Below are 144,179 nucleotides of genomic sequence, written 5' to 3' on the forward strand. Positions count from 1 at the left end.
TTAGGAGATATTCACTAAAAAACAGTGACAGCTGTCTACGGAGCATGCGCCGTAGACAGCGGCACGCAGGCGCACTATGCTGCTAACGGCGATATACCGTTAGTGGCGGCTCCAGTGCGCTTGCGTGGGAGTGACGTCATCGCTGCTCCGGCGCTGTGAGTGGCCGGAACAGCAATACCCGGAAGAAGATGGATGCTCCGGACTACAGGGGACAGTGGTGACATCGCTGGCTCCTGTGTCAGGTAAGGGACACATAATGGGCTAATATGCAATGCATAGTAGCCCATTATGCTTTACCTTTGCAGGGAGACAAAGAGGAAGTAAACCCATCAGGGTTTACTTCCTCTTTAATGGATGTGTGTTGTGTTATTTTGAGGAGACAGCACATTTACACTGTTCTGTTATACAAGCTGTGCACTCACTACTTTACATTTTAGCAAAGTGTAATTTCTTCAGTGTTGTCACATGAAATGATATAATAAAATATTTACAAAAATGTGAGGGTGTGCTCACTTTTGTGAGATACTGTACATGTCTACGTGGCTTTTTGCGCAATCACACCTTTAATCCTCGCCCATCAGTATCCAACTTGGTAAAAAATATTTTTTTGTGTTATCATTTGTTTTTTTATATTAAAATGGTTTTGTTTTATATACTTCTTTTCCTTTTATCCTTCTTTGCTCTGTATATTTACAATCTAAAAAAACAAACAAACAAAAAAAAACACAGTATTTAAAAGACAGTTTCATTTTGATTATTTGCAAAGTAAGTGTTAATTGGGTTCATGCACAGATATCTGGAATGCCCAAGGGTCTGCCCTCAACACCACTAGCAGAACTAATTAGTCAGTCAGCACTGACAGCAGTTATTATGATGACTGGACATGTTACAATGTTGCCCTACTTCTCGAAACATGATGCAATCAGGTAACCAATCACACTGTACTGGAGACATGGAGAATAATCATATTAAAATAAATCAGTCTACTTGCATAACTGCAAAGCATTCTTAGCAGTGAAACAAATGTATCTCTAAGTACTCACTTTAGAAAAGGCCAGTGATAAGGTACAATTCAGCATAATGAAAGAGAGAGGGGAAGGACCAAGGAGTCCAAAAGAGGATTCTTCAAAAAAAGGAACAGGAAATAACAAAAAATAATTTTCTTTATTAGAAAAATTCCAACATATTTAAAAAAGATAGCAATAGCCTAAAGAAAACCTGCTCTAGGCCTATTCAGGGTGCAGCAACTATTTTCCTTTAAACCTCCATCACCAATCCTTAGCAGTTTATACTTACCTTTCCTTTGCTTTATTCAGTAACAGGAGCTGAACAAAATACCCAGAGTTTCCAGCTAAACAGAAGCATGTGGCTGTACTAAACCCTATGTAAGAAATGATTTCAGTGACTTGAAACTTACACAACTTTCTTTTTGCTCCCTTCTGCTCCATTCACCATCGCCATGGGAGGTATGTATCTACTGCTGGAGAGGTTTGCACCAGTGATGGCAGTGAGGGGGTTTTACACAATGGGTGTGTCTCACAAAAACCATCAGAAACCATGAATCAGACTGAGACAGAAGTACAGTTAAATCACACTTGTTTAATAATAATAAAGAAAAGGTAAACAGAGTAAGCGTAGTCAAAACATAGCTAGTGTTCAGGAACCAGAATGGATAGCCAGACAAGCCAAAACTTCAGTGAGCCAGAAATGAGCATAGTAGAACAGTAAGCAGGATCTGGAGCCAGAAGGAATGTCAGCCAAGCAAGTCTTTAACAGGAACACAGGAGAGAGTCTCTAGAGATGTGACCAATGCGAAGGCAGAGATCATCTGGACTGGATGGCTTAAGTAGGCAGGACTGACGAGCAGGATATCATCAACAGGTGAGTCACTGTGGAGAGATAGGAGCTGGCAATTAGCCGACAGCTGAGCGGCCAGCTTTGAGAAGGAAGCCAAGCCCAGCCCTGACAATCTCTGATATGTCATCTTGTTTACATAGGCAGATCCCGTTCTGCCTCTGTATACCGCGATCGTGGGTCGCTGGCGGAATGTCATATACCTGAGGGGAGGCTGAAATGACAAGGTTGGCCTCTCTTGTATCTCCAGTCCAGGTCCCGCTGAGAGTCTAACAGAAGGAGCCAAAGGACAGGAGGCACACGAGTACCTGCAGATGGAAGCCCAAAATCCTGTAGCAGGGAGTCACAGCTGGTCACAGGACTGTGGTTGCAGAGCATAAGGTCACAGCTGGCCGCGGGACTGTGGTTGCAGAGCAGGAAGTCCCAGCTGGTTGCAGGACTGTGGTTGCAGAGCAGGAAGTCACAGCTGGTCGCAGGACTGTGGTTGCAGAGTAGGAAGTCACAGCTGGTCGCAGAACTGTGGTTGCAAACACTCGGGCAGTAATGCTGGGCCAAGCAGGGCACCTGAGCAAGGTCACAGGAATAGCCGGGTTCATCAACAGGTGGGCAGCAGGGTAACGGAACGTCAGGCAGAGACAGGTCAGATGGGAAGCCGGGCTCATCAACAGGCGGGCAGCAGGGTACCGGAACATCAGGCAGAGATGGGTCAGATGGGAAGCCGGGTTCGTCAACAGGCGGGCAGAAGGGTACCGGGACATCAGGCAGAGATGGGTCAGATGGGAAGCTGGGTTCATCAACAGGCAGGCAGCAGGGTACCGGAACATCAGGCGGAGACAGGTCAGATGGGAAGCCGGGAAAAGGAACCAAAGATCCGGTATAGCAGAGTTCAGAGCAGGGTCAACAGGAGCCAAGGTCAGCAACGGGTAATCAGACAGATAGCGCGTGTATCAGAGTAATGGGAACACAGCTGAAAGGCCAGTCAGCACTGATCTGTTGCTGGAGCCCCCTTTAAGTAGGCTAACTGGCGCCAACTAGTGCTAAGGCACGTATGTGCGCACAGGCATCTGTGGCCCCCTGCGCACGCTTGGCGATTTCTGCTGGCACTTTTAGTCCAGTGCGCATACCTACGTCGGTTTGCGCAGGAGAGCCGACCTGCCGCATTATAATGACGGTGGCTGGTTAAAGTGTGGACTTTTGAAGACAGATTCCCCACATCTAGAAAGATCTTCTGAAAAACTATTTTTTTTAGGTTTTCATGGTAGCTCAGGCTCAAAGCATAATCATTCTTTCTGATACAAAATGAGAGTGCTATATGAAAAAAATACACTATACCAATATTCTTGTTTTTCCTGCCAATGTAGCATAAATATGGTATATTTGTTTTTGAAATGTAATAGAATAGTGCAAAGTGGGTGGGGTTTAGGTTACATAATCCAATGTTGAATGTCCAATATGTCAAAAATTGAACAAACAGGTTCTGTTTTCGTGGTACAAATCGGCACAAACAAATTGTATAATGTTTTTTAAATGTAATAACGTGGTGGAAAGTGGGAGAGAGAGAGGTTTCTTCAACTATAATGTGCAATATCTCTGAAACCAAACCAGCACATAGGTTCGTTTCTGCAGCATAAATTGTGACAGATGCAGTGCAAACGGGGCTTGCTGTTACATAATCTGAATTTGAATTCCAATATCTCAAAAACAAACCTGCTGAAACATGAATTTTTGTGGCAAAAAATTGTTTTTAAGCTTAACAGTTTGTGGTCCCTCACCCTGCATCTTGGTTGCGTTCTCCCACAAGCGCAAACGTTGCGTGCACACAAGTGAGTTGTCTCGATAGGTGTATAAAGGACGTATGTCAAATTATTATAAATGTATTCATCTGCAAATAAAGCAAACATTTTGGATGGTATGTTAAGCAACATTTAACCATTTAAGGACCAGGCCTCTTTTTTTACATGTGTTGTTTACAGTTAAAAACATTTTTCTTTTGCTAGAACATTACTTAGAACCCCCAAACATTATAAAAAAAAAATTTCTAACACCCTAGAGAATAAAATGGCGGTCGTTGCAATACTTTCTGTCACACCGTATTTGAGCAGCGGTCTTACAAGAGCACTTTTTTTGAAAAGATACAATTTTTTTAAATTAAAAAAAAAGACAACAGTAAAGATAGTCCAATTTTTTTTTTATATTGTGAAAGATAATGTTACGCTGAGTAAATTGATACCCAACATATCACGCTTCAAAATTGCGCTCGCTCATGGAATTTGCTACAAACTTTTACCCTTAAAAATCTCCATAGGCGACATTTAAAAAATTCTACTGCTTGCCTGTTTTGAGTTACAGATGAGGTATAGGGCTAGAATTATTGCTCTCGCTCTACCGATCGCGGCGATAGCTCATATGTGGGCACTATTCACGTATGCATTCGCTTCTGTACGCGAGCTCGGCGGGACAGGGTCCTTTTAAAAAATTATTTTTTTCCTTATTTATTTTACCTTTTATTTTTACACTGTTTTAAAAAAAAAATTGTGTCACTTTTATTCCTATTACAAGGAATGTAAACATCCCTTGTAATAGAAAAAAAGAATGACAGGAGCTCTTAAATATGAGATCTGGGGTCAAAAAGACCTCCGATCTCATATTTACACTAAAATGCAGTTAAAAAAAAAAAAGGTAAAAAAAAAGGGTCATTTAAATAAATTATTAAAAAAAAATGGACTAAGAGCTATGGGCAGAAGTGACATTTTGACGTTACTTCCGCCATGCAGTGTCACGGAGATGGTGTCCCCTCACTTGTCTCAATGCACAGCCAGTGAGAGGACCGATCCTTACCGGAGCCTCCGCTGCTGCAGACGGCTCTGGTAAGCGGCGGAGGGCATCGGAGCATTGGTGGAAGGGGAGGGCAGGATAAAAGTGATCTCGCAGTGAATCCGCCGCAGAGACCACTTTTATCTTGTAGCTGACTGCCGGCCGAACACGAGGATACTGGGGTTATGGCAGCTAGCTGCTGCCATAACAACGATATCCGTCCTCAAAATGAGGACGTATATATCGGTGTTCGGCAGTCGGCAAGTGGTTAAACCATGTGAACGATAATTTGTTCAATATTCACTGTTACCTTTCAATGGCATTGCATGTCTTTATAGTGGCTTGGAAAAATTCTTGTAACTGGTGGTGCTCTTTTGTCCTGATGGGCCTCAAATGTATGGGAACTGCCTTGTGCAGGCTTTCAAAGTTCCAAAAGACCTCAAACTCTTTAAAATATACAGCAGGGATATGCAATTAGCGGACCTCCAGCTGTTGCAGAACTACAAGTCCCATGAGGCATAGCAAGACTCTGACAGCCACAAACATGGCACCCAGAGGCAGAGGCATGATGGGACTTGTAGTTTTGCAACAGCTGGAGGTTCGCTAATTGCAGATCCCTGATATACAGCATCAAAACTCATGCGGTTGTACGTTTGGCAAACATATGCGTCTTGCAATTTCATTCAAATGAAAAGATAATTTTTTTAAGTAAATGTAACTCAATTCGAATATGGAAATGCACATACCTTAAAAGTTTTGTCTAGATTACTCAATACTATACATTATTTTTGTAAATGTAAAAAGGTGTGTTTTAAGAACTAATGAAAATTAAGTACGGTAGTTAAAATATCAAAGTAAATTAATTAACATTTATTTTTATGTTAAAAAATATAACATTTTTATGTTTTTATTAGTGCCCCCAAACTCGTATATCAAGGCAAAGGACACCATGGTCTATACTTTATAAAATAAATTACACAGTATTAATATTTTATGGAGTAAAAAAATATAATAAATGGATGATCTCATTAATGTTTACACCACAAATAGAATACATACTGTATTAAAATTCTTCCAGACTAACTGGGTCACTGAACAACCTTTTTTTTTACATTAGCATAATGCTCAAGGCACTCGGTAATTAGGAAAAAAATAAATAAATAAAATATGTGTAAAGCCTAATATACGTGTTTCAGAGCACATGTTGTGTAATCATTTTCTTGTTCTTCCTTTGGTGACTGACTCATTTCTGTCCCTTCTTGTGTCTTGCACTACAGGTCTGAATATGTTAAACTCACTTCCATCCCTCAAGGCCTGAGAGTGTCAAAAGCAGAGCTTTATTTAGGGGGTGGGGAACTGGCAAGCATGCTATTTATAGAAATCTGCGCACAGGTTGAAGGCACCCAGGTTTGTGTGTTCCCGCGAGTATCTACACAGCCTGCAAAGATTTGCACACACCTGAATGCTTACACACGTGTGCCTATGTGATGACAAAGGCACAAACATACATTTCTTTGTCCGCATGGTTGCATGCTAGATTGTCTTTGGCGAATGGAACTGGCATTCTGCCAAGCAGTCTATGCTTTTCTGCAGATAATAACACACTAAGGAAGACGTGATTACATGTAGACAAATCACATAACTATACCCTGTGCATGTGTCTTCTCTCTAATTTAAGGGATTTTTTACATTTTCCAGAATTAAAGTCTGAATCAAGAGAAGAATGGATTAAAGTTGGATAATTTATCAGAAGAAAATGATTTTTCAATCTAGATAATACCTTCTTACGCACTCAAATTCTCCTTTTATGATAGGTTGATTTGCTTGTTTTCTATAAGCCACAGTATATTTCCCAGGACGGAGACACAACAGTATTCCATCATATTCTCCATCCTAACACGTCCCATGCAGTCGAGTCCTGCCCCAGTTACATGCTTTCTAAAGCCTACCCCTAATCCATGCGTCCGGCCCCCTAATCTATATACAAGGCACCGGACATATGGATTCCAATGAGGGTTTTTTTTTTCTCTCGAAACATGTGAATAGAGCCAGAGGCTCTAATAGGTTTAAAAAAAGGGTGGGTCGGAGCGCAGGTTACTGCACCCCAAGCCCACCCAGATAATAGCAAATTAATATTTGCTATTGTCTTTCGGTTTAACCTCCCAGTCGATCAGAAAGTAGGTCCTGAGACCAGTCACCCGATTGGCCGAGAGGAGAAGCGATCCTATTGGCCACCGAGTAGGAGGAGGGAGGTGATGAAGAGGAAGCCGCCATGAAGCACTAGGAGGAGGAGACGCCGCCCGGAGGAAGCAGTGCCTGCAACTTAGATGGGGTAAATGCGGGGCTGGTGACCGACCAACCGGGTGGATCGTTTGCCGCTCCCTCCAAAAAAATATACCACCAGCTGCCTCTGCAAAACAGGGTTGCTTCATTTCAGTCTTTAGAAGTACAGTATAAACAGAGCACAAAAACATGGTCTAGTTCAGTACACAACAAAGGGATATACACGGAGCGACACACTGACGCCACCTCGTGTTGTTGTTCAATCATCCAGAAGGACGGGTATGTCCGTATGTATCCGGCCGGCACTTCGGATTTTAGGCATTTGATGTTACATTGTAAGTGTGATTCTGTTTTGATAAGATTTTCAAATAAATCCTAAGGTATTTTATACTATTGGAGCATTTATTTCTTTCATGGTATGGCCACCCACCCACGGGCTTGATTACCAACGGGGCGATCCAGTGGTTAGCGAGGATAACTAACAAGCGCTGTGTGTTTTGGAAATTGCCAGTGCCTGATTCTATGCTTTCCCTGATCCTCTGTAACGGGGGATCACGGACATCTGGTAAGCAGTGATCTTATCTTTAGTACTGGTGGATTCAACACAGCCTGTTTGCTCACCAGCGATTGAAAATGCACTCCATTTGCAGATGGACTTTATTTCTAATAAAAATTTCTATTTCTACATGGGTGTATGCTATAACTGTTAAGTTTGTTACACAGAGACTTTTTTTGATGCAGTTGGACTTTTTTATTATTATTATTTTCTATGCAATTATAATTGTGTTTTTCATTTTTTTATTTATTTATGTAATTTCAAGATAGCCATTATCATATATGGTTGTTTAATCACATTCAATTTAATTTTTATTAATTTAAATTGTTACACACACAGATATGTGATTGGTTTCGCTGGGTGTTATATGTATACACACCAATTTTTGGTTCACATTTGTCAACATTATAGATTTAGCGTGATTCTATATTTTTCTTATATTTCTTTACTGTTTTGGTGTTACACAGGAGAATTTCTGCTTTTATTTTATTTTATACCAGACTTTATTATCCTTAGGTATACATTTACATCTTAGCGCAGTTTCTTTTTCCTTTTTACAAATAAGGTTTAATGTAGAAAAATGTAAAATAATGCATTTGAGTGGCAAAAATATGAATGCAATTTATACACTAGGGGGTGAACCTCTGGGGAAATCTAGGATGGAAAAGGACCTGGGGGTCCTAGTAGATGATAGCAGCAGCTTGGCATTGCATACCATTGCTGAACCTAACAAAGCAAACAGAATGTTGGCATGAATTGAAAAAGGGATTAACTCCAGGGATAAAGCAATAATTCTCCCACTCTACAAGACTCTGGTCCGGCCGCACCTAGAGTATGATGTCCAGTTCTGGGCACCATTCCTCAGGAAGGATGCACTGGAAATGGAGCGAGTACAAAGAAGAGCAACAAAGCGAATAAAGCATCTGGAGGATATTAGTTATGAAGAATGGTTGTGAGCACTGAATGTATACTCTCTGGAGAAAAGACGCTTGAGAGGGGATATGATTTCAATTTACAAATGCCATACTGGTGACCCCAGGGATAAAACTTTTTCGCGGAAGGGAGTTTAACAAGACACGTGGCCACTCATTAAAATGAGAAGAAAGGAGGTTTAACCATAAACTACGTAGAGAATTCTTTATGGTAAGAGCAGCAAGGATGTCGAATTCCCTTCCACAGGTGGTGGTCTCAGCGGGGAGCATCGATAGTTTCAAAAAACTATTAGATAAGCACCTGAATGATCATAACATAAAGGGATATACAATGTAATACTGACATATAATCACACACATAGGTTGGACTTGTGTATGTAACTATGTAACAGGAAAGAGGACCTCCTTCATAGGAAGGAGAGCTGTCATGTATCCAGGGGCATGGTGTGGTGGACGAGACAGAGGGAAGAGTGAGAAGAGGAAGGGGAGAAGGGACAGGAAACGAAAGAGGCAACAGACAGACAAAAGGAGCAATCAGGAAAGGGAGGGGAGAAGCCAGTAGGAAGAACACTCCAAGCTCAGCATTTTTACCCAAATGAGGATATTACAAGTGGGCCACCTCAGGTCAAGGTCCAAGGGGACCATACTTTTTCAAATTTCATGGGGAATCCTCTATTAATATACAATATGTTAACTTATACATAGGGAGGACTGCATTCTACATTGTCTCCCACAAGGACACTCCAGGATGCGTCAAGGACAACCATTTCATCAGAATCTCTTTCTTGGCATAGTAAAGGAGATATGATATTAATAGCCTAGTATGGTGAGACCATTGCTCGTCATCCTGAATCCCCAGTAATGCTGGGGACGGAGAGGACGAGAGGGTCAATTGTAATCTAAGGTTTATTTCCTCAAAGATAGCAGCCCAATGTGTCACAATAAAGGGACACTCCCAAAACATATGTAAATAGGACCCTATGTGGAGTCTACAATGGGGACAGAAGGGGTCCCAATCCAGGAACATGCTATGCATGCATGTTAACCTTAGAGAAGACAACCTAAAGCCTAAGTTTCGTTTTTTTTAATCATAAGCATAAGGGACGGTACTTACATTCAGTGTGAAGTGTTCCTTGCTGGCTGCTGTCTTAGTTGAAATCCGAAGTCCTCTGCCTCTACCACTGCAACTGTAATCTTCCAGTGCTGCGAGGGTTAATATGATGAGCTGGACCAGTCAGAGACACTTGTCAACAGTGTTATGTCTACCCCCTCCTCCATTCATAAAAGCTGTACTGTAGTTTCCAGAAATGAAAAGCTCTCTATCAATGGAGGCCAGACAGATGAATGAAAGGTCTGCCTCCTACATTCAAGGAGAACATTTTAATTCATGGAAGCTATAGTACAGCTTCTATGAAGAGATGAAGGGGGCAGAAGAGGAGGTCACTCTTGAAGAAGTGCCTGGGACAGCACCACAGCACCGAAGGTTTACAACTGCAAGGGGCTTGATGAGGTGAGGGAGCAGCAGAGGACAGGGCTGGTGCAAGGATTTTTAACACCCCCTTTTCCCTGCCCATGTATACCCCACTTTTTTTATGAAGCACCCATCAAATGCAGCCTCACCAGCGCCCATCAATGAAGATTTGCTTGCTTCCATTCCTCCGCTGCGCCCCTAAAACTATGTGCAAATGGAGCGGCGGCTGCCTGCTGATGCTGAGACTTAGTTGCTTGCTGCAGAGAGAAGAAACTAGGAACACCGGTGGCCGGGTGCCCTAGGCAGCAGTGCACCCTAGGCGCAGGGGCGGATCCAGAGCCTAGTCTCGGGAGGGACACTGCTAGAAAATATATGTTTTTTTGGGGGCAATTTATCGGGGAAATGGCTGGTATTGTCGCTTCAATCATCACGGCACCATGGTTGTTATGGTGTCAGGATGATTGAAGCATATTATTTCTATTATTACATTGTAATATAAAAATAAATGGCTCAACTCACCATAATGCACAATCAGTAGGAGCCCTGAGGGTGTCACTTTCCACGTCACTTGCCACACACTGCACATTGTCACTTGTCACCAAATGCGTATTGTCACTTGCCACGTCACCTGCCACACATTGCGGATCGTCACTTGCCACGTCACCTGCCACACATTACGGATTGTCACTTGCCACATGTTGTAGATTGTCAATTGCCACGTCGCCTGCCAAACATTGTGGATTGTCATTTGCCACGTTGCCTGCCACACATTGCGGATTGTCACTTGCCATGTAGCCTGCCACACATTGTGGATTGTCAGTTGCCACGTTGCCTGCCACACATTGCGGATTGTCACTTGCCACGTAGCCTGCCACACATTTCGGATTGTCACTTGCCACGTAGCCTGCCACACGTTGCGGATTGTCACTTGCCACGTAGCCTGCCACACATTGCGGATTGTCACTTGCCACATAGCCTGCCACACATTGAGGATTGTCACTTGCCATGTAGCCTGCCACACATTGCAGATTGTCACTTGCCACATAGCCTGCCACACGTTGTGGATTGTCACTTGCCACGTAGCCTGCCACACATTGCGGATTGTCACTTGCCACATAGCCTGCCACACATTGCGGATTGTCACTTGCCACGTCACCTGCCACACATTGCGGATTGTCACTTGCCATGTAGCCTGCCACATATTGCGGATTGTCACTTGCCACGTAGCCTGCCAAATATTGCAGATTGTCACTTGCCACATAGCCTGCCACACATTGCGGATTGCCACTTGCCACTAAGCCTGCCACACATTGCAGATTGTCACTTGCCATGTCGCCTGCCACATGTTGCGGATTGCTCCCAGAGTGAAATTAGGCAACAGAAAGGTAATGTAATCTCTCTGCTACCCACTGCTTCCCGCACAGTGAGGGAGGAACTTCAGAGATGCAGGGAAGTGAGAGATGATGTCATCTCCCTGCTCCCCTGCTCGAACACTGACCTGCCCGGCTGTCCCAACCTCACCCACCCGTGCTGTCACCCGCTGAGCTGCCCGCCCGGAATAACACCTGCGGAACTGCTCGCGGGCTGTCAGACACGGACCGGCCCGCCCAGAACAACACCCGCGGAACTGCTGGCGGGCTGTCAGACACGGAGCTGCCTGCCCAGAATGACCGCCCGATCACCCGCGGAGCCATCCGCATTCTCGGAGGGGGCAATTGCCCTGTTGCTCCCCCTGGATCTGCCCCTGCCTAGGCGGCTGCCTAGTTTACCTAGTGGTAGCACCGGCCCTGGCAGAGGACTTCATATTTTAAAGTGGGACTAAAGTTCTGTTATTACAAACAGTGAGTAGGCAGGCTCTATATAAATCTACCTGCCTGCTTCTCTGGCATGTAAACTGAGTTGTACATGTGCAGGAGAGACATCAACCCACATCGTCATCCCACGTCGTCCAATGAAGATGGCTGAAGACCAGCACAAAACAGAAGATACCAACACTAGCAAGGGACAGGACCTCTGAGGCAAAGGTAAGTTTAGTTCAGTCCAGCTTTAAAGTGGTAGTAAAGTCCTATTGTTAATGTTTTACCTACAGGTGCACTCTGAAAGAACTGTATACCTGTGCCATTCCTTTAGAACTCTGTGCCGTAAACAGTGACATCATTGCGGCTCAGCCATTCAAAGAACCAGAGCCCACGAACCAGAAAGGAGGACCGGATGAAGATGGAAGCCCTGTCAGCAGTGTGATGTATACTAGCATATTATAACATTGCCTTGCAGGGGAATTTTTTTATCTTCCATGTACTACCACTTTAACTAAGAGAGCAGCCAGCAGCACAAGGGATATTCTAATTAACTGTAAGTACAAACCTTTGTGCTGATTTAAAAAAAAAAAACTAAATATTTACATTTTTTTTTTTACCATTTTACAACTTTGGCATTTTACCTTTTTTTTTTTTACCATTTTACAACTTAGGCTGGATTCATACCTATACATTTTTAGTGCTTTTTGCATTTTGCAGATTTGCACTACAGAATGTGTTCCATAGGAAACCATGTTAAATGGACTGTAGTGCAAATCTGCAGAATGCAAAAAGCACTAAAAATGCATAGGTGTGAATCCAGCCTTAGACATCTGATTCTGGACACTTTCTCTGACTATGTGTCATCAGGTTATCTTGTTTATTCTGCTTATTACAGATACAGTTTTTTTACAGTAAAACCTTGGTTTGAGAGCGTTTTGCAAGAAAAGCTACATTTTTAAATACATTTTGACTCGATATACAAGCAATGTCTTGATATACAAGTAGTGTCATGTCACAACTGAGTATAAAACAGAACAGAGGCACCTCTAAGTGTAGCAAAATGGTTACATTTAATGAAGGTACAACATTTAGCAAGTCACATGATTTAAACAGGCACATCTAAGTAGGCAGGCATCCGGGGAAAGCTGTCCACATAGACCATCCTCCACACCACCATTGACATCATTCCTTCCACGAGCACTTCAAGCCTCGCTTTCAGATCGCTGTACTGCAGGGTAGTCTTCCTAGTCACGATTGCAGACTCACAATGGTGAGAGCTAGCGGTGTGGAGGATGTGAACAGCTTTACCCCGGATGCTTGCATTCTTAGATGTACCTCTTTTAATCATCAAACGTTTGAGTTGCTAAATGTTGTACTTTCATTCAGGGCCGTCTTTAAGGCAGGGAAAAAGGGGAAGCTGCCCTGGGCCCTGCATTGTTGGGGGGCCCAAAGCAGCTGCCTCATACTTGCTAACTATACTGGTTGAAATTCCCTTGTCCCTTGAAGTTTTAGTCCTGTGCTGTGTCCTGATATCTCAGGGCCAAGTGCTGCTCCTAATGCTGCCCAGCTCTGCCCTATTGTTGTGTACAGATGACTCACCTGCAGACCCTGTGTTATAACCAGCATTTATATGTAAATAGCAGCATCCTGCAGCATTGATATGTAAATAAAGGTGACATTCTTATGCATATCATGCTCCCCTGAGGTCATATTCATCATCTATACTGAATGCTGCCCACTGGGGAGGGGCATGCTTGAAAGTTCTGCCGTCAACTGTGGTCATTAAGCCTACCATCAGCCTGTTCTGCAAAGGTAATCAAATTGGTGGTGGTGGTGGTGGGGGGGGGAGGGGGTAGTGTGTGGTGTGCAGAGGTAGGCAGAGAAGGAATTACAGCTTGGGGTGCACAGGTGAGCAAGGAGGGGATTTATGGAGGTAAGGAAGGTGGGTGCAAAGATGAGCAGAGGAGGCAGGTAGAGTTAAAGGAGGGAGGGTTGGAGTTGAGAGGATGGGGAGGTTTGGAGGGTGCAGAGGCACTGCTATGTATCTGCTAAAGGGCAGCACATTTCTGTGGTGTCAGGAAAGCGATTTTGCATGTGTTCCCAACACACACATGTGAACGCAGGCTACATGTCTCAGTTACATTGGTGGTCAGTGTAAATCTTCTCGTTACATTGGGGCTTGGTGTAGAATCCTTTCATTCACACTCTTGGCCAGTGTGAATGCTCCCCTTACATTAGTGGTCAGTGTAAATCCCTCCTTACATTGGTGGTTACTGTGAATGCTTCTATGACATTAGTGGTCAGTGTACACCCCTATTACATTGGTGGCCAGTGTTGAATCTCCTCTTTATATTGGTAGTCAGTAAAAAAAAAATCAGCATTGTCATTGGTCATACACTCCCCTCCCCTTCCCCCAGTACTGCCACTGATCCACTGAATTCTAGGATCCCTTGGAGTTTTCTGTCTATTCATGGGTCCATTCACCACCCCAGTCCATGGTGTGCAGGCAGTGAGGAGATGGTGTGCTTTAACCTCTAGCAACCAATCAGTGAGCAGTATTACTGTACAGTAATCTCTAGCAACCAATCAACAAGCAGAAATCATGTGTTGGAACCTCTAGCAATTAATCAGTAAGCCATATGTGTGCTGTAACCTCTAGCAACCAGTCAGTAAGCGGTAATGATATACTGTAACCTCTGGCAACCAATCGCAATTGCTCCCTGATCTGATACAGTAAACTAATTTTGAGTCCAGTAGCTATTTATTGCATGTGTCAGAGCAGGTGGAGAGCGAAATTGCATGGCGGGGGGGGGCCCAAGAAAAATTTTGCCCAGGGTCCAATCAATATTAAAGACGGCCCTGCCTTCATTAAATGTAACTATATTGCTACACTTAGAGGCACCTCTCTTCTCTTGTATACACTGTAGCTCCTGCTGGATCTTGCTTCTAATCCCCTTGTGGAGGTTGCCATTTGTGGATGGACATTTTATGGTTACACAACCTATCACATTGCTAGAATCTTTTTATCTGGAACGAATCATCTGAGTTTCCATTATTTCTTATGGGGAAATTCGCTTTGATATACAAGTGCTTTGGGTTACAAGCATGTTTCTGGAATGAATTCAACTCGCAATCCAAAGTTTTACTGTACATGTAATTTTTAATCAGTGTTGTTTCAGCTTTCATCACTCAGTTGTCATGCAATATGCATTCCATATCACCCTTCACTATTGTCAGTCATTTATATGACCTCATTATTCTTCCAGGAAAAAAGCTGTCACAAATTAAAAATATCTCTCTGTGTATGTTCATCTCTTTTCTTCTTTAATTAACACTTTTTATACAGAAGAGTTTTACTTTTTCACACTAAAAACAATAATAAAAAATTAAAGTGGACCTGTCATCAAAGTTTACAACGATAAAAAAAAATCAGTATGGCACAAATCTCCATAATAACATAATACAAATGCCTCTTTCACTAAAAAAGATAGACATTAAAGCTGAACTCCAAGAATTCATTTTTTTTTTATATACTATTGTAGCGCAGTCTGCAGTACTGACAGGGAAATGATTCTGTGTCTGGCAGCTGAGACAGACAGGCACAGGGGGACTCCTGTTGCCTTGATGTGTACAGCCAGTGCTGAGCCCTCCCTCCCCAATAGGAAGGCAAACAGGATGCGGACTTCAAGGATTGTGGGAGGTGTAGTTCTGATAGACTGATCTGGCTTGGTGAGCTCGAAGGAGTAAGCCACAGATCCCACAAGACAATAGGGCATAGAGGAGAGGTGGTTTCCTGGGCTGTAAAAGAAGTGTCGAGGCTGCTCTGAGAGAACTGAGTGCTAACAGACCACTCACCCTTGCACTTGTGAGGGAGAGAATTACAGCAACAGGCATTCAGGGACATCATAGAGTGCCACAGATTCCGATAGAGCCCACTGCCTGATCAAGGGGGAAGGATGCTGCAGTCACTGACTGGCTTCACTTCACAGATTGAACAGAGGGAGATTACCTGCTGACACAGGAGTTGGTGAGAGGCCACTGGCCAAAACTACATTGCACTTAGACCATAGAGGAACATTTGTCAGTGCCTACATCAGTTCTTAAAGGGACCAGAGCCAGTGCCATTATCAGTACTTAAAGGGACTTGAGCCAGTACCATCATCAGAGCTTTAAGGGACCAGAGCCAGTGCCACCTTTAGTGCTTAAAAGGACATTAACCTGAGAGCTCCGACAAACAGTTGGGCCCTGATGAGCTGGCCAGAAGAAGTATATTACAGACTGCTGAACTGTTAGAGCAACACAATGCTCTTTAGTTAGAATTGCCCAAGTATAAAGATTAGACGAAGTTGCTCACTACACCCATTGCTTGTTTTAAACAGTATATTTATTTCTACTGTTAATCTATTTGCAATATATACCTTTGCTATAGTTTAACTGTTTGCTTTATCATTGCTATTGTTTCATATCTCTTTTGCTACCAGGGTGCTGCATATACATCTGCACTAAAAATTCCCCACCCAGCCAGGTGTATCAGAGTGTGTGATCTTATTTACATAGTTGTTAGTGTTATCTACTTAGTTGTAGGCACAGGAACAGTGGATCCATAACATCCAGAACACAACGCCTTGTATTTTCATTAATGAATACAAGGTATTCTCTGATTGGATGAGCTGGAGAGAAGGGTAGTGACATCACTACCAATCAACATCCGCCTGGAAGAAAATCACCTGGCTTTTAGGAAAAAACTCAAGACCTTCCTCTTTTAGCAGATGATCAAAGCTCGCCACAGCGCCTAGAGGCGATTCAGTTCGCATTGTGCGCTATACAAGTATTTCATTCATTCATTCATTCATCACAATATCCTCCTTATCCAATCTGGGCATGCCTTGTATTCATTGAAAAAAATAAAATTTCTATGAATTGTAAAGGTGTGCTCAGTGTGAAAAAGGGGGAGTGCTCACATAGAACCCAAATGATTGCAGTTTTCAAAATATGTATCTCTGCAGTGATTTTCAGCTTCCTCAGCAGTCCTCCGGATAACAGATATGGATATTTACATTAAGCCAAGCTAGAATTTAAGTATGTAAACAATATCATTCCTAGCGTTCACTTTAAAGCTTTTATTTATTCTCAACAAGCATTAAAAGAGCTATAAAACAAGCCCTACCTCGTAGCTGCATGTACTCCTTCCTCTAAGATCACAGTAAAGACTCAAGTTAGGTTTCAGTCACTTTTTAGCAGCTTACAATCACCTGCTGTGTGTTTACATTACAGGACTGGTAGGCTGCCAAGATTCTGCTGTGCATACTGTAGAAAATAAAAAACCACATCAAAATCACCAGGAATATGTTCTGATCAGGTGGGAATGCCTGCTAAAGGGGAAAGAAGCTGTAATTTAATTACCTCTGTTGTGATTTTTCAATACATACACATTTCTCCACAATGCGTACAGCTACAGAGGTGAATGAGGACTTGTTTTAAAGTCCATTTACTACTAGTACAAAGTCCATTTGTGCATTGTTGCACTTTGCACGTTGCATAGGACGGTCCACTCATTCAAACGGGCTGCCCTACACGAGACAAACGTGGCAAAGTAGCTCATGCATCTTTTTGAGCTTCGAGCTCGGCACTTTGTCTCTTAGAAACTGCAGCTTAAAAAAGATCAGTACAGTAATGTTTTTTACTGATCTAAAATACAACCCATTGTTTACAATGTGCCTGTATACACAGGCGTGTAAACAAGCACTACATATTCTTGAGTAAAAAATAAAAATCTGTGTTTCCGGTCACTATTTTGCGACAGTACACACAAATATTTGCATATGAGCATTCATGAATTTTCCCTAGGAATGTATTGTGCACATCGATGTGCGAACTAAGATATGCATGAAAACATGCATTACATCTAAAAAAGCAGATGCTCAAACATCAGTACCATGTGCTAGAGGCCTTTGATGTGTTTGTCACATTTTTTCTTTAAAATTAATAACATACTACTGCCTGCCACGTTTGGGGTGCTGCTTCCAATGAAACATGTGCGAAGTATATTTTGTATGTTTCAAAAATTGTGTGATTGTGCGCATGTTCACAAAATGCTGTAGAATAATGCAGCCTCAAAATTACAAATGTTTCCTTAAATAAAACAGACAGCAATTTGCAAATTTGCAAAGTATAATAATCTGTACAAACCACATAACAATCATCTTTAATTTATGAGGCTTGAAATCTTGGAAAGGTAAACCCCAATTAGTTGATCAGAATACTGTACATAGTTGCTCTTTGCACTTTGCTTTGTCTTATATTAAAAAGGTGTAAATATTATCCACAGGTAGCTCTGTGAGAGCTGAATCATTAGTTAGCAGAATGTATCAATTCACTTACAGTTTTTCTCTCTGTGGGATGAGTCACTCTATGTTTTATGCCACACTGATGTCACAAGTCTCTAGAGAAATGATGGGCCGCGTACACTGTAATTTTGATTTAACGGTACATTCCCACTTGAGATGCCTACAGGGAGCATAGCTTTCCTTCTCTGAAGGTACATTTTTCATCCAGACGTAGTTGTACTGCACCAATCCAGATCACTCCTTTTTGGTGATCATGGAGTGTGTCAGCTTGTAATCGTGAATCGAAAAACATGTTACCATCATAAACCATACTGGAATCAACCATCATATGGTCACTGTAATGCCCAATAAGACTCAGTTCACACCGACACCTAAATACAAAAAGAGAAGTCCCAGACTCTTTTCCAAAATTGTGCCAAACTGAATCACACAGTACATTTAAAGACGTGTGGGGGCCAAACTGATTTTATGACCAATAGGACAACTGATGTAAATTTGAGATGACAAACACGCACAACACCTGAATGAGGGCTCCAGGGTGATCGCCTCTTTGGACATAGAAAAGGACTTTGACACAGTGGAGTGGCCTTTTCTCAGGGAGGTCCTTTGAAGAATGGGGTTTCCCTTGATATTCATTACATGGCTGCAGGTACTCTACAGGCACCCCACGTCAGCCATTAGGCGGGAGGGTTACCTTCTCTCTCCAGCCCTATTTTCCATCACGATGGAACCAATTGCAGAGGCCCTTCGCACCTCCCTACACATCAAGAGACTGCGTATTGGATGGCTAGAGGGGAGAGCCGCCCTGTACACCGACCTCCTCCTTTTCCTTAACGATGCAGATTCATCTATCAAAGGCGCATTATGGGTCCTTAATTTATTCTCCTCTATCACAAGCCTCAAAGTCAACTGGACAAAGTCCCTTCTGTTCCATATAGATCCTGCAGCCCGCACTACTGCCCCTCCTGATGTTTCCCTGCAATTGGTTGAGAGTTTCAGATACCTTGGGGTGGTGGTCTCTAGACAGGCTTTGGATTTTATATCCTTGAATCTATCCCCGGTGTTCCAGGAGGCTCGGCTGAAGCTGAAGGCATGGGAGTCACTACCTCTATCATTGGGCCATATGAATTTGATAAAAATGAAAATCCTATCCAAATTCACCTACTTATTTTGCCACTCCCTGCAATGGATTCCTAAATCCTTTTTCACCCGGTTGCATCGTCTCCTCACCTCCTTTATATGGGGACCCCAGTCTCCAAGATACGGATGGTCTACACTAGTGGGCCTGACCTCCCAGGGAGGCCTAGCATGCCCCAATCTGTATAAGTATTTCTTGGCCACCCAGCTAGTCACCGCTGCTTGGTGTCTCAATCCTGACACAAACAACCCCGCTACCTTGGTTGAGGCGGCAGTGGTAAAATCACCGGAAGCACTGAAATTCTTGCTGTTCCGCAGCCCCCGGGCCCTTTACTCATCGACATCCTCCATGCGCACCACTCTGCGTGAGTGGGGGGCTGGTCTCAAAATTACAAAGATACTCTAAAAAATGCAATTTCTCCCAGTGCCAACCCTATGGTTGAATCCCACCCTGGAACATATCTACAAATTGCCCTAACCCCACGCCTGGACTAGATTTAACATAAAAAAATTGGCCCAGGTAATCTCCAATCAATCCCTGGCTCCGCTCTCTAAATTGATTTCCGATTTTAACGTCCCACAGTCCTACTTTTTTTGCTACCTCCAGCTTTCTCATGCCTTCAGCCGCCAATTCTCCCACTCTTCCTCCCTAGGTGGTTCAGTCTACACTGGAGGACCTCCTCAGATCAGAATGTGCGAAAAAGCCCACCTCACAGCTAATGACCTCCCTTCCTACTCTGGGGAAACTTAGGAATTAATGGCTACATGACATCCCAGACTTTGACAATGACAATTGGGATGACATATGGGACTTCCCTTTCAGATCCCTTGTCTCACTAGGGCTGATACAGTTCAAGATGGTCCATCGTGTATACATTACCCCACATAGACTGCACAAAATAAATCCCGATCCCCCCCGGGTGCTGGTGTCCCAGGGGACTTTGCCCATATGTTTTGGACTTGCCCGGCTATTGTCGGGTATTGGAAAGCGATATTAAATTTAATAACCCAGGTCGCCACCATACCACTACAACCCACTATGTTAATCTGCATGCTGGGCCTGATAGAGCAACTGATTACCATGGTAGCAGGACACACTCTAGTTGGGTTACTTCTATTCTATGCCCGCAAAGCCATAGCCCTCAGTTGGCGCAAACTCAACCCCCCCCTTTCCCTGTGGAAACAACTAGTTAACAACAGCTTACCCCTCTACAAAGACAGTTATGCTAATAAGCTTCAGAAGCATAGTACATTTAACCAGGTACCCAGGATACCCCTTGCCAAATGCTAGCCGTATACTGCTGTAAAACGATGTCTTATTGTGCACATTCAAGACCTATACTGTCTTACTACCGCAGGAGCCAGCCTGTGATCATTATGGTGACCTATGATACCTGTTCTGTTTCATGTAACTGATTACCAAATGAAATGTCTCTTGTAAGGGCCACATCTGATACCCTTCATAACCAATATTTGTTGTTCTGTATTTGATGTTCTGATAACCAATAAAAAGATTTTTTCAAAAAAGATGTGTGGGGGTGCTAGAAACAATAGCACTACAACGTATCTGCTAAATGGCATTACATTTTTCTGCGCTTTTCTGTACGTGATTTTATGCATATTCCTGTAATACAGAGGTCTAAACCTTCACTAACTGCCATTGTATGCAAATTCAGTAGACTATCTCGCCAGCACACCAGACTTCTTGCAAAACAGACTTAAGCTGGGTACACACTACGTTTTTTTTTATGCAACCCTAAAAACTGACAGTTCCTTTTGGAAGCCTCTGTACTAACCATGCAAGGTTAGTTCAGTGATCTCCCCTGCTGAGTTGTTGTTTTCTGACAAGGGGACGGCCCCCCACCATAATACTCTGATCATGCTCTCTGCCAATGGCTGAGAGCGCTGATCGGGAGTCGGTTGGCTGCTGGTTTTCCAGTATGCACGTCCAACCAGTGCCGTATCCAGGGTATGGCACATATGGAAAGTGGCATGGGTGCCATATGAAGGGGGCACTTGTGAGTGGCTGACTTACCAGGGTCTCTTCTTCCCAGAAAACAATTTTAAAAGATGGATCTCAGACTACTGTTAAATATTTTTGGGAGCAATGAAAAATAACTTAGGTAATTAGTTAAAAAAAATAGGAAAAGAAACGGCAAAGGGACAAGTGGTTAAATGGACCAAACCATGGTATTCATATGCAAAATAAACTTTATTAGAATAAAAATTATAAAGATAGAAAAATTACCCTCTGAGCACCATAAAATAGTGTTCAGAAATAAAGAATAAGAGATAACGTTGTCACTCTAAAATATTGGACAACCAAGACATGGCTGTAAGCATGTAGAATAACCGCATAATTCATGAATCTCATATATTTCCATATATCTGAGCCACAATAGTCTATAAGTGGATTTTATCCTGAATACCAAGCCATACTTGTCCCTTATGGGCTGGTTGTATGCTACATGTGTCAAAGATTTCCACAGATGGCGATCTATTAAGAAATAATTGTCCAGGGCTTCCTGATATCTGAGGAAATAGTGCATTGCTGATTTTAAACAGTAGCATAAACTATAACTAATTGTCAATTGGTTATACATAAATGATTGCAAGGAAGTCCTTGGGTGTAAGTGCAAATAGCTCAGCAACTGCATTCCATGAAATGGGGATCCCATTTAGAAAAAATCCAGTTGAGTAAAGTGTCATGGCTGTAAAATCGCACATACATAGATTTGATTAGTCCCAGTGACCCGGATTGGATGGATACATTTCCTTGCAATAATTCATATATAACCAATTGACAATTAGCTTTAGTTTATGCTACTGTTTAAAATCAGCGGTCCACTATTTCCTCAGATATCAGGAAGCCCTGGACAATTAGTCCTTAATTGGTCGCCATCTGTGGAAATCTTTGACACATTTAGCATACGACCAGCCCGAAAGGGACAAGTATGGCTGGGTGTTCAGGATAAAATCCACTTATAGACCATTGTGGCTCCAATATATGGAAATATATGAGATTCATGTGTAGCGATGACGCTTTGGACAAAGTATTTGTCATGTACAAATGTAATTTTTGCCTCAGAACAGTAAAGGGGTTCTGAGGGTTAATTTTGTAGGTTTAACTTTGACATCAGTTTGGCTGGGTTGTGTTAGAGTTCTGCCTGGTAATGTGTACAGTTATGTGCACATGACAGGCTCAGAACCAGGCTCTGTTGGATGTTTTAGGTATCAGGTTTCCTGGAGCCAATCAGTGGGCGCGCTGGGCCCCGCTAAGGAGTCTGGGGAAGGGTACTTAAGATGTTGAAGTCATGTGTTCCAGTTTCGTTCGTGAGGCCCTAGCGGTCTGTTCCTGATTCTGGACCGGGGTAGCCCCGCGAAGGGTCCCGGTCATGGGAACTTTCGTTTCTCTACAACATGCTTCGGTTGGCTAACCCCAATAGACCTGCCTGGTCTGGGGTAAGGATCCGTCTGCTCCCGAGTCTTGGACCTGGCTGGTCCGAGGCACAGTAACTGAGGGAGGATCTAAGGCGTCCAGGTGTGCTCTCGGCTTGGAGGGGCACCGCAGGTCGTGTAGGTGACCGGGGGAGGACTCCGGAGGACTTCGGAGGAGGGCCAACAAGCTGGCATCCTGAGAAGTGCCTGGTTGCTGAGTTGTGAAGGACACTGACAAATTCACGCTTTTTCCAGTACTGCCAAGGAGACAGAGAACGTTCCAGGTACTGAGGAAAGAGGTTCCTGTTCACTTCTGTTATCAGTTACTTAAGGTCAAAGATTTCACTAGTTCTGGATCAAAGTGCTGACTGCCATAATCTCTGGCAAGAGATTTGTTCAGCCTTGAAGCGCCCAGCTGCAAGTGGCTACTCTCTGGGTGATATTAGAGACTTTCTCATATTAGCAGTTCAAGGTGCCTGAGTTTCTTCACCCTTGCCCTCTGTTCCCATACGAGACTGTGTTGTTGGATGTTACCCCTGCAAATAAAAACCTTTTCCAAAGGACTTTTATGGTGTCAGCGTCCAAAGTTGTTGGGTACTAACACTGGGAACCCCTAGACGTGGAAGAACCAGCCAAGCGGAGGTAACCGGTAAGCCCAAAAGTTAAGGCTGCCCTGCCAAGAGTTATGGCCGCTACACGTGTATTATGAGGTTATTCTACATGCTTACAGCCATGTCTTGGTTGACCAATATTTTAGAGTGACGACGTTGCCTCTTTAATCTATTTTTAAACACTATTTTATGGTGCTCAGAGGGTAATTTTTCTATCTTTAGATTTTTTGTACTAATAAAGTTTATTTGCCATATGAACACCATGGTTTGGTCCTCCATTCAACCACTTATCCCTTTCCCATTTCTTTTCCTTATTGTTTTGAATCTCTTCTTCCCAGGGCCAGATTAATGTAGAGGTTATTTGAGCTGCAGCTCCAGACCCCTACCATAATATCGGCCCAATACAGAGATTCTACACACAATTACCAGCTGGCTGCCAGCCGCTACATTGCCTTGCAGTCTCACCAGACAGCTGAATTATAGGCCCAAGACAGTGATCCGGCCCGTGGCGGCCGCTACATATGTTGCCTTGCAGAGAATGCTGCGCTGCATGGCCTCTGTACCAGTGCAGCTCATCGGTCCCGCTTATCAGTGTTAGTGCTGCCTCATCAATGCTGCCTTATCAGTGCCCATAAATGCCGCAAATCAGTGTCCATCAGTGCCCATAAATACCGCAAATCAGTGCCCATCAGGTCTGCCTATCAGTGCCGCTCATCAGCGATGTCTCTCAGTGCCCATTTGTGCAGCTCATTACTGCCAATCCATAATTTGTTCATTGAAAGATTAAATATCTTGACTTGTAGTTTTGTTAGCTGTTTTTTTTTGTTAAGGTTATCTGAAAGATGGGTTTCAAATGTTTTAACAGGGGTGCAGTTTCAGTGCTTGCCATAGGCGCCATTTTCACTAGATAAACTTCTGCGTCCAACATAGACACGTACAGAATGTCGGCCTGTATTTTTTGTACTGGCAAAGCAAATGTCTCCTGTGCGTGCGGGCTTAAGGGTGACCATACACAGTGTGAATTTCTTTCAAATCCACACAGACAGTGTTGACAGAGGAGTCAGCTTATGTCTTCTCCCAGCAGGGGAGCAGGGAAAGACAGGAGAAGCAGTCCCCACCAGGAAAAGACAGTGATTATTGCTAGCAGCTATAGCAAGAGAATCTGGCAGGTTGGTTGTACCCAAGTTGATTGATCGACCAATTTGGTACATTCAGCCTGCCCATTAATGGTTTGAATCCTAGCCGGTTCAACAGGAAGATTCAAACCATGTATGGCCGGCCCTAGGGCTCTTGAATACAGCTGTATATGTATGAGCCCTTGTACACACGGCAACCAACGGATTTTGCCCAACGGATTTTGTCCAAAACTGTTGCATACACACAGTCGGACAAAGTTGTCATAAAATCCGATTGTACTTAATGTGATGACGTTATTTCGTTAGGATGGGACTACGTTCAAGCTAGTAGCCAATAGCTTTAGTCTAGGAATTTGATCTGAGCTTGTGTGGCACTTTGTCCGATCGGAATTCTCTACACATGATTGGACATGTTGTTTGAAAATTTTATAGCCCAGCTGGAAAACTTGGTCCGTCGGATACTCAGACGGAAACAGTCCGATGGAGCCCACACACTGTCGGATTATCCGACAACACGGTCCTATCGGACATTGTCCATTGGAATGTCCGACCGTGTGTACAAGGGCTTAGACTTTAGAAATCATGCAGGGTTACCAGGTTTTGGAGACATGTATAAACGTCTTTATCAAGGCAGGAGAGATGTCTTGTTAAAATAGTCCAGCATAGTTCTGAACAGTGGTGGCTCGCCCATATTGGGTGCAATGGCTATTTACAGCCCTGCATTACTAACAGTTTAATTTTTCAGTTTGCTTGAGCACCAGCCGCCACTTGGTTCTGAAACATTGCATTTGCAAAATAGTGCCTAATTGTAACACTTACAGATGTCTGTTGACTCTCACAAAGATCACAATACTCCTGTGACAATAGCTTTTCCTGCTTTTCCTTCCAGAAGGAGCATCATCCATAGTCAGCATCTTTTTCCTGTACCAAGACATTAGCTCAAACATAACACACCCATGTAAGTTCTTTTGCCTTGCTATACAATGATGGTGCACAGCCTAGTGATCACTGGGGAAGGGGAACTGAGGAAATGCCTACCTGCAGCAGATGACATCATCTCAGCCTAGACAAAGCCACTTGTTTGAAACACATGGGCTGCGTTTTAATAACAAGAGCTACACTTGCTGTTGCTATATAAATTTCAGGAGTTTTTGTTGCAGATTCAGGGCTCTAGAACACAGCTGTAGCATTAGTTTGCCCATTGGCATGCATTACAAAATAAAAAAATGTACACAGCTATGCACAGGAAAACGCCATAATGCACGTTTACATCTGTACAGGATTTTTTTTTTTATATGTCAAATTTAACAGTGTGCACACGTAAACATGAGTGACAGCGCTTGCTTATGCATTGTATCATGCAGACCACAACAAGCGTATTTCACTCTGTACATCTAATATACCTACAAAATAGGTCACCTTTACCCAGTACCTACTATCCATTCTATCCATGCATAATGGGGCAACACAATGGCTTAGTGATTAGCACTCCTGGCCTAGGTCCCTGGTTAACACCCCAACCAAGACACTATCTGCATGGAGTTAGCATGTTCACCCTGTGCCTGTGTTGGTTTTCTTCCTGGTACTCTGGTTTCCTCACACACTCCAAGTACATGCTGGTATGTTAATTGGCTCCTGTATAAATTGGCCCTAGCATGTATATGTATGCATGTAAGATAGAGACCTAAGAGACCCTAAGGCATAACTTCCCTTCCGATCAATTTATGGTGGCCATACACACTATGATAAATGTTTGATTTCTTTTTAGGTCCATCTCTTCTGATGGGAAGAATCAATCTATAGTCGACAAGCCATTTGATAAATACCCCACACATAGAAGTGGATTTTGATTGATAGTTAGGATGCGATCGCAACTAATGCTGCGTACACATGATCAGAGAATTCCGCTCAACTTTGGCTTGCATACACACCCTCACACAAAAGTTCTCTGAACTTTCGACCATTAAGAACACGATGACATACAACACTATGACAAGCCGAGAAAATTAAGTTCGATGCTTCCGAGCATGCGTCGAATTGTTTCCGAGCATGTGTAGGAATTTTGCACGTCGGAATTGCTACAGACGATCGAAATTTCCGATCTGAACTTTTTCCATCGGAAAAATAGAGAACCTGCTCTCAATCTTTTGCTGGCGGAAATTCTGCCAGCAAAAGTCCGATGGAGCATACACACGGTCGGAATATCCGACCAAAAGCTCTCATCGGACTTTTGCTGGTGGGATTTCCGATCGTGCGTACGGGGCTTTAGAATCATCAATTATTTACCACATCTCTGTTTCAACTATGCAATATCATAATCCGATTGACACAGGATCAGATTAATGTACAAAGTATCCCAGTGCTGCCAATTGATGCAAAACAATTGATAATATTTTTGCCTGTCTAGTTGACACAGTATTAAGGAATTCAATCAAAACCGAGTCTAAGCCTGGTTTCACACTGCTGCGGTGGAGACATTGCATGTTAATTCGCACTGGAATCACAGCACATTCCTGTGCGACTTACATGCGGTGTCTTTGGGGTTCGATTTGAGCCATGGATTTGTATGCCTGAAATCACACTGCATTCGCACCAAACTGTTGCAGGACTCTTTTTTTTTGTCTGCACCAGAATTGGATCGCAAGGATGTTCACAATGATCGCAATGTTCGCAAGGATGTTCTGCAAATCGTACTGCATTTTGCAAACTGATTGCAGGGTGTCATTAACTTAACATACACTCCGCATGGATGGGTTGATATGTAGATGCGGTGCTGAACCGACAGCTAATTCTCTAGTGGGAAACCCAAGCTCAATCGATTGGAAAGGAAGTTATGGCTGTTTTATTGAGGTTTAACAGTAATGCCACGTACACACAACCGGACTTTCCGGCAGACTAGGTCCGACGGTCTTCCCGACTGACTTTTGGCGGACTTCCAATGGACTTTCCGAACGAACAGACTTGGCCACACATAATCACACCAAAGTCCGACGGATTCGACCGTGATGACATACGACCAGACTAGAATAAGGAAGTTCATAGCCAGTAGCCAACAGCTGCCCTAGCGTCGGTTTTCGTCCATCGGACTAGCATACAGGTGAACGGATTTTTCAACTGGACTCGTGTCCATCGGATAGGTTTGAAACATGTTCTAAATCTAAAATCCGTGTGATTTTTCGACAGCAAAGGTCCGCTAAAGCCCACACATGGTCGAATTGTCTGACGGATTTGTTCCGTCAGACCTTTGCTGTCGAAAATTTCAGCCGTGTGAACGCGGCATTACAGACAATCAAGGTAAGACAGGAGTTCAAAGAATATCACATCATCAAATAACAGCAACAAGGTAAATAGCCAGGATGTTATAGTCGATGTACCAAATAAAAAAAAACATATGTTAACCAACAAAAACCCCCCCAAAAAGGTCATATCTGAAAGTGCATCTTAATGTAGAGACATATTTTACATTGAACGCAAGGTAAATAGTAAGCAAATAAAGAAGACTATGTAATAACGAAGAAAACTGTCCACATAAATCTATACCATATCTTGGGAAGAACAGGGGGAAGGGGAAGATATGGCTGTTTAATCGTTTGTGGATTTGATCATTTTCATTAAATCGCACATCAAATCGGACAAAAAAAGGCAGAAAATGATTGATCTTGTTGCGTTGATCGCCAGCACCAAGATGCTTTGTTTATACTGTTTGTAGTATTTTGATTAATCGGATTTTAAGTGTGGAAATCGAAATGCAATCAATAACCTATGATCACATCTTTCAACTATCGATCAAAATCCACTTCCCAGTGTGTGTCGTATCGATTGAATAGGTTGTCGATTGTAGATTATTCCTATCAGAAAATAAATGAATAATTTATGAAATGTGTACACTCATTATTTGATTGTAAGCTCCTTGAAGGCAGGAATTGATGTGTAAATGATAAATACCTGCATTAAATATAAAAACACATTAGAGATCTAGGTGCATGAACATGTGCATACATGCATGGATGAATGTGTATGTGACACAAGCAGGGCATTGTGAGATGTCTGGACTTTTATTGGAAATGATGGGAAGAAATGATGTGAGTCCTCTCCTCATCTCTCTCTCTCTCCTGTGTCATCCACCTTCTGATCCGCTCCTCCCTTTCCATTTCAGCTCCCTCCTCCCTCCCATTCAAGCTGTGTGCTGGAGCTGTCACTGGCGCGGTGGTGCTGAACAGACGTGGCCGGTAGAACATGCCTGTGCCTCGGCTGTCCGTGTGCTGAGCATCCTATGGCAGGACTGAGCAGGCTCCAGAGACATGAACGACAGCGGCAGCTCTGTGCTGAGCACTGGGGAGAACAGGAGAGTTCATCACAGATACCAGCTGCCCCATGAGACTGATCCAAGCTTCAGGAGGCCTCTATGCCACCCCAGGGAGAGTGGACTTTCTGGGGGACGGAGACGGCTATCGCCACGGACAACCGAAAGCCCCCCGATAATGAGAAGACTCCCTCCGCAAGAGGGGGCACGAAAGCCTAGACACCCCACCAGCCCTCAATATGTCCAGTACCCCGCTAATCCGCATCAGTCCCCTTCCATTTATTCCCAGTACCCTTCAAGGTACTATCACTCCAGCAGCCCACCTGCTGCTGAGCACCATAGTCATATTCAGCACCATCCTAATTATCAAAGTCATCATCCACAGACTCCCACTCACCACCCTCATCCTAGTCACCAGCACATGACTCCACATAGGCAGACTCCCAGTCCCAAGCAGCAGTCTCCCAGTCCAAGGCACCATTCACACAGTCCCAGGCAGCAACCTTCCAGTCCCAGGGACTACCCACCCAGTCCTAGGGAACACACACCTAGTCCCAGGCTGGTGTCTCCCAATCCCAAGGAGCAGCCAGAGACTAGAAATGAACACAGAACAAAGAAGAAAGAGGCTGAAAAGGTTTCAGAAGGAGCTTCCACCCAGCCAACCAAAGTCAGTGACCTTCCACCGGCCAAGAGCAGTGACAGTGACCCCGATCCAGACTCGGAGCCCCTGTTTGTGGAGCTGCACCCAATTCTGAGTTCTGTGTTTGGTCAGGTGAGAGTTCTAGGCTCATCAACTTTTTGTCCTTGCCTTAGCATCCCCAAAACCTCAATGCCCTCCTCTGCCCTCACCACCCTGTTTGCATGCTTTACAGTCACCCTCTGTTTCTAGTATGTAATCTATATTTTATCATCGTGCAGGTTCAGAGTCTATGTTCCAAGCAGATTTGTAGTTTTGCAGTCCTTGTGTAATCACATCATTCGAATATTAGTACATTTCCACTTAGGTTGTGTTTATACTAACATGTATGTCGCTCTTGAAGTCTTAAAATGCACAGCCTATAAGAAAACTGGCTTAACTACCTTGCATTGTCTTGTCAAGGGCATTGGTGACATAAGGTGACACACCATCCGAAAACTTTGCAATTTTTCAATCTGTTATTAGCAACTTTACAGGCTTTTATGAGTACTAATGAAATAAGGCATAGACATCTTATAATGGCATTATATTAATGTAACCACAACTGTATGTAAAACCTAGAGTCTCCTCTTCTGGATTGTGAAACCCTTCAATGACTTTGCTGTAAGAATGCAAAGAGTTATTTGTTGTAGAGTGATGGTATTTATCTCTTGAATAAGAAGTAGAAGCTGTGGCTGAAAATGACTGGGAGGATACCATACAAAGCTGATATACTGCACTGATATCAATACATCTAACCGTCCTTAACCTTGACAGACATGCAACAAAACTTGGGTGGCATAGCATAAGATATAGCAGAAGATAAAAATAATTTTCCTATGTACTCAGTGACAATCGATACAGATAAAAATTAATCTGCAACTATGCTTAGTCCCATTACATTTAATATTTGCATTAATCAATAATATTGCTCCACTTTCACCCTAGGGCCATTGGGGCTGTGACTAAAGCATGGCACACTTAACGAAAATGTAATCGTTTTTTCCACATTAACCCACCAACAGATCAATCAATAGTTTTCTTCATCTATTTTAATACACACTTGCTGATTAGGACCATTGCAAACATTTTCTCATACAGTATATATATATATATATATATATATATATATATATATATATATATATATATATATATATATATATATTTTTTTTTTTTATTTTTTTTTTTATTTATTGATTTTTTGTTATTACTATAATGAATTTATTTGTTAATATAGGTATACGTCTTTAATCATCTCCATAAGTTTTGTGTTTATTTATTTTTTTCATTTACATAGCAGGAGCATATTTCACATCCTGACATAGTTACAGTCATTTCTGTCTTTAAACCTGAAGGGTATAGTCTAATATTTTTTTCTCTATCATACAGTGATACCAGTAAAGCCATATCTTGCACTGATAGGGGCTAAGAAGCCTGCTGTATGCAATTTGGTAATATTGGCTCTGTAAAATTGTAGCTATTCCTGTACTATACATAGGTGCTTCTGGATGCACAGGTGGTTAAAAGGGACAAAAAGGAATGTGTAGCACGACTGCCCACTTACCTATAAGCAGAAACTGAATCCCTTGTTTTGGGGTTTTGTGCTGGAAGTGAGGATATGTAAATATCTTCTGTTAAAAGAAGGCAATGATGTATCACACATAATACACAAAAACATACACAAACTAAGGCCACTTTAGGTGGAAAACAGGCTCGCCATACATAGTACAATCTGATTGTACAATCTCCTTTAGATCTGTTGGCAAGTAGTGGAAAGGCCTCTTTGGGTGGATACAGATTTGTTGGATAGACTAGATAAGACCTCCTATTACTGTTTTAGTGAAACTAAATTGGATTGTATGGACATTTTATGGTCAGATTGTAAAGTGTATAGTGAACTTTAAACTACAGGTATATTTTCAGGTTCTGGGATGAAACTTGAACAACTGGAAGAGACCTTTTCAAAAATGGCGATCATGCACATCTTAAAAGATCGCGCCCCAGGTTTTATGAAAATTTCATAGTAATACAGTCTGATAGCATTCATACATAACCTGCATTTATCCATATGCAATGTGGCATCTTTTTTCACCTATCCGGTTTCACACTTAGCCCTTGTACACACGGTCGGAGATTCCGACAGAATGAGTCCGATCGGACCGTTTTGTCGGATAATCTGACTGTGTGTGGTCTCCATCGGACTGTTTCCGTCGGAGTATCCGACAGACCAAGCTTTCCAACTTGTCGGTAAAATTTTCCGACAACATGATCCGATCGGACCTTGTCCGATCATGTGTAGAGAATTCCGATTGGACAAAGTGCCACGCATGCTCAGATCAAATTCCTACACCAAAGCTATTGGCTACTAGCGTGAACGTAGGCCCGTCATAACGAAATAATGTCATTACATTCTGATCAGATCAGATTTTCCGACAACTTTGTCCGACCGTGTGTATGCAAAGGTTTTGGACAAAATCCGACGGATTTGGTTGTCGGAATGTCCGACCGTGTGTACAAGGCTTAGATATATAGTTTTACATGTGTCAACAGTTGTATTCATGAAGGACGCTTGGGTCAGTTACATTTCTAGTAGTAACTAGGACGTATATGGGTTTCCCCCAGTTTAGGTGTTTGACCTAAATTAAAATTTTTTTTTAATTTAAATTTTTACATTTTTTAATGATAATGAGAATTGGGGGAATAAGTGATCTTATTTACTACCAGAGCAGCCAGTTACCAGCCCTGAATGTTGTCACACGTGAGCAAGTTTTTATTCCTGTTTAAGCTCCAACTTACACCCAATCAGAATTTAAAACGTTTTTGTGGGCTGCTGTAGAACGGGTTAGTGGGGGCATGAGTGGAACTTGTCCCTGGATGGGCACATAACGGGCTCACTGAAAAGTTAAATTCCAGTGAAAAATTATATATAGTTAAGCATTTGTTAAAAAAAAAAAAATATATATATATATATATATATATATATATAAATCATATATATATATATATATATATATATATATATATATATATATATATATATATATATATATACAATAAGCATCTGAGCTTGACTTGATACCCACCTCCTGTAAAACTGATCTAGTTCTCTCTTGCTTTGTGCAGTGCTGTCAGTATAACACATGCTTGCAGTGTTGTCAGCCTCCTGCAGCATTTTTTACTGACAGGACATGGAAAATTTACTGGTGGAACACTTTTTTTTTTTACTGACAAATTAAAAAAAGACAGAACTTCTCTTAAAAACTAAGATATTTAAACAGTATACACACACAACATGGAAACACTGGCGATACCCATGAAAAGTAATTTTGCCTGATTTACACCTAAAAAGTCAACACAGCATGGCAAATTATCAGCCCCTGATATTTACAGACAGTTGTACACATCACTGATTTTTACAAACTCTCAGTAAATTTACTGATGGTTGGAAACCTTGCATGCTTACAGAAGCTAATTCCGCGTACATGCGACTGGACTTTTCGACGGACTAGGTCCGATGGAATGAATCCGTCGGATATTACGATCGTGTATGGGCTCCAGCTGACTTTTTTTTTCCCAAAAGTCCGACGGACCTAGAAATAAAACATGTTTCAAATCTTTCCAAAGGACTCGAGTCCGGTTGAAAAATCAGTTCGTCTGTATGCTAGTCCGACGGACGAAAACCGATGTTAAGGCAGCTATTGGCTACTGGCTATGAACTTCCTTATTCTAGTCCGGTCGTACGTCATCACGTTCGATTCCATCAGACTTTGGCGTGCTTGTCCGTTTGTTCGGAAAGTCCATCGGAACTCTGCCGAAAGTCTGTCGGGAAGACCATCGGACCTAGTCCGTCGAAAAGTCTGGTCGTGTGTATGCAGCATTAGAGTACAGAGATGGCTAATAAGCTGCTGCTTCTTCATTGTCCAATCACAGGCCGAGTTACATCCTGGTCTAAATTGCTTAAAGGATAACTAAAGGTTCCTTTTTTTTTTATTTAAAAAACAAACATGTCATACTTCCTCTGTGCAGTTGGTTTTGCATAAAGTGGCCCCGATTGCACCTGGCTCCTCCTCTTCTTGAGTGCCCCGTTGGAGAAGCTCTCTCCCTCAGGGCATCCGTGTGGGGGCACTCCCGTGTCCTGCTGAGGCGCCCATTGACAAAGACAGCAGGACTCGGCTTTGACCCACCCCCCCCCCCCCCCCCACGGCTTGCACATCATTGAATTTGATTGACAGCAGCGGGAGCCAACGGCTGTGCTGCTATCAATCTATCTAATCAGGGCCCGAGACACTGACTGGAGCGGGTGTGCCCGTCCCTGGCGCAGGAACAATCTGGCACAGGTAAGTAAAATGGGGGATCTGGAGGGCTGGTGCACTACAAGAGGTTTTTCACCTCAATGCATAGAAAAAACGTAAGGGTTTACAACCCCTTTAACTGCAAAGTAGTCTGTAGAGATTGCCAGGACCTAACTGTCTGTGAAGAGTGTCTAGATTACAAGATTGGCTGGAGAGAACTACAAGACATTTGGACGGTGAAATATTTACATATTGGGGGTTATTTACGAAAGGCAAATCCACTTTGCACTACAAGTGCAAAGTGCACTTGAAATTGCACTGAAAGTGCACTTGGAAGTAAAGTCACTGTCGATCTGAGGGGGACATGGAAGGAAAATAAAAAACAGCATTTTAACTTGCATATGATTGTATAATAAAATCAGCAGAGCTTCCCCTCATTTCAGATCTACCCCTTAGGTTTACAACGACTGCACTTCCAAGTGCACTTTTAGTGCAAAGTGGATTTGCCTTTCGGAAATAACCCCCATTGCATTTAACTTGTGTATTTAGCTGTTTGCTTGTAATTCAGCTCTTTGTCTCAGGATTTGTCATTGGGAGGGTTCATAATATGCATATTAGCTGATTTGCTAAGGAATTATTTGGAGTCTGTGGCTACGCTGTCACATGTTTGTCACACGGTTACAGTGTTAAAAGCAGGATGAGACAGCAGAAATGACTTTGTGGAGAATAACCACCCCCGGTACCCACCTTTCGTTTAAAATTTGTAGTTTTGGTGCCTTGTTTGGTTATTTTTACAGCTTTGTGGAAAGCTGTATAGCATCAGATATCTGGACATCCCATCTGTGGTAAATCCAGCATGGCTGCACCCAGAATGCACTTAAACCCCCTAAAAAATTTAATATATTGCAACCTACCAATCATTAATTGTGGTAGCTGCATTAGTTTTTTTCTTTTCCTTTAATTTCACCTGCTGATCTGGCCAGTGCCACACTTCCTGTCTTAGGCCTCTTATACAGACATCCACAGGATGTTAAAAACAGGTTTTACTAGCCCCCAGCCGCCCACCAAAAGTGTAAAAATAAAGACAGAGGAGGCTGTTCATGCCACCGTTGCAGTGCTTTGCATCGTGGAAAATTTTATGTAACATACTGAATAAATTACATTAGCAAAAAATTTGAGACACGGGGGGTTATTTACTAAAGGAAACTCCACTTTGCACTGCAAGTGCACTTGGAAGTAAAGTCGCTGTAGATCTGAGGGGGACATGCAAGGGAAATAAAAAACAGCATTTTAGCCTGCACATGAATGGATGATAAAATCAGCAGAGCTTCCCCTCATTTCAGATCTACCCCTTAGATTGAGAGTGACTGCACTTTCAAGTGCACTTGCAGTGCAAAGTGGATTTACCTTTCTTAAATAACCCCCACGGTGTTCTGAAAAAAAAGTGTTTTCATACTGCAGTCCACTTATTTGATAAAGTAGTATTACCACCATACATTTCAGCATGTGGGTCATTTTTATACATACATTCCAACTTTGTACTAAACCCAGGACCCTGCATTCACAATATCTGGTCTCCCACAGTACACAGAACATGGAAATGCAGTTATTTTAGTAAATATAAACTGCTAAATAACTTTTCTCATCAGCAGTATATAGCAGTTTTGTGACTTCTATCAGGCCGAGCACAGGTTATAGCTTGTAGGAGGACATTTCATTCTCCTCTAATTGTCCTATGAGGCTGCATGAATGTGCAGAGTGCCCTCAAGGCTCTGTACTATCAGTAGATGGATCGGGGACTGTGGAAGAAGGGGAGGATCAGAGAAGACAGGATCAAACAGACTTTTTACACAATGCGCAGGATTAACCCCTTAATTTCCACAGTGAGTATAACAAGCATGCTTTACTGTATATACCGACTGATTTTACTGTTGTGGATTTAGTAACACTTCCATTACTTCCATTAAGGCCATCCATTACTTGAGCACCAGTGGTGAAAGAATAGAAGATATCTCTATATTGAAGCAATTGTTTTTTAAAAAATAAATTACTGGCCGGATCAAAAGTTGAAAATAATGGGGGAAAAAAGAAAACTCAAATAATACACTACTTGCTGGCTGTTATACCTAGTATTAATTCATTTAAAATTGCTGTTAGACATATGTTTTTCAGGTGTCCACAATTTTGTGGATTAGCACAGAAGATTTTACAATTGATTTTAGTCTGCAGCTATATGCTGTAACTCTGATGGATGAATAAAGAATTTGCGCACCCATTCGCGAGCAGGGGAGCCAACCAGTGGGTCCTGCAGACTCAATGCCACCCACGATCGCTCCAGAGACAGGCAGAACAGGGATCTGTCAAACCGATTCCCGTTCTGTCAGGGGAGGAGAGAGAGATTGTCTGTTCCTAGTGTAGCACCCCCCTCGGTCTACTGGGAGCAGGAAAGTACCTCCAGATACAGGGAGCAAGCTTACATTCACCCCAGGGCCGAGTCCATGGCTATAATGGGAAGTTAGAAAAAATGTGGGCGCCAGTCACTTTATGTATTTTTCAATGCTTTAATTAGAACTTGAGAAAGGTTGTAGAAAAGAGGTTGAGGGGAGGTTTCAGATATCCTTTTTAGCAGATTACTTACAGACTCCTTGAATCAAAGGACAAACAACTTTCTTTCAGCAGATCTTGAATACCTGGGTAGGTCTCTCACACAGACCTAGCAACCAGTAAGATGTCTGGATAAGCCTCTCTCACAGACTTAGCAGCCAGTAGATGCCTGGATAAGTGTCTCTCGCAAACTTAGCAGCCAGGAGCGTATTACCTTGATTAGATTGTAGAGCAACTTGACAGTATCAGAACCTTTAAGCCAACCCAGCGGTACTGTAAGGGTAGTTACATACAGGTGCCTCCTCCAAGTGAGCCCTTCTGAGAGCCTTCATCCTGGCTCTCTCCAGCAAGTGTGCTCCCCTGGATCTACTCAGATTGACTCTGCTTCTTCCATTCAGGCAAGACAGCCTAAGGACCACCTCAGGAGTAGTAGGCCCCAGGCCTACTGCAGAAGATGCAGCGATACAGTCTCAGCCCAGAGGGGCCCGAGGTAAGAACTGACTAGAGCACATGGCATCTGTACAATAAATACCCCTTCCCAGTGTTAGGTGTGACCTCAACAAGTCACCTATTTGTCAGGTTATGTTACCGTTTCCCAATTGTTAGTTAGAGTTCTTATCTAAGCAAAGAGACACGGAGGTATTCAGTATTTCTGCTCAGAAGTCCGTCGTAACTCTGACTTTCTCTGACTGACTCTGGCTCTGAGCTCTTTATTACTTCTCTTTTATAGACAGAAAAGAGCAAACATCAGCAAATGTAAAAAAACAACATTTTTGCAAAGGAAAGACAATTCTCCGGGTGTTATCAGCTGATAAGACAATCTTCTGGGCGTAGACTGCTTTTTAGGGCTGATGCGGCCTCTCCTTATGCGTACGTGACTAAAGATGACGAGTCCTTATTTTACAGAGAAGGATAGAGAAAGACAAGTATTTAGAAAGACATATTGTCAACCATTTTGTTTTGACACCCCTTAATCCTTACATTTCCCCCTTTGACATCACCCCTCCCTCTTGCCCTGGGTCCACCTGAACAAGTTCTAGTCGGCCTATATCCAGAGTACTCTCCCTGACCGCGAGTTGTCAGAGGGGTATACACCCATCCCCCTGGACAGTACCAACATCTAAAATTCAGGAAGAGTGGCTTTTCTGACAGATGGGTGATGTCAAGGATCTAAATCTACCTATCTTCACAAAAGTTCCATCTTTTCCGCATCATTTACCTTGGCTTTCTTGCAAAAGCACATGAGCAACTTAAAGCATGCATAAAAGAAAAATACGAATAAGAGCACCACTATAATCGTCATTGCTGCCTTCTTAACCCAAGAGAATAACCCTGAGAAACTAAAAGTTCCACCAAACGGATCCCAGTCGCGACCAATATTTCGGGCCTTCTCTTGTAAATTCTTTACTTCCGTACGGTGTTGTGCAATGATGTCATAATAGTCAGGTACCTCAATGCTGGTGTTATGTATCCAAGTACAGCACTCATAGTCCTCAGTAGTTTCACAGAGTCCTGTCAGTGCTGCACTCATACTTTCAATTGCTAATTCATGTAATTCTAATTGTTGTCTGATGGCTCTGGTCTCCAGATTTAACTTAGTAATGTCATCAGAGTTTTTCTCCAAAACATCATTAATAATTCCTGTATAGTTATTTAGTCTTTTCATTAAGTCTATACCCCATCCTGTCCAGGACGGGAACCAAACCCATGCCATGTCCTTCTTCAGGAATATTTCTCTTTTACTACGATACCTGAGGGGATATCTAGGGTGCATGCTAGCTTCTAATAGGTGATCACCTCGTTCATCACCTACTACTCCCATTACTGGTACTAAACTTGCGAGGTAGCACCATCCCTGAGCTCTTCTAGGTATCCAAGTATAACATTTATCCTCACAACAGATGTATATATTGTTTCCTAGAGCTACTGATCTTGAACTGATATCATTTCTATAACGAGAGGTGTATCCATAGAGGGATAAGTTGGATACTAACCACCTAACATTATTATCCACAATGTTAGTGAGGAAGTCAGATAATGTCTGGTGTGTGCTGGAATTACTGGGATAGAAGCTTCCATTTAATACGACAATGGACAAATTAAACTTGCTGTCTTGGCATTCTCCATTTCCTCCCGTTGTGTTCCCTAAGTTGAAACACCAATCAGGGGAAAAGGCGAGACCATTTGACTTAAACATTACTGTCTCGCTGGTATTTGTTCTAATTATGTTAATGCTACTGTTAGCAAGATCAGTATAGTTTATAGGAACTGCCATCAGTGGTATACTTGCTGTGCTGGGGTGTAATTTGCTACAAATCCAACATTTCTCATATCCTGACTTCTGGGCATAAGCATATTTAAACTTCAGTAATAACATTTTTTTAGAAAATCCTTCATCCTTGTGTATTTTATTCTGTGAGGTAACCAAACTATTAGCCAGAATTACTGAAACAATAAAAAGATGCATGTTGTCATTTGCCAACTGGCTCCTTTTTACAATGAGAAGCGTGGATCCAGGTAGGTTTCCCTTCCAATTTCACTGAGGTTGCTGTAATCAATAGCACCTGGAAAGGACCTTCAAACCTTGGTTCCAGTGTCTTTCTGGTATGTTTCTTTACATACACATAGTCTCCTGGTTGTAGATCGTGAGTACCTGTGACAGAATTAGGGTCTGGAAGAGAAGAATACACACTCTTGTGGATTTTAGTCAGACGCTGTTGCAACTGTATTACATACGTAGTTAAACTATCACATTGTAATTGCATACTTTGAGGAAAATATAAACCTAATCTAGGTGCACTTCCAAACAGTATTTCATATGGGGATAACCCTGTTTTTCCTGTTGGGGTGTACCTAATAGAGAACAAAGCTAAGGGTAGGCACTCAGGCCATGGTTTGTTCAACTCCTGCATAGCTTTTTGTATTTTCAGCTTGATTGTACCATTTACTCTTTCTACTGATCCTGAACTCTGTGGGTGGTAAGGAGTATGAAAACTTTGTTGAACCCCTAACATTGCCATCACATTTTGCATTATTTCTCCCGTGAAATGTGTCCCCCTATCTGATTCTATTGTTTCTGGGAGACCAAACCTAGGTATCAGCTCAGTAATCAGTTTCTTGGCGGTGGCTTTTGCCGTAGCTGATTTCACAGGATAACTTTCGGGCCAGCCTGAAAATAGGCAGATGCACACGAGAACAAATTCAAAGGGGCCGCTCTTAGGCATTTGTATGTAGTCAATCTGCAGTCTCTGAAAGGGATATTGGGCCCGGACCTGATGTTTACGTGGGGTTTTCACTCTCTGTCCTGGGTTATTAATCAGACAGATTTGGCATGCAGCACAGTAGTTCCTTGCAGTACTACTGAATCCAGGGGCTAGCCATCCTTGGCTTACAATCCTATACATAGAATTGGAGCTGACATGAGTGGGTAAGTGGACAGCCGCTGCCATTGCGGGGTATAGAGAAGCGGGTAGACATATTTTGTCTCCTTCTCTCCATACATTGTCAAGGCCTGGTGCAGCTCCCTCCTTAACCCAACGGTCCTTCTCAATAGCCCCTGCTTGTTCCTGTAGTTCGATTAGCTGCTGCCATGTGGTTTCGGGCATACTCACCTGTACCGTGGCTAAGGTCTCAGGGCTTACTTCCCCTAGAGCTGCCTTCTTTGCAGTTAAATCTGCAAATGCGTTTCCTTTTGCCTCAGTTGTTTTTGCGCTCGTGTGTGCCGCTATCTTCATGATGGCTACTCTTATAACCTTTTGAAGATTGTTCAGGACTCTTTTGATTCCTTCACCATGTTTAACAGGTGTGCCTGCTGCTGTAAGGTAACCTCTAGCTTTCCATATGTGGCCATAATCATGTGCCACACCGTAGGCGTATGCGGAATCAGTGTAAATGTTCCCTTCTTGTCCCTCTAAGTGTTCTAGGGCTTTCTCTAGAGCGGTTAGTTCCGCTTCTTGTGCCGACATGTGTGCTGGTAGTGACTTTGCCTCAATTACCTGTGTGTCCGTTACCACAGCATAACCTGTGTGATATTTACCTTTGTCATCGGCAAATCTACTACCATCTATGTACAGTGTGTGTTCTGCATTTGTAATGGGTATGTCTGTGACATGTGGGAACCCCGTGGTTTCTTGTTCCATAAGTTGGAAACAATCGTGTTCATCAGATGTTATGTCCTGAAACGAAAGTGTGTCAGAATCCTGAGTATCTTGTGCTGTGTCTACACCATTATCATCATTACTCCCCCCTGTCAAATCTGTCTGTAATGGTAAAAGCTGTGCTAAGTTAAAAGAAGTGCATCGCTGAAAGGTAACATTGGGGGGTAGGAGCAAGGTGCATTGTAGACGCAGCTGCCTTGCCATTGATATGTGTTTTGGCTGGACCTGTGACAAGATGGCGTGTATGTCATGTGTGGTATGTACCACTACAGGATTGTCTAAGACAATTTCTGAGGATTTTTCAATGATAATTGACACTGCTGCAACTGCTCGTACACAGGACGGTGATCCTCTAGAGACAGGATCGAGAGCCGCCGAGAAGTATGCTACCGGCCTTTGTTTGATGTGTTGTTGTGTCAACACCCCTGTTGCGTGTCCCGTGATTTCAGCAATGTACAAATGAAATGTTTTGGTATAATCAGGGATCCCGATCGCAGGTGCCGAAATTAGTAACCTTTTTAAGGTGCTAAAAGATTCATGACCTGCTTCTGTGAGTACATAGGGTACTATTTTCAAGCAATCATATAATGGCTGCATCAGAGAACTGGCATGTGGTATCCATTGTCTACAATATGACACCATTCCCAGAAACATACGAAGTTGCTTAAAATTGCGTGGGACATTCATTTGTCTTATGGCCTGGACTCGGTCTTCAGTGAGGTGTCGAGTACCCTGGAATATACAGTGGCCCAAAAAGACAACCTTTTTCTGACATACCTGTAACTTAGTTCTATTCACCTTGCACCCTTTTTCAGCCAGGAATTGTAACAATGAGAGAGTGGCTTTTAAACAAGTATCGTTATCCGGACAACATAACAATAGGTCATCTACATATTGCAACAATACACAAGTGTCAGGCGGTAGCCATTCCCTATTTTTACTTTTAAAGGTTTAGTCAGTGGGGCATCGGACAAAAGACCGTCATAACCACTTATGGGTATGGTGTCACGGGACGTCATGTGTGGAGGGACTACTGAATCAGACAACAGACTGCGTGACGCTCCTGTGTCAACCAAACAAGGAATATGTTTACCTTCCACCTTCATCAACATGTGGAGCATTTTGTTCTCTGATTCAGCTAGGACTGGGGCAAGTCATGCGGTCGGATCGTCCCTATCATTGGTACGCCTCTGTCTGTAGTCCCTCGTGTCTCTGTCCGTGTTTCCTTCCTGTTCGTCTTTTATCCTTTTCCTACAGTCTCTTTTTATATGTCCCACCTTGTTGCAGTAATAACAGGTAAGAGGTTTACGGGAGGAATTCCCTCCTTCATTGACCCGGGCAACAGTGTTAACTCCCGGTGTCCTTCTGGGTTTAGTTTCTGCTAAATCAGCCTCTATGCCTTGTGCTTTCTGCAACAATGTTCCTCTGTCCCGTATGGCTCTCCATTCGGGACTACATGCCTTCAGTTTGTCACCTATTTGGGGTACTAGTCCTTCCATAAACTGTCGATTGAAAGCCCTAATGGTGACGGGTAAGGCTAAATCTAGACCTTCGTCAGCCATCATGCTTTCCATGTTGAGGTAAAATTCTGTAACAGTCTGACCTGGGGCCTGTTTTATGGGCGCTGTCGAACCCCTTTCCTGCTGTTTCCCTTGGCAAAATTCTCGTAACTGAGCAATAAACAGGGGTCTAGAGTCTATATGACGAGGGTGTATTCCTGGTGGATCTGTGGTAGGATCCCCTTGTGGTCTATGTGGAGCAATTTCATTCATAAATTGATTAAACATCGTTAGTGTCATTTTATGTCTACACAAATCTTCCCCATCTTGCCAAGTCGCTTCATGTGTGTCTAGTAATTGTGTCACGAATCTACAGAATGCGGCAGGTTTTGCTACGGGATCAGGAGCATTCTGTATTAATGCCATAAGAGTGTCAGCCGACCAAGGTGTCCATGTCCTCAGAACGACTTGTCGGGTCACTGTAGGTGGCTGTCCTGCTTGACCCGCATTTGGATTATTTACTTGTATTACCCTAGTCCGACTATGGACTGGAGCTACGGGCTCTGGTCTTTGAGCGCCGCAATGCACACATTCCTGTGCCCAGTCTGGGTTCTGGGTACCGCATACTCGGCATACCCATCCTCTTCCTCTTAAGGAAGGATAAAGTTTTGGTCTTTCATTACCTGGTGTGGTGGTGTTATAAGGAGGTGGAGTATCTCCCGTATTAACCCTATCGCCGGGAGCAGAAGGAAGACTTTTGTGTCGGACCTTCATATCCCATCCACCCTTTTCCTGACAATACTCCCATCCCTCCTCTTCAGCCCTGTTGGAAACCTTAATTAAACATTGTATTTGTGATACCCATCTGTTCTGCAATATCTCTCCCTGTCTGTCTTTCTTTATTTCTTCCCAACCTTCTACACTTAATCCATTTTCTCCATCCATCCCCAATTTCTTGAGAATCCTATTTGTGCCCTGTGCCTTATCCTTCCCATACAACATTGTAATTATGTCTTTAACAGCATAACATTTCTGAGATTCCTCCTGGGGTTTACCATGTGTCTGGCCCATTTTGACAGTCCTGCCTAGGTGGCGTTTGGATCACTTACTAAGTGTCTCGTTGCCTTCTCCTCCTAGGGTGCCAAAATATTAAAAACCTCTCCTAGATGAGATTTCTGAAATCGAATTACCTTATATGCTAGCCAATTGACAAATATTATGACCAGACTGACGGCTACAACATATACAAGCATTCCCTTTTGGTGGCCAAACACATATGACTAGGTCTCCGGGACTTTGTGGAGACCTTTATTCCCTTCCCATTACCATGGAATCTCTCAGCATTCGTTTCTTATTCCTGCTTTATTGAGGCAGTCAGGACTTATACTTTCAACCCGTTTTTAGGCTCATGAATCAAAAAGCGTATATCAAACTTAAGTGTCGGACCCCCAAAGTACTCTTACGAGTTAAGGGCGCATTCCGTTACCCATTGGGATGATATATGTTTCAATTCACACCATACAAACAGGGCTTATTTCATTCACAACAGACAGATGACAAGTAGACAGACAAGAAACAACGGTAACATAAGCCAAAATATTAAGTTCAAGACCCGCTTACTACAGAGGTTGGTGTTTACCTGAAGAACAATTCAGACAGATCAGGTGGGCACAAATCTAAGAAGCACAGAGTTTATAAGAAAATAAAGCTTTTCTTACCTGCGCAGGATTTGTCTGTGGTTCTTGATGTGCCCAGCCTCTTTGTTCCGTCCTTATGTTCGTTCGCCTCTTGTAGTTTCTTTCTGCAGGTCCCTTGTTCGCGGCGCCAGAAATGTTAGGTGTGACCTCAACAAGTCACCTATTTGTCAGGTTATGTTACTGTTTCCCAATTGTTAGTTAGAGTTCTTATCTAAGCAAAGAGACACGGAGGTATTCAGTATTTCTGCTCAGAAGTCCGTCGTAACTCTGACTTTCTCTGACTGACTCTGGCTCTGAGCTCTTTATTACTTCTCTTTTATAGACAGAAAAGAGCAAACATCAGCAAATGTAAAAAAACAACATTTTTGCAAAGGAAAGACAATTCTCCGGGTGTTATCAGCTGATAAGACAATCTTCTGGGCGTAGACTGCTTTTTAGGGCTGATGCGGCCTCTCCTTATGCGTACGTGACTAAAGATGACGAGTCCTTATTTTACAGAGAAGGATAGAGAAAGACAAGTATTTAGAAAGACATATTGTCAACCATTTTGTTTTGACACCCCTTAATCCTTACACCAGAATGCACAGTGGCCAGGAACCTCCTGCTGGGCTGTTTCCAGAAAAATAATATTCATTACAGCTGAACCTAGTTGTAATTCTCACACTGTCCTGTGGTACCAGTGACACCTACTGGCAACAGTGGGAAATGCACAACACAGTCAAGTTTAGAACAGAAACAATAAACTATGTACAATCAATCTGAGCTGTTTACAGCTCAGCCAAAAACTAAATTTACACTATAGCCCCTATTTTTAGGAACAGGGGGCTACGCTAGTGATTAGGAACAGTGATCTCTCTCCTCCTTCAGTCAGCCCATCCCCCATACAGTTAGCAGCACCTCACAGGGAACACTCTTAACCCCTTGATCGCCCCCAATGTTAACCCCTTCCCTGCCAGTGACATTTATACAGTAATCAGTGGCTAATTTTAGCTCAGATCAATGTTTAAATGTCAGTGGTCCCAAAAAAGTGTCCGATCTGTCCGCCGCAATGTCACAGTCCTGCTAAAAATCACTGATCACCGCCATTACTAGTAAACAAAAAAATAATAATAAAAATGCCTTAAATCTATACCAATCAATATACGCTTATTGCGATTTTTTTTACCAAAAATATGTAGCAGAATGCATATTGGCCTAAACTGAGGAAGAAATTCGTTTTTTTAAAATTTTTGGGGAATATTTATTTTACCAAAAAGTTAAAAATATAGTTTAAAAAAAACAAAACAATTGTCGCTCTTTTTTTGTTTATGGGGCAAAAAATAAAAACTGCAGAGGTGATCAAATATCACCAAAAGAAAGTTCTATTTGTGGGAAAAAAAGGACATCAATTTTGTTTGGGTACAGTCTTGCACGACTGTGCAATTGTCAGTTAAAGAGACGTAGTGCCGTATCGCAAAAAATGGCCTGGTCAGGAAGGGGACAAATCCTTCCGGACCTTAAGTGGTTAATGCAGATACTGGATACAGGTCATTTCTATAGTTAGTGACCTGCTGCGTGTTCAGTTGCTCTTTTGTTGTTGACAGATTCCCTTGAGGATCAATTAGAGTCAGTAGGAATCATGCTGTTTGTGTGCATGCACCCACTAGTGCATCATTATGACAGACGGGAGCTTAAAGCCTAAGATACAGGAGTGAGCAATAGCTGGAGCTGGGAGGAGGGGGCAGGATAGACACAGTGAGAGCAGACAGATGATCTGCTCTGCGTTTTGTTGCTCTTTTCACTGCTCTAATCAACGCTGCTTAGAGTAACCTTGTCAGCTACATCATACAGTCCGAGCAGTAGGAAAGATTTTTTTTTTTGTAGTTTTTCAAACAAAAATCATGTCCCAGATCCAATGCATAACCTAAGCCTACAGGTACTTCTTACCCTAGAAATGTCATTGCCCAAAGAGAAAGGACCAATGCGGCTGGCGTGTTTTATTTCCTTGTCCCTGTTTTGGAGTGAATACCCAGATGTCATTTTTTTTATGTTGTTTCATAGTACTTTTTCTCTGTATTATAGATATTATGCTCTCTACCGCTTCCTACCTATATTTTCCTGCATTATCTTCTTTTTTCATTCTTTGCCATTATTTCATTTTTAAAAGAAGTAATTGTTCCTGATTTAACGGAGTCAGCAAACACTGTTCAATACTGTGGCCCTACCGCCTACCTCTCTTTCCCCCACCATTCACCCAATGCAGACAAAGGCCCTGGATGAATGGTGCCCGGAATCCACAGCTATGGACAATTAAGGACTGAAGCACTTTTCTTAGCACACTATCCATTAAAAAAAATAAAAAATACACTATATTGACAAAAGTAATGGGATGTCTGCCTTTAAACGCACATAAACTTTAATGGCATCCCAGTCTTAGTCCGTTGGATGTGTAGACATGTTGGGACCATCCCCAAACTGTTCCCACAAATTTGGGAGCATGAAATTGTCCAAAATGTCTTGGTATGCTGACGTCTTAAGAGTTCCCTTCACTGGAACTAATTGCCAAGCCCAACCCCAGAAAAACAACCCCACACCATAATTTCCCTTCCACCAAATGATTTAGATTAGTGCACAAAGCAAGGTCCATAAAGACATGGATGAGCGAGTTTGGGGTGGAGGAATGTGACTGGCCTGCGCAGAGTCCTGACCTCAACCCGATAAAACACCTTTGGGATCAATTAGAGCAGAGACTGCGACCTAGGACTTATCGTCCAACATCAGTGCCTGACCTCACAAATGAGCTTCTGGAAGAATGGTCAAACATTCCCATAGACACATTCCTAAGCCTTGTGGACAGCTTTCCCAGAAGAGCTGAAGCTTTTATAGGTGCAAAGGGTGGGCCAACTCAATATTGAACCCTGTAGACTAAGGCTGGGATGCCATTAAAGTTTGTGTGTGTGTGTGTAAAGGCAGGTGTCCCAATACTTTTGGCAATATAGTGTATATCCCTTAAGAGTTGATTTACTGAAGAACTGTTCACTTTGTAAAGTAAATGCGCACATAGCTACCTAACTATAACAAATGGCGTTCATGCCCAAATGCCTTCCAAAGGCTTATTCCCTCCTTGTACCACCATTCCTGCTACTTTCATTGGCTATTTATATAAAAAAAAAAAGGGGGGGGGGACATTGATGGTACTCAACTTCCAATCTTTATGAAAAATAATCATTTATTATTTATTTTCCATGAACATTATCCCCCATAAAACACATACAGTATAAACGTAAGGCTAGCAATATTTTTCACACACAGAGATACAGTAAAATGCACACATTTTTGCCATAATTATTATTATTGGATATTTTACATATTAACCCCTTCCTGCTGCTGCCTACCAGCCCTTTTAAAGGCCAAGAGGCGGAAATGGGCATCCAGGTTAGGTCATATGATAGGAAAGCTCATGAATGCAAGTATGCATCGGAAGCTTTCCAGTCCCCACTGGTGAGTGTGCTGGGAGTACGCAGGGCGCGAACTCTCAGCACAGAAAACTGTTTGCATAAGGCCACATATATGCACCACATGTATGCCATCAATGCCAACATGTGACATCCTGAAGCAGTGCATGATGCCCTCCTTTCAGAGACTGGGCCACAGTGCAGTATTCTAACATGATAACAACCCCAAACACACCGCCAAGACGACCACTGCCTTGCTAAAGAAGCTGAGGGTAAAGGCGATGGACTGGCCAAGCATGTCTCCAGACCTAAACCCTATTGAGCATCTGTGGGGCATCCTTAAATGGAAGGTGGAGGAGCTCAAGGTCTCCAACATCCACCAGCTTCGTGATGTCATCATGGAGGAGTGGAAGAGAAATCCAGTGGCAACCTGTGAAGCTCTGGTGAACTCCATGCCCAAGAGGATTAAAGAGGGACTGTACTGCGGAAAAAAATATTAAAAGCCAGCAGCTACAAATACTACAGCTGCTGACTTTTAATAAATGGACACTCACCTGTCCCGGGGTCCAGCAATGCCGGCAGCCGAGGCCGATCGATCGCTCGGCTCTCGGCTGCTGCCGCCACCATTCTAAGTGAGGGAATCAGGAAGTGAAGCGAATCGGCTTCACTTCCCAGTTCCCTACTGCGCATGCGTGAGTCGCGCAGCGCAATAGGAATTGTCCGCTCTGTCTCTGAGACCCGTGTGTGTCCCAGCAGACAGCGCGGCAGGACAGGAAATGGCGTAGACTCCGACGGGAGTCTATGCCCGGAAGTGGGTGTAAATACCTGTCTTTGACAGGGATCTGCACCCCCCTCCCCCCTGAAAGGTGCCAATTGTGACACTGGAGGGGGGGAGGGTTCCGATCAGCGGAAGTTCCACTTTAGGGTGGAACCCCGCTTTAAGGCAGCAAAGAAAAATAATGGTGGCCACACAAAATATTGACACTTTGGGCCCAATTTGGACATTTTCACTTAGGGGTGTACTCACTTTTGTTGCCAGCAGTTTAGACATTAATAGCTGTGTTTTGAGTTATTTTGAGAGGACAGCACATATACACTGTTATACAAGCTGCACACTCACTACATTACATTGTAGCAAAGTGTCATTTCTTCAATGTTGTCACATGAAAAGATATACTATTTACAAAAATGTGAGGGGTGTACTCACTTTTGTGACATACTGTAGCTGTTTTGCATAACTGCACAAGTTACAACTCAACTCACAAGAACAACTTTTACCACTTCAGCCCCGGAAGGATTTACTACCCTCTTAAAGACCAAGCCATTTTTTGCGACACGGCACTGCGTCGCTTTAACTGACAATTGTGCGGTCGTGCGACACTGTACCCAAACAAAATTGATGTACTTTTTTTCCCACAAAGAGAACTTTATTTTGGTGGTATTTGATCACCTCTACAGTTTTTATTTTTTTTACGCTATGAACAAAAAAAGAGTGACAGTTTTGAAAAAAAACAATATTTTTTACTTTCTGCTATAAAACATTTCCAAAAAAAATGATTGGTTTGCTCAAAAGTTACTGCATCTACAAAATAGGAGATAGAGGTATGGCATTTTTATTATTTATTTATTTTTCACTGGTGATGGCGGCGATCTGAGATTTTTAGCGAGACTGTGACATTGCGGTGGACAGATCGGACACCTAATGGACATTTTTGACACATTTTTGGGAACCAGTGACATTAGTACAGTAATCAGTGCTAAAAAATATGCACTGTTATTGTACTAATGACACTGGCAGGGAAGGGGTTAACCTCAGGGGCGATCAAGGGGTTAACTGTGTTCCCTCACTGTGTGTTATAACTGTATGGGGGAAGGGCTCACTGGGACAACACACAGATCAGTCATCCTGCATAGCAGAAAGACAGGATCTGTGTGATTTTCCCTGTCAAAACGGGGATCTGCCTTGTTTACACTGGCAGATCCTCATTCTGTCACTGCGGGGAAAGATTGTGGGTGGCCAGCGGACATCGAGTCTGCCAGACCTGCTCATTAGCTCCCCCGCTGGCCAACGGGTGCCCACAGATCGCCTTGTATGAGCCCGACATACAACTAGGCCAGTTTGCACAGTCTAACTGCATCGGCTGGTCGCCAAGTGGTTAAGGGCCCTTTCACCTTGATACATTTTTGGCGTAAAAAAAGCGGAAGAAAAATGCATAAAGGCTCCATGCACACTAGCTTAAAAAAACATTGCTCCTAGAGGAGTTTAGCATTTTTCCTGTAGAACTAAATGTCCTATGTGTCCATGCCACATTAGGTAGTCTAGAGGCGTTTTTTAAGTTCAGCATTTCTTTAAGTTCAGAATTTAGAGGCAGAAAAAAACATTTTGTTTTGCGCTTTTGAGAGCATTTTTCTGGCAGAAAAAACACTAAACGCTCCAAAACTCTAGTAAAAAAAAGCTCAAAATTTGCATTTTTTTCTGCCAGGGGCACTGGTGTTTTTTTTAAGCTAGTGTGCATGGAGCTGAAAAATGTACCCCATTAAACCCTATGGAACTCTTCACACCAGTGCGCTATGTGTGCATTTTTATAAAGTCCTGCATGCTGCATCCACTACTGATTTCTTTAGAGGATGCAGCAAAAATGCATTTGTGGTACGTTTTTGGTGTGTTCTTTTAATCACATGTCCAGGTTTCAGAGGTACATGATTGAAGTCAGGAGTCCAGAAAATGCAGCAAAAAAAATAAAAATAAAAAATCATATGCATTTTTACCACGTTTTCTTTCAACTGAGCAGTGCGAAAAGGCCCTACAATGTAGAATTTCCCCTTCTTGATAGCGGTCACCAAGACACAGCAATAAAAACCTGACATAGGATCCAAAACCTTTTTTCTCCTCTTTTCAAAAAATCTAGACATTTAAAACCCAACTCAAAAATCCCCAAAGTCTACATAATGCAATATACTGTATATAGTAGCAGCATGCAACAATTGATTTTTGCAGTCCTTTAGATCAATGCATAACAAGTGCAGCACTTCGAGTGAGACTGTGGTTCTTTCTTGTAATGTTCCAACACATCCACTGACTACCACCATCATTTCAATTAACCCTTTTGCTGCCAGAGCTGTTTTTTTTTCTTTTGGCACACATAGGCCTGAAGATTACTTAAAGCGGTTGTATAGTATTTTTTTTTTACTTTTACCTACAGGTAAGTCTATAATAAGGCTTACCCGTAGGTAAAATGAAGGTTTAGGAGATAGTTACGTTTAATGCAGCCGCTGAAGGTCCGGCAGAATTGCCAGACGTTTCCAGGAAAAATAATCCCGCCCACATGCACGAGAGTGATGTATTGCGGCTTCGGCCACTCACAGCGCCAGAGCCGCGATACCTGTAAGACACGCCGAGGCAACATGTCAGCTTCCTCAGCGTGGATCGGGCGAGATACCGGCGGCTCGTTCTAAGGTGAGTATTTCATAATGAGATAGTATGCGCTGCATACTAGCTCATTATGTCTTTGCCTTGCAGGTTTTTTTGTTTAAAAAAAAAAAAAAAGGTGCAGGTTTACTCCCGCTTTAAAACCCTCAAACAGTATATTTATTTTTGAAAGCAGATTCTCTAAAGAATAACAAAGCGGTAAATTAAATTTTTTATGTCACACAATATTTGCACAATGGTTTATCAAAATATCAATGGAAAAATCCACCAAATTAGGCTAAAAAAATGATGTTGCGCCAAGTTGATACCCAACATGTCAAGCCTTAAAACTGTGTGCAACCGTGAAATGGCGACAAACCTCGGTACCCTAAATTAGCCATAGGTGATGTCATTTAAAAGCTGCTACATGTACAGTAATTAGTTTAGCGTTAACTGTGAACAATAGGCCTAGAATTATTGCTCTTACTCACGCAGCATGCTTAGTGTAACATGTTTCACACAATCGACTTTTTCATGTGCATGTGTGTTTATAGGGTTGGGGGCAACTGTTGCCTGCCCTGATCGCTTTCATCTGACAGGCAACAGTCAGAAAGGGTTAAATCACTCATGAGATGATAAGACACCACACTAACAAAGGTAAATGTTTATAAATACAATCAATAAGTGATACCCTCATGCTAATGTTACATTTAAGAGACTACCACCACCCCAAACACAGGTCGCAAATGTAGTGCGTTTGCCCACACTGGATCGCATGGTACTTTCGTACCATGCAATTCTGTTACTGTGTGTTTTAAAACGTAGTGGAAAACCCTTCTTTGGTGCGGTGCAGTGTGATTTTAGCCCATTCAAAATGAATCATAAATTGCACCAGACAGAACCACATGCGAATTGCTTAAAAATCACACGTTCCTGTGCAATTCATGTGCGGGCCTGGCGTGAACTGGCCCTAAAATAATTGGACCCTGAATCTCATTATGTAGAAAATTATAACTAGTGTGTAGTGGTAGAAATCAATCTCATGTATAACAAAAGTGAATTTAGTATTACATAGCACGATCGTGGACAACAGAAGAGAAGACATCCTACTTTATCTAATTAGTGAACGAATGCTGCATCTCCAGATTTTATTTACTATGACTAATGCACTAAAAATATTCATTCTAAAAGTCAAAAAAAACTTTGTAGAGATCTACAGACGTAAGAAAAAATCCAAAATTAAATATATGTGAACAGCTTTTCTCCTGTTTATACTTCTTTATTTTGACTGTACCTTTGGGCAGTGAAAATCGAATGGAGTACTAAACGATATCCTTATTCTCAACAAATACTCCATATGCATCCACTACTTAACCACTTCAGCCCCGGAAGGATTTGCCCCCTTCCTGACCAGGCCTTTTTTTGCAATACGGCACTGCGTAGCTTTAACTGACAATTGCGCGGTCGTGCGACGTTGTACCCAAACAAAATGTATGTCTTTTTCCCACAAATAGAGCTTTATTTTGATATTAGATCACCTCTGCGGTTTTTTTTTGTGTGCTATAAACAAAAAAAAAAAAAAAATATTTTGTTATTGCTATAATAAATATGCCAAAATTAAAAAAAAAAGAAAATTTTTTTTCCCTCAGTTTAGGCCGATATGTATTCTTCTACATAGTTTTGGTTAAAAAGAAATTGCAATAAACGTATATTGATTGGTTTGCGCAAAAGTTATAACGTCTATAAAAAGGGGATATAGTTTATGTAATTTTTATCATTATTATTTTTTTATTATTACTATTTTGGGACCATTGACAATTATACAGCGATCAGAGCTAAAAATAGCCCCTGATTACTGTATAAATGTCACTGGCAGGGAAGGGGTTAGCACTAGGGGGCGCTCAAGGGGTTAAGTGTTTTAACTGTAGGGAAGATGGGACTGACTAGGGGAGGAGAGAGATCGGTGTTCATACTTAGTATGCACACACAATCTCTCTCCTCTCCCCTGAGAGAACCGGGATTTGTGTGTTTAAAAAAAAGAAGCGACGTACAGCTACGCCGATTTGCGCAGCCGTGCCAACCTGCCGCAGTATAACTGCAGCGGATGGTTGGCTAGCAGTTAATGGCCTTGTAAACTAATTTTCATTAAATAATTTCTTGCTGTGTTTTTCTGCCTCCTTGTAATGTCCTCAATGAGCTCCTGAACCTCTCCTATTACCTTCTAACATCTTTTTGTTTGGAGTGAGCAGTGCACGTTAGTTGCGGTCATGTGCACTGCTCTATGCACATTACACACTCCATAGTCCCTAGCCCAGTGATGGCGAAACCTTGGCACCCCAGATGTTTTGGAACTCCATTTTCCATGATGCTCCTGCGCTCTGCAGTGTAGTTGAGCATTATAGGAAATGTAGTTCCAAAACATCTGGGGTGCCAAGGTTTGCCATCACTGCCCTAGTCCATCTCAGGAAGGTGACTACATTCTTACATACAGTGGGAGGATGAAGAACAAATGTTGCCACCCTTTAGTAGGAAGTCAGATTATAGATTATAGCAGAATAAAAAAAAAAGGATTTTGGAGCTTTGAAGGAGGCTGCAAGCAATAGAAAGTACTTTTTTGAGTTAAGAATATATACTTGAATATATATATTTTTAAACCAGAGTTTAGTGTCTTGTCAATGCTCCGCTTTTGCTGCTCCAGTAGCCTCTAGTGAGCTTATGGTTTTATATATAGACTGTGGACACAACTCGCCATTTTACTTATTAGGCTGTAACTGGTAATCTACATGCATATGCTCCAAAATAATTTTTATCTTTAAAGCCCAATAGCAAAATGTTTCCCTATGCAAGGGTGATGCGCCTGTAGGGGTTAAGTGCTAATTTTGTCCAGGACCAGGGAGAGTAGAAAGCCTTATGCCCCATACACACTCATATTTTCTGCTGAGTTTTTCCTTCAGATTTACCAAAACCATGTAGTGCAAGGTTCTGTCTGGTTGCATACAAATTGAAACTCCTAAGGTTTGATCTCATATTACATGGTTTTGATAAATCTGAAGGAAAAACTCCACTTCCCCAGCAAATTGCGCTACCCCACCATCTAGAGGTGGACTATTCCTGGTGTTCTCACATCCAGAGGAGGTCTATGGAGCCTGCTTTGATGATGTCAGGAACAAGCCACCGCTCAAGACTGCTAGAGTGTGGGGGTGCCGTAGCTGCATGGGCTGGTCTTGTGCAGGGAGGATTGGAGGATCGGGTAAGTGTATCACCCTTTATCTCTCCCCTAGACGATCAAATAACCCTTGCAGTGCGGGCACAGCCCCACTGCAAGGAACTTTATTTTTTATTTTTGCCCAGATCTTAGCTTTAAACAAAGTGTGTATTCTCTCATATTATTATTGTTTTCAAAGGAGAAAAAAACTATTTTTGGTAAATAAAGATGATATATTATTGCTATAGAAGCTCCTAAAAAACGAGTCACAAAATGTAACTGTTTCCTTGCAGCCATGGCAACAGTACTCACTTTATTCTAGAAATCGAATTTCCCTTCTCTATAGTCAGCTCATTGTATTTCCCCGAGGTCTGTACAGATGTGGAAGTAATATTTTTAGATGTCCCCAGAGCTTTGCAAATTAAAACCACAAGCCGTTTATCTCTAATGAGATATTGCTGAAACACCCCCTCCCCACCCCAATATAGCGGCCGGGGAAGGGGAGCTACAGCTTGCAGAGGCGAGATGCAGGCATCTAACACACTTTGTAAGAACTATAAATATATATTACAGTTATGTACATTTAATTTGTTGACCAAAGTGTCTAACACGCAATTTGAGGGAGTTACTAAAATGGCTAGTCAATAGATCCAAATTTGCTAAAAACCTGCAGTGAAGTTTGTTAAAGCGTATCTAAACCCAAAAACAAAACTTTGCATAGCACCCTCCTAGATAGGCTGCTATGTAAATGTAATCTTTTTGCTTTTCTGTAATCAGTGGAGCAGCTTGTTTGACCTGATCGGTGTCTCACAGGCTCCAGAACATATGAGTGGAGCAGGTCAAATGAGTAGCCTGCATATTTATGGGTCTCAGCTAATCCCTGGGGAGGTGTGCCTAGTAGGTGGCTGCAGAACACATAAATAGTCTGTGGTCTGGAGCAGTCTTGTTCTTGCCCAGGAGAAGAAGTTCCTTGCCATAAAGTGGTTGTAAACCCTTACAAACCACTTTGACCTACAGGTAAGCCTAGATTAAACCTACACGGTTTATGAGATATTTAACGAAAGAAAGGCACTGCAGTCTACGGCGCATGCGCTGAGCGCGCCGCAGTTAACGGCGATATGTCGCGAGTGGCGGCTCCCGTGCACATGCGCGGGAGTGATGTCACCGCGGCTCCGACGAATGACAGCGCCGGAGCAGCGAGACCCACCAAGAAGATGGAGGCTCCGGACTACAGGGGACAGCGGTGACTTCGCTGGCTCCTGTGTCAGGTAAGTGACACATAATGGACTACTATGCGATGCATAGTAGTCCATTATGCTTTACCTTTGCAGGGAATCAAAGAGGAAGTAAACCCATCAGGGTTTACTTCCTCTTTAAGGGCTAGTACCCTTCTGGACATGCCGGCTAAAGATTATACCTGTGCTCATCGAGGTCCCATCTGTGGCAGAGCCGGGGGGCCTGTTCTGCTAAAAACAAAAACTTTGAAGCTAAGCGAGGGATTTCACTGAGGATCCAGTCTGAAAGATTCACTGAGGAATTGTCTGACTGATATTGGAGGGAAACAATCCAAATATCCAGGGATATTGTGATTACAGACCTGAGTAAAGGATCCTAGTGACTGTTACTGCTGATATCCCTAGCATATCAATACTAGTGTTCGCCTGATCTGGGAAATTACTGTAGCCACCCCTATGTTGTCTATTTTTTGGGCATTTGCTGGAGGAACTGTACTGAGAAGTAGTATTAAGTGAAGAGTATCCTCAGTTTATTGCTCAACATTCATGGAGTATCCCAAAGCTCCCAATGCCCCATCCAAGTTATTCAGCAATAAATTACAAAATGGCCATGCCTAGACTGTTCATTGAGCCAGAAGAGTGACTGTTGCAGTGTGCCTGGCTACTACTACCCTAACCTGGTGCACTACAGTACTTAGATGAGCTAGCTTTTTTCCCCTCTATTTTTACATCTGGCTTCCTCCAAATCCACCTACCACTTATTGAGTCTGCCTATTTCTAAGTTGATCCAGGTCCGGAAAATGACTCCCTGAGTCCCTGTCCATTTTTCCACAGCAAAGTGTGACGTATCTGAAGTAGCCTGATGTAAGTAGACATAAGTCTGTTTGCATCCAGCTGCCCTTTTTTACCCCTTTTGAGCCATCACGGGTCAAAATGCGGACGAAAAAGTAAGCGGCAGAAATATCACAAAACTGACATCTGTTCAGTTTAGTTGTTTCAGTTGAGGATCTGCTCACAAATCCCTTGCTGAACGGAGTGGCAAAGCCCTTGTGAAAGAATTCTTAAAGCACATGTAAACCCTCACCTCGCAAAGCAACCCTTTCAATTTAAAATAGAAATGCACTTTTCTTCAGCTGGGACAGGGAAGCTGGTCAGAGTTGATGGGAAGATGGATGGAGTCAAATACAGGGCAATCTTAGAAGAAAACCTGTTAAAGTCTGCAAAAGACTTGAGACTGGGGCGAAGGTTCAACGGCCCTAAACTTTCAACCAGAGCGGCAATGAAATGGTCCAGATCAAAGCATATTCATGTGTTAGAATGGCCCAGTTAAAGTCCAGACCTAAATCCAATTGAGAATCTGTAGCAAGACTTGAAAATTGCTGTTCACAGACGCTCTCCATCCAATCTGACAGAGCTTGAGCTATTTTGAAAAGAAGAGTGGGCAAAAATGTCACTCTCTAGATGTGCAAAGCTGGTAGAGATATACCCAAAAAGACTTGCAGCTATAATTGCAATGAAAGGTGGTTCTACAAAGTATTGACTCAGGGGGGCTGAATACAAATTCATGCCACACTTTTCAGATATTTATTTGTAAAAAAATGTTAAAACCATTTATCATTTTCCTTCAATTTCACAATTATGTGCCACTTTGCATTGGTCTATCACATAAAATCCCAACAAAATACACTTATGTTTTTGGTTGTAACATGGCAAAATGAGGAAAATTTCAAGGCGTATGAATATATCTATATACAGTATCTCACAAAAGTGAGTACACCCCTCCCATTTTTGTAAATATTTTATTGTATCTTTTCATGTGACAACCCTGAATAAATTAAACTTTGCTACAATGTAAAGTGACTCATTAGTGTTACAAGGTCTCAGGAGGGATCGGGGAGCAGGTGTGGTAAATTTGATGTTGTCGCTCTCACTCTCTCATACTGGTCACTGGAAGTTCAACATGGCATCTCATGGCAAAGAACTCTCTGAGGATCTGAAAAAAATAAGTGTTGCTGTACATAAAGATGGCCTATCCTGTAAGAAGATTACCAAGACCCTGAAACTGAGCTGCAGCATGGTGGCCAAGACCATACAGAGGTTTTACCAGGACAGGTTCCACTCAGAACAGACCTCACCATGATTGACCAAAGAAGTTTAGTGCATGTGCTCAGTGTCATATCAAGAGGTTGTCTTTGGGAAATAGACGTATCAGTGCTGCCGGATTGCTGCAGAGGTTGAAGGGATAGGGGGTCAGTCTGTCAGTGCTCAGACCATACGCTGCCCAGAAAGAAGTCTCTTCTAAAGATGATGCACAAGAAAGCTCACAAACAGTTTGTTGAACACAAGCAGACTAAGGACATGGATTACTGGAACCATGTCCTGTGGTCTGATGAGAATAAGATAAACTTATTTGGTTCAAATGCTGTCAAGCGTATGCGGTGGCAACCAGGTTAGGAGTACAAAGAAAAGTGTGTCTTGCCTACAGTCATGTAAAGTGGTGGGATTGGGTGGAGCAAGGGACGAGTGACGTATAGAAGAGGACAGAGGAGTGGCGGCCATCTTATTGGTAGGAAGCTCTGGTCGCTTTCCTTTTTTGCCTGAATTACATTTACTGCATGTGAGTTTTTACTTGTGAGTTTTTAAAGATTAAAGTCGTTTTTTGCTTGGGATGGCTGCATAATGAGGTTGTTCTTTTCATTCCCCTGATTTGACTATCGTGCTATGCCTCTGGAATATACTTTGACGCCAAAGCTATTTTGTGAATAAGCTTGTACATTTCCTGGTTGGTCAGTGGAGTGAGGATCTCTAGGCAACAAGGGGATTCTCTGTTGAATGTGAGGAAACGTGGATGTAACCTGACAGCAAGGGTCAGTTTTATAGGATGTTGGTGTCGGGTCCTTTCCTTTTTTTTATCTCATCAAAAATTCACCATTGACAAGAGTCTGAATCAATTGAACCTGTAACTTTCCTCATTATTGATTATATGTTATATGAACTTTTGTTTATTACCACTTTTTGAGTAGCGCTACACCTTTGCTGCAATTGTCATGGTCTAGGGCTGCATGAGTGCTGCCTACACTGGGGAGCTACAATCCATTGAGGGAACCCTAAATGCCAACACGTACTGTGACATACTCAAGCAGAGCATGATCCCCTCCCTTCGGAGACTGGTCCACAGGGCAGTATTCCAGCATGATAATGACCCCAAACACACCTCAGAGAAGACCACTGCCTTGCTAAAGAAGCTGAGGGTAAAGGTGATGGACTGGCCAAGCATGTATCCAGACCTAAACCCTATTGATCATCTGTGGGGCATCCTCAAAAGGAAAGTGGAGGAATGCAAGGTCTATAACATCCACCAGGTCCGTGATGTTGTCATGGAGGAGTGGAAGAGGACTCCAGTGGCAACCTGTGAAGCTCTGGTGAACTCCATGCCCAAGAGGGTTAAGGCAGTGCTGGAAAATAATGGTGGCCACAGAAAGAATTGACAATTTGGGGCCAATTTTGACATTTTCACTTAGGGGTGTACTCAATTTTGTTGCCAGCAGTTTAGACATTAATGGCTGTGTGTTGAGTTATTTTTAGGGGGCAGCAAATTTACACTGTTATACAAGCTATGCGATCACTACTTTTACGCTGTAGCACAACGTCATTTCTTCAGTGCTGTCACATGCAAAAGATATAATAAAATATTTACAAAAATGTGAGGGGTGTAGTGCTCACTTTTGTGAGATACTGTATATATATATATATATATATATATATATAGTTTATTTTTCTTTTTAAAAGTGGTCATATAACCTTTGTTATGAGCCGCATAAGAGGCCTAGGAAGGTTGGAGTGGTGACTGCAGGAGTGGGGCGTGTCTGCAGGAGGCAGAGAAACAGCAGGACACTGATCCTCCTAGTTTAGACCTGTGTGAGGGGCGTGTCAGCACAAGTCTTGGCCATTGGAGGACAGGCAGGCTGTGTTCCCAGCATGACTAGAAAAATGGGCACACTGAGAAATAGGAAAGCAGGGGGACTTGAAGCATACATGTAGATATGCCATATTAATGTGAGATCATGAGGGTCAGATACAACATTTTCTATGACTTTGTTCTTTGGAAAGGATTTGCTCTCCTTGTGAGAGAATGTGTTAATGCATTCTGTGCCCTTGCCAGAGATTACAGGTGACTTCAGTAAGAGACGGTAGAAACTGCCAGGCAATGTCTAAGTGATGTATGAAATACACTTTGATGTACGATCTCCTGAGAAATCCTGAGTGTCCTCAATTTTTTTTTTTATTGTACAGTCAGTCTCTGTGAATTTTCATCTGTCAGCTTAGCAGAGCTTTGTAGTGTCACCCTTAGACAAGACTGCAGAGTGTGATATGTCATAGGCATGCCCTCTACTGTTCTAAGCAGGAACAGCTGTTTCCAGCAAAGCACAATTAGCTTTTTCAAGATCTATACTATATATACATATATACATATATATATATATATATATATATATATATATATATATATACAGTATAAATATATACTGTATATATACATTATATATATATATATATATATATATATATACAGTATAAATATATACTGTATATATACATAATATATATACATATATAATACCATATATAATATATAACATATAGAATAATATATACACACACACACACACACATATGTATATATATATATATATATATATATATATATATATATATATATATATATATTTTTTTTTTTTGTGAATCTTTTTTTCAAAGTCTCCTGCCGGTAACAGCACTTCCTGTTGCAGACTGTAAAAAAAACAAGCTTCTGCCTTGCAATTAGTAGCAGTATTGTCAACCTGCCATCCAAGCTTCTTAGACTTTTAGGTTTTAGGTCTACCTATTACTACAAGGGATATGCAGAACTAATAGACAGCACAGAAGCCAACTGAAGAAGCACACAGGGCAGGTTAACAATGCTGCTGTCAGTTGCAAAGCAGGGACTTTGCATAGTTAGCCTGCAACAGAAAATACTGTTACTGGAAGGATCTTGGAATAAAAATTTTACAAAAGATTTGCAAAAAAAGTATTTGCTGAAGAAAACAGTATGCAGTGAGATAGGATGCCAAACATACTGAAAAATTGATTTTGGTTTGGCATACATTTTTTGGGGTCTATTAACAAATAATTTGCTGTGAGAATGCTTTGGCATTCATATGGTTGGCACAAATAATCCCTGTCATTTCCGATGAATGTCCACTCCGTCTAGTGGCCATAATACAGTCGTTTTCCTGAAATGCCACAATTAGAAAAATATTGCATTATGACCACTAGGTGGAGCTGATGATCATAGGAAGTACACATACTGTATTATGAACATTGTGGGGGGTTATGTGCATTCACACAATACATTTCTTTTAGAAATAAGCTCCTAATTTACTTCTACCTTCCGTTTTTATTTTCAGTTGAGGTTAACAAAAGAAGAAAATAATTGAAATAATAATCACATTTACAGAACTTTTTTTTCAGGGAAAAACAATCCAAAGCATAGGCATAGGACACATCTGATGCCACGTCCTCTTAAGGAGAGTTAAACCCACATTTTTTTTTTTTTTTACCACTACTACTGCTTTATACTGGTTTATGAAATTTACCAGTTTAGAAATGTAAAAAATGTAAAAATTTATTGAAAGGTTTAGCACCGTGGAAAAACTTTTTTTAAAGATAAATAGTTTATATACAAATATATAGATACTGTAAGACCAAAATGAGGGACAGAAGGAGGAAGGAGGGACAGAGGAACTTTGCTCCAAATCAAGGACGGTTCCTTGAAATCAGGGACAGTCAAGAGCTACGCCAAAAGGATTAGCTGGTACTTTTCTGTAACACTGCCACCTCCACAGTTGGCTGGTGTGTCTTGCCCACTTCAGTGGTCTCCCAGTGTACTGTCAGATGGGGAACAGCAATTTTTTAGGGAGTGCAGGTAAGCATCATTCCACAATTGTTTTCTTTTTAAAGCTGAAATTTTCGTTTTTTTTAATAACAGCCCCATGGAGTGTACTTACCAGCAATGACTTGATTTCTGTGTGCTGGCAGCTGATATTTTAAGTAGAAATCCTTAGTCCTCTATCTCTGGATAGCCTTGCAGAAATGATCTAGCCCCAATGCTCTGGTGGTTGATATCAGCGGCTGCACCTGTGACATGCAGTTGTTAATAGTCACGGCTATGTCTGGATTCACACCAGTGCACTGTGCGACCTCATATGCAGTGCAGATCAAATGCGATGTCTGTGCGATGCAAATTTAGCCATAAAGATTGTATGGCTGAATTTGCATTGCATTTGGACCAAAGTAGTACAGGACCCTTTTTTTGGTCTGCACCAGAATCAGATCGTATGAGTGTTCACACCCATGCGATCCTATTCGTGACCGAACTGACAGTTCGCACTTTGTATTGACACCCGCAGCGGTTCGCATATAGCAATGTGAACTGCCTGCTAGTCGGGTGGCAATGCGGGAACCTGTGCTGGATTCACACGGATTCATCGCCACAGTGAGAATCGACCCTTAATCTGCCCACCTTCTCCATTCATAGCACCTGTACTATAGGGTTCCCACAGTGCACAACATTCCATGGCTGGAACGGTTCCGTGGTTTATCCACCAATCACAGAATGCTTTGCATTGTGGGAACCTATAGTGCAAATGCTATGAAAGTAGCACAGGGGTGGAAAGGGCCGACGTAGTCTGTGCTTTTTTGATGAGTGCCTGTCACATGCACAGCAACTGATATTACCACCTACATCATTTGAATATCACCACTGCTGAGGTATTTGCAGGCAGATAACCAAGGATATCTATTGAAGACAGCAGAACGCACTTTGTTGCTGGTAAGTAGCAGCCACCAGCACATAGGACACACTTCAATGCTAGTAAGTAGTACCCTCCAGCACAGAGAACACACTTCATTGCTGGTAAGTAGTACCCACCAGCACAGAGGACACACTTCATTTCTGGTAAGTAGTACCCACCAACACAGAGGACACACTTCATTGCTGGTAAGTAGTACCCACCAGCACAGAGGACACACTTCATTTCTGGTAAGTAGTACCCACCAACACAGAGGACACACTTCATTGCTGGTAAGTAGTACCCACCAGCACAGAGGACACACTTCATTTCTGGTAAGTAGTACCCACCAACACAGGGAACACACTTCATTGCTGGTAAGTAGTACCCACCAGCACAGAGGACACACTTCATTGCTGGTAAGTAGCACCCACCAGCACATAGGACACACTTCATTGCTGGTAAGTAGCACCCACCAGCACATAGGACACACTTCATTGCTGGTAAGTAGCACCCATCAGCACATAGGACACACTTCATTGCTGGTAAGTAGCACCCATCAGCACATAGGACACACTTCATTGCTGGTAAGTTTAAAAAAAGTTTTCAGCTTTAAAAGTAATAGGGAAAGGTTAGAACTTCTGTCAAGTTTTTATCCTGACCCCTTCAAGAAGAATTCCACTCAATTCCTGTTCTTGCAACATGCCACAATAGATTAGGGGAATGTGTGTTACCAGGACACAGAAAGCAATAAAAACTTGATAGAGGTTTTAACCCACCCTTCCTGCACATTAAAGTGGCTGTAAACCCTTCCATGTACCCAATGAAGGGGCTAGGCTCAGGTGATACACATAGATGAAACAAATCCTCCTACAAAAGTTGCACCTGTTTATCTACAGGATTCTCTTTTCTATATCTGTTTAAAGTCCAGAATTTATCAAGCTTTTCTGAGCTGTCAGAAAAATTAGGGAGAAGAGCTGAAAATGCACACTGCAGGGCTCAGTGAGGAGAGCTGATTGGTTGGGAAGGGACGCACACCCCTTCACACAGCACACAGAAACAGAGCTGAGGCTGTCAATCTTCTGGAGGTCCCTGCCCTATCACCTTTTTTCTCTTGGTGTCAGGAAAACTTGTCATAAGTGATTCATGCTGATAGCAGAGGAATGAAGCAGCCGACAGAAAGGACACTTAGTGCTCTGGATTGAGACAAGTACGCACTATAGAGGGATATGCTTTTCTTCATATTTTATGTTTGAGGTTTACAACCACTTTAAAGGACTCAAGTAGTGCAAAGGAAATGCTGTGTGTTTGCTCCTTTTAACCAATTTGTTTTGTTTTTTTAATTCTGCATCCTAATGAGCAAATCTCAGTTGCCAAAGACAATTTTGCTGACTTTAAAGGACATTTGTATATCTGAGTTGTGAATTGTTCGGACTCAAATGTTTTCTGACTCAAACAGATTCCAGCTTCTGGTTAGAGCCAGATTACATACCTGCAGTCCAAAAGGCCTGCCGCCAATGGTGCCTACAGTCCTGTTTTATATGCTTTTAGGCTGTGTGCACACAGACATCTTTTACTTCAGGCTTTTATCCATTGTTAACATTGCTGAGCTTTCTAGAAGCTGGAAGCTCAGCTCACAGCAGGTCTTATTTCCATTATGTTTTCTCTCCTGCTTTAAAAATACACAGCGTGGCAGCTCTGTTCCTGCTGGCGTCTGTCTTTGTACATAGTAGCCAGTGGGGAGCAGATGGAAAATGCAGGGTCCATCCAGCTTTCATGCTAATTATAATCCATCTTTTCTATTTTTGTGAAATGACCTGTGGAAATACAACTAAGAACTCAGTGTAACTGAATAGAAGTTTGGTTAAAGTGTACGTAAACACTAACAATGAACTTCTCGTATGTGCTCTCTTTTAGTCAGTTAAATATAATTCTCAAAGCATTTTTATATCTGTTGATCCTGCCAAATATTTCATGAAATTATATCTTGTGCCTTTTGCCTCTGCTGATTGTTAACAGTTAGCATGGTTCATAGTTTCCTATGTGAACTACAGACCACCTCCCACTGTATTATAGCAAGGAATAGAGGGGGGGGGGTTCTGTAGTCCTAACTCATTTACCTGACCTAAGGTGAGAATGCTGCTCCTCTATAGATAACGTGGCAAAAAATAATTATTTGATCTCCTGCAGATTTTATACGTTTGCCCGCTTACAAAGAAATTAAGGGTCTATAATTGTTATCATAGGTGTATTTTAAATGGTAGTGACAGAATATCAACCAAAAATCCAGAAAAAAACACATGATACAAATGATATAAATTGAGTTGCAGTTCAGTGAGTAAAATAAGTATTTGATTCGCTACCAACCAACAATAATTCTAGCTCCAGTATGTGCTCATGTGGTAAAGAGATTAGTCCTGTCAATTTAAGAAGGTGCTCCTAAGGATAACTCGTTATGTGTATAAAAAACACCTGCCCACAAAATCTTTCTTCCATTCAAACCATCATGGGCAAAACCAAAGAGCTGTCAAAGGACGTCAGGAACAAGATTGTAGACCTGCACAAGACTGAAATGGGCTACAAGACCATCAGCAAGAAGCTTGGGGAGAAGGAGATAACTGTTGGAGCGATTATTTGCAAATGTAAGAAATACAAAATAACCATCAATCACCTTCGGTTTGGAGCTCCATGCAAGATTTTGCCTCATGGAGTAAGGACGATCATGAGAAAAGTGAGGGATCAGCCCAGAACCACATGGGAGGAGCTTGTGAATGATCTCAAGGCAGTTGGGACCATAGTCTCTAAGCAAACCATTGGTAACACAATATGCCGCCATGGATTAAAATCCTGCAGCACCCGCAAGGTCCCCCTTTTTAAGAAGGCACATGTACAGGCCCCTCTGAAATTTGCAGATGAACATCTAAATGATTCAGAGAAGAATTGAGAGCAAGTGCTGAGATCAGATAAGACCAAAATTAAGCTCTTTGGCAATAACTCAACTCGTCGTGTTTGGAGGAAGAAAATTGCTGACTATGACCCTGAGAACACCATCCCTACAGTTAAGTATGGAGGGGGAAACATTATGCTTTGAGGTTGTTTCTCTGCTAAAGGTACAGGCCGACTTTGTCTCATTGAGGGGCCAATGGACAAGGCCATGTATTGTAAAACCTTGAATGAGAACCTTCCTCTCTCACCCAGAACACTAAAGACGGGTCGTGGATGGGTCTTCCAGCACAACAATGACTCAAAACATACCACCCAGGCAACAAAGGAGTGGCTCAAGAAGAAGTACATTTGGGTCATGGAGTGGCCTAGCCAGTCTCCAGACCTTAATCCTATAAAAAGGTATGGAGGGAGCTGAAACTTCGAGTTTCCAAGCGACAGCCAAGAAACCTTAAGGATTTAGAGAATATCTGTAAAGAAGAGTGGACCAAAATCCCCCCCTGAGATGTGTGCAAACCTGGTAACCAACCACAAGAAACGTCTTACCTCTGTGCTTGCCAACAAGGGTTTCTCCACCAAGTCCATGTTTTTCTTTGGGATCAAATATTTATTTTACTCACTGAACTGCAACTTAGTTTATAACATTTGTATCATGTGTTTTTTATGGATTTTTAGTTGATATTCTATCACTATAATTTAAAATACAATTATAGACCCTTCATTTCATTGTAAGTGGGCCAACTTACAAAATTTGCAGGGGATCAAATAGTTATTTTCCCCACTGTAAGAATGAACTTCAACGTTGGATTTGCAATATTGAACATGTGCTTAGCTGTGATAGGGAGTGCTGCTGATAGTCAGAGAAAAAATTGTGTAGGGCTTGTAGGCAGGCAGTGGTGTGTTAAGGTAAATATAAAACCTTCATTGAATGTCTTTAAGGGAGAAAAATGCTGTGTATCTTGGGGAGGGGGGAGGGAATATTTTCAAATCTTAAAGGTTTATTTCAATTTCTGGCCATTTTTCATGTTGCACCAATATTTAGGATAAAATGTGAAACTAAGTATCTATCTGCAGCTCCCAACCTCAAACTGTCCCCCCTCCCCCTCCTTACCTAAATCATGGGGATCTTCACCCTGCAGCATCCTGTATTTTTTTTTAACTTTATGTCGCTGCTCATGGCTCCACCTTTACAGTCGCATCATCCATACACATCATACACAGATCTGTTAATGGCAGACTATATGTCCAATGTGGTACCACAGCAGTGGCACTCATAGATCTCAATAGAGCACAAGTTCAGTGGCATCCTCACAGACCTGGGGTTGGAGGAATAGTCTGCAAGAGCCTGTGCATTGCACCTGCGATGCACTAATCACGGTTGCAATGCTTTTTAAGTTACTTTAAATTTCCCACCGTGCGCCTGTCGCGAGTGCTGTGACTGTGCCCGCGGGACCCACGGACTCGATGTCCAACGGGTGCCCACGATCGTGTCACGGAGCTGAAGAACGCAGAGATGCCAATGTAAACACAGCATCTCCCCATATGGCCTAGTGACAGGACACTGATCGTCTGCTCCCTGTCATCAGGGATTGTGCCCGTGGGATCCGCGGACTCGATGTCTGTCTGGTGCCCACGATCGTATCACGGAGCTGAAGAATGGGGAGATGCCGATGTAAACACAGCATCTCCCCATTCGGCCTAGTGACAGGACACTGATCGTCTGCTTCCTGTCATCAGGAGCAGTGATCAGTGTAGGGTCACTGCTAGCCCATCGCCCCCCACAGTTAGACTCACTCCCCAGGACACACTTAACTCCTCCCCCACCCCCTAGTGGTTAACTCCTCCACTGCCAGTGACATTTTTACAGTAATCAATGCAATTTTATAGCATTGATCGCAGTATTAATGCCAATGGTCCCAAAAATGTGTAAAAATTGTCTGATGTGTCCACCATAATGTCGCAGTTATGATAAAAATTGCTGATCTCCACCATTACTAGTAAAATAAATAAAAATGCCATAAATCTATTCCCCATTTTGTAGACGCTATAACTTTTGCGCAAACCAATCAATAAACGCTTATTGGGATTTTTTTAACCAAGAATACGTATCGGCCTAAACTGAGGAAAAAATGTTTTTTATATATTCTTGGGGGATATTTATTATAGAAAAAAGTAAAAAATAATGTGTTTTTTTCAAAATTGGCGCTTTTTTTTTGTTTATAGCGCAAAAAAAAATGCAGAGGTGATCAAATACCACCAAAAGAAAGCTCTATTTGTGGGGAAAAAAGGACTTCAATTTTGCTTGGGAGCCTCCCCGCACGACCGAGCAATTGTCAGTCAAAGCGACGCAGTGCCCAATCGCAAAAAGTGCTCTGGTCTTTGGCCAGCAAAATGGTCTGGGGCTTAAGTGGATACAAGCATTTTTTTCATAGCCTGTCTAATACCACAAACATTTTGTTGCTAATCGGTTGCATGTCTGTTTTCACAGGTCCACTTTTCCAAATTGCTGGTAGCTGAAATCATTTTTTTTTTATAAGAACAGTGTAATATTCCTGGGCAATGTACATCAACAAAGTTTATTTTTTCATTTGGGAAGGCATTGGACAGGGTGGTTTGCAGGCAGGGGATAATGGGAGGCAGGGGTTGAGCATAACACAAAGTACCCAAAAGGACCTTTATATCAGTATCACCAGATGTTACAGTTATATGAGATTTTAGTGGTGAGGTTTACATCTACTTGAAGAGACTATTGAGTTCTTTTAATTTCAGTGTTCTGGTACATTCATTTATGGGCCGTCTGTTCAGAGATCTGCACAGCCAGAAAATAATTTTTTATCTGTCTGCAATGACTTGATAGCTAGCTATTCAATTGTCAACATTTGAGCTACTTGTTTTATTTGAAAGTTATTTTACATCTGCATGTAGAACCTATGCCTCTCACTTTAGGCTTGCCTGACCTTGTTTTTTAATAAAGTGTATTTCCTGTAGTTAATGGCAACTATAACAGACAGAAAGATAATGATATGATAGCGTAGCGCCCTGCTAGTTTAGAGTAGGCTGCTAGGTAAATTTAGTTATAACCTCTGTAATCAATGGAGCAGGGGTTGATTTCTTTGGGCTATTTGGGGTCTCATAGGTTGCTGTTCTGCCACTTCCCCCTGTCTTCTGGAGAGTTCTGAAAGTATACTGGGAGGGAGAGCAGAACAGGCAGCCTGAATATTTATGGGTCTCTGATTAATCCCATAAGAGGTACATCCAGTAGGTGGTTGCAGAACTAATAAATCAACAAGGGTGCACAATTCCAGGGGCCCAGCCTTCTGAAGGAGACCCAAGGGCTGGGGGCTCTGCCCCTGGGGCAGAGAGGCAGAGGAGAAGCCTCATGAATCCTTACTTTCGGGAAGACATCATGGTCCCATCTAGGCGTAGCTGGGGGTCTCTACCAGAGAGAGAGGGAAAGAGTCTAGGTTAGAGTCTGGATAAGATTCAGGAGGACAAGAGTAAGTAAGCTCCATTTTTATAGGACAGAGTGAGTACTTGATTCTGCTACACAGTGGAGATGTGACTGTAGAGTGATCTTGCAAGCCAGTGCTTGCTGCAGCCAGGAGTTGTGCATGACATCCAAGAGCGTGCCATATTGTTAAAGTGCTTAGTGCAACCAGGATCTGTGCAAGACAGGCATCGGTTGTGCTAAAAAAAACAGGAGAGAGTACAGTGCAGCCTAAAGTTGTGCGATACAGACTGCAATTTGTACAACGTAGCCAGAACCCTAGCAGTCCTCAAATTCTACAGTTTAAAGGTTCAGGGTACCACACTCCCATCACCATCCAAGTTCCTGTTCAATAAAAACCCTAAAAAGAAAACTCTAGACTGATTCCTGAGCCAGTGGAAGAATGGAAAAAATGCTATGTACAAATGTTATGTTACAAGGAATATAACAGAATATGTAAAAAGGAAATCAAGGATGCAAAAATTCAAAATGAAAGACAGATTGCAAAAGATAGTAGGACAAACCCCCAAAAATTCTTCAAATATATTAATAGTAAAAAGGTTAAGTCTGAGCATGTAGGCCCTTTGCAAAATAATCTGGAGTGGGTGACTGGGGACAAAGAGAAGGCTAACTTATTAAATACTTTCTTCAGCTCTGTGTATACAAAGGAACATGGTGGGTGCTCATGTCCATAATGGGGGTGGTAGTGACGCAGCCCCAAATCCACAATGGCTCAAAAGTGATATGGTCCAGAAATATTTGGACAGAATAAAGGTGGATAAAGCACCTGGACCTGATGGCATCCACCCATGGATCCTAAAAGAATTGAGCTCTGTAATTTCAAAGCCATTGTATCTAATTTTTAGGGACTCATTAATGACAGGAATAGTACCACTGGATTGGCGCAGGGCCAATGTGGTGCCTATATTTAAAAAGGCAACAAAGTCTTTACCAAGTAACTATAGACCCGTTAGTTTAACTTCTATAGTTGGGAAGATACTGGAGGGATTAATAAAAGACCACATAGACGAGTTCTTGCAGGAAAAAAATATTTTAAGCAACAGACAGCATGGATTCATGAAAGACAGAAGTTGTCAGACAAACCTGATTTCTTTTTATGAGGTGGTAAGTAAAACCTTGGACAGAGGGATGGCGGTTTGTAAATGGATAGAAAACTGGCTAAAAGACAGAATTCAGATAGTAGTGGTTAATGATTCTTACTCTGAATGGTCTATGGTTATCAGTGGTGTACCCCAAGGTTCAGTGCTGGGACCCTTACTTTTTAATATCTTTATAAATTATATTGGGTCTGGGATCAAAAGTAACATTTCCGTCTTTGCAGATGACACCAAGCTACGCAGTGGAATAACGTCCTTACACGATGTCTCCAATTTACAAGCCGACCTCAATGCTCTGTCTAATTGGGCGACTATGTGGCAGATGGGGTTTAATGTTGAGAAATGTAAAGTTATGCACTTGGGGGCTAAGAATATGCATGCATCATACATGCTAGGGGGAGTACAACTGGGGGAAGCCATAGTGAAGAAGGATCTGGGGGTTTTGGTAGATCATAAGCTAAATAATAGCATGCAATGCCAAGCTGCGGTTTCCAAAGCGAGCAAAGTCCTTTCCTGTATTAAGAGAGGTATGTACTCCAGAGAGAGAGATATCATTTTGCCCCTGTTCAAATCATTAGTAAGACCTCATCTGGAATATGCAGTTCAGTTTTGGGCACCAGTTCTCAAAAAGGATATCAGGGAACTGGAGAAAGTGCAGAGAAGGGCAACCAAACTGATAAGAGGCATGGAGGAGCTCAGCTATGAGGAAAGATTAGAGGAACTGAATTTATTCACTCTTGATAAGAGGAGATTAAGGGGGGATATGATCAACATGTACAAATATATAAGGGGTCCATATAGTGAACTTGGTGTCGAGTTATTCACTTTACAGTCAACAAAGAGGACAAGGGGGCACTCTTTACATCTAGAGGAAAAGAGATTTCATCTCCAAATACGGAAAGGTTTCTTTACAGTAAGAGCTGTGAAAATGTGGAATATACTCCCTGCAGAGGTGGTTATGGCCAGCTCAGTGGATTACTTTAAGAAAGGTCTGGATTATTTCCTAAGTGTACAGAATATAACTGGGTACTGACATTTATAGGGAAAGTTGATCCAGGGAAAATTTCAGATTGCCTCTCGGGGGATCAGGAAGGAATTTTTTCCCCTGTTTTAGCAAATTGGATCATGCTCTGCTGGGGTTTTTTGCCTTCCTCTGGATCAACTGTGGGTATAGAATTGGGTATATGGGCTGGTATGATATTATATATATATATATTTTGTGGTTGAACTGGATGGACTTGTGTCTTTTTTCAACCTGACTAACTATGTAACTATGTACTTGGCTGTACATGCTGTGATTGGGGGAAATGGGCTGCCGGGGGTAGTGTTACAGTTTGGTGCACACAACGGTGCACACAACGGTACACAACTATACCGCACAAGTATGTGGTGACATTCTGTATGTGTCAAACCAAAGCCATCTTGTGGAAGAATGGTCAGTCTTTCTTCCTGCAATTATGCTTACATGGGATTCAGCCACTATCCGGAAACGTGGTAAAAAAGTTTAATTAAAAAATAAATCCTCAGATTAAGTCAATTTGGGCACAGTCTTGGGTGGTGGCAGTAGGCCTCCTTTATTTTCCTCCTATCAGGAAGGGGTAAAATGTCCCCGTTGAAGCCTCCATAAAAATGTCCTCCTCCTCACTGAATACACCCGAACTGCAAGCACAATTTCCCTGCTTCATTTGCTGCTACCAGCTCTACCCTTATGTTGTGACAGAGTAGGTAGCCTATGGCCATTGGCTTCCCTCCTGCAGCTATGCATCCAGTGTAGGGGATCCAGCCACCACCAGGAAATTTGTCAAAAAGTTTCTCTGCACAGCCTCCTCAGAATGTCCTCTTAATAAAACCAGCACTGCCATTGCTACTTCTCAACACCTATATCTCAAGCCTCATTACCACCAGCACCCCCAACACCTTAAGGAAGAGGAAAGGGGGCATTAGCAGGCCCAAAATAAATAGCTGGTATGCCACATGAGGAGGAGGAGCATAAATGTACCCAGGGATTTTATGCTATTTTTATGCAATGCACCCTTTAGTAGGAGGAGGAAGGAAAGGGTGCATTAGCAAGTGCAACAAAAATGACTGCTATGTGCTATCTTTTTGTCCCTATTCAAGTCAAATGACATACATGTACCATGTATGTCATTACTTATAGGCACCATGTTTTGAAGAAGGGCATTATCGCCCGAAACTGTTACAATGATGGCCTATATACTTTGGATGTTTTGATCATATTTTTCATGAAAATATTTTTTGTGCAGCAATTCCTTTCTTGTTTCCTCTCTCTCTCTCTCTCTCTCTATATATTCTTATAAATAAATGTAAACAAGCTTTTTACAATTAAAACATGGATGGTGTCAGTAGGGCATAGATAGGATGGTGTCAGTAGGGCAGAGGTTGGTGTCAGTAGTTTTTATTTTTATTATTGTATTTTTTTTATTATTATTATTTTTCACAATATTATTTTTATTTTTTACAAATTCTTTAGGAGTCCCATTGGAAGGCTTTGGTGAAATATCTAAATAGACCCCCGGTATCTAATTTTTAACACAGAGAAGGGGGCTGGGGACAGAGATTCCCCAGTCCCTTTTTCTACAGCCCCAGCTGCACCGGACAATGAGTGAACTAAAGCATAGTAAACACAGTTTATTATGCTTCAGTTATGAATAAACACAGTGAGTGATTGGTACTGATCACATCCCCTACTGCAGCTGGCAGGGTGGGGGGGGGGGGGAGAGGGTGGAGGGATGGGGACGGTGATGGGAAATATAGGCAGCAAGGGAAATCTGTATGCACCCCTTTAATTTTTGGGGGAATAATTGGTTATACAGGGATGGAAAGAAGTTTGGAAGAAGTTTAGGGAACAAGAGACTGCAATTCGTAAAGAATCTATTACCCATGCAAAATATGTGATGCCAGAATATGGTGTTGCTAATGTAGTCCTTGAGATTCATACTGTTCCATAACACCACATTCTTCACCACATCAACTTAAAGGCATCTCCCAAGCATGTAGTTTACAAGATTTGTGTTTTTCCTTGTCATCATCAAAGTTGCACAAAAAAAAAGGACCCTTTCCCCACTATACAGTATTTTTTCTCTTTTTTCTTCCATTGTTACATTGTTACATGCCCCTTGTGCCAGTGGAATACATGAATACATGCGAGGGGGGTACATTATTGTGGGATACCAGGTGATTGAAGGGGTGTATAGCCATGCCGGTGGTGAGGTCAGATATGAGTTTAATACCACATTTGGCCCATATTTTGGGGTCTGGTAGTGAGTAGAGATGGGGTAAGGTAGGGTTGTTCCATAGGGGGGGCGTGTGGGGAGATTGCATTCTGTGGTAACTTCTCAAGTCCCAGTCCCACCCTCCAGGCCCTCAGAGTCGTGTGCATGGAGGTGGTCAAGTCGTATGGAGCTTTGGGACCCCGAAGGGGTAAATGTGTTAGGGCCTCAACAGAACGGACCACTGCAGCCTCCAGAACTGCCGGAGGGTTGGACGCGTCCGGCACTAGCCACCAAACTGCCGTGACCAGCTGAGCTGCCAGAAAGTATTTCTGGCAGTCCGGAAACGCCAAACCCCCCGTGACACCGGACGCATCAGCGTGGACAGTTTAAATTTAGGGGGATTGGAGCACCAGAGGAAGGAGGAGAACATGCGATTCAGTTTTGTAAAAAATGAGGAAGGTATCCATTGTGGGGAATTATGGAATAGGTAGGTAAATTTAGGTATGATTTTCATTTTAATTAAGTTAATGCGGCCTATTAAGGATAGAGGAAGGTTTGCAAAAATAATCTTTAAATTGATTTTGAACCTTTCCCCCAATTTCAAAAACAAAAGAAAAAACTTTTATCTTGCGCCTTCAATACAGCTAACAATCATATTAATTTTCTTTTGAAGGATGTAGATGGAAGGTATCCTGATTTAAGACCAATGTTGTTTTTTTATGTAGTGTTGTTTGGAGACAAGGTTTATTTACTTTGATAATCATTGCAGAATGTGTAATTTACCTCCCTCACCATCATAGCAATTTCAGTTCTATATGTTTGACTTATATAATATCAGCAAATACTCACTGTGGATCTTCCATTGCATTTGGACGATATCTTAAATTGAAACCTGTTCTCAACTCTCTTGTCTCTTTGATCATCTAGGCAATTATTATTATTATGCTGGGATGCAGGAAAAAATATGAGTTCATAGCTTATCAAGCAGCAACCCCGTCATGTCACTGTATACTTGGCCTACTGGTAGACTTTGGGTTGTTCTTTTGTAGAAATCTAACATTGTGATGCAGTGAATTGTAGAAATTCACCACTATTAGAAGAAATATAAATAATAGTAAATTTGAGCTAAATAGACCAGAGCCAGCTATTAATGGCATCTTGGATCAATGCTTACCCATTCATGTATACTATATTGGTCACTGACCTAGAAAACACAATCATTGTGTACCTCTGTTTTGAGTGAGAGGTTGTTTTCTATTCAATCTCCAGCGCTGACATCCTTTTCTCATCTTTCCCAGCACAGACAGACCTATAATTGCTTTTTTATATAGAACTACATGTGATCCAGCAGGCAGCCTTATCTTGTATTGCACCCTCTTTTTTTCCAGGAGTTGTGATTGCAGACACTATGCAGCAAGTCCTCGCATATGTTCGACTTGGATATGTAGTGCTTTTATAGTCATGAGCGGGACATGTTCAGTCTGATTCTTTTATGCCAGACATACTGCTACATTGTCCTTCCTTTGACATGCCTCTTTGGTCTACATTGTGGCTGTTGGCGAGCATGCATCCTTGAACAATCAGCCAAAGGGAAGCCAAAGCTCATTAACCATTTCATGGCATAACTGCCCATTGACAACCATGTAGTGGATTTAAAAAAAAAAAAAAACACAAAGATTCCAACTAAATCCCAAAATTGGAATATTCCTGGCGCTGTTTTGAGTCGACGTCAGTGTCATGAATGCTGTGTACGCCTCCAGCTGATCTGTCCCACATCATGTCATTGAAAAGCTGTAAGGCTCATGGGGGAAGGGAACCAGCTCCAAATTAGCCGGATTCTCTGAGCTCATCAGGGAATAGTTTCTGCTGCAGTTTATCTGCTGTAATCAGAGGCTCTATCAGAGAAACAATCTGCGGCTCAAAGGGTCTAATCTGTGGGACGCCGCTGACTGCCCCCCAGGCTCAGAGGCGCTCACTGTGCGGGATGCCTCGCTGGCTGCTGCCCTCTCTATCTCTCTTCCCTCGGGAAAGCTCATCCTCTAGTCGGGGTGGTATGGGAAATTGTGTCAAGCCTCCGCTTCGAAACCTCTCACAGAAGGTACGTGTCCCCATAGCGTAGCACCTATAGTGAGCGATGAGATGGGGTTGATGGCTTGAATAGAAACAGAAGGAGAAGGTAGCTATACCATAAATCCTGTCTGGGAGGGTGATTTTGCTTAGATTTTATGTTTAAAGACCCTTACCTATGTAAATCTGAATGAGTCTTATTTAATTCCCCAAATGACCGATGACAAGTGTTGGTCTCTCTGCTGAGTCTATTTTACACTTGCAGAATTTCTCTTGACTCTTCTCTCAGCCATAGCGTACATATAGCCATAGATTTCACTCTGTGTCTGGATATTATTTGGATGGTCTGTTAAACTGCTTGCTTTTATTCCCATTTATTTTTAAACCTGCAATGATATCCTAAATTTGTTATATGACCCATGAACCTAGTTGTGCATTCCCAAAGGAGGCACACAAACAGTAAGGAGAATAACGTCTTATAAAGGCGTGGGAATAAAAGGTCCGACAGTACTAGACTAAAACAGTTCCTTATATAGAGAGGAGATACAGGGAGGAGGGAAACGAGATGGCAAGAGAAAGAGAATCTGGAAAATGTTCCTTTACCAATTACAAGGTACGCAGAGATAGATAGGATAAATAGAGAGATGTGTTTTTGTGAAGCTAGAAAAGTGATAAGGAAAGGTCTAATCTTTTGGGGGTAGATCTTTGGGAAGATTTGGGGGTAACAACTAAAAATAAAAAAGATCTGGGAAGTTGCAAGCCTCTTAGTGACTCATAGGTCACGTATGTAGGAGTAACAATACAGGTGAAAGTCCTTTTTCAATACTGATCCTACAGTATCCTTTGGTAACACTCTGTATGTTGTAAGATGCACCAGGAGGAGGGAAGCTGTCTCAGATCGGCGCAGTCTGGGGAAGAGGGTGCTCAGGGGCCTCTAATGCTTTTGGCTCAAAACTGCGCAGTGATGCACAACCTGCTGGGCCCGGCCTGTATATTTCTCCGAAAAGGATTCGCTGAGAATCGACAGCCTGTACGTGAGTTCTGTCCCCCTTTCCGTCTCCCCCATTATTGTGTGACCGGACCCCACCTGTACATTTTATTGTTATCGTAAACCATGTGACCCATCACCCATTTTTATCATGTCCCTTATGGCAGGTTGTAGAAAAAGTTTCTTATTGCTGAATGCATTCTGTGTATAGTGTTCTGGTGTAAGGGTTTTAAAAAAAAAACTAATAATCAATTATGCCTTACAGAATTTCACTAGGCAACTGTTTGACTAAATGCAGGTACCTGCATTAATAAACAGCAGCCTTTATAACACTCTGTTGGCATTGATCTGTGTTTAAAAGTCCTGGAGGGACCTGCATTTTCAAACTACAAAGTTTTGGTGATTTTTCACTTAACAGGAACAGAGGAAAATGACATGCATATTTATGTAATTCCCTTTATAATTTATTTGGAAGCTCATATTAATTAGTTATGTTGCAGAGAAATGAAGAATGTGCAAAAGACAGTTTACATCTGCTTTACACGTCTCCAGTGATTTTAATAAATATGTATTAAAAAATGGTCAATAGACTGCTTTTTAGCTTATTAAGGATTTAACTACTGCATTGTTTTATAGAATATATCAAGCTTATCAATTAGTCATAGACTCTGGATAGAAAGTTATTTTGGGGTGTACAACAATATCTTTAGATTTCTCACCACGTGAAAGAAAAAAACTTGGCTTCTCTTTCTTTAAAATCCTATAAATAAACATAGACGTCCTTTTTATGGATAATTAAAGAATAATATAGACATAAGATGTGCTACACCAGTTGTACCCTATGATTGCATCTACAGCTAAACTGCTGGCTTGAATCATTGCCATTTAATGTTCTTAGCTAAATGTGGTTGTCATCTGGATGTTACCTTTAGGGAATTATGCTGCTGAACCACTGTGCCTAACAATTGTAACACACCGTCATCACAATTCACCGAATAATTAAAACAGAAATAATATTTAAAAATTATTTATTTATTTAAAGAGGACAAAATAAACAAAAAAACTACACAACATTCAAAAAACTCAACATATAAAATCTCATATCACATAATTACATAACACCTAACACATAATATTTAAATGCAGACATTATTTAATTATGAATGGTGATTTATTAAACGGAAACTATACATTTTTGGTCAATTGTATTTACAATTATTTGTAAAATGATTTACCAAACCTATTTCTCTGTTTACAGAGTTTACTGGACTTTCTAATAAAAAAGTCCAGTTCTATCTCTGAACGTGTTGACTTTGTTGCTTATAGAATATCCATATGAGCATCATCTGGCCTCTGACATAAGGAGGAATGCATGTCTTTCAGTGATTCTGCTGTATGCATGTTTGCAATTTTGTACTCTGCCATACAGGTCAAAACACAAGTTTTTTGCAGCATAGCTGTAAACTCTTTTTGAAACTTTCCTAAAACTAGCACTGCGCTCAACATTAGCTGGCTGCAAGAATTAAATATGAAATATTATGCAATATTTTTTTTTCCTGGAATTTTTAAAAAATTTATTTTTCAGTCTTGAACATAATCCATTTACAAATAAAATATATGCAAAAACCTTATTCACGCCCTTTAAGTGGGATAATTTACTAAAGGAAAATCCACTTTGCACTAAAGTGCACTTGGAAGTAAAGTCGCTGTAGATCCGAGGGGGGCATGCAAGGATAATAAAAAACAGCATTTTAGCTTGCACATGATTGCATGATAAAATCAGCAGTACTTCCCCTCATTTCAGATCTACCCCTTAGATGTAGGGGTTCCAAATGCATTTTCAGTGCACTTTCAAGTGCACTTGCAGTGCAAAGTTGGATTTGCTTTTCGTAAATAACCCCCTAGTGTTTAAATAAATTGTCACCTACGGCTCCCTGCTTTAAAGTTCCGCTCTGTCCAGTTCCTCTTTTTGCTGTTGCCACTGTTTACGGAAGTCAGCCGAGGCCAACATACATGTACAACAGGAAAATATAAAAAAAACAGTAGTAAAAAATAGACAATGAAACTTAATGCTGTTTCTTTACATTATAGCCACATAGCCAAGTACTATTAGTCCCCCACAAATGTATTACAGAAATTAAATGGAGGAAGGTATTATTTACAAATTAACTGCCTGTGAGTTGTTAAAAAAAAAAAAAATACAACACAGACATGGTTCTGTAGTGAAGATGTTCACCAACACTAACCCTACACAGATAGTGGATACACGGTTTTTATGAATCGTTTAATAAAGTGCTTGAAATGGGTGAAGATACACGACCCCAAGGATCCTTTGGCCAGTTAACCAGAGCATGTATAGGAAGTTGTAATGAAAAAAACTGCTGCGTTTGTCTTTTAAAAGTGAATATAATGTGACTGTGCTGCACCGAGAAAAAAATGTGTATACCACTTAAAATATACTATAATGAAACCTCAGATAGCCAAAACTGCTTTGATTATGTGCACTCCTATATTGTAAAAAAATATATATTATTCACTCTAGTTAGTATATACAGTGATGTTATTAAACATATACCATCCAATAAACAAAAGTGAGTGTGATAGAATCACATAATCTATAAAATGTATCAAAGTTAAACAACCAAAAAACAAAAAAAAACATTAAAAAAATAAATTAATAGTTTTATTTTCTTATTATTAAAGTCTGTGCTTCCTCAACCCATGCATTAATTCTGCCATATACAGTACATAGCTGCCAACTTTCTGAAATGGGAAAGAGGAGGGATACCTAATAGCAAAAAGTATGTAGGCAAAGGACCCAACCCTGTCACCCCCCCCCAATTAAACGGAGAAGCAATACATAAAAAATGATTGCTTAAAGTTACAGGTGATCTTTTGCCACTAATCATATATATATATATACAGGGTCAGATGGACTTTGTTCCAAAAGAGATACAGTCCCTCCAAATCAGGGACAGTTAGGAGCTTTGCAAATATATTTGCCATGAACCCTGCTCAGATCCACCCGGTGAGCACAAAATTACTCACCAAAAAAAATAATTGACCTTTGAGAAAAACAAAATAATAAAAAATTATTTAATAGCGCCTGTGTTATGGAAACTCTGTCAGCGACAGTGACTCCTTCACAGTCTTTAATGTAATAATCTCAGGTAAAAACCAAACAGGAATGTACCGTAGTGTAGTATATAGAAGAAAACACACACAAACAGACATCGGATGAACAAACATCGATCTAAACCTATGTCCTCCACCACTCTGACCCAGAAACTCAAGGTGTATTTACCCAGCCACTCCTCCCAATGCAAACATCCCAACCTGTAAAAACTCATTTCAGGGAGATGGGTGGGGTTTAAACTGTGCTACATTGCGCGTGACTTAAATGGGATGTGGTTTTATAATCTGAGATGACTTACATAGTGCAGAATGTAGTAATGTTAAATAGGTAATGTACAGTGCAGAGTGTATGGCGGTGGGTAGTATGTGCAGGAGAGTAGTGTGGAGTGTATGTAGGTGGTTATAATGTGCATGTGAGGAGTGTGGAGTGTACAGCTGTAAGTAGTTTTTGCAGGATGGTGTCAGTAGGGCAGTGGACTGTGACAGCAGTTCTTTATTTTTATTATAATTTTTTTACAATTTTATTTTTTAAATTATTTTTTACAATTCAATTTTTTGTTTTTCACAATGATTAGGGGTGGAGTAGTAATTTTGTTTTACATTGCTTCTGGGGAAGGGGTGGGCAGTATGTGGCAGTGATGGTGTCAGTAGGGCAGTGGATAGTGTCAGTATTTTTACATATTTATTTTTGCAATTACATTGGGGGGGGGGGGGCTTTGGTAAGATATAAGGGGTCTAAACAGAACCCTAACATCTCCTCTTTGAGACAGAGAAAGAGGCTGAGGACAGAGATTCCCCAGTCCCTTTCTCAGAATTGAAGATGAATGGACAGGAGACAGAGGCTCCTGTCCTTTTATAAACTGAGCATAGTAACACACAGGTTAGATAAAACGGAAGAGGATGATTTAGAGATTGAACAAGTCCACAGAATTAGAAAACCTCCAAACTTATCAGCAGATAGACAACTACCCCGAGGTGTTATTGTGAGATACCAACTATATGAAGAGAAAGCGAAAATCTGGGGGAAACTGAGATGGCTACCTTCTCTAAACTATGAGGGAGTGGAACTTCAAGTTTTTTGCAGATCTATCCCAAGAAACCCTGGCTAGAAGAAGACTTCTAAAACCTTTACTGGAACACATATGCGAATGAAGAATATAAAATACAGTTGGGGGATCCCGGCATCCCTAATAGGTCAGAGGGAAGGTAGATCAGCGAGATTAATGTTTCCAGAGGACCTACAGGGGTTTGGTAATTGATTGGATATTCAAGTCCAGGCCATCCCAGGGTGGTCAGAAGAAGGAAGGCCTATGCAGAATGAAGAACAGTGGCAAAACAAGCAAAGAGATATAAGAAGGAGTTAAAAGAAAAGACAACGAAGAGAACATTTAGTAATAGGTCATAGGAGAGTGACTTAAAATAAAGTGGGCTAAAGCCGTGCAGATCAGAGATGGGAGGGGAGGGAGAAATGGTTGGGAAGGGGGGGGGGGTGGGTAGAGGGAGTAAATAAAAATGACCTGGTCGAGAGGGCTATAGAGGAGGCTGGGGAATCGGATACTCGGGCCACCTGTGTGCTCCTGGCAAAACCCCTCCTTTGGTTTTGGGGGGTCAGAGTGGGGGCATGGTCAGAGCCTCACCCCAAGATAAGAGAATTGTGGGTGGAAGCGGAAATTGGTTCCACTGATAGTTCTGGGGCCAGAATGGGGCCGTGGGGGGGGGGAGAGGTACCTCTAAGGAGAGAATAGAAGTAATCCGTGGCAAAACCGTGACCCCCTACAGGTACTATCAGTCCCTACTAGACAACACCTACCTTAGTCAGGGTATTTCCAGATCGCGAATTAAGGCAATGACGTGGTCAGAAAGAGGGGCAGGGAACTTGGAGAATAAAAGATGACAGTATTAAACTTTTTTACATATAATATTCGAGGGTTAAATATGCCGACAAAGAGACATAACATTTTAATGGAGGTTAAACAGTATAAAGCAGGGGAGTCTTCCTGCAGGAGACACATAGCTCCCAGGAAACAAATGTAAAGCTATACTCAAAAGATTTCCCAACATGGTACTACAGGGATTCGACAACAAGGAGGGCAAAGGGAGTAGCAATTGGAGTAGCCAGGGGAGTTCAGTTCATATTGGAGGAAAGGATGACGGACACAGAAGGACGATATCTCTTCCTAAAGGGTAGATTGTGTGAAATGGAATGCACACTGGAAAACATCTATTGCCCCAATAAGGACCCAACAAGTTACCTGAAGGAGGTCATGGGAAAGTTAATGGATTTCAAAAAGGGAAATGTGATTATGACCGGAGACTCGAATTTTTGTATGGAGCCTAGAATCGATAGTACGTCTCGTGTACAAGGGACTAGAAATGTCCAGTTGAAAATGATAAAGCAGAAAATACATTATTGTCGAATGTTGGACGTATGTAAAGTGCAACACCCTAGGACACAAGACTATACATTTTACTCCCCTGTACACGGGTCATACTCTAGGATTGATTACATAAAGGTAGAACACAGGCTATTAGATCTGGTAATTGAAACAAATATAGAAATAACAACACTCTCACACCACTCCCCAGTGACGATGAAAATGAAGGTACCAGGTGATCAAAGACGGCCCAATTCATGGAGCTTAAATGAAGAATTAATACAAGATAAGAAAGATGTCTACATAATAAATAAAAGAAATAGAACAATATTTTACAATAAAAGACACGAAGGAGATATTGGATGCCATCTTATGGGAGGCAAATAAAAACTACATTAGGGGCATCCTGATTGCTATAGGAGCAAGGAAAAAACAGAAAGAATAAAAAACACTGACATTTTAATAAAAGAAATATATGCATTAGAACAAGGAGATAAAAAATACAAAGGGTGTGATCTGGAGCTGTACCAGGCATTAGTAACAAAAATAAATGAATTAAGGGATCTAATGTAACAGGAGACGAGAAGAGTATTTAATTGAATCTCAAAAGAAAGATATCAGTGGGGAAATAAAGTGGGCAAATATTTAGCAAGACTGCTCAAGAAAAAAAACCAGTAAACTACATAGAAAAAATACAAAATAACAAAGGGGAAATGGTATATTCAACAAGAGAAATAGCGAAAGCGTTCCAGAACTATTATGGGGCGTTATACTCTGTAAAGAAAGAACAGAAAAGATAAAAGAATTTCTAAAAAAAAGCTAGGTTACCCCAAGTGATAGAGAATAAGCTACCTACCTTAGAAAAACCAATAACAGGTGAGGAGATTAATATAGCGTTAAAAGATTCACCTTCGGGAAAAAGTCCAGGACCAGAGTTTACAATTTATTATTTAAAAAGTTTAAAGAAATTTTAGTACCAAAATTATGTTCATATATGAACGGACTGGGAACAAGATACGAAATGAGTAGGGAAGCCTTAAGCCCCATACACACTATCAGTTTTTCTGCTGAGTTTTTCTTTCAGATTTACCAAAACCATATATGAGGTCAAACCTTAGGAGTTTCAATTTGTATGCAGTCAGGCAGGCCCTTGCACTACATGGTTTTGGTAAACCTGAAGGAAAAAATAAGAAGAAAATCTGATAGTTTATATGGGGCATAACTGGCCTCGATAACAATCATTCAGAAGGAGGGGAAAGATAGCACTTTATGTTCAAGTTACAGACCAATATCTCTGTTGAACACAGACACAAAATTATTTGCGAAAGTCTTAATTACAAGGAAGAAAGACCTAATGACCGACCTGGTACATTTAGACCAGGTGGGTTTCACCCCAGGAAGATAAGGGAGAGACAACAGAGTAAGAACGTTGCTCTTACTTCAGAAAACTAGAAAGGGAGCTACCCCAGGCCTACTCCTGTTGATAGATACGGAAAAGGCATTTGACAGGGTGGACTGGGGGATTCACGATGAATACATTGGAAATTATGAGAATAGGCCCACGGATGATCTAATGGATCAAAGTACTATATAAACATCATATGGCAACTTTAAATATCAGTGGAGTTACATTCTCCTCCTTTGAATTGTATAACGGGTAGAGACAGGGGTGCCCCCTCTCACCACTCCTATTTTTGCTGTCACTGGAACCCCTCCTAGCAACGATCCAAAATAACCCAGACATAGGAGTCATTAAGATAGGGGAGGAGGAGCATAAGTTAGCGACATTTGCCGACGATGTGCTGTTTTATATCTCAAACCCTAACATTACAATGCCTAAATTACTGAAGACATTAAAATATTATGGAGAGTTATGAAATTTTTTAATAAACCCCACTATATCAGAGATCCTAAATATAAATATAAGCAAACAGGAAGAACAGAGCTTACAGCAGGAATTTCTATTCCCATGGAGGAAGAAGGAATTCAGATATTTAGGGATAAGGCTAACAGCATCCTTAGGGAAAATATATCAAGCAAGTTATATCCCAAGACCCCTCTCATGGATAGGACGAATAAATACCCTAAAGATGGTAATATTACCTAAAATCATGTATAACTTTCAAATGCTACCTATTGCTTTACCTCAGACATATTTTAAAGTGTTAAAAACTATAATAACTATGTTTATTTGGCAGAATAAGAAATCAACAATTTCATTTTCAGTATTAAAGCAGAGGTCCACCCTAAAGTGGACCTCCGCTCATCGGAACCCTCCCCCCCTCCGGCGCCACAATTGCCACCTTTCAGGGGGGAGGGGGGTGCAGATACCTGTACAGTACAGGTATTCTGCACCCACTTCCGGGATAGCTCTCTGCGGAAAGGGGCGTAGATTACGCCCCTTTCCGCAAGTGCCCGCCCCTTTCCGCAAGTGCCCCGCTGCCTGCTGGGAAACACACAGATCCCAGAGGCAGCGGGGACCGTCCTTATTGCGCAGCGCGATTCGCGCATGCGCAGTAGGGAACCGGGAAATGAAGCCGAAAGGCTCCATTTCCTGATTCCTATACCCAAGATGGCGGCGGCAGCACCTTACAGACGATCTAGAGATCGGCTTCGGGTGCCGACATCGCGGGCGCGCTGGACAGGTAAGTGTCACTATTTTAAAAGTCAGCAGCTGCAGTATTTGTAGCTGCTGGCTTTAAAAAAAAAAAAAACGCGGAGTCCCGGCGGACTCCCGCTTTAAGGAAAGATAAAAAGAAAGGAGGATTAGCAGTACCAGATTTTTAAAAAATCTTATAATGCAGTGTTGCTATCATGAGTAGTGGACTGGGCAAAAGAAAAAAATGAAAAAAGGTGGGTAAAATTGGAGAATACAATGAGTAACACACGGTTAGGGAAGATAATATGGATCCCACCACAATGTAGGGTACTAGAAGAGAACACACATATAATGACACGAAATGCACTTAGAACTTGGGATTTAATACACAAACAAGGTAAATGGAAATATAATTCACCATGAATTCCACTGAAGGAAAATAATTATTTTACACCAGGGAAAGGGGATAGTAGGTGGGAAAGGGATAAAAAAAAATGCACAACTATTTGCACTAAACTAAACTAAACTAAATGCACAACTTTTATAATAAAAAAGGGGAAATATGAGATTTGATGGTGATTAGTAAATGGCAGTATCTCCAGCTGAAGCATTTTGTAGTGACTTTGCCCCAACTAATAAGATCAGGGGATGATTTAACCCCGCTGGAGCAGTTACGCACAGCAGAAAATACAAGAAACAGCATATCCTGGATCTATAAAATCCTAATGGCAGCAGAGGGGCTGGAGGTTCCGCCATGTATTAAAAAATGGGAAAAAATAATTGGGGACACGAGGGAACAAGCAAAATATAGGAAAGATTTTGAAACTGGTACATAGTTCCAAGGTAGACACAAACACAGCCAAAATGAATTACAAATACCTGACAAGGTTGTATATAACACCAGATAAAGCATGTAAATACCAACCAGGGAAATCCCCGGAGTGTTGGCAAGGTTGCAAGGTACTAGGAACTATGGCCCATATCAGGTGGGACTGTCCAAAAATAAAATAAAATATTGGAAGGAGAGTTTACAACTCATAAAAGAGATTACTAACATAGTAATACAGTCAGGTCCATAAATATTGGGACATCGACACAATTCTAATATACACCACCACAATGGATTTGAAATGAAACTAACAAGATGCGCCTTAACTGCAGACTTTCAGCTTTAATTTGAGGGTATTTACATCCAAATAAGGTGAACGGTGTAGGAATTACAACAGTTTGTATATGTGCCTCACACTTTTTAAGGGACCAAAAGTAATGGGACAGATTAACAATCATCCATCAAACTTTCACTTTTTAATACTTGGTTGAAAATCCTTTGCAGTCAATTACAGCCTGAAGTCTGGAACGCATAGACATCACCAGGCACTGGGTTTCATCCCTGATGATGCTCTGCAAGGCCTCTACTGCAACTGTCTTCAGTTCCTGCTTGATCTTGGGGCATTCTGCCTTCAGTTTTGTCTTCAACAAGTGAAATGCATGCTCAATCGGATTCAGGTCAGGTGATTGACTTGGCCATTGCATAACATTCCACTTCTTTCCCTTAAAAAACTCTTTGGTTGCTTTCGCAGTATGCTTCGGGTCATTGTCCATCTGCACTGTGAAGCGCAGTCCAATGAGTTCTCAAGCATTTTGCTGAATATGAGCAGATAATATTGCCCGAAACACTTCAGAATTCATCCTGCTGCTCTTGTCAGCAGTCACATCATCAATAAATACAAGAGAACCAGTTCCATTGGCAGCCATACATGCCCACGCCATGACATTACCACCACCATGCTTCACTGATGAGGTGGTATGCTTTGGATCATGAGCAGTTCCTTTCCTTCTCCATACTCTTCTCTTCCCATCACCCTGGTACAAGTTGATCTTGGTCTCATCTGTCCATAGGATGTTGTTCCAGAACTGTGAAGGCTTTTTTAGATGTTGTTTGGCAAACTCTAATCTGGACTTTCTGTTTTTGAGGCTCACCAATGGTTTACATCTTGTGGTGAACCCTCTGTATTCACTCTGGTGAAGTCTTCCCTTGATTGTTGACTTTGACACACATACACCTACCTCCTGGAGAGTGTTCTTGATCTGGCCAACTGTTGTGAAGGGTGTTTTCTTTACCAGGGAAAGAATTCTTAGGTCATCCACCACAGTTGTTTTCCATGGTCTTCTGGGTATTTTGTTGTTGCTGAACTCACCGGTGTGTTCTTTCTTTTTAAGGATGTTCCAAACAGTTGATTTGGCCACACCTAATGTTTTTGCTATCTCTCTGATGGGTTTGTTTTGTTTTTTTCAGCCTAATGATGGCTTGCTTCACTGATAGTGACAGCTCTTTGAATCTCATATTGAGAGTTGACAGCAACAGATTCCAAATGCAAATAGCACACTTGAAATGAACTCTGGATCTTTTATCTGCTCCTTGTAAATGGGATAATGAGGGATTAACACACACCTGGCCATGGAACAGCTGAACAGCCAATTGTCCCATTACTTTTGGTCCCTTAAAAAGTGTGAGGCACATATACAAACTGTTGTAATTCCTACACCGTTCACCTGATGTGGATGTAAATACCCTCAAATTAAATCTGAAAGTCTGCAGTTAAAGCACATCTTGTTTGTTTCATTTCAAATCCCTTGTGGTGGTGTATATAGACGAAAAGATTAGAATTGTGTTGATGTCCCAATATTTATGGACCTGACTGTACCTGAAAAACCATGGACGTGTTTGTTTCATGGGGTGGAAAGTCCAACAAAGCAATATAGAGAATCAGTGATACCTCATATGATGAACGCTGCTAAGAGCTTGATACCCAAAAAGTAGCAAGAAATGGAAAGTCCCAAAATAAGGGACTGGATTAGTAGAGTAGAAGAGACATATAACATGGAATACCTGAGATAGAAGGAAGATATGAAAGGATTGGCAAATAAATGGAAAGATTGGAATATGCTTAAGAAAACAAAGAGAGGTGAAGGGGCACCGGGTGAAACGGAATAAAAAAGATAAAGTTAAAAAGTGAGAGGAAGAGAAAGGGGAAAGGGATGGGAGGTAGAGGGAGGAAGAGTTCAGGGAGGGGGTGGGAGGGTTTGTAATTGCATTTAATATTATATTTAAGGTTGAATTCTGAAGGAAAATTTTGTATGCTGGTATTTTGATATAATGAAAATTAATAATAATAAAAAAAGTAACACACAGGTTACTCTGCTCAGTTTTCACAGGACATAGGAGCAATCTCGCTCACTGTGTCTAATTCAGAAAAGGAAGGGGCCGGTAAATGACCGGCCCCTTCCTCTGATCTCCATCCTGACAGGTCCCCACAGCCAGTGAGAGAGGAGAGGAGGGAATCCGGCTGTGGCGGGCGAGGGAGGGCGGAGGAGGAGGACAGGGAGCCGGAGAAGAACAGGGGGGTGAAGGACACGGAGGGGAGCTGTAGAAGAATGGGGGGAGAAGAACAGGAGGGTAGAAGGACATGGAGGGAGGATGTAGGAGGAGGATACAGGGAACAGTTGGGGATGATCGGTGCAGCAGGAGAGACAGCTGTGATTACCGATCTCCCTGTATAGCTTTTTAGCCAACAGCCATGGGTGGGAGAGAAGGAGAACCAGATGTCAGCTATACAGGGAGATCGATGTTCTCAGCTGTCCCTCCTGCTGCATCGATCATCCTCGACTGTGAACCAGGGGACCATCCAGGATCAGCCCCGCAGCCGGGATATCGGTCAGCATTTGCAGGTGTCCGGGAGCAGCCCCCGAAATGCGGGAGGCTTCAGCACCTCGCAGGAGACTTGGGATGTATGCCAATGCATTTCATCAGTATGACTGTCACAACCCACAACCTACCTGTACCAACCGCAGGGGGTCCTCATACTTGCAGCATGTCAGTCCTTGGCACTCTTGTTTCTGGCCGGTGTTCATCCTGTGGCACCCATGTGTGAGTATAGTGAGGCCTCTAGGACATGTCTTAGGGCATTCTCATATCAAAATGGCAGCACTGAAGTGCTGCTTCCTGTTATAGACAGCAATTGCATCACTTCCACCACACCCTCCTGAGGCAATTTCTTGTTTAATCACTATAAAGCTGAAAGGTTCCAGAGAGAGAGTGCCCAGTTGTTTCAGAGCTGTCCACAGTGTGTACCTGTTGCTTGCCATGTCAAATTGCTGCCCTTACCTTATGCTACGTTTGACTTTTATTATTGGACTTTCCCTTTTTGTACAACGTTTTTGGAAACTGTGCTGGATTCTCCTCCTGAGTATTCTTATCCAAGGTGTGTACCCCTGCTATTTGGCTCCCCATACCTAAAAGCTGGCAATGACTTTGTCAGTGGGTTTTTAGACTTTTTTCTGAGTTTTAACATATGCAGAGCTCTTTAAGATTTTTCCACAGTACAGTGTACAAGTGTAGCAGTTTTATGTTGTTTACATTTATATTTAATAGGCCTTCTATATTAGGCCTTCTATATTAAACCTGACCTCCATGCACATTAAATCTGATACAGATTGCAAGTAGATTTCCTGGCAGATTTAGGATCTCTTTTTTCTGACAGCTAATTTTTTTCCCAGTGGGAAACCGGAGCACTCAATTTACACCTTGGCATTGTAAGGCCTCATACACACTATATGCTCTTGATGCTTTTTTTCTCCTACAGGAGTTTATCAGAAGTAAAAACACGGTAAAAACCCATGTTTTGCATGGGCATTATTGCAAGCTAATGCGCATTTGCGCGTGTGCCTGCATCTGGCAATAATATATTCTATTGGCTATAATTCTGGCCATTAGAATTCATTAGCACAGGAATACGCGTAAAGGAGCTTTTGAGCATTTTTTTAAGCTCAAAAGCTCCTCTCCAAAACGCACAAGTGATTTTTTTTTCAGCCATTAGCCTTCCCTGCCACTAAACTAATGAAACCCCCTATAGTGTGCATGTGCACATAAGCTAACATGCAGGGGGTTAACAGGCAGAGAAAAAAAATGCTCAAAGCTTCTTTAACCGCTTAAGGACTGCCTCCTGCACATATATACGTCGGCAGAATGGCACGGCTGGGCACAAGCATGTACCTGTACATTGCTTTTTAAGTGCCCAGCCATGGTCCTGAGCTCCGTGACCGTGCCTGCAGGACCAGCGGACCCGATCGCCGCTGGTGTCCCAGAGCTGAAGCTATCGGGTCACAGAGCTGAAGAACGAGGAGAGGTCTGTGTAAACAAACCTCTCCTCGTGCTTCCTACTGAGCCTGTCACTGATCATCTGTTCCTTGTTATAGGAAAAGACGATCAGTGACGTCAGCCACGCCCCCTACAGTTAAAAAAACCACACACACACACACACACACACACACACACTTAACCCCCCCCCGCCCCCTAGTGGTTAACTCCTTTACTGCCAGTGTCATTTACACAGGAATCAGTGCATTTAAATAGCAATGATTGCTGTATAAATGACAATGGTCCCAAAAATGTCCGATGTGTCTGCCATAATGTCGCAGTCACAATAAAAATCGCTGATCACCGCCATTACTAGTGAAAAAAAATATTAAGAAAAATGCTATAAAACTATTCCCTATTTTGTTGACACTATAACTTTTGCGCAAACCAATCAGTAATCGCTAATTGCGATTTTTTTTTACCAAAAATATGTCGAAGAATACATATCGGCCTTAACCTCAGAAAAAATTTTTTTTATAGATTTTTTGGGGATATTTATTATAGCAAAAAGTAAAAAATATTGAATTTTTTTCAAAATTGTCGCTCTATTTTTGTTTATAGCGCAAAAAATAAAAACCGCAGAGGTGATCAAATACCCCCAAAAGAAAGCTGTATTTGTGGGGAAAAAAAGGACACCAATTTTGTTTGGGAGCCACGTCACATGACCGTGCAATTGTCAGTTAAACCGACGCAGTGCCGAATCGCAAAAAGAGGCCTGGACCTTTGGTTGCAAATTGGTCCAGGGCTTAAGTGGTTAAACTGCAGTGTGCACGAGGCCTAAAACATGACCCCAACCCTCTTCACTGTATGCGCTGGACTACAGAGCATGGTGTGATTCTGTAGAAAACATTTCTGGCACTACCCCCAGCAACAGCAATGGCAATGACAAAGACTAGTGGCTTTCATCTTTCTCTTCCTCATGGCCAGGACAATGGGGAGGGGAGATGTCACCTGTGGTCTGACATTTGCTGCATGTCAAAAGCTTGAACTCGATAGTACACACTCTCTCCCAGCTCCTAAGTATCCATAGCAGTATTAAACACAGAGCCTTATAATTGTTTGCATTCATCAACTACTGTTATGTGAAGATGTTTTGTACACTCAGCAGACAGCATATGTTAGTAGCGTAAGATCAGGCAGTTGGCATAAAGACACTTTTGTGATAATGTAGGATGGAATGTTCAGATTTTTCCATGAGCCCAATTGTGACTGGTCCTCTTTATGTGCCAAAGGCACTTTATGCAAGTATTAGTTATATAGTAAGCCTCAGTCCAACTGCCATGTGAAAGTGTGTGCAAGCGGTCAACATCTGAGTTTTGTCGTATCATAGGAAAAACAGGATTCAGCCAGAGGCTTTGTGCATTCACGTTGTGAACTTCTGTGTGAATCATAGCATCCTTATAATTTACTGTAGGGCTTACATTATTCCATGTATAATATGAATAATTTTTAAACAATACAGTTGTCGACGTCATACTTACATTGAGTGTGATTGCTTTTGCATGCTTTTATGTCAGAAGGCTATGCATACATAGATAATTACACTTTCCTTATGGCAAACTTAATGAGGTGACAAGTTAGAACAAAGTACAACCTTCATCTGATTAAAATCACAGAAAACATTCAAGGCTCAGCAATCACAGACCTTTCCCTTGTACCCCACAGACTTTTGTGCATGATTATTGTACAGATTATTGTAGTTCAGCCATTTAATCCTGTTCATTCACCAACTGCAATGCTCTCTTCTTTCTCTAATCTGTGTTTCAATATGTTCTGTTATAGGACAGAGAGCTGCGTCCAGAGGAAATAGAAGGTAAAAAACATTTGTACGCAAAAATAAAACAATATAGTAAATAATATATGTTTTATGGTCTATGATGCAGAAGAAGGAATGTAATAATGTATTTTTACACAAACCTTTGATCATATGTGTACACCACAGTAATACTGATACATTCCTGAATCTAAAGTGATATTTTCCTCATTATTACTTCCTAGGCATGTTTTCCCAGTGGGAGATTTTGACTATCGATGATCACTGTATAAAAATACAGACCCCTCACGCACAGCTTGAGGCATATTATTGTCTCTTCACATATATGTTCATACCTCTTTGCTAACCCGTCTTTGTTTGTCTGACCTCCGTAGGGCGAGTACAGTATGGTTTCCTGCCACCACATCATCCACTGTTTCATTGTCAGCACCATTAGCACCACTTCCTGTCATTTTACCACCATTGCTGGATCCAGTTGAGTGAATGGCACAATGGGGAGCTTATAATCAGTAATGAAAAGAAAGGTTCTCCTACCTTCTGATCAGCTGAGCTCCCTGATACCGTCAAGATGAGTACATCTTGTTTTTCTGGATCCTGATACAGCAACACAAGCTGTATTCTTGCCACTGACCAGTGCACCCAGCCCCTCAGGGTTTGTATTGCTGCTGCTATCCCAGGGCAGCCTAAAAACAATAGTAAACTAACAGAAAATAAAATGTCTCAAGGCAAACTGATCAATAGATAGTGGTGGTTTGTTGGTGAACTAATGCTGGGCTAATCATCTAATCTAATCATCTAATCAGTGCAAACTATATGAAGAATCATTATCAAATAAAAACACCTTGGAAAATCTCCTCAAGTCTATAAGGATCTAGTGGGTCTCGTTTTAGTTGAGAGAGGAAATCGGAATCGGTCATATTACCTGTTAATCGGTCTCCCCTGGCTCTTACGCCATTGATCATGGATTTATATGTTTACTTCTCTCCCAGTCAGCAGTCTCAGCATTCCACCAGATTGTTTGTTACATATTTCAGTTTGTACTCTGGTCTCCTGCTTCTTGTACCTTAAATCCCTGTATTCTGCAGTCCACTGTCCTAGTTGTCTGTCACACCTGTGTCATGTTCCCCAGTCCAGTAACCCAGCTTTGCCTTTTAAATATCCTTTAATAATTGTCTACTATAGTTAGTTTGTTCTTTGCTGTCCAGTTAGTTTTTCTGATTTAATTGTATCTTGTCTATGTACTTCATGTCTGTGTGCTTTATATCATTTTTACTCATTTTCCAACTATTGCTGCGTCATTTAAATTTTTGGGTGAATCTGTTTTTTTAAATGTACCTTAAAGTGTTACTAAACACACAACAGTAAATGCAGCAAAGCATACGTGTTATACTCACTGTGGGACCTAAGGGCTTAATCCTACAACTTGTGTAAATAGGCTGTTTGATGCTGTCTTCTCTGATCCTCCCCCTTTTCCATAGTCCCTAATCCATCTCCTGATAGTACAGAGCCTTGGGGGCACTCTGCACATGCTCAGTTTGGTGTGTATTTGTCAGGAGACTAGCCGGAGGAGTGTTGCTTGTAAGCCTGGCACAGTGGCCAATATCCAATATGGCCTGCACACGTATTGCAAATGAATGTTTGCCATGGCAAAGAGGTGTGCATGCTGGCGCACTCAAAGCTTGGCAGGTCCTGGCACCCTTTGGCCCTTAAAAGAGTGATTGCAGCACATGGACATTGCTGACTGGTCTTCGGCTTCCTGCTTCCTGTTCCTGTGTGTGTGCTTATGCTTCTGATCTCCTGTTAATGACCCAGCCTGCCCTTGGATACCTCATTTCGATCTCACGCATCTGACCTTGGATTTCCCACAGATCTGCTCTTGTCTCCTGTCCTCTCTATTATTCTGTCTGCTGACCACTGGCTTACCGACCTTGGCATCCATCCCTGACTACGCTTCCTGTTTCACCCTGTCTGCTATGATCCGCCCTGGTGCCTACCTGCAGTACCCAGCCTGCAATCCATGCTTGCTGTATGCTTGCTGCACTTTTCACTGCAACCTGTGTCCTACTGCTCACCTTATCTGGTATCCACCTACAGAGAGATCTGCACACCTGCATCTCTCATCTGTGGCCCAGCCGGCAATCCCTGCTTCTCTGGGCTTCGTGTTCCTTCTTTCCACCTTCACAGACACCAAGCACTCAGCCGCAAGGAGAGCCCTCTCAGCATTTCGGCTTCAGGACCAGGTACGTAACAGTATCAGTCAGCCAAAAGAGGTCTGAAGCCATCAGAGGTGCGTCTCTGTTGGAGGCTCTGTACCAACAAGTTGCAGCCCTCACGCAAGCCGTAACAAATTTGCAAGAAGGCTATTTTCAACTGGCAGGTCATCAGCAGAATTTAGCCACTACTGCTGTAATCCTGCTCACTAGAATCCAGAAAATACGGTCCTTGCCTCAGCTTCTGCTGCCTCCGAACACATAGGGGTCACACCCACTGTAGTCGTGCCTCCACTTGAACCAAGGGTTCCCATACCTGAACGTTTCTCTGGTTACCAAAGAAAGTTCAGGGCTTTTAAAAACTCTTGCCAGTTATACCTAGCTCTGCAACCGAGGACTTTATCTCCTGAAACCGTTAAAGTTGGCTTTATCTTTTCTCTGCTCACAGATGGACTGCAATCCTGGGCCAAACATATTATGGAGCAAAAGAACCCAGTCCTCAAGTCAATCTTAGCTTTCTTCGAAATCATGTCACAACTTTATGACGACCCCCAGCGGATGGCCACAGCTGAGGCAGCCCTACACACACTCCAACAGGGGCGCTGGCCTTTAGAGGACTATATAGTTGAATTCCGCAAATGGCCAGCAGACACCAGCTGGAATGAGGCTGCATTAAAATATCAGTTTCGGCATGGCCTATCTGAAACACTTAAAGATGAGCTGTCTTGAGTCGATTCTCATGCCACTCTGGAAAACCTCATCAAACTGGCCATCCAGCTTGATCGCCGACTGCGGGAGTGACGATCTGAACAAATTCAATCCTCCAGACCTACCTGGATGCTACCCAGAGTTATCCCAGCAATCCACTCTGTGCCTGTTACCTCTTCTTCTTCAACACCTCTGATGGTAGAACCAATGTAGATTGGACTGATGCATTCTGCCCTAGCTCCTGAAGAAAGGACACGCTGTTAGCATGCCAACCTATGCCTCTACTGCGGTGGGCCTGGATATTTTTTTCGTAATTGCCCTGTGAGACCCAGTAAGTCCCTGCCTCCTTGCCCTGTTTACCACCCAGTCTCCCGGATTCATCTGGCTCTACCCATCTCATTACAGGTGGTGGATGGGGAAATCAAATTTTGTGCCTGCATTCGCTTCCTAGACCTCGCTCTGGCCAAGAAATTTAAGATCCCGCTTAGTCCTAAAACACTGAGCCTTACTGTTTACCTGGCATATGGCACCATCCCAAAGTCAGGGCCCATCACTCAAGAGACTGAACCCATCATGACTATAACTGACTCTGAACATCAGGAATTCCTGTGCTTTGATGTCCTTTGCTCCCCCATGTTTCCTGTGATATTGGGCATCACTTGGCTGTGAGCCCATATCTCCAGGATTGACTGGTCTAAGGGGATCATGTTTTCCTCTGCCTACTACCCCCAACATTGTTTTGTTCCAAGAGTCACTGAACTCTTCCAGTTGTATGACTATTCAACCAGTATCTGACAGCAGCCAACTTGTCCTGTCCATTTACCATAATTTTCTAGATGTGTTTGATAAGAAGAAAGCCGATATCTTGCCACCGTATCACCCCTATGATTGTTCCATAGAATTGCTTCCGGGTGCAGAAATTCCCTTTGGCCGGATCTTCCCGCTATCCGAGATGGCATTGGAAGTTCTACATCGCTACATTGACAAAAATCTAGAGAAAGGATTTATTCATCCCTCCTCTTCCCCAGCAGGCACAGGGATCTTCTTTGTTCAGAAGAAGGACCACACACTTGGGCCCTGTGTGGACTACAGGAAATTAAATAAAATAACCATTAAAAATCGATATTTGCTTCCCCTAGTAACAGAACTCTTTCAAAGATTTCGATATGCCCAAGTTTTCACAAAACTAGATCTCCGGGGTGCTTACAATTTAGTCCGGATTAGAGAGGGGGATGAGTGGAAGACAGCTTTCCGAACCCGTTTTGGACATTTTGAATATCTTGTCTTTGGATTATGTAATGCCCTGGCAACTTTCCAGCATTTCATAAATTATATATTTAGAGAATATCTGGACCACTTCCTGATTGTCTATCTTGACAATATTCTTATTTTCTCTGCATCACTCGAACTACACCATGTATATATGAAGAAAGTCTTAACTACCCTTAGAAAACATGGACTCTATGCAAAAGCAGAGAAACGTAAGTTTGAGAAACAAATCATCAAATTCCTGGGGTTGATACTATTCACCAATGGAATCACCTTGGACTCCCATAAGGTGTCTTCTATTCTTGAGTGGCCTGCCCCAGTGGATAAAAAAGGTATCCAAAGATTTGTAGGATTTGCTAATTTCTACAAAAGGAGCGATCTTATCACAGCGCCAAGGGCCCAAAGCTTTGCTCCACCCAGTAGCCTTCTTTTCAAAAAAATTACCTCAAGCAGAATAGAATTATGATGTCGGTGACTGGGAGCTGTTAGCCATAAAGATGGCTTTAGAGGAATGGCGATACCTGCTGGAGTGTGCAGCCCACCCTGTGATGACCTTTACCGATCACAAAAATTTGGAATACCTCAGGACCGCCAAACATCTAAGCCCCTGTACACACGGTCAGAGATTTCCACAACCAAATCCGTCGGATTTTGCCGTCGGATTTTGTCCGTCGGATCTTGTCCGAAACTGTTGCATACAAACGGTCGGACTAAGTTGTCGAATAAATCCGATCTTTCAGAACGTGATGACGTAATTTCGTTACAATGGGACTACGTTCAGGCTAATAGCCAATAGCTTTGATGTAGGAATTTGATCTGAGCATGCGTGGCACTTGGTCCGATCAAAATTCTCTACACATGATCGGAGTATGTCCGTTCGAACCAGATGGTCGGGAAATATTTCCAACATGTTGGAAAATTGGGTCCGACGGATATTCCGACGGAATCAGTCCGATGCATACCACACACAGTCGAATTATCCGACAACACGGTACGATAGGACACGTTCCGACGGATTCTCCAGCCGTGTGTACAAGGGCTTAGCACCTGTACACACGGTCAGAGATTTCCACAACCAAATCTTTTTTAAACAACTGGAGTGCTTTATTGTCAAAGACAAGTGTACAGAATAATAAAACAAAAGACAGGGGAGTAGCCCACATTACAGTCGGATACAGAAAAAGAAAAGGTGACATTTCCTACATATAATACAGGTAGCCAATTAGGAATACATACAATCCTAACAGAGGTTCCATCCCGTTAACAAGCATAGAGAAAAAACAACACCACCTGGCTTAAGTAAGTGCTCCTATACTATCCAGAGGTCCATGGGAGCCAGACCTTATCGAACTTCCACGGGCAGCCTCGATTGTGATACGTGAGTTTGTAAAGTGGCAGAACACTATTTATTTTCTTCTCCCACAAGGCCACACTAGGAGGAGAGGGTGAAAACCAATGACAGATAATTTCTTTTTTGGCGTAAAAAAGGAGATATGAAATCAAGAGTTTAGTATGGTAGGGTGTTTGCTCATCAGCCTGTATATCCAACAGAGCTAGTTCAGGAAGCCTGGGGACACCCAGCTCTAGCCTGGAATTTAAATGATCAAATATCCCAGTCCAGAAATCAACCAGTTTCACACAATCCCAGAACATATGGAGATATGTCCCCAGCTCCGTTTTACACCGGGGACAATGCGGGTCTCTAGCGGGATAAATTCGGGATAGACGCATGGGGGTATGATATACCCGGTGTATAAATTTGGTATGAACAAGCTTATCTCCTGCGGATATTACCAATTTACTGCCCCTATCCAGACACTCCTCCCAATCATCCCTTTCCAACGCCGGAATATCCGCTTTCCATTTGTCCCATAGAGAGTTCAATTTAGAAAGAGCAGCAGGGGACATGACACGATACACATCGGAGAGTGGCTTTTTAAGGCTACCTCCCGCAAACAGTTCTTCCAACGGAGTGGCCTGTAGGGTCGGGGGGGGGGCAGGGAATTGCGCTCTGGCTGCATGGTGCAGCTGGGCATACCTGAAGTACATCCAACCGGGCAAAGCGTGGGAGGCAGTCAGTTGAGCAAAGTCCACAACCAAATCAGTCGGATTTTGCCCGTCGGATTTTGTCCGTCGGATCTTGTCCGAAACTGTTGCATACACACAGTCGGACTAAGTTGTCGAATAAATCCGATCTTTCAGAACGTGATGACGCAATTTCGTTACGATGGGACTACGTTCAGGCTAGTATCCAATAGCTTTGATGTAGGAATTTGATCTGAGCATGCATGGCACTTGGTCCGATCAAAATTCTCTACACATGATCGGAGTATGTCCGATCGGCCCAGTTGGTCGGGAAATATTTCCAACATGTTGGAAAATTGGGTCCGACGGATATTCCGACGGAATCAGTCCGATGCATACACACACAGTCGGATTATCCGACAACACGGTCCGATAGGACACATTCCGACGGATTCTTCGACCGTGTGTACAAGGGCTTAGCCCCTGTACACACGGTCAGAGATTTCCACAACCAAATCCGTCGGATTTTGTCCATCAGATTTTGTCCGTCGGATCTTGTCCGAAACTGTTGCATACACACGGTCGGACTAAGTTGTCGAATAAATCCGATCTTTCAGAACGTGATGACGTAATTTCGTTACGATGGGACTACGTTCAGGCTAGTAGCCAATAGCTTTGATGTAGGAATTTGATCTGAGCATGCGTGGCACTTGGTCCGATCAAAATTCTCTACACATGATCGGAGTATGTCCGATCGAACCAGTTGGTCGGGAAATATTTCCAACATGTTGGAAAATTGGGTCCGACGGATATTCCGACGGAATCAGTCCGATGCATAACACACACAGTCGGATTATCCGACAACACGGTCCGATAGGACACATTCCGACGGATTCTCCGACCGTGTGTACAAGGGCTAAGCCCCTGCACACACAGTCGGAGATTTCCACAACCAAATCCATCGGATTTTGCCCGTCAGATTTTGTCCGTCGGATCTTGTCCAAAACTGTTGCATACACACGGTCGGACAAAGTTGGCGAAAAATCCCATCTTTCAGAACGTGATGACGTAATTTTGTTACGATGGGACTACATTCAGGCTAGTAGCCAATAGCTTTGATGTAGGAATTTGATCTGAGCATGCGTGGCACTTGGTCCGATCAAAATTCTCTACACATGATCGGAGTATGTCCGATCGGCCCAGTTGGTCGGGAAATATTTCCAACATGTTGGAAAATTGGGTCCGACGGATATTCTGACGGAATCAATCTGATGCATACCACACACAGTCGGATTATCCGACGACACGGTCCGATAGGACACATTCCGACGGATTCTCCGACCGTGTGTACAAGGGCTTAGACTCCGGCAAGCACGGTGGGCCCTGTTTTGCTCCTGATTTAACTTTCACATTTCTTACCAGCCGGGGTCCAAGAATAGCAAATCTGACGCTCTTTCTCGAATGTTCCTGGAAACTCCTGAAGTAGCATCTCCCTACACCACCCTGTCCTCACAACATTTTTTACTATTACTACCTGATCTAAAATCAGCCATACAGCAAGCATCTGCCCAGTGCCTGGAAACTGGAGTTTCTTCTCTAAGGAAGCAAGATGGATTATTCTGGCATAACCATAAAATTTCACCAACCAGATGGGTACCATCCATCCTTTCTACCTGACGTGCTTCCAGAAATTCCTGTGCCCACAGTTCAAGACAGATTAACCTCCATCCTAACCAACTATCAGGTTCTTCAAGAGACCATTTCAAAAGCTCAGGAGGATTATAAAAAGCACTATAATAAAAAGAGGAGGGAAATCCAGTTTTGAAAGTTGGAGACAGGGTCTGGCTATCTACAGCTAATTAGAAACTCCCTTGCCCTTTGTGGAAGCTGTGTCTAAGATTCATTGGGCTATTTGAGATAAGGAGAGTGATAAATCCAGTGGCCTTTGAATTGAGACTTCCACATTCTTACAAAATCCACTCTGTCTTTCATGTGTCTTTTCTGAAACCTGCCACTTCAGACCGTTTTCCAGGAAGTGAAGACCCACCACCACCACCTGTTACAGTGGGTGAGGAGACTGAATTTGAGGTACAGACAATTCTTGATTGCAGGAATTTCATGTTCCATTTCCACCTTCAGGGACATAGAGCCCTCATCCCTCAGAATTTTGGCTTCAGGACCAGCATTGCTATAGAGGTTTTTTTTGGGGGCAGGTGCATGCGATCAGAACAGGTCCAATCTGCACTGTCCAAATAGAGGGTCAGAGGTTATGCAGCCTCATAGGACAGTCAGAGGAGAATGGAAACTCCTCCTGCAAGCTTTAACCAGTGCTCAGCCAGACAGATTGCATTTCCATGTTCTGTGTACTGTGGGGGCCTGGGTTTAGTAACACTTCAATAAACTTGCCTTTCATTTTGTTTGTGTATGTGTCTTCAGTGCATACATATTGCCAGTTGTGCAGGAGAATCTTACAATGCACTTTCGCTAAACTCGAAAACAATATGATATTACCTTATGTGCACTACATCCATTTATCTAATTGAAAAGAAACTTGTGGCAGGTCCTGATAATGCAATAGTCATTTAGAGGTGAAGAGGATACATCACCTATTCTCAGTGAGTCATCTTCCTCTCTATTCACACAGTGTTTCAGAGTACAAAATTAATATATTCATTTTTCAGCAATTCATTTTTCATTTATATTCAACGACAAAGAAAAGCACAGTTGTCAGTGTTCTGGAAGCTCTGATTTGTAAAGAGCTTGAATGGTATGGAATACACTTTGGATAAATCGGATATGAACATACTAAATGTAAAAACATGTACAGTATCTCACAAAAGTGAGTAGACCCCTCACATTTTTGTAAATATTTTATTCTATCTTTTCATGTGACAACACTGAAGAAATGACACTTTGCTACAATGTAAAGTAATGAGTTTACAGCTTGTATACCAGTGTAAATTTTCTATCCCCTCAAAAAAACTCACCACACAGCCATTAATGTCTAAACCGCTGAAAATAAAAGTGTGTACACCCCTAAGTGAAAATGTCCAAATTGGGCCCAAAGTGCCCCTATTTTTTTTCTTGGGCATGGAGTTCACCAGAGCTTCAAAGGCTGCCACTGGAGTCCTCTTCCACTCCTCCATGATGACATCACAGAGCTGGTGAATGTTAGAGACCTTGAGCTCCTCCACCTTCTGTTTGAGAATGCCCCACAGATGCTCAATAGGGGTTAGGTCTGGAGACAAGCTTAAGCAGTCCATCACCTTTACCCTCAGCTTCTTTAGCAAGGCAGTGGTTGCCTTGGAGATGTGTTTAGGGTTGTTATCATGTTGGAATACTGATCTGGAGCCCAGTCTCTGAAGGGTGGGGCTCATACTCTGCTTCAGTATGTCACAGTACATGTTGGCATTCATGGTTCCCTGAATGAACTGTAGCTCCCTAGTGCCGGAAGCACTTATGTAGCCCCAGACCATGACACTCCCACCACCATGCTTGACTGAAGGCAAGACACACTTTTCTTTGTACTCCTCACCTGGTTGCTGCCACACACGCTTGACACCATCTGAGCCAAATAAGTTTATCTTGGTCACATCAGACCACAGAACATGGTTCCAGTAATCCATGTCCTTAGTTTGCTTGTCTTCAGCAAACTGCGTGCTTTCTTGTGCATCATCTTTAGAAGAGGCTTCTTTCTGGGACAACAGCCATGCAGAGTAATTTAATGCAGTGTGAGGTGTATGGTCTGAGAACTGACAGGGTGACCCCCCACTCCTTCAACCTCTGCAGCAATACCTGGAAGCACTCATACATCTATTTCCCAAAGATAACCTCTGGATATGACGCTTCTTTGGTCAACCATGGCGAGGCCTGTCTTAAGTGGACAAACAAATGGCCCCTGCCCCCACCTATAACTGGCCTTCACAGCCAGGAGCACATGAAAGGGCAAACGCATAAAAGACAAAAACAGAACATTCCATAGCTCAACTCACCAACCAGTCTGCCAACCGACCAAATTAACCTGTCCAACAGTCTGCGTTAAAAACAGGGGTTTAGTTAGCTTGCATTTGCAAATGCATGCGTAAGCTGCTAGGCCTCTTCACGACAACCTGTGTATTGCTTGCAGTCCTAACGCTACTGAATTTATAAGCATCTCCACAATGGAAGCATATGCATTAAATGAATAGATGAGGGGCAGATGGGCCTGGAGGCAGCCCAATCTCCCTTAAAGGAGCAGGAGCACACTGGGCACCCAGCAATAGCACAGTGGCAGCGAAGGTGTTAGTAGAGTTAGGACTGCAGGCAATACACAGGGTGCCATGAAGAGGCATTGCAGCTTACCTGTTTTTAACGCAGACTGTTGGACAGGTTCATTTGGGCAGCTGGCCGACTGGTTGGTGAGTTGACTTATGGAATGTTCTGTTTTTGTCTTTCCTGTTCTGAGTGGAACCTGTCCTCTTAATCCGCTGTATGGTCTTGGCCACTGCGCTACAGCTGAGTTTCAGGGTCTTGGCAATCTTCTTATAGTCTAAGCCATCTTTATACAGAGCAACAATTTTTTTTTTGGATCCTTAGAGTTCTTTGCCATGAGGGGCCATGCTGAACTTCCATTGACCAGTATGTGAGAGTGAGAGCGATAACACCAAATTTAACACACCTGCTTCCCATTCACACCTGATACCTTGTAACACTAACAAGTTACATGACACTGGGGAGGGAAAATGGCAATTTGTACACTTTTACTTGTATTCACTTTTGATGCCAGTGGTTTAGACATTAATGGCTGTGTATTGAGGTATTTTGAGGGCACAGCAAATTTACATAAGCTATACACTCACTACTTTACATTGTAGCAAAGTGTAATTTCTTCAGTGTTGTCACAGAAAAAGATAGAATAAAATACTTGTGAGGGGTGTACTCACTTTTGTGAGATACTGTATTATTGTGAAGACTGTAAAGAAAAATATCTACTTATATATTACAATAAATCAGGATTTGCAGCCATATATTGGTGTTGGAGTTCTAAATTATACAGAATGGACAGCGACCATGGACACAAATGGTACAATCCAATTGACGGGGCCAGAGAGTCCAAGTTTATATATCTATCCAGGTCATGAATACATACTGTAACATGTTCCAACTAACTCCTTGCATAACACTCATGGCAATTTTCATTATGAAATAAAAATAACAATTTGGCATCACATTTTTGTTCATTTTTATAAAAGTCTATGTAACTTTAAACCATATATTTTTGTCCACAGAGCTCAGAGAAGCCTTCAAAGAGTTTGACAAAGACAAAGATGGATATATCAGCTGTAAGGACCTAGGGGATTGCATGAGAACCATGGGATACATGCCAACCGAGATGGAGTTAATAGAACTGTCTCAGCAAATCAATATGAACCGTGAGTCATGTCCCTCTCTCATTGTAAACTTCCTAATTTATAGTAAGGATTTCTTATTTTTCACTCATAGCAAACTGACCCCACATATTTATCATGACTTGGAATATGCAAAAGGTTCATCAAATATTAGAAACTTAAGCTAGGGGCTTCGGAACTGAATTATGAATTCAACAAATCAGTGTTTGCAAGACAGTAACTTATATACCCTTTTTTTCCTATCCTTCTAAATATTTATAGTTGGAGGACATGTTGACTTTGATGACTTTGTAGAGTTAATGGGTCCTAAGCTTCTAGCAGAGACAGCTGATATGATTGGAGTAAAGGAACTTCGAGATGCCTTCAAAGAGGTGAGGAAATGCTTGAATGCCCTATTGTATAAACCTATCCTCCTTATTTATAATTATTATTATTATCAGTTGTTTTAATATCTTGTTCATCTTTTTAGTTTGATACCAATGGAGATGGAGAGATCAGTACAAGTGAACTACGGGAGGCAATGAAAAAGCTTCTGGGACAACAAGTTGGTCACAGAGACATTGAGGATATCATACGTGATGTTGATTTAAATGGGGATGGACAAGTGGATTTTGAAGGTTAGTATATCATAGTTACATAGTCACATTGTAGGTGAGGTTGAAAAAAGACACAAGTCTATCAAGTCCAACCTATGTGTGTGATTATATGTCAGTATTACATTGTATATCCCTGTATGTTGTGGTCGTTCAGGTGCTTATATAATAGTTTTTTACAACTATTGATTGCTCCCCGCTGATACGACCGCCTGTGGAAGGGAATTCCACATCCTTGCCGCTCTTACAGTAAAGAACCCTCTACGTACTTTACGGTTAAACCTCTTTTCTTCTAATTTTAACGAGTGGCCATGTGTCTTGTGAAAAACTACCTTCCGCAAAAAAAAAGTTTTTTCCCTATTGTGTGGTCAACAGTACGGTATTTGTAAATTTAAATCATATCCCCTCTCAAGCGTCTTTTCTCTAGAGAGAATAAGTTCAGTGCTTGCAACCTTTCTTCATAACTAATATCCTCCAGACCCTTTATAAGCTTTGTTGCCCTTCTTTGTATTCGCTCCATTTCCAGTACATCCTTCCTGAGGACTGGTGCCCAGAACTGGACAGCATACTCTAGGTGTGACTGAAGTCTTGTAGAGAGAAAGAATTATCGTTTTATCTCTGAAGTTGCTCCCCTTTTTAATGCATGCCAATATTCAGTTTGCTTTGTTAGCAGCAGCTTGGCATTGCATGCCATTGCTGAGCCTATCACTTTCTAGGACCCCCAGGTCCTTTTCCATCCTAGATTCCGTCAGAGGTTCTCCCCCCAGTGTATAGATTACATTCACATTTTTGCCACCCAAATGCATTATTTTACATTTTTCTACATTAAACCTCATTTGCCATGTAGTTGCCCACTACATTAATTTGTTCGGATCTTTTTGGAAGGTTTCCACATCCTGCGGAGAAGTTATTGGCCTGGTTAGCATAGTATCGTCAACAAATACAGAGATTGAACTGTTTACCCCATCCTCCAGGTCATTTATGAACAAATTAATTTTGTATAATTTTGTGTAATATGATTGGTCCCAGCACAGAACCCTGGGGGACCCCACTACCCACCCCTGACCATTCCGAGTACTCCCCATTTATAACCAACCTCTCGTCCTTATAGCCAGTTTTCAAACCATGTACTCTCCCTATGGTCCATGCCAATGGACCTTATTTTGTACAGTAAACATTTATGGGGAACTGTGTCAAATGCTTTTGCAAAACGCAGATACCCCACGTCTACGGGCCTTTGTTTATCTAGATGGCAACTCACCTCCTCATAGAAGATTAATAGATTGGTTTGCCAAGAATGATTCTTCATGAATCCATGCTGATTACTGATTAATACCGTTATCATCTCCTCCAAGCATACTATTGATGTTAGGCTAACTGGTCTGTAATTCCCAGGGATGTATTTTGGGCCCTTTTTAAATATCAGTGCTACATTGGCTTTTCTCCAATCTGCTGGTACCATTCCAGTCAGTAGACTGTCAGTAAAAATTAGGAACAATGGTCTGGCAATTACTTGACTGAGTTCCCTAAGTACCCTCGGGTGCAAGCCATCTGGTGCCGGTGAATTATTAATGTTAAGTTTCCCAAGTCTAATTTAAATTTTGTCCTCTTTTAACCATGGAGGTGCTTCCTGTGATGTGCCATGAGGATAAACACTGCAGGTTTGGTTACTTAAGCCCCCAATTCCCTCGTGAAGACTGAGGAGAAGAATAAATTCAATACCTTCGCCATCTCCCCATCCTTTGTAACCAAATGTCCTTCCTCATTCTTTATGGGGCCAAAATGGTTTGTTCTCCCTTTTTTACTGTTTACATACTTAAAGAATTTCTTGGGATTTGTTTTTGCTTTCCTACACTATGTGTCTTTCGTGTTCTATCTTAGCCACCCTAATTGCACCCTTACATTTCTTGTTGCATTCTTTATAAAGTCTGAATGCTGATGATGATCCCTCGACCATGTATTTTTTTAAGGCCTTCTCCTTTGCTTTTATATGCATTTTTACATCGGAGTTAAGCCATCCAGGACTTTTGTTTGCTCTTTTAAATTTATTACCCAATGGGATGCATTGGCTAATGCCCTTATTTAATATGTTCTTAAAGCAAACCCATCTCTCCTCTGTGTTCTTTGTTTCTAAGATTTTATCCCAATTTATGCCTTCTAGCAAGGTTCGTAGTTTAGGGAAGTTGGCTCTTTTGAAACTCTGTGTCTTTGTATTCTCCTTATGTTTCCTATTTGTGTGATTTATACTGAAGCCAATTGACCTGTGATTGCTGTTTCCTAAATTGCCCTGTATTTCCACATACGTGATCAGGTCTGTATTGGTGGTAATCAGTAGATCCAGTAATGCTTTATTTCTAGTTGGTGCATCTACCATCTGAACCATGAAATTGTCCTGCAAGACATTTAGGAATTGGCGAGCCTTAGACGAATGCGTGGTTTCCTCCGTCCAGTCTATGTCTAAATAATTAAAATCCCCCATTATGATAACACTTCCCATCCTTGCTGCTAATCTAAATTGTGATAGGAGATCTGTATCCCCTTCCTCCCTCAGGTTTGGGGGCATATAGCATACTCCCAGTATTATTTTCCCCTTAGCTTCATCCCTTAGAAGCTCTACCCATAAGGATTCCACCTCTTCCCTAGCTCCATTAGCGATGTCATCTCTCACATTCACTTGTACATTATTCTTGATATATAGGCATACCCCCCCCCCCTTTTTTTACCCTCTCTATCCCTGCGATAAAGGGTATACCCTTGAATGGTTGCCAGCCAATCATGAGAGCTGTTGAAGCAGATCTCTGAAATTCCTACAAAATCCAAATCCTCCTGGTAAAACAGTATCTCTAGTTCACCCATCTTGTCCGCCAGGCTCCTAGCATTGGTGAACATGCCATGTAGTTTAGACCGGTCGCATACTAGCCTTTTATTGGGTGTTCCGAGATTGCAACTAGGACTTGTTACACTAATGCCTCCAATACTACCCTATGGAATATTTTCCGCGCTGACAATCTCTACCTCTGGGCCCCCCCCCCTCCCGTTGCCTAGTTTAAAAACCGCTCTAACTTTTTGGCCATCTTTACTCCCAGCTGATTTGCACCTTCCTCATTTAGGTGCACTCTGTCCCTTCTATAGTACTGGTGATCAACTGAGAAGTTGTCCCAGTCCTCCAGGGACCCAAACCCCTCCTTACTACACCAGCTCCTCAGCCACTTGTTTACTTCCCTAATCTCCCTCTGTCTTTCTGGTGTGGCTCAAGGTGCCGGTACTACCTTGTAGGTCTTTTTCCTCAGTTTAGCTCCCAAGTCCCTAAAATCGTTCTTTAGGACACACCATCTGCCTCTGACTTTGCCATTGGTGCCAACATGCACCATGACACCCAGGTCTTCCCCAGCCCCTCCCAGTATTCTGTCCACCAGCTCCATGATGTGCCGAACCCAAGCGCCTGGTAGACAACACACAGTTTGGCTCTTCAGGTCTTTGTTACAGATTGTCCTCTCTGTCCTTCTAACAACTGAGTCCCCTACCACCAGAATCTGTCTTTCCTTTCCCTCCACTCTCACTGGAGGAATTCTTCCCCCAACAGCTAGGAGAGTCCCTCAGCCCCAGCAGTGCTGGTCCCTGACTGGTTTCACCGATGTCACTCAATGGAGTGTACTTATTGGGATGCTCCAATCCTGGATCAGCCTCCCTGGCACTTCCCCCTCTACCCTTCCTGACTGTCACCCATCTACTCTTTTCTAGTGCCTGCACCTATTTGTCTCTACCCACCTCTGTGCTGGCCCCTGCCGGGTACATTCCCGGCTCTCCTTTAGTATGAGGGGTCTTCTCAGTGCTGAAAATTGCTTCCCAAGATTCAGAACCTGGGCTTCCAGGGAAACAATGTGCTTATATTTTGCACAGTGGTATTTGCCCTCGTTTGGATGATCAAGGAACGCATACATGCTGCAAGACATACACCGAGTCGCATCTCCACACCCTGCGGGTATCGTACCTACTAATTTAATCAGGATTGGGGACTATGCCCTGTTCAAATTACCTAAGAACTAGCTTCCTACCACTAATACTAAACAAGACAATACACAGGTACTCGCAGACCCACGTTCACACACAATACACAAGCATACACAATACACAAGTATTAACGATCCACACACACTACTCAGACAACACGCAGGTACTCACAATACACAGGTACTACCTGACACTAATACTCAATACAGCCCACGTAAACTCGCAGCACTCATGTTCTTACAATACACAGGTACACATTCACATTACACAGGTACTTTGACCCCTGCTATAACCTCCTGTTTTCAACTCTGGTTTTTAACTCACCACTTAGTCCAGTTCCACTTGGTCTAAGTTAAAGCAAACTCAAAGATGAGCAGGCTCAACATGAGTTCTACGGAAAGTTATATGGCCTCAAGCACCTATGACCAATTAACCACTCCCCTTAATTAGTAGGCTGAAGGAAGGAAAGAAAAAAAAGGCTTTTTAAAAAGTGACAGAAAAAGGCGTTAAAGCGGAGTTCCACCCAAAAATAGAACTTCCGCTTTAAGTGAAGGTGACCCCCTGACATGTCACATTTGACATGGCATTTTTTGGGGGGGGGGGGGGCGGGGGGTGTGGATAACCTCTTTTTAGGGGCATCCAGCTTTCACTTCCACGGAGCCAGAAGGAAGTTCACCTCTCCTCCCTCGCACCATGCCTAGCTTTGAAGCCACAGACGGGCACCCACAGTCACAATACCAGCACCAAGGAGAGGAGGGGGAGAGAAGCGGGGCTTTGTATGCCCGCATCGCTGGACCATGGGACAGGTGAGTGTCCGATTATTAAAAGTCAGCAGCTATACTTTTTGTAGCTGCTGACTTTTATATGGGTGGAACTCCGCTTTAAAAAAGCTGCAATGAAAAGCCCCAAAAAAGAACCTAAAAAATGCAACACAGCAATCACCAACAGTCAAAAGCAAAACTTATTCATACTCTCCACTCAAGGTCCCCACTGTTTAGCTTACAACCAGCAGTCTATACCTGAAAGAACCTAATTTAGGCCTGGGAATAAACAAAAATCGAATTAACGCCAAAATGATAATGAATAATTTAAAGTTCAATCCCTTTATTAATTAAAAAAAAGAAAGTACAAACATGAGGAATGTAAATGTGAACATGCATAGTAGTGCAACAATAAAGAATCATTTTCTCCACTTCGATGTGTGAGGCTGTAAAAATAAGCAAAAGCAATGTAACAAATGTTTATCGCTCCAATCTCTAACATGCTGTAGTAAGGTGGTGTCTAGTTGCCATCAGTTTTTCTTTACAGTCACAAATTTTGTCAATAAAGAAGAATAATGGTGTACTGTATGTATTTACTTCTTTAATCATTTCTTTTTTTTTTTCCCATTGACAGAGTTTGTTCGTATGATGTCTCGCTGACTTGTGAAATAATGCCCATCTTACCCACTTGACTGCGCCACTTTGGCGAAGCTGTGCCTCAAACACTCCACTAATATTTGGACTTGAAAGGGCAGTGCCCACATCAGCCATAATGTCCCTATCTTGGAGGCACCATGTTAATGCCATGTCAGTATTCTTGTTGTGGAATACAGCACAGGTCATTCTTCCTGCTGATCCCGCTGCTCTGACTCATAGTGTGCCATTCCACTCCCAGAAATGTGATAATCAATGTATGGGACAACCATAAGGGGCTTGCTTCTAACTGTCACACAGCTTGAAGAAGCCTTCAGGATGCTGAGAAGAACAAACCTGTGTGTGCATGAGACAGCTCCCATCATGTGATTTTAACTCCTAGAGGATTTGTGCAATAATAGAATAGAATCTGCTTCCTGGATTTTCAGCTATATTAAATAAATAGTCTTAAATATCTATAATCGTGATCTTGCAATGCAAGAACAGTGTAGAATACAGGTATGTACACAGCTATTACATACAGATATGGCTTTACTGGTGTGTACTCAAGCATTTAATGACTTAGTAGTATCTTACTAGGATGTAATAAAAATAAAAAATAAAATAAAACATCTGTTAGCAACAATACACAGTATCAAGGAGAATAGTCTGGGCATAGAGCCGCAGACAGGAAACATTTTAGGGGCAAGGACCAAATGTAATATACTCTTAGAGACAGAGTAGTAGTATTACCTGGTTCTATTTTTACATTTTTTCTATGTAATGCTTTATAGACACTTGACATTAAGGGGTTGAATTACTAAAACTGAAGAGTGCAAAGTCTGTTGCAGCTCTGCATAGTAACCAATCAGTTCTCAGGTTGTTTTTTCAAAGTTTAATTGAACAAGCTGAAGTTAAAAGCTGATTGGCTGCCATGCACAGCTGCACCAGATTTTGCACCCTCCAGTTTTAGTAAATCAAGCCATAATTCTTTAACCATAAGGACTGTTATAAATAACACTGCTTTAAGAATTGAAGGGAATCCCACGTACATTTTTTTCTTCTCCCCAATGCAGGAGTGCTGAGAAACATCCGGTATTTCCGGAGATGGGGAACAATTGACCTCCTCTTCCTACCAGGATGCAGTGCACCACAAGGAAAAGAGAAGGTCATTAACCTGTGTAAGCTCTGACACGAACCAAGCTATCACATGGTTTAGACTCAGCACTCCTGCAGGCAAATGGAGTGGAGCAGTGGAAAAGCACAGAGGAGGTGAGAGAAAGACACTTTCAAGATTACACAGCTTTTATAACTTGAAAAGGAATTTCAAAAGGAATGTGCATTATGGCATACTAAATTGAGAGTTAAGATTCACAAATGGCTCATCAATCCATTTTCAATTAAAAAATGTTAATACTTAAAAAAAAATTGTGACCCCCTGTTCTGGCTAGCCTAGGGTAAAAGTTTGTATGTGACTGACTGGTGCCCAAGAAAGACAATGGAACCTCTGTTTGAAGGGCCAAAACCTACTCTTTTAAAACGTATGTGTAGCCAAACATTTTTCGTTTTGGATACAGTAGGTAGAGTAAGTTTTTATTGCTGTCTTTGTCCTGGTTCAGTAGAGTCACATTTATTTTCTCCTATTTGTCCTGGTGACCACCATCAACAGAAAGTGATGGGAGATCCAAAATTTTAAGACATTTAAAACAAGACATTACCCACAAGATAATTCTGCCATTTGGGAAACTGTCTAAGAGGGGAACTTATACTTTGTAGAAATTTCTTCTAATTTCCTGGTGTGTCTCCAGGACAGGAAGTAAAGGGAAATCTCCCCAACAGGCCACAGACAGCAACAAATAAACTGACAGGGGTTTTAACCTTTCTTCTCAGTCCTAAATTTAAAAAGTTTTGGCTGAACTATTTAAAAAAAAAAATTTGAAAAAAAGAGATGGACAAATGTCACTTGCATTCTCCTACCCATCACAAACTCTGACTTTATTTTGCTTAATATGATCCTCGGCTCCATCTATTGATCATATTACAGTTTTTCCCTGATTTAAGTATTTTATGAAAAATACTGCATTATGGCCACTAGATGGAGCTGATGATCCTAGGACAGGGATATGCAATTAGCGGACCTCCACTACAAGTCCCATCATGCCTCTGCCTCTGGGTGTCATTCTTGTGGCTGTCAGAGTCTTGCTAGGCCTCATGGGAATTGTAGTTCTGCAACAGCTGGAGGTCCGCTAATTGCATATCCCTGTCCTAGGAAATCAAGGTATTAAAGTGTTACTAAATCCAGGACCCTGCATGCACTACATCTTGTCTCCCACAGTAAACAGAACATGGAAAGGCAATTATTTTAGTAAATATAAACTGCTAAATATCTTTTCTCATTAGCAGTATATAGCGATCTTGTGACTTCTATTAGTCCCTGGTTAAAGCTTGTAGGAGGAGTTTTTATACTGCACTGAGCTGGCCTATCAGGATCCAGGACCCCTGACCCTCTGTGTGGACAGTGCTGATTGGCCCTGTACTGTTCGCACTCTCACAAGAAAATAAAAAAAGTCTCTAGCCATTCACACCAAACTGAGCATGTAATACAGAGCTCCAAAGGCTCTGTATAATCCAGACATGTTCTGGAGTCAGTGGAAGAAGAGGAGGACCTGAGCATATAAGATCAAGCAGTAGTTGTACACGATGCAGAGGATTAACCCCTTAGTTTCCACAGTGAGTATAACAAGCATGCTTTACTGCAGTGGTCATCAAAACTGTCCTCAGGGCCCACTAACAGGCCAGGTTTACAAGATAACTGAAATACATCACAGGTGATATCATTTGCTGCTCAGTGATTGCAGTCTGCATCTCCCCAAGGTAATACATAAAACCTGGCCTGTTAGTGGGCCCTGAGGACAGGGTTCATGACCGCTGCTTTACTGCATATACAGACTGATCTTACTGTTGTGGATTTAGTGACACTTTAAGAAAAATGTCAGAATTTGTGATGGCTAGGCAAATGCTTGTGACGTTTATTCAACACTTTTTTAACATACCTACATGTTGGGTCAGAAAAATGATCTTCAGCAAATCTTGGCAAGCACGATATAACTGTAACAGGTACCAACAGGTAATTTGGGCATTTACCTGAGAATTATGAGTATTCCTGAGAAACTGTAGGTACCAGATAAATATTCACCTTCTAATCGGCAACAGGAAATTAAATATTTAATATTTACAAGTTTATTAAAAATAGGCTAATTTTGTATTGTTTGACAGAGTCGGCAAAGCAAGAAAACTTTTTTTGTTTATGTAAATTATTTTTTTAAGTAACAAAAAATATGTTGATTGTTGTGCATTTACTTTCATGTATGATCTTTATTGCACTGTGGTTCCTGGCTGATTACCTGAAACTAGGCAGCGGGTAGCCATGAGCAAAAGTGAAGGTGTTTTCTTTTTAGTGAGCATGAAACTGAAATAGTATTTCCATGAACATCTTCTAATATCACAATGTGAGTTCTTTTAATACCATTACCCCTCTAGGTCCCCATGACCCTGACAAATCAAATCAGCTTCATGTCTATCAGTAGCCTACAACATTATAAGTGTATCTTGTCTCATAAAATTGGACAGCACAGGAAACTTACCTTGAGGCTTGAACTGGCCATTCAAGTTACCAGCAAATCCACCATGGTCCTCAGGACAGATTGGATCCCTCCAGCTAGAGTGAGACTAGGAAGCATGCAAACATTTTATCCTTGTGTCTTCAAGCCACTTCTCAACATATTTCTATGTTAAGTGATAGAATGTGCATGTTACATATTATATATGTCATAGTGAGCACCTATAACTAGATTTCCTGGATGCTCCTTGATATTTCCCTCATACAATCCTAGTACTTTGGATACTGTGTGCATGGATTTATGTGTTTCATTCTTATACAATAGTTTAACGATGCAGAATTATTAACTGAATATTCGAATGGTCTCTTTTTCATAGAATCAAACAGTGCCAACTGCATCAATACAGCATTATCATTTTATGTGTATTGCGTCTTTATAAATATTTAACTTTGTACTCAGATGAATGTTGTGATTACATTGCTACAACATGAAAAAATATGCACACGACAATGAAGAATCACAGAACAAGAATTTCTTCCCAAAGGATTGTGTGCAATGATTCACTATAACTAAATATTCCACGGCTTTCATCAATCATGACAAGGACAAATACAGTGCATCCCATATGGTTAAGAATGGAATCTCTAGGGATCAACACTGTCTAGACTTCTTATGCTGAGAGTATTTACTTGATAAATGCTCGGTGGTTCGTGAAGAGCAGTGTTTCTTAACTCCAGTCCTCAAGGTGCTCCAACGGGTCATGTTTTCAGTCTCTCCATTATTTTGCACAGATGATTTGATCAGTTTTACTGCCTTAGTAATTACCACAACTGTTTGATCTGAGTGAAATACTTAAAATATGACCTGTTGGGGGCCTTGAGGACTGGAACACTGATGTATGGGATGATAGTTTTAGCATTATTCAATGAACGTATGATGTGCCAGGTCAGCTATTGCACAAAACTGCATTTCCAGTGTTTTATTTAGAGTGGACCCTACTGCCTAAACACCTTTATTTTATCAAGTAGATGTAAGTCAAAATGGGACCCCCTTTATAAGCATTTGTGCATTTTTTAGCAAAACTAAAGTTGATACCATTAACCTAAAAAGTCATATTTAATGTAGCTGCCCTACAAATTGTTTTGCTCTGTCAAATGACCTGGTCTCCTTTCGATGGCTGTTTGTATTTATGTACTGCCCACTTGCTTTGACCACAAAAATAAGAACTGGGGCTGTTATGCTGGCCACAAGTACTTTGGATATGCATATTAAAATGGCCTAGAGGGTAGTAACACATCTATATTATACTTGGCCTCTTGGAAATCATCTGTGTCAGGAATGGGCTTTCTTTATTTCACCTAGATCAGGGATCTGCAATTAGCGGACCTCCAGCTGTTGCAAAACTACAAGTACCATCATGCCTCTGGGTGTCATGCTTGTGGCTGTCAGAGTCTTGCTATGCCTCATGGGACTTGTAGTTCTACAACAGCTGGAGGTCCGCTAATTGCATATCCCTGACCTAGATACTTGCAAATGGCCTGCAACACTGGTGGGCTTTCTATATTATACTTGGTCTTTTTGGAAATCAGCTGTATCAGGGATGGGCTTTTTATATTACAGTTGGCTCCTTGGGAAACCTGTTTCAGGGACGGACTTTCTATATGGTAATTGACTCCTTAGGAATACTCTGTGTCGGGGATTGGCTTTCTATAAGACACTTGGCTCTTTGGGAATCCTCAGTGTCAGAAATAGGCTTTCTATAAGACACCTGGCTATTTAGGAATCCTCTGTGTCAGAGACAGGCTTCTATATGATGCATGGTTCCTTTGGGAACCTTCTTTGTCAGGGATAGGCTTTCTATAAGACATTTGGCTCTTTGGGAATCCACTGTTGGATACAGGCTTTCTATATGACACATGGTTCATCGGCAATTCTCTGTGTCAGGGAAAGGCTTTCTATATTACATTGGTTCCATTGGGATGCTCTGTGTTGGAGATGGTCGTTCTATATTACATTTGGTGTCAGAGATGGGCTTTCTTCGGCTGCTTTAGAACCCTCTCTGTTAGGAAAGTGTTTCTATATTATACTTCAGTCCTTGGGAATTCACAGTGTCAGAGGTGAGCATTCTTTATTACATTTGGTTCCCTTTGGATTGTCTTGTTTCAGGGATGGACTGTCTATATTACCCCTGGCTCCTTCAGAATCCCCTCTATTAAGGATAGACTTTCTATACTACAGTTGACTCCATGAAAATTGGTTTTGTAAGAAATGGGATATTTCCTGTATATCTGCCATGACCAGGTTTTCTGTTTATAAAATTGGATGTAAAATTAAGGAACTGGGTGTTATGACAACAATTTTTGAGGGAAATCATTCTCATTTAAGTATGTGCTTCACTAAAAAGGAATATCGATAACATTATGTTGGGCATTTTGAAACAGAGGCAAAAGGGCTTGCTATGTAGAAAAAAACATTATGATAACCACATGCAAGTATAAGGGACATGCAGATATTACATGATTACACACTAAAAGATCACACAGCTGCGCACGTGCAGCTTAGTAATCTGGAAATATATCTAGAACAGTAACAATTATACAGAAAAGCACATTTGGTTTATTAACAATAACATAGACTATGGGCAGCCTGCCCCTCATCTCTGTTTGCAGAAGGTCAGCATTTCCCTTTGACATCATTATCCAATTGGTCTGCTAATCTCAATGTGTTTATCTGTGAGCCGCTCTAGGAAAGAAGCCATCCACATCGAGATTACACTGTCTAACAACACAGAATGCATGAGCAGCGGAGTCTCGGCTGGCATCACACAGTTCATACAGACCCGCTTTATTCAGGTCATTACGCGGGGTACTGCAAGGACATAAATAAACAAGATTGAACATAGAAACAAGCTGTGTTGATATTTTTATTAAAGCTGAAAATAAAAAAAATGAATTTCTGGTTATGCGGATGACTCACATTCAAAGGAAACACATTTTATTAAAACCTGGATTACCACAATTTGAAATACAACAAAAAATATTTTTTTTCAGAAACACATGTCAAACATGTAACAAAATTGAGTAACATAAAATTAATTAATGTATCATTAAAGCAAAAAAAACCTTCAATTTGACCCCAAAACACAGAAAATGGAAAACCGTGGAAAGACATGGTTACCGGTACTTGTTTGTAATTCGTTTGTAGACTGTCTAAGACAACTATAGTGCCTATTTGTAAACCCTGGTAAAAAAAAAAAAAAAAAAAAAACAGTAGCACTGTTGACCACAGCAGTCAACCAAATACTTGATTTTTTTAACCACTTCAATACCAGGCACTTTCTCCCCTTCTTGCCCAAGCCAATTTTCAGCTTTCAGCATTGTCGCTTTTTAAATGACAGTTGCGCGGTCAGGCAACACTGTACCCAAACTAAATTTTTAACATTTTGTTCCCACAAATAGAGATTTCTTTTGGTAGTATTTGATCACCTCTGGGGTTTTTATTTTTTGCTAAACAAATAATTTGGAAAACAAATATGTTTTTCTTCGTTTCTGTTATAAAATTATGTAAACAAGTAAGTTTTTTCCTTCACTGATGGGCACTGATAAGGCGGCACTGATGAGGTGGCACCAATGAGGTGGCACCGATGAGGTGACACTGATAATTGTCACTAATATGCAGCACTGATGGGCACTGATAGGCGACATTGATGGGCACTGATAGGTGGCACTGATGGGCACTGATTGGTGGCACTGATATGCGGTACTGATGGGCATTGATATGAGGCACTGATGGGCATTCATAGGGGGTACTGATGGGCACTGATAGGCGACACTGGTGAGCACTAAAAGGCTGCACTTATAGGTACTTATGGGTGGCACTGATGGGCTCTGATAGGTGGCACTGATGGGCATCACTGTAAAGGAGGCACTGGCAGGCATCATTTTTGGGCACAGATTGGCATCCCTTGTGGATATGGGTGGCATACCTGGTGGTCTTCAGTGGTGGTCATCCCTGGTGGCATCCCTGGTGGTCCTGGATGGGCATCTTCGGGGGGGGGGGGGGGGGCTGCGCCGATAATCAATCAATGCAGCCCCTCCCCCCTGTCAGGAGAGCAGCCGATCAGCTCTCCTCTACTCGCAACTGTCACACGCGAGTGAGGAAAAGCCGATACATGGCTCTGTGATTGGACACAGCTGATCACGGGGTAAAGAGTATCCATCAGAGACTCTTTACCGAGATCGGTGTGTCAGACTGACATGCCAAATCACGTGCCCCCGTGGGTGTGCGCCGGATGTTATCCTGAAAGATGTCACATGACTTCCAGTCAGGATAACTGAACCACCTATAGCAAAATGACAGCTGGGCGGGAAGTGGTTAAGGAGCAAATAAGAAGAAAGAGCGAGGATTTGACTAGTCACTTCAACCAACACTTTAATTGCTTCAAACTAAAATTGAAAATAGAGACGCTGCATAAGGTAAGTAGATTTCACATTATATATGTGAACTAAATTAAATCTGTAATGAAATTAATATTTATGTTGCCTTTGCTGACCATATTCTGAAAAAAATGCTAGTTGCCTGGCTCTCATGCTGATTCTTTGACTGTAGTACTTTGACCTTGAACTAGTCTTGAGCTCAAGTTTTTATTATACTTGTTGTATACTTGGTTTTGGTCATTGGAATAAAAAGCACCGAAACCAGAGAAGGCCCACCAACCAACATTCTAAAAAGGAGGTCAGCAATGGCAGTGTAAAAGTATTTCTCACTCCACTAAACAGAACAGCAGGGGCCTCATCCACGTCACTGTCCTCATGTGCAGTCAGCTGTTACACCTGAGCATTAGCATGACCTATTCACGGAGACTAGGATTTATATATAAGTCCTGGATGCATGGTGACAGACTTGAAAGTGCTCCTGGCCTTTATATTTCATAACCTTATATAGGTCTCGAATGCATGCGTAAAATTTCAGCTTTGTATCCATCCATCCAATTTGCTGCTCAAGAGACCTGCAATAATCTTTCCTTTAGGTGAAAACGGTGCCAAGACATGTCAATGACAATATAAATTCACATTGATGATCTTCTGTTGCTATGTTTGTATTTAGTCTACGGAGTCACTGCAAACCATAACATGAAGATTCTAAAGATAACAGGGGTTTCTATATTACTACTACAAATGGAGGTCTGAAAAATACTGAATAATCAGTCATTAGAAAAAGAAAAGTTCTATAATGAAATAGTCTATACATACATAGTAGATGTCTAACAAGAGTTGCAGACATTGAAACTTTGCATGTCCTTAAACAACTCCATTGCAGCTGGGGAACATTTTCTTCCCATTTTGTCTAATGCATAAAAAAATGGCATGCACACAGTGTTGTTTTTCAATAAGTTACAAAATGCGACTGGATATTGTCGGTTGCCTTTTCCTAGGATGAAAACTGACTATTTGTGCATTACCTCCAAATATTAGCTGAATAGAAGAGGAGATTGAGTTGGAAGTAATCCAAACTGTGTGGAGAGAATGGGGAAGTGGTGCTGAAAAGAAACAATCAGATTTAAACATTATGTCTGTGCTGAGTGGCCATAGAGGGTGACATAGGCCAGACAAAAAAAAATGCAGAGATGTCATAAGCCTCCACATGTCAGAGTCCTCAAATAGCTTCCAATGAGACACAAATATAAATGGCTCTGTCATACACAGAAAGCTAAACACACCTGCGGGTCTGTTTTTTTTACCTAAAACTCAACTCAATTTTCATACATCTCAATCTCTCATGTAAACACGCTCCATAATATCTGTTGTAATAGACTTACCTTTATAAAAAGTTGTTTTTACTAATGCATAAGAAGATGCCATTCAGATAGACACCAAACATACTTAATTTACAAGGTCCAGAAGACTAAAAGGACACATTAGATTTCCTAAGACAAAATATACATAAGATCTATATCATATTTGGTATCTAACAAATCGTAATTTCATTCTGCTAAATGTAATATGCTAGTTGTCTATTTGTGAAAACTTGTCAAATGGCACTATAGATGTATTTAGGATATTTAGCATCAAGGGTGTGTCTGACGAACATAATAAAATACACCTTCAACACACCCCTTAGACCCTTTCATTGGGTAGAGTTAGGTCTGTGACACCATCTCCAGGGTCAAGAAAAAGCTATCTATTTGGCAGCTCTGGGCTCTCATTTTTACCATCAGATACTGTCGCATTAAGAGGTCCAGTGACTCTTGGTCATTAGATTGGATTTACTCTGCCAGTTACCTAAACTCTGCACTGAACCAAAGACCAGATGGACTCCACTTAAGTATTTTTCACTTTAGAAAACCCTTTAATTTTACTGTTGCTTATGTCTCTTTTGTAATATCTTTTCTGTAAACATTTTTGCACTGTTTTTCTTTTCTTTTTCATTAAAACAATATTTAAAAATTGATAAGCTTAATCTTTGAATGCTCTAACTGAAAATTAAAGAACTTTACCTCTGTGAAAAGGTACTGTGGAGTAAAATGTATTACATTTTTGTGTAGATGTGGCAGTGAGTGATACAGACATTTATTTTAGGTTACAATTGCAACAGCGGATGCTGTGAATGGTGCATGTTTGAACACATTGTGGTGGATAGTGTGTGTGTGAAGGGTTAACTGCTCAGTTAACCTGCTCCTATGGTGATCACTGTTAGTTTGCTAGTGCTTAGAATGTTATCTCACAAGCTGGGAAATTGCACATTCTGGTGTCCGAGGTGAGATCTGACAATGTAACCATCACAAAGATTGGGAATGGTACTGGCAGTCCAGCAATGTGCATAAAGGCAGGAGATGTCAGTGAGATCATTACCAGTCTATGGGTTCTGTAATATATATTGTTGTGTCATCTGGAGCAATGCATGAAGAATAGACAGACACAGAGGTGGCCGCATATTATAGAATACTAATCAAGCAACTGCCTTCTGGGTGGGAGATAAACTTGGATTATGTGCCCCATTCTACCAAGATTTTCTCCCTTCCATAATCCTTTACTATACCATCCTATCAGCCTCTCCTAAAAAATTCTTCACCAGTCCTAGACACTTCTCTGTGACAGTCAATGACAACTGACAGAAATAACTTTCAGAGACTTACCAATTGATCTTCAGAGATGTATGACTGTGTAGAAACCACACAATGCTTCAGCTATCTGTAAATCCATTGGTATACACATTAACTTGCATACTCTCTGTAGTTTCACTGCTTTCTAGTGCTAGGTTGTGGTCATTAGAATCGCCCCACTAGAAGGTGAGCAAGCCAGGGTCCAGTAACACACGTAGCAGGGAGGGATGAAGCAGAAGCATAGTCAGTAAACAAGCTGAAGGTCAGTAACAAGTGGTTGCAGGTTGGGGATCAATCAGAAGCATAGCTGAAGAAGAAGCAAAAGGTCGGTAACAAATGATAGTGAAGATAAGGACAGCTGCAGGTTTGCAAGGAGTAAGATATAGTCTGGAGAAAGTGCAATAATGTGACAAAAAGGAAGTGCAGAAATATGGCTTAAATCAGGAAGCTCATGGGAGGAGCAAAGAGTTCAAGCTTCACCAGAAACAAAATACAAGGCAAAACTGTCAAGGGATCAGACAGGGAGCTGTCCAGCATCTCTGGTGGTACAGCAAGAGCTACAGCCAGGCACAACGGAGGTCCCAGGTACAGATCCAGACCCTGACATCACCCTGTATGAATATGCCCTCCCAAAATACAATTTCTGCCCTGCGAAGCAAACCTATTTCATCACCCTCATTAGCACCCTCTCATCCAGTCCTCACCAATTCTTTTCTACCTTTAACTCTCTATTTTATCCACCACCTTCACCCATTACTTCATTCATTACCCATGACAGTTGCAATCATTGAAAAACATGATTGAATCAATTTGTGATGAGCTTTTTAATGCCTAGATATCTCCTGCCAACATACCATGTCTACCATTACATATGTAGCACCCACCACCTTTAGGTGGGTGCTAATCAGGTTTAGTTAGGTAAGTGTTAGGTAAATTTGCCAGGGCCTTACATTTCTTTAGGCCTGGTTGTTTGCTTTGAATGGGAGGAGTGACAGAGTAGAGAGGGGAAGGTGTGGCCACCTGCATTCTGCCCTGAAAGACCTCCCTTACCTCCCATTGAAATGTTCTGGAAGGAAGGGGGACTGGGGTCCAGGCAGTTTGTATGGAGAGCCCTGGACCAATCATTAAATTGTACTGGCAGGGGCAGGACTCATATATAAACTGGGGGTCATACGCTCCTGGGAGGGGATGGGAGGAGTTGGATCCAGAGGAACAGCAGAAATTTAACCAGCAAGGAGCAGGCTTGAAGGCCTGGGGGTTCAGATACCCCAGCACTGGATAGCAGGAACAGGACTGGAAGGCCTGATGGTTCAGAGACCTCAGTGCCGGATAGTCAGAATAACCTCCATCATGTAATCTGCAGGAGTGGACTGGGCATCCATGCTTAGGATGTATCCGACCATGTGGAGCGGGAAGTACCTACTAAGAGGACGCAGTAAACTGGTATCAACTTTCGGTGGCAATCATGGACTGTCAATGGGAGAGAGCAAGGGGAGTGCAACCCAACAGTGCTTAATCATCCAGAACCTTTTCCTGAACTGACACCGGGAGGATTGCAGGAGTCAAGATAGGCAGGTGAGGCCTGGGGCTTCCAGCATCCATTTACCACAATGTCTTTTAGAGGGGCATTAGTCAGTTCACTATAGAAAAAAGTCATAGCAGAGCAGAAATGGGAACCAAAATTAGAGGCAACTCATGTGCTCTACCTGCAATGTAATGTTCACCAAGCAAGAAATAAAAGTTTCAAAGTTTAAATGGACTGTCTTCTGTTTGTGACATTCATGCAGGGGTGGAAGAATGGATGCAGTTAACAGAAAGGTATGAAAACACCCAGCAGCTCCCAAGGGAGTAGTGTGCTACACATACATTAATCTTTTCCCTTTTTGACCATGTTATCATGGAGGAGGTTGCTAAACCCTTTTTCTGATGCCCACCTAACCACCTGCTCCCTAGATCCAGTTCCCTCAAAACTAATTTGCTCACCCTCTAGTCTATCCTCCTAATTCACATATTCAATCCCCCTCAGCTTTCTTTTGCCATCTTCCCAATCCTTCTAAAACAGGCAATGGTCATACCTAAAGTGAAACCAAACTTTAGGTAGACAGCATTTTGTTGAAGAAGAGAAATGCTAGGTCTCTTCTGCAATAATGCAAACGTACATGTCTGTTCACAGCTTTCCCCCAAATGCACATGTGCAGCTCACGGTGCATACTCAGCAGACTTTGGCTGTACCGGAATGACTGACTCCCATGCACTTTCTCAGAATGTCCCTCGCTGGCCAATCAAGACGTGGAGAACCCAGCACCTAGGGAAAAGATAACAATGCCCAGTGAGGGATGTAACCACCACATTAATGGGAGATTTAGGTGAGTACCTTTGGGGGTTTAGTTCCACTTTTAAAAGCTTACGCTGGTCAGAAGAGGAGGGAAGATATCTGTGCTTTAGGCAATGAGACTTGGGATGATGTGTATGTTAATTAGATGATTTCTTCATAAGTACTTAGAAAGAGTAGAGAAAAGGGGCACAGACTGCCTCAAGGTCGAACTTTAAAGGCACTTTGACGACAGATAGAATATAAAAATATATTTTACTGATAACAATTCATAGTGCAAAAATAGAGCAAAAAATATAAAAATGTAAAAATACATATCACATAATGGATGAAAGTACATGGTGCAAATGGATAATGCACCACGTAAACAACAGTGAGCATCAAGGCAAAGCACAAAACAAGACAATGCTTGTTTAGTTGCTGAACATGGACTGTATCAGCAAAGAGGTACTCACCGAGGCCAAGATGCAGAGAGCGGTGGCTGTAGCGCACACCACCCCTGGAGGTGATACAGGGAGTGGGTTGCACCAAGAGGCACAAGCCTCCAGCGGGAAACCTGACTTGTGTGAAGGTCTGGAAGAGGGCTTGTGCAGGATGGACCGGACCAGAAGGTAAGTAGCCAGCAGGTCTGTAAAACAGGTAAAGAAAGTGCAGAAACAGGCCGAGGGTCAAACACAAGTAATCAGTCCTGGATCCAGCAAGGCTGAGTGCAGAGGATAATCCAGAGGCAGCCCAAGGGTCAAACACAGGTATCAGTCCAAGAGCCAGCAAGGCTAAGTGCAGCAGACAAAGGTTAATCCAGAGACAGGCCGAGGGTCAAACACAGGTATCAGTCCGGTGGGCAGCAAGGCTAAGAGCAGGAAGTCCGTTAAATAAGCCAGGGGTCAGGTCAGGAGAGAATTAGCATAGTCTTCAGGCAATCTGGGTCACAACAAGAAGTGGCAAACAGGAACAGGAAGCAGAGGAACACAGGTGAGCTGAGACAAACCAGCAACTTGTCTGTGTGCTAAGGATCCTTTTATAGGATGGTCAGGGAATTCATGTTATGCGTGTGCTTGTGCACACTCACACACGCTTCTCAGTAGGGCCGCGAATGTGCATGCGCCGGAGCGCCAATCCATGGCAAATTTGTGTGCGTCTTTGTGCAGGGAGATGGTGAGTTTGATACAAATTACTTCCCTGATAGACTGTTTATTAGAACCAAAATACAAGTCTTATATACAGTAGAATAGGAGGTCCCCCCTCCTGCTCATATTACTCTAACAATACAACTGTAACCAGAAGCATAAATTAACATGAGTTAATTAACGAATCCCTTAAAGCAGCCGATGTGACTCCGTGTCCTCCTGAACATTGCTATGATTAATCAGGATTTCACTACAGGTCAGACTTGTTGTCACCAAGCTTCACACAGTAGTTTATACATTATCATAAGTATAAACACAGGACACCTTCACACAATAGCAAGAGCTGCAGCAGGAGTTGGCCTGTCTCCTACATTGTACAGAGGGCAATGTGCCAATGGCACAGGGGGACTTAGACATAAGAGGTGTATGGAGACTGAAACAAGGGTTTCCCAACCTTTCCAAAGTATTCTGGGTTCCATGGGCCCTCCCGTCACAGCCTAGTTTAGACTTGTGGTTGGCTCAACCCTGCATTTTTGCCACCTGGCAACAGCAGTAGACAAGGAAGTTAACATGTGATGGTGCTTTGCGCCCAAGGCAAAATTGACCCAACATGGTGAGGGCAAGCTACACTTTCAAGTCAATGGAAAATTGCTGCAAATGCCCCATAACTGTGCACATAGTTGTGGTGCATTTCTCAGCAAAAATGGGTTTAAAACAAGAGGTGAGCAGACTCTTCGTTGTACTGAACAGCTTCTCTCGGCAGCATACGGGGGTAACATGAGCTGCCTGTGAGAGAGGGGAGGGACCCGATGACGGCGCCCGTGTGAGCAGATGGGGGCGGTCCCGCTGATCAGCTGGAGCAGCGTGAGGGGAAAGGACGCTGAGCTCCATGAATGAAGCCGCCCGGACCGTCCTATCCCACCACTAAACAGACGGACTGTATAAACGGGGGAGTACACCCTCGGGGTGTTAAACGGGCGAAAGTGCAGGGGCTCTAACCGGTCGGTTCAGAGTCCGTCGACCCCCCCCCCCTCCCCCCATCCTCGTATTGTCTCTGCTGCCCTTGTATGAGACCTAAAGAGGGCTAGTGGATAGCCAGGACCCAGGACCAGGTGGAGTGACAAAAACAGCATTTGAAGAGATTCCTGGAGCACTGGCAAACGATCTGAACACAGTGGAAGCACTGACTGATACTTCCTTGATGATCCCCTGGAGGCTGTATGGACAGAGGAACGATACGCAGACCATGGACTGAGGATTGAGGACATTATAAGAATATTTATAAGTAACCACCTCCTCCCCAGGTACTTTTTGAATCATTTATGCTGAATACATGTTAAATCTCATTTGAATCTTATTTGAATATTACCTGCTGAACGCTCTGGGAGGCCCTAGATGGAAAGACTCTGTGTAAGGAGGAGGAGTGGAACAGAGTAAAATAGTGGGGGCTCAGGAAATTGATCCCACACATTTATGAGAGGGCAGACCAGGATGTAACAGGAATAAGTGGAGCTTAAACATAAATGACTTATAAAACGACATATATCCACAAAACGATGTATATGATTTGCATATAAAGTATATGGGATGATCGCCGGAATGTTATGTGTGATAATGTGTTGCCCTCTTTTTGGAGTACTGTAAACTTCTTCTTAGATGAGATCGCAGTAATAGTTTCCACTTAAAAACACAGAGAAAGCGGGCGTGGACCTGGGAGCCGGGCTTTCAGCGCAGCGCAGGTGGCATAATCAAAGAGACTGAACAAAGAAATTTTTTTTTTTTTTTTTTCTTCTCTCTTAACCCTGGGGAGGCAAAGGACAAAAGGTGGGAACATGAGGGGAAGAAATCAAAAGGTGAATGAATCAAAAGAGAGTCTTAACACAAGCACGATTCAGAAGTACATGAAGGAAATAAGTGTAAAAAGCCCCGGATTAGAAAAAAAGCAGCAGGGGGTAAAGGAGAAGAAGAGAGAAGTAACCAAGTCAGCAGGGGCCCCGGGAGATAACTCAGGGGAGGAGTTGGACTCAGATTTGGAAGGCAAAATGAGGGGGCAGAGGGATATCGCTCAAATCCCCACAAAAGGTGAAATGCTGGAAATGTTCGCCAAACTAGAGAATACCATCAAAGTAGAAATTTCAAACGTCAGGACGGATATGGGCCACTTATTGAGGAGAGTGGAAGAAGCAGAGGAACTAACTGGTAAACAGGCCCATGAAATAGAACTGAAAACGCAAGTTGGGAAATTGCAAACGGACCAGCGGGACATTCTATATAAGCTGGAAGAACAAGAAAACCAAAACAGACGCCAAAACTTAAGGATCAGAGCATTGCCTGAACAACAAGGAGAAGATTTGGGGGTTAAGATGGGAAAAATATTTAACCCTATATTAGGAAGAGGGGTAGGAGAGGATTTAAAGATCGATCGGGTTTATAGGGTGAGGAAACCCCCAGGTCTGAGGGAAGAGGTTCCGAGAGACGTAATTATAAAATTTTGCCTCTTTGAAGATAAAGCCAAGATATGGAGCAGGCTCAGAGGGCTGCCCCCGTTACAATATGAGGGAGTATCCTTACAGGTTTTCTCGGACTTATCGGCAGGAACACTGGCTCGGAGGAGACGTTTAAAACCGTTATTAGAACAAATGAGATTGGCGAATATCCGATATAGTTGGGGGTTTCCAGCGGCCCTATTGGTCCAGCAGGATGGAAGAACATTCAGATTAAAATTTCTAGACGAGTTGGAGGTCTTCTGTAATAATCTGGGGATCCCAGTACCAAAGATCTCTAAAGATCCCTAATGGACTTATACAATGGACATTGATATTGGGAGTTGGACTGGGGGAAGGTTTATATGGTCGCTGATCTCCTTCTCTCTTTTTTTTTTTTTTCCTTTCTCTTTGTGGAGGAGGGGGTGGGGGGAGAGTGGGGTGGGGGAACGGTGGAAAGAGGGCGGCGGAGGGATCAGGTGGGGCCCCGGGACATCATACCGTATCTGAGGGGGGATCCCCCTTCTCCTAGGGGAGGGCGGTAGGGGGGGGACCCTGACATGGGTGGCCGCGATCGGAGTCGCACCCTAGTGGGTAAAAGTCTGCAGAATGGAGGGGGTCCTTAGCTGCAGAGTAGAGGTCAGGATTTGGCCAGGGGGGGAGGGGAGGTTGGGGAGGGGGATGAGGTTCCTTGCAGCACCAACTAAGGTAATATGTATTGAGACGAGGCAGAAAAGAAGACGGAAGTATTACATCTTATTGGAAAACTATAGATGATAGAAGTAAACTTCCTGTCATATAATGTTAAGGGTCTGAATTCTCTGGTTAAGAGGCATAAATTGTTGAAGGAATTACAGCAGTACAGAGCAGAGGTAGTATTCCTGCAAGAGACCCACTTGTCTCAAGACACAAATATCAAATTATATTTAGATAATTATCCAAACTGGTTATATGGGGATTCGCCTATAAAGAGAGCTAAGGGAGTCGCAATAGGGTTCGAGAAATGTATAAAGTTCACATTGCTTGATAGGATGACAGACCCTGAAGGCCGATACCTGTTTGTAAAGGGAAAATTAGGGGATAAGATTCTCACCCTAGCAAATGTGTATTGCCCCAACAAAAATTCCATAAGTTATTTGAAATTAGTTCTGGGGAAGTTAGAAGATTTTAAGGAAGGGGATGTTGTCCTCGCAGGAGATTTCAACTTTTGTATGGACCCATCTAGGGATAGTACGTCCCAGGCTAGGGGGCTAAATACGAAATCATTGAAAATGATTAAACTATGGTTGAAACAACACCAGATGATGGATGTCTGGAGGCTGCAGCATGATAAAATAGAAGATTACACCTTTTTTTCCCCCGTGCACGGGACGTACTCCAGGTTGGATCATATATTGGTTGATCACAGGCTGTTGGACCTAGTGATGGAAACCAAGATAGGAATAATTACATTATCAGACCATGCCCCGGTGTCAATGAAGATGAGGATACTCGGAACGCAGAGGCAATCGTTCACGTGGCGATTGAACGAGAACCTTTTGCAGGACGAGAAAATTGCGGAGGCAGTACTAAAGGAAATTGAATTTTATTTCTCCGTCAATGATACAGCTGAAATTTCCGGGGCCTCTCTTTGGGAGGCACATAAAGTATATATTAGGGGCATCCTCATCTCCATGGGCACAAGGAAAAAAAAAGAAAGACTTGAGAAAATAGAAAGTTTAAGAGAAGAGGTATATAAATTAGAACAGGCCCATAAAAAATTAAGGGGGCAACAACAGGAATATCTCCACTTATTGGTGATTAAGAGGGATGAACTTAAAGATATGATGGAACAGGAATCAAAGAGGACATTGGACAGGAGAACTAGAGAGAGATACTATCTGGGAAATAAAATAAGTAGTCACCTAGCAAGACAGCTGAAAAGGAAGAGAGGGATTAACTTTATCGATAAAATACAAGATAAGAACGGGAAGATGACCCATACTACCAGGGAGATAGCCGAGGTGTTTAAGCAATATTATGAAGCACTGTATAATTTAGGACAAAAAGGGGCAAAAGATTTTAGGAAAAAAGATAAAATTAAAGAATTCCTGAATAAAGTGAAACTACCGAGTTTAGCAGAGAGTGATAGATGTGACTTAGACAGACCAATTACAGAAGAAGAGATCTTTAAGGCTTTGAAAGAAACCGCCTCCAGCAAAAGTCCGGGACCAGACGGATTTACGATCTCGTATCTGAAAAAATATAAAGAGATCTTAGTCCCCAAGCTCTGTAAGTACATGAACGGCCTGGGCAGAGAATTGGGGATGGAAGGAGAGGCCTTGCAGGCCTCAATCACGGTGTTGCTAAAGGAGGGGAAGGATAGCACGCTTTGTTCTAGTTACAGACCGATCGCCTTATTAAACGCTGATACCAAACTATTCGCCAAGGTCTTAGCATCTAGGCTGAAGGAAAGGATGACCGAACTGGTTCATCCGGACCAGGTCGGATTCATCCCTGAGAGAGAAGGTAGGGACAACGGAGTGCATTCGTTGCTCCTGCTACAGGCCTTAAAAATGAATTGGTCCCCATGACTATTCCTGTCGATAGATGCGGAGAAGGCATTCGACAGGGTAGACTGGGAACTCATGTTTGAAACGCTGGAAGTGCTGGGCCTTGGACCAAGAATGATCCAATGGATCAAGGTGTTATACAATCACCCTCAGGCATCTGTAAAAGTGAATGGGATGTCATCCTCCCAATTTCAAATGGAGAATGGAACAAGACAGGGGTGCCCTTTGTCACCCCTTCTTTTTGTATTGTCCTTGGAACCGTTATTGGCCTCCATCCGTGATAACCCAGACATAAAAGGGATTAAGGTGGGTGAGGAAGAGCACAAACTCGCAGCATATGCGGACGATGTGCTGTTCTACATCTCCAACCCAAGGATCACGATTCCGAACTTGCTGAGGTTATTGGAAAAATATGGGGAAATCTCGAATTTAAAAATAAACCTCAACAAGTGCGAAGTTCTAAATATTAATACCAAGGGACAGGAAAAGGTAAGACTCATCGAGGAATTCCGGTTTCCTTGGCGAAAGGAGATTAAATATTTAGGAGTTCTCCTTTCCGATACTATTAAGAAAATCTATGTTAACAACTATATTCCATTACTAGAGGAAATTAAGAGAGAAATAAAAAATTTTTCAACATGCCACCTCTCCTGGTTAGGGCGAATCAACGCGGTCAAAATGGTTCTGGCCCCAAAGATTCTATATAAGTTTCAAATGTTGCCCATTTCTCTCCCCCTAGCTTTCTTCAGGACACTAAAAGGGCTAATCTCAAGGTATATCTGGCAACATAAAAAACCAAGAATTGCTTTTGCGGTTCTGAGCAGGGAAAAAAAAAAGGGGGGCCTTGCAGTCCCGGATTTTAAAAAATATTACAACGCGGTGGTACTTACACGAGTGGTGGAATGGGGGAAAGAGGCTAATAATAAAAGGTGGGTAAGTGTAGAAAAGGCAATGAGCCAAGCACAGTTAGGACGGATACTTTGGAATCCCCCTCAGTATAGGTCTGTAGGAGTAAACACACATGAAATAACACGTAATGCACTTAAGTTATGGGATCGAATTCACGCACATAATAAATGGAGTTACAACCCACCTTTGATTTATTTAAAAGATAACGATTATTTTATACCTGGGAAACAGGAGGTGGGGGGTAATTGGATAATAAAAAGTAATGCACAGGTAAAAGATATTATTTACAGAGGTAAAATTAACACGCTTGAAGCACTAAGGATGGACAGGGAACTTATGCGGATTGATGCCTGGAGGTATCTTCAGTTAAGCCACTTTATTACAAAACTGCCCCATCCAATTAGGAGTGAGGAAGAATATAGGCCTTTTGAGCGGCTTTGTCTGAGAGACAAGTCAAAAAATAATATAGCTCGAATTTACAAAATTCTATTAGGGGGGGAAGGACTGGAGGGCCCGCCCTATATTAAAAAATGGGAAAGAGAGTTGGGGACTCGTTGTAGTACTCAGACCATGGAGAAAATAATGAAATTAACTCATAGTGCGATGGTAGATAATAAGATGATAGAGTTGAATTATAAGTGCCTTGCAAGGTGGTATGCGACCCCAGACAAAGTGGGTAGATTTGTAGTTGCGCAATCCCCAGAGTGTTGGAGGGGGTGTAAGATAATAGGAACTATGGCTCACATCTGGTGGGATTGTCCGATTATTAAAAAATATTGGAAGGAGGTGTTGGATTTAATAAAGGTTGTAACGAATAAACAAATAGCTGAGGATCCTTGGACTGTTTTGTTTCACGGGACCGAAGGTTCGGTGAGGCAATATAAGTCCTCTATAATCCCCATACTGCTCAGTGCCGCTAAAAGTCTAATTCCAAAAAAATGGCGGGAGCCGGATAGCCCTAAAATACGGGACTGGATACTCCGGGTAAATGAAATACAGAACATGGAGTGCCCAGTGGAAGAGGGGGAAGAAATTGTATCCGGAGAGGGGTATATGGGCAAATGGGTATCTTGGACAGAATTTAAAAATTCATGGAGGTATGTAGAGGAAATCATAAAATAAAGCCGGGAAAGACATACACAGGGTTGGTGATGGTGGATACAACTCTGAACCTACTGCAAGGAAGGGAGGGGGGGGGGGTGGGAGGAGGGATAAGAAATGTTAAGCATGTTTGGTTGTAAAAGATATTAAGAAAAGATTGAGCTTGTGACCGATTGTATCGTTTTCTTTTGTATACTCTATTCTGTAAAGGAAAAGAAAAAGGAACTAAATAAAGAATAAAAAAAAAAAAAAAAACAAGAGGTGAGGAGGTGTTGCATCACTTCCTAACCGACTGTCAGTAGCCTCTGGAGTGCGATCCAGGCTTCAGAGGCAAGGGAGATTTAGACGCATGTCTACACTTCCAAAATGTGCCCCTTCTTAACCAGTGACACCCCAAAGCTACTAACTCACACTGCTACTAACTCAAACTGCTTTTAAGCTCCCTCATCACCTCTTCCCATGTTCGCCTCCAGGATTTCTCCAGAGTCTCATCCTCTGGAACTCAAAAACCCAATTTGCCAAGGTATTTCTTACTCCGTCCACCTTTAAGTGATCCTTGAAAACTCATCTCTTCAGGGAGGCATATCCCATCTCCACCTAATAAACTGTACTTTCTCCATCAGCTCAGCCCACACAATGATTACCTTTTGTATCACTTGCCCTCCCTTGTAATCTCTTACGAGCTGGGATCCCTAAACTCTCATGTATTGAATTGTACTGTAACTGAACTGTTTTCTTTATTTTGTAAGGCACTATATAAATCGTGTATCATGATTATCTTTCGTACAGTGGTCATATGGGGAGGGATTAAGAGAGAAGAAACTATGCAAAGTGTCACTACTAGTCTTGTATATATGCTTGCTCCCAGGGCCATCTTTAAGGCAGGGCAAAAGGGGCAGCTGCCCTGGGCCCTGCATTGTTGGGGGGCCCAAAGCAGCTGCCTCATACTTGCTAACTATACTGGTTGAAATTCCCTTGCCCCTTGAAGTTTTAGTCCTGTGCTGTGTCCTGATATCTCCGGGCCAAGTGCTGCTACTAATGCTGCCCAGCTCTGCCCTATTGTTGTGTACAGATGACTCACCTGCAGACCCTGTGTTTACATGTAAATAACCAGCATTTATATGTAAATAGCAGCATCCTACAGCATTGATATGTAAATAAAGATGGCTTTCTTATGCATATCATGCTCCCCTGAGGTCATATCCATCACCTATACTGAATGTTGCCCACTGGGGAGGGGCATGCTTGAAAGTCCTGCCTGCAACTGTGGTCATTAAGCCTACCATCAGCCTGTTCTGCAAAGATAAGCAAATTGGTGGTGGTGGTGGTGGGGGGGGGGGGGTAGTGTGGGGTGTGCAGAGGTAGGCAGAGAAGGAATTACAGCTTGGGGTGCACAGGTGAGCAAGGAGGGGATTTATGGAGGTAAGGAAGGTGGGTGCAAAGATGAGCAGAGGAGGCAGGTAGAGTTAAAGGGGGGAGGGTTAGAGTTGAGAGGATGGGGAGGTTTGGGGGGTGCAGAGGCACTGCTATATATCTGCTAAAGGGCAGCACATTTCTGTGGTGTCAGGAAAGCGATTTTGCATGTGTTTCCAACACACACATGTGAACGCAGGCTACATGTCTCAGTTACATTGGTGGTCAGTGTAAATCTTCTCGTTACATTGGGGCTTGGTGTAGAATCCTTTCATTCACACTCTTGGCCAGTGTGAATGCTCCCCTTACATTAGTGGTCAGTGTAAATCCCTCCTTACATTGGTGGTTACTGTGAATGCTTCTATTACATTAGTGGTCAGTGTACACCCCTATTACATTGGTGGCCAGTGTTGAAACTCCTCTTTATATTGGTAGTCAGTAAAAAAAAAATCAGCATTGTCATTGGTCATACACTCCCCTCCCCTTCCCCCAGTACTGCCACTGATCCACTGAGTTCTAGGATCCCTTGGAGTTTTCTGTCTATTGATGGGTCCATTCACCACCCCAGTCCATGGTGTGCAGGCAGTGAGGAGATGGTGTGCTTTAACCTCTAGCAACCAATCAGTGAGCAGTATTACTGTACAGTAATCTCTAGCAACCAATCAACAAGCAGAAATCATGTGTTGTAACCTCTAGCAACTAATCAGTAAGCCATATGTGTACTGTAACCTCTAGCAACCAGTCAGTAAGTGGTAATGATATACTGTAACCTCTGGCAACCAATCACAATTGCTCCCTGATCTGATACAGTAAACAAATTTTGAGTCCAGTAGCTATTTATTGTATGTGTCAGAGCAGGTGGAGAGCGAAATTGCATGTCGGGGGGGGGGGGGGGGCCCAAGAAAAATTTTGCCCAGGATCCAATCAATATTAAAGAGGGCCCTGCTTGCTCCCTCACACCCTGTGTAAAGAGGGTGACCTATCTACAGTGGCAGCTGGTGCTAAATATTTCGAAGCAAACTAACACCAGCCCCCTTCCTGGGTGGACTATTGCCGCAAGCAAACTCCCCCTCTCGTGGGTGTCGAACAGTAGATTATCGCTGCAAAAATGCAGATGAACGGCAGACAGGCAAGGTGTCGATCACTGCAGGCACAGGACCCCTTCCCGGGCGGCAGCAGAGGCTAACCTAAGGAGGCAGGGGGAATGAAGAGCCAGCCAATTCTCCTTTCCGTTCTCCTCTGGGCAAAAAGTGTCCTGATACCCGATTGGCCAGTGTGTCCTGAGACATGATTGGGAGTCCTAAGACTCCCTGGCCAATCGGGTCTCAGGAGCTACTTCCTTATTGGCCGGGAGGAGAATCAGTGTGATAATTTTGTATATTCATTCGTTATTGCAACACAAGTGGGTGTGTGGGGGGGGGGGGGGGGAGCAGCGCCCCTGCGTCCTGCATTATGTCTAAATTATATCGTTTGCGGCATTGTGGTATGAAAATATAGTCACAGCTCTGTATTCTCATTGTACACATTTTGTTATGATAACATATCCATTGTATGGATGCTATGACTATTGTGTATTTAAATAAAAATAATAAAATGTGAACATGCAAAAGACAAGGGATGACATGAAGCAATCACATATCCCTTAAAATGCCAACCTATGCATTTGCATGGTTTGTTTGTAACCCAATGCATCTGTTCATTAGTATATGTAAGAGTTTACATTAAAAAGTGGCATCAGATGTTTAATTAAACACATTTTATGAAAACCAGATTTTATTTACATACATACGAAAAAGTATACAAAATATCACAATGTATGCTTTAATAAAACATATGTTTAAAATAAACTAAATCCATAAGAAGGATTTCAAAAAGAAGGATAATCATGTAAAGCTCCACCACCTATTTATATGCAAAAGCAGAAAAAAAAAAGGTTAATAATTTCACATATAGAAGTTACATTAAATACACCATCATGTGTGAGGAGAAAAGATACAAACATACTAAAAATATCTGAAGCAGAAGACACAATAAATCATGTTTAAGTAAGAGATGGAAGACATGGTGAGACGGAGCAGAAAACAATAATTAATTACAGCTTAACTATTTTGAGCAGAAAGCCGGGCAAAGACCATCATCTCAGGGTCTCAATGATATGTCCTACATAAATGTCCTACTTTACTCAATAGCTGCATGCTCCTTTGCACAGTTCAACAACCTTCTCTGTCTGAAATCTTGGTAATGGTACTCATTCATGTAATGGGTAACTATAGCTTTAGTTCTGCTTCTTTAGTCACTTCTTTTACCCAGGGCACTGAGTGGACAATGAAGAAGTGGTAGCGCACTGAATTGTATGTCAAAACAAATAAAATAAAAAACTGCTCCGTATGTTTGCATGCACATTTCCCCATATTGAATGCCATTATTGTATCCCTTTAAAAAATATTGCAAGCACAGAAAAATACCCGGATCTACCAGAAATCCTAAGCGCTCCTAACTTCCTGATTGAACTATTAACATAGCTTTTCTACTGGACCACAGAATTCCGCCTATCTGCCATTCCTCGCTGTCCCATTGACTGATTTTATTCTCAGCAAAACAACCCTTCTGCCCAAAATCCCAAGAGCCCATCCACACACTGTGTGTAGTTCTGTTGGCATGCCTATGTAGCAGTCTTTTGGGGGTGGTAGGAAAGTTATAAGAAATGCATACCCCCCCAACCTTTCCGGATTCTCTGGGACTGTCACAGAATTTGCTAGGCCTGTCCCAGAATTTGAAAAAAACCTGGTGTCCTGCGAATCTGGGCTGAATCCCGCAGTGGAGCCCAGTACTGGAACAAGTTTGTCTGTGTCTTTGTCAGGTGCATGCTGTGCTGTGCTGTGCTGCAGCTGTCAAGGCTAAGACTCGCCAGCACAGCTCCCCCACCTCCCCCTCCCATTCACCCACCGGCTTATCCGCCCGCTCTACAACTCATACGAATGGGAGAGGAGGGAGGCTAGGTCAGCTCCACCTCCTCCCTATGTCCCTCTATGCACACCCACAACCTTCCTGCCTTCTATGTGCCATAGAGATCCTTCCTTCCCGGCTTCCATGTGCCATAGGGATCCTTCCTTTCTTTCATATGTCACAGTAATCCTTCCTGCCTTCCATGTGCCATAGTGATCTTTCCTTCCTGCCTTCCATGCACCATAGTGATCCTTCCTTCCTGCTTTCCATGCACCATGGTGATCCTTCTTGCCTTTCATGTGCCACAGTGATCCTTCCTGCCTTCCATATGCCATAGTGATTCTTCCTGCTTTACATGTACCATAGTGATCCTTCCTGTCCTCTGTGTACCATAGTGATCCTTTCTCCCTTCCATGTGCCATAATGATCATTCCTGCCTCCCATGTGCCATAATGATGCTTCCTGCCTTCCATTTACCATAGTGATCCTTTCTGCCTTTCATGTGCCATAGTGATACTTTCTGCCTTTCATGTGCCATGGTGATCCTTCCTTCCTGCCTTCAATGTGCCATAGTGATCCTTCCTTCCCACCTTCCATGTGCCATAGGGATCCTTTCTGTCCTCCATGTACAACAGTGATCCTTCCTGCCTTCCATGTGCCATAGTGATCCTTCCTGCCTTCCATGTGCCATAATGATCTTTCCTGCCTTCCATGTGCCATAGTGAACCTTACTTCCTGCCTTCCATGTGACGTATTGATCCCTTATTCCTGCCTTCCATGTGCCATAGTGATCCTTCCTTCCTGCCTTCCATGTGCCATAGTGATCCTTCCTTCCGGCCTTCCATGTACCATAGTGATGCTTTCTTCCATATGCTATACATTCATTTCTTTCATTTGTCATAGTGATCCTTCCTGCTTTTCATGAACCATAGTGATCCTATCTGTCCTCCATGTACCATAGTGATCCTTTCTGCCTACCATGTGCCATAGTGATCCTTCCTTCCTGCATTCCATGTGCCATAGTGATCCTTCCTCCCTGCCTTCCATGTGCCATAGTGATCCTTCCTGCCTTCCATGTGCCACAGCGATCCTTCCTGCCTTCCATATGCCATAGTGATCCTTCCTGCCTTCCATGTGCCACAGTGATCCTTCCTTTCATGTGCTGTAGTGATCCTTTCCTCCATGTGCCACAGTGATCCTTCCTTTCATGTGCTGTAGTGATCCTTCCTTCCATGTGCCATAGAGATCCTTCCTCCCTGCCTTCCATGTGCCATAGTGATCCTTCCTGCCTTCCATGTGCCACAGCAATCCTTCCTGCCTTTCATATGCCATAGTGATCCTTCCTGCCTTCCATGTGCCACAGTGGACCTTCCTTTCATGTGCCGTAGTGATCCTTCCTTTCATGTGCCGTAGTGATCCTTTCCTCCATGTGCCACAGTGATCCTTCCTTTCATGTGCCATAGTGATCCTTTCCTCCATGTGCCATAGTGATCCTTCCTTTCATGTCCAATAGTGAACCTTCCTTCCTGCCTTTCATGTGCTATAATGATCCTTCCTGTCTTCCATATGCCATAGTGATTCTTCCTGCCTTCCATGTACTATTGTGATCCTTCCTGTCTGCCGTGTACCATAGTGATCCTTCCTGCCTTCCATGTGCCACAGTGATCCTACCTGCCTTCCATATGCCATAGTGATCCTTCCTGCCTTCCATGTGCCACAGTGATCCTTTCCTCCATGTGCCACAGTGATCCTTCCTTTCATGTGTCATAGTGATCCTTTCCTCCATGTGCCATAGTGATCCTTCCTTTCATGTCCAATAGTGAACCTTCCTTCCTGCCTTCCATGTGCTATAATGATCCTTCCTGTCTTCCATATGCCATAGTGATTCTTCCTGCCTCCCATGTACTATTGTGATCCTTCCTGTCCGCCGTGTACCATAGTGATCTTTCCTGCCTTTCCATGTGCCACTGTGATCCTACCTGCCTCTCATATGCCATAGTGATCCTTTCTGCCTTCCATGTGCCATAATGATGCTTCTTGTTTTCTATGTGCTATATTGATCCTTCCTTCCTGCCTTCCATGTGCCATAGTAATCTTTCCTTCCTGCTTTCCATGTGCCTTAGTGATCCCTTTGAGGTTTATATGTATCCCTGAGACTCCAGCTTGTGGAACAGCAATGAAAGCATATTTTATAGGTACAAGGAAGCCCAGGTTTTGTTTAGCCACTTCAGCTCTGGAAGAATTTACCCCCTTCCTGACCAGAGCACTTTTTGGCAATTCGGCACTGCAACGCTTTAAAGAAAATCATGCGATATTGTACCCAAACAAAATTGACGTCCTTTTTTTCCCACAAATAGAGCTTTCGTTTGGTGGTATTTGATCGCCTCTGTGGTTTTTATTTTTTGCTCTATAAACAAAAACAGAGTGACAATTTTGAAAAAAAACACATTATTTTTTTACCATTTGCTATAATAAATATCCCCCAAAAATATATAACAAAAAAAAACATTTTTTTCCTCAGTTTAGGCCGATATGTATTCTTCTACATATTTTTGGTAAAAAAAATTGAAATAAGCGTATATTGATTGGTTTGCGCAAAAGTTATAACTACAAAATAGGGGATAGATTTATAGCATTTTTATTATTATTATTTTTTTACTAGTAATGGCAGCGATCTGCGATTTTTATTGTGACTGTAACATTATAGCGGACAGATCGGACAATGTTGACACATTTTTGGGACCACTGGCATTAATACAGCGATCATTGCTATAAAATTGCATTGATTACTGTAAAAATGGCACTGGCCATGAAGGGGTTACTAGGGGTGCTCGAGGGGTTAACTGTGTTCTTGGGAGGTGATTCTAACTGAAGGGGGAGGGGACTGACTGCAGGAAGTGACTAGCTAATAGGAACACACGATCTGTCACTCCTGTCAGAACAGAACAGGGAAGTGTGTGGTAACACACACTCGTCCCTGTTCTGTCTCGATTGCTCGTGGCCGGCAGTCATCGTGACCGTTGGCCATGAGCACCGGCACCCTCGCTGTGTAGCGGTGCACACGCGTGACCTCTATCCTGACCCCACGAGCCGACATATAGCTATGAAGGTTTGCGCAGCAACGCCGCACCAACCGATGGCTGCGGCGGTTGGTTGGGAAGAATGTCCCTTAAGCCCCTCCCACTATCATGTTTGACCACACTCACTTTTTGCTGCAGCCTCAAGTGCAGCCCTCTACATCCCCAAAGGTACACACAAAAGGTGATTTTAAAGGCAGGAGTATTAAAGGCAGATCCACTGATTGCAGATGCAATGTTTTGCTGACTCCTGTGGAAAAAACAATAAATGCACGTTTTTTCCTGTAGCGGGTGAGGGAAGGGTTGCTTAGCAACATGTTACATGTTACAGCCTAAATATGGGTGTAACATGTTTCTAAAGGTGGAATTAGCCTTTAAGTGTCAGAGACAACAGACACACAACAGGATATATTCAAAGACTTTGGGCAGGATACAAGAGATGGTCAGAGACCGTGGATATAATACAGGAGATGATCAGTGACTGCAGACATGATACAAGAGGGACATGCTTCAAGTGAATATCAGACTGTGAACATGCTTTAGGAGTTGTTGGAGAATGGGAACATGCTTTAGGAGGCAGTCATAGACTGGAGACATATTACATAAGACTGCTAGAAATCACTGCTAGAACTGGACAGTGGGGAAACACTGATCAGTGTCTGCACAGGGCCACACAAAAAGTGCCAAAGGGCTGCAGGTTGGGCTCCATAGGGATATTACATTTTGTGTCTATGCATACAGTTCAATTTCACAATTTAGACTCATAAAATCAACTGTCTGATAAGGTTAAGAACTTTAATCGAGCTCAAGGTTTTCTGCTGCTGTTTCTAATTAAAAAGTGTTAATGTGCATGCAGAAGTAAACACTCTGACACATGTTCAGCTCGATTACCTCTACACTTCTGGTTTATTCCAGGGCGGTGCTAATGTTTTATACACAAAGATATGTAATTGCTATGTTAGTCTAATAGGTACATCTCATTGGTTGAAATACAAGACAAAATAAAGAAACTTGATGCTTGAAGCTTGGTTGAAGTTGATTCTGTCTTCACTTCCACATTCTTCCAATGTGTGGGAAGCAGGGAGTAGCCGCCATTTTAGTCCCCAAGTAAAACTAATCTGTATACTATATAATGAGTAAGGAGTTGCATAGAAACATGTATACACATAAGCAAATAGACATTTTCTGATTATCAGTATGTACATTACAGTCCTCCACACTGTCCATATCATAAGCACATCTCATTTTAACATTTCACATACTAATTACAAACTTGACTTATCTCTTGTTTCCCTGCTAAAGTTATAGTATAACCAAAACATTTTTTTCAGTTTTGGATAGAGGAGGATAGAATATAAATCCCTGTCAGCTGGGGCATTGCTAAGACCTGAGGCACTCCAAGAAGAACGTTGATGCCTCGCAAATAGTGTAAGTTGGTAAACAGTGTTATACTGTCCTGACAGTGGGAGGGAGCTTAAAGGGCATAGGTAAATAGAATCTACTCACTGTATACACAGCACACATATGCCACAGTCTTTATAGTCACAATGTATGCCTTAATTATGTGCCACAAGAGAGAGCCTCACAGACACATATAGACCTTAGCACAATCACTTTTTTATTTTAAATCATTTTTTATTAAAGTTTAAACAAGTACAATAACCAAGGTGAAGTTACAAGTTCACAGTTACACAGTATAAAATATGTTGAGTCTAGCGAATCTGATGCAATACAGAAGTATAATCTTCTAGTGGTCCCAGAGGAGTACTCATAGATTGTATTGATCTTCTTTCAATAACGTGAACTGGCAGGGTGAGGGGGTTGGGAATGGGGTAGTAGGGGAAGTAGGGGAAAAGGGCGGGGATAAGCATATAACTATACAAACTGGGGTAACCAAGGTACCAGTTCAAATAATATTATTACATACTGTATTACCGTTTGAGCTATCAGAAAGAAACTGTAAATTTAGGATTCTGAAAACATAAAGACTGTGTAAAAACAAATTTAGTATTAGAGATGTTCCTAAGAGCAAACCTCTTTTCCATATTGCATTGATTGTTTAGATCCCTGACCATCGTCAAAAGTGATGGTGCCACCGAAGATTTCCACAGCCTGGTGATGTCGAGTTTTGCTGCATATAGTAGGTAGATTATAATACTTCTAGATTTGGGAGGGAAGTTTTCTAGACTGACATAAAGTAATGCTATATTGGAGTTAGGGCTGATTGGCCTTCCAACTATCACAGAAATCAAGGTAAATACAATATATTGTTCCAAAAAGATCTAATTGATTTGTAAGACCACATAATGTGTAGTTGGGATCCAGGGTCACCACATTGGCGCCAACAAAGTGATGGATGGGTAGGGAAGATTTTCGAGAGTCTTATGCCTTGTACACATGGTCGGACATTCCAACAACAAAATCTGTCTGATTTTTTCAGAAGGATTTTGTCCTTTACTGGTGTTGCATACACAGGGTCGGACAAAGCTGTCGGAAAATCCGATCGTTCGGAACGTGATGATGTTCGTTTGGTACAACGGGACTACGTTGAGGCTACTAGCCAATAGCTTTGGTCTCGTAATTTGATCTGCGCATGCGTGGCACTTTGTCCGATCGGAATTCTCTACAAACGATCAGAAATATTTCTTTTTTTTCTGATTTTTTTGTCGGAAAATTTGAGATCCTGCTCTCAAATTTTTTTCCATAGGAATTTCCAATGGAAAAAGTCAGATAGAGCCTACACACGATCAGATTTTCCGTCAATATAATCCGATCGGACCTTTTCCGTTGGAATTTCCGACCGTGTGTACAAGGCATTACAGTTGCTAGATACCACTGATGGAGGAGTTTCAAATATGACTCCTAGTGTTTAGCACAATGGGAGGCTCTGGTTGTATACAGAAAGGTCTTCTTACAAGCTTGATCCAGGATGACTGAGGACCACTTTCCATTTGTTTTGAGGGTGAATTTTAGGTTGGTGTGGTAGGAGTAAAAATGGGAAATCCTCTTACCCAGATATTTAGGGTTGTCAAAAAATGGAAAAATAGGAGATGGGAGGGTGGCATTAGGGGGACTTTGTTAGATTGCAAACAATGCTAATCCTCATATAAGGAAAAAAGGTCTGAGGTGAGTCGAAAAAAAATGTTTTTCAGGTATTGAAAAGAAGTTAGTTTATTATCCACTTGGAGATATTGTAAAGTGTGTAGTCCATGTCTCTTTCATGAGGTTAGGTTTAAATAGGGTATAATATAGTGTAGAATGTCAATGGAGAGTGGTATTGATCTTAACTCTGGGGTTTTATAGGACAGCAATATGGACCAAGCCTCAAAGGAAGCCATAAAGCATGGGTGGTTTAATTTAGGGTACTTCTGTTCTAAAGAGCTTAGGAGAAGGACATTTTGTGGTAAGAGTGGGTGAGACAGTAGGGATTCCATCATGGATGCCACCAGTAATATAGTTGGTCCAGGAGCCTGACCTGGTAGTAAACGTAAATGTGAGAGAGGCCGTGCCACCTCTATTGGATGGGAGAAACAGTAAATGGGTGGCACATCTTGGTCATTTGGAGTCCCAAATATATTGGACTAATTCTCTTTGTATATTATGAAAAAGATTAGGTGGTAATAATATAGGGAGGGTCCTAAACATATACAGCAGTTTGGTTAATAGAAACTTTTTAGGGCAGCAATCTGGCCTAGTCTCGACAGGCCAAAGGACTGAAATGAAATAGTTCTATTGGCAGTGATTGTAGGAGTAGCTCGTGGTTAAATTAAAAAAGCTGGGCATTTGAAGGGGTCAAATGAATCCCTAAACATAAGATTGAGTGTGTGTCCCAAACAGATTGAAAGGTCTTGGTAACAGATTGTTGAGTTCTTGGAGGTGTGTATAAATTCAAAATCAGATTTGGTCTCATTCAACTTGTACTAGGAGACTTCTGCATATTGACTGAGAATAGCACTATTTGTAGGAAGCATTTGGGTGGGTTGGTAACCATCAAGATGATATCGTCAGCAAACAGAATCATTTTGTGCTCAATCCCATAGTATGGAATGCCAGAGATTAACCTCCTTGCGCCCGCCCTATAGCCGAATGACGGCCGTAGAGCAGGCGCTTTCGTCCGGGTGGCCGTCCCTGGACGTCCTAATGTTTACTTCCGCAATGCGCGCCGCCGCGGGCGCGCATCGGGGGAAGTTCTGTGTTTGCCGTGTCCCCAGGCAAACACAGATCGCTGTAAACGGCCAATCACAGCGACCGTTTACAGCGCGATCGGCGTGTCCAATGGGGGATGATCTCATATGTAAACATATGAGATCATCTCTCAGCGCCGCTCTCCCTCCTCACACAGACAGCGTGTGAGAGGGGAGAGATGAACGGCTGCAGTGGCCGTCAGTGTAAAAAAAAAAAAAAAAAAAGTAAAAAAAAGTGCCATCCTCCCCCAGTGCCATCGTGCCCCAGTGCCATCCTGCCCCAGTGCCATCCGCCCCCAGTGCCACCTGCCCCCAGTGCCACCTGTTAGTGCTATCTGTCCCCAGTGCCACCTGCCCCCAGTGCCATTTGTCCCCAGTGCCATCTGTCCCCAGTGCCACGTATAAGTGCCATCTGTCATCAGTGCCACGTGTCATCAGTGCCATAGTGCCATCTGTCATCAGTGCCACGTATTAGTGCCATCTGTCATCAGTGCCACGTATCAGTGCCATTTGTCATCAGTGCCACCTGTCAGTGTCACGTGCCATCTGTTGTCAGTGTCACGTGTCATCAATGCCGCTTATCAGTGCCACCTGTCAACAGTGTCACACGTCATTGGTGCCATCTGTCATCGGTGGCACGTATTAGTGCCTCGTATTAGTGCCTCATATTATATCTGTCATCAGTGCCACGTATTAGTGCCACGTGTCTTCAGTGCCAAGTATTAGTGCCACGTGTCATCAGTGCCACGTATAAGTGCCACGTGTCATCAGTGCCACATATTAGTGCCATCCGTCATCAGTGCCACATATTAGTGCCATCTGTCATCAGTGCCACGTGTCATCAGTGCCACATATAAGTGTCATCATTGCCACGTATCAGTGCCATCTGTCATCAGTGTCATTGTCCTGGTGCTTCAAAAGTGTAATAAGTAGTCAACAAGTTAGATGTGTAATTTATGTTCCTAGAACACATGATGGCACTCCCTGCATGTTGGGCCTCTCTGTGGCCAGGCTGTGAAAAAGTCCCACACACGTGGTATTGTAATACTCAGGAGGAGTAGCAGAATTTTTTTGGGGGTGTCATTTGTGGTATACACATGCCATGTGAGAGAAATAACCTATTACAATGACAATTTTGTGGAGAAAAATAAAAAAAATAAAAATCTTAATTTTGCAAAGAATTGTGGGAAAAAATTACAACATCAAAAAGCTCACTATGCCTCTTACTAAATACCTTGGAATGTCTACTTTCCAAAAAGGGGTCATTTGGGGGGTATTTGTACTTTCCTGGCTTGTTCGGGTCACAAGAAGCGAGATAGGCCACCAGTACATCAGATGTGATCAATTTTGTGCGATTCGCACCACAGCTTGTAGACTCTCTAACTTTCACAAAGACCAAATAATATCCACTAATTTGGGTTATTTTTACCAAAGATATGTAGCAGTATAAATTGTGGCCAAAATGTATGAAGAAAAATTCATAATTTGCATAATTCTGTCACAGAAACAAAGAAATATGCGTTTTTTTCAAAATTTTCGGTCTTTTTTCATTTATAGCGCAAAAAATAAAAACCCCAGAGGTGATCAAATACCATCAAAAGAAAGCTCTATTTGTGGGAAAAAAAGGACAAAAAATTCATTTGGGTACAGTGTTGCATGACTGAGTAATTGTCATTCAAAATGTGAGAGCACCGAAAGCTGAAAATTGGTCTGGGCAGGAAGGGTGTTTAAGTGCCCAGTAAGCAAGTGGTTAAGGACTCTTCTCTAATTTTAGTTAAAGGCTTAATGAGGAGTGCAAAGATGATGAGGGATAAGGGGCTTCCCTGCCCAGTGCCATTTGTACTATCAAAAGGCTTGGATAGTACACCATCAGTCCCCAGATAGAAGGGATAACTTGCCACACATTTGTGACAGTGTTAAATTGTAAGTTGTTAACTTGCTGCACATTTTCACTGACAAGTTGTACACTTGCAGAGCACTTGAAGCACAATTTCTAGTTGACACTTTTCCAATTCATAGCAAGAGCAACGTTGCAGTGGTGAGTCTAGAGCATGACCTGCGTAGCCCAATTGTCTCCCTTTTTCCAATCCCGTACCTCTTACCAGCCCTCTTATAATCTATAATAATGAGACCACACCTGATCTTTGGAGTAAACTGGCCACAACAGCCTTTTATTAACATAACCAAAATATATTTTACTCCCTCCAAAGATATGTATATAAATATATAAATATATAAATACATATATACAACCGTAAACAAACATTTTGAACAACTTTAGAAACTCCAGTCTGGTGATCTCTGACAGTGACCCACTTTCACTCCAACACCAACCTCACTGCTTTACCATTTTACATCCCAGGCCTCTAGCTGTGACCGCTCAGAGACAACCAAATTCCTGCAGTGAAAAAACCTCCCAGTATTCCGTCCACCGTTCAGGAATACACCGGAGGGGCCCCTATTACCAATGAGCCCCCCACACCTTTAGATCACCTCTGTTTTACCGCCACCGTCAAAGACCACCAGAAAATATCACGCTGCAGCCCCCAAAAGGACCGACTTCACTGTTGTGACGATCATCCATCTTCCCCTGAAAGAAAAAACAAACAGACGACAGCAGCAAGCAACAAACACCCTTACCCACCAAAAAACAACCCCAACAGTAGGGAGGGAGGGTGGGAAAAACTGCCTCCTCCAATGCCCGACTCTCGTGACTGGTCCCCACTCCGCCTCTGCCCCCTTTTTATATGGCTCCTCCTACCCCTTCAGAACTTTTATCTCCACCTATCCCACTACTCCCTGTGGTTCCCTAGGCACTCGGTCATGCCCGCCCCTCCATTACCCCTGCCCTTCGGGCGGATCATTACGGGGCTCCCTTGACCTGCGTAGCCCAATTGTCCCCCTTTTTCCAATCCCGTACCTCTTACCAGCCCTCTTATAATCTATAATAATGAGACCACACCTGATCTTTGGAGTAAACTGGCCACAACAGCCTTTTATTAACATAACCAAAATATATTTTACTCCCTCCAAAGATATGTATATAAATATATAAATACATATATACAACCGTAAACAAACATTTTGAACAACTTTAG

General features: G+C 42.3%; 1 protein-coding gene across 2 annotated transcripts; it reads left to right on the top strand.

Moving 5' to 3' along the window:
- Nucleotides 1-28,553: 28,553 nt before the first annotated feature.
- On the top strand, nucleotides 28,554-115,373 carry CABP1 (calcium binding protein 1). 2 transcript variants are annotated; one of them, XM_077461479.1, is made up of 7 exons: nucleotides 74,175-74,601; nucleotides 75,439-75,600; nucleotides 90,647-90,677; nucleotides 102,118-102,261; nucleotides 102,499-102,608; nucleotides 102,707-102,854; nucleotides 108,237-115,373. In XM_077461479.1, exons 1-7 carry the CDS (start codon nucleotides 74,488-74,490, stop codon nucleotides 108,260-108,262), a joined length of 735 nt encoding a protein of 244 aa, XP_077317605.1. In that variant the 5' UTR covers nucleotides 74,175-74,487; the 3' UTR covers nucleotides 108,263-115,373. The 2 variants fall into 2 exon arrangements, with proteins under 2 accessions (XP_077317604.1, XP_077317605.1); XM_077461478.1 differs by lacking the exons at nucleotides 74,175-74,601; nucleotides 75,439-75,600 and adding an exon at nucleotides 28,554-29,453.
- The last annotated feature ends 28,806 nt before the right edge of the window (nucleotides 115,374-144,179 follow it).

Source organism: Lithobates pipiens, unplaced genomic scaffold (assembly GCF_037356315.1).
Source record: "Lithobates pipiens isolate NorthernLeopardFrog02 unplaced genomic scaffold, aLitPip1_a1.2 Scaffold_3, whole genome shotgun sequence".
NCBI classification, from domain to species: domain Eukaryota; kingdom Metazoa; phylum Chordata; class Amphibia; order Anura; family Ranidae; genus Lithobates; species Lithobates pipiens.

Coding starts and splice junctions, on each gene's coding strand:
- CABP1 (XM_077461478.1), top strand. CDS start 28,680: ATGAACGACAGCGGCAGCTCTGTGCTGAGCACTGGGGAGAACAGGAGA. Junction 102,262..102,498: donor TCAGCAAATCAATATGAACC/GTGAGTCATGTC, acceptor AAATATTTATAG/TTGGAGGACATGTTGACTTT. Junction 102,609..102,706: donor TTCGAGATGCCTTCAAAGAG/GTGAGGAAATGC, acceptor TCATCTTTTTAG/TTTGATACCAATGGAGATGG.